The sequence below is a fragment of the Medicago truncatula genome, chromosome 4 (assembly GCF_003473485.1).
Source record: "Medicago truncatula cultivar Jemalong A17 chromosome 4, MtrunA17r5.0-ANR, whole genome shotgun sequence".
Classification (NCBI taxonomy): Eukaryota; Viridiplantae; Streptophyta; class Magnoliopsida; order Fabales; family Fabaceae; genus Medicago; species Medicago truncatula.
The window spans coordinates 53,008,691-53,152,869 of NC_053045.1; the positions used below are offsets into that span (position 1 = coordinate 53,008,691).

General features: G+C 32.0%; 11 protein-coding genes, 4 non-coding genes and 1 pseudogene across 18 annotated transcripts; 10 read left to right on the forward strand and 6 right to left on the reverse strand.

The window, feature by feature from the left end:
* The first annotated feature begins 28,549 nt into the window (after positions 1-28,549).
* LOC25480442 (protein EMBRYO DEFECTIVE 514) lies at positions 28,550-30,694 on the forward strand. Its single transcript, XM_039833082.1, has 2 exons — positions 28,550-28,966; positions 30,199-30,694. The coding sequence occupies exons 1-2, from the start codon at positions 28,625-28,627 to the stop codon at positions 30,520-30,522; spliced, it is 666 nt and encodes a 221-aa protein (XP_039689016.1). The 5' UTR covers positions 28,550-28,624; the 3' UTR covers positions 30,523-30,694.
* Positions 30,695-35,028: 4,334 nt separating this feature from the next.
* On the reverse strand, positions 35,029-35,685 carry LOC120579986 (ATP synthase subunit a, chloroplastic-like; annotated as a pseudogene).
* Positions 35,686-39,991: 4,306 nt separating this feature from the next.
* Positions 39,992-41,057, forward strand: LOC25480439 (protein RKD4). Its single transcript, XM_039832808.1, has 3 exons — positions 39,992-40,083; positions 40,197-40,764; positions 40,866-41,057. The coding sequence occupies exons 1-3, from the start codon at positions 39,992-39,994 to the stop codon at positions 41,055-41,057; spliced, it is 852 nt and encodes a 283-aa protein (XP_039688742.1).
* A 4,795-nt stretch (positions 41,058-45,852) lies between these two features.
* LOC120580098 (pentatricopeptide repeat-containing protein At3g47530) lies at positions 45,853-48,316 on the forward strand. Its single transcript, XM_039833081.1, has one exon. It carries the CDS (start codon positions 45,886-45,888, stop codon positions 47,785-47,787), a length of 1,902 nt encoding a protein of 633 aa, XP_039689015.1. The 5' UTR covers positions 45,853-45,885; the 3' UTR covers positions 47,788-48,316.
* Positions 48,317-51,436: 3,120 nt separating this feature from the next.
* Positions 51,437-53,971, reverse strand: LOC120580136 (malate dehydrogenase, chloroplastic). The gene is made up of 2 exons (XM_039833281.1): positions 53,786-53,971; positions 51,437-53,026 (listed from the first exon to the last, which is right to left on the reverse strand). Exon 2 carries the CDS (start codon positions 53,016-53,018, stop codon positions 51,792-51,794), a length of 1,227 nt encoding a protein of 408 aa, XP_039689215.1. The 5' UTR covers positions 53,019-53,026; positions 53,786-53,971; the 3' UTR covers positions 51,437-51,791.
* Positions 53,972-55,205: 1,234 nt separating this feature from the next.
* On the reverse strand, positions 55,206-57,841 carry LOC120580108 (geranylgeranyl diphosphate reductase, chloroplastic). The gene is made up of 2 exons (XM_039833158.1): positions 57,097-57,841; positions 55,206-56,352 (listed from the first exon to the last, which is right to left on the reverse strand). Exons 1-2 carry the CDS (start codon positions 57,781-57,783, stop codon positions 55,651-55,653), a joined length of 1,389 nt encoding a protein of 462 aa, XP_039689092.1. The 5' UTR covers positions 57,784-57,841; the 3' UTR covers positions 55,206-55,650.
* A 967-nt stretch (positions 57,842-58,808) lies between these two features.
* LOC120580397 (small nucleolar RNA Z221/R21b) lies at positions 58,809-58,895 on the forward strand. The gene has a single exon (XR_005646120.1). It is a non-coding gene; the product is annotated as a small nucleolar RNA Z221/R21b (small nucleolar RNA).
* Positions 58,896-78,614: 19,719 nt separating this feature from the next.
* LOC25493819 (GDSL esterase/lipase At1g74460) lies at positions 78,615-81,094 on the forward strand. Its single transcript, XM_013602450.2, has 5 exons — positions 78,615-78,882; positions 79,747-79,877; positions 79,973-80,212; positions 80,338-80,587; positions 80,683-81,094. Exons 1-5 carry the CDS (start codon positions 78,645-78,647, stop codon positions 80,928-80,930), a joined length of 1,107 nt encoding a protein of 368 aa, XP_013457904.1. The 5' UTR covers positions 78,615-78,644; the 3' UTR covers positions 80,931-81,094.
* Positions 81,095-82,195: 1,101 nt separating this feature from the next.
* Positions 82,196-83,185, reverse strand: LOC25493820 (uncharacterized). Its single transcript, XM_024782937.2, has 3 exons — positions 83,013-83,185; positions 82,706-82,767; positions 82,196-82,602 (listed from the first exon to the last, which is right to left on the reverse strand). Exons 1-3 carry the CDS (start codon positions 83,095-83,097, stop codon positions 82,477-82,479), a joined length of 273 nt encoding a protein of 90 aa, XP_024638705.1. The 5' UTR covers positions 83,098-83,185; the 3' UTR covers positions 82,196-82,476.
* A 2,991-nt stretch (positions 83,186-86,176) lies between these two features.
* LOC25493821 (uncharacterized) lies at positions 86,177-89,823 on the reverse strand. Its single transcript, XM_013602452.3, has 4 exons — positions 89,373-89,823; positions 88,137-88,175; positions 86,653-86,737; positions 86,177-86,580 (listed from the first exon to the last, which is right to left on the reverse strand). The coding sequence occupies exons 1-4, from the start codon at positions 89,751-89,753 to the stop codon at positions 86,498-86,500; spliced, it is 588 nt and encodes a 195-aa protein (XP_013457906.1). The 5' UTR covers positions 89,754-89,823; the 3' UTR covers positions 86,177-86,497.
* Positions 89,824-91,286: 1,463 nt separating this feature from the next.
* Positions 91,287-94,610, forward strand: LOC25493822 (agamous-like MADS-box protein AGL65). Of its 4 annotated transcripts, none has more exons than XM_024781324.2 (12): positions 91,287-91,437; positions 91,656-91,841; positions 91,948-92,007; positions 92,092-92,110; positions 92,229-92,293; positions 92,383-92,395; positions 92,499-92,560; positions 93,059-93,155; positions 93,311-93,358; positions 93,443-93,570; positions 93,773-94,160; positions 94,254-94,610. In XM_024781324.2, the coding sequence occupies exons 2-12, from the start codon at positions 91,657-91,659 to the stop codon at positions 94,254-94,256; spliced, it is 1,068 nt and encodes a 355-aa protein (XP_024637092.1). In that variant the 5' UTR covers positions 91,287-91,437; position 91,656; the 3' UTR covers positions 94,257-94,610. The 4 variants fall into 4 exon arrangements, with proteins under 4 accessions (XP_024637092.1, XP_024637091.1, XP_039689798.1 ...); XM_024781323.2 differs by having other exon boundaries at positions 91,293-91,437; positions 91,620-91,841; positions 92,380-92,395; XM_039833864.1 differs by having other exon boundaries at positions 91,294-91,409; positions 92,380-92,395.
* Positions 94,611-100,618: 6,008 nt separating this feature from the next.
* Positions 100,619-100,690, forward strand: LOC112421508 (small nucleolar RNA Z267). Its single transcript, XR_003011834.1, has one exon. It is a non-coding gene; the product is annotated as a small nucleolar RNA Z267 (small nucleolar RNA).
* Positions 100,691-100,871: 181 nt separating this feature from the next.
* Positions 100,872-100,960, forward strand: LOC112421514 (small nucleolar RNA R44/J54/Z268 family). The gene has a single exon (XR_003011840.1). It is a non-coding gene; the product is annotated as a small nucleolar RNA R44/J54/Z268 family (small nucleolar RNA).
* Positions 100,961-105,219: 4,259 nt separating this feature from the next.
* TRNAI-AAU (transfer RNA isoleucine (anticodon AAU)) lies at positions 105,220-105,293 on the forward strand. The gene has a single exon. It is a non-coding gene; the product is annotated as a tRNA-Ile (tRNA).
* An 18,834-nt stretch (positions 105,294-124,127) lies between these two features.
* LOC25493826 (NAC domain-containing protein 100) lies at positions 124,128-125,938 on the forward strand. Its single transcript, XM_013602456.3, has 3 exons — positions 124,128-124,609; positions 124,713-124,990; positions 125,076-125,938. Exons 1-3 carry the CDS (start codon positions 124,420-124,422, stop codon positions 125,685-125,687), a joined length of 1,080 nt encoding a protein of 359 aa, XP_013457910.1. The 5' UTR covers positions 124,128-124,419; the 3' UTR covers positions 125,688-125,938.
* A 13,662-nt stretch (positions 125,939-139,600) lies between these two features.
* Positions 139,601-142,025, reverse strand: LOC25493828 (galactoside 2-alpha-L-fucosyltransferase). Its single transcript, XM_013602458.3, has 2 exons — positions 141,561-142,025; positions 139,601-141,193 (listed from the first exon to the last, which is right to left on the reverse strand). The coding sequence occupies exons 1-2, from the start codon at positions 141,847-141,849 to the stop codon at positions 139,752-139,754; spliced, it is 1,731 nt and encodes a 576-aa protein (XP_013457912.2). The 5' UTR covers positions 141,850-142,025; the 3' UTR covers positions 139,601-139,751.
* Between the last annotated feature and the right edge of the window lie 2,154 nt (positions 142,026-144,179).

Genomic DNA, 144,179 nt, shown 5'->3' on the forward strand with positions numbered 1-144,179 from the left:
GAACTTGATTTTGTAACTTTCACCGATAAAGTTTGAATCCTACATCGTATAATTATAGGTCATTAGTGTCATTGTTATTTATAAAATTTCCCCTTAAAAAAATTAATAACTTTTAATCTTTCGGTAGGTAAAAGATATATTACCAAAGAAAAAAAAAATAGTAAAATGCTTTGTAGACAACCATATTAATGTTTACACTTTGAGAAAGAGATAAAAAGAAAATAATAAATAATGTGACGGAAATGATCTATTCGTGATGTAATAGAAAGAGAGAGATATATATATAAAATAATGTGTTGAATGAGTGTGAGAGTTTTCAAATATAATAGTTGGATAAAAAGTATTACAAAAGAACGTTTAAAGGGTATTCAATATGAAAATAAAAAATTAAAGTCAAAGGAAGAAATATCAAGATAACCACATATATATAAATTAAAGAAGTATAATGTGTGTGTGTGTTAGAACTAGTAGTTCAAAGAATAATATCTTTGGATTATGTTTTGATGATAACAAGATTAATAATAAATAAAAAAATTATCTACTAACCGTGTCTACGAGCATGCAGGTTTGTACAAAACAAATGAAAGAACAAAGTCAATCCTCTGGTCTTAATGCAATGGTTGATCGTCCAAGACAAAGAAACCAAGCAAAACTCTTTGAGAAAATGATAAAAGATCATCATGCACAAAACAAGTTGATCAAGCTCATAGCAAACAAACAAACCATTTGGTCTGGTCAACATGCTGTCAATAAAGCATCGCATGTGCCAAGAAGTCTAAGCCATCGTCTGGATCTGATGATCATCTGCATGGTTGGCTCCATTAACAGACAAAGCACAACCATCTGACCAAATTATCATATGAATGATTAATATAGTAAAATATCAAAACAATCATCTAGATCCAATATTAGAGATCACATGGTCACCTTTGAATTGGTTTAGTAGTTATTTGATCTTCAAATATAAAACTAATATAGATTATCCTATGTCCTGAGACCCCATGATACATATCATTGATATATCTAATATGGATTATCCTAAAGAGATTGCTTCAATTGTCGACCTCCTAGACATAAAACCAAATTAATTATTGATAATATGAGTCTCTTTTATTAGTCTTCGCTCAATCATTATTTCTCATTACTTCTTGAATATGACAATATATGAGGTATAATTTTGCTCCTCCTCTCTAATATCTAGTATGTTACAATCCGGAAGAATCTCATATCCTTCACTATATAAGTTGTGAAAATAAATTTTCTATTTAATATATATTCTTTCCATGCACCAAAACCTTTACATACATTGCTTGTCCAAAAAATTAATCTTCCATGCACTACAATCTTATTTTCAAGAGTGAATCACATAAAAATTACTTCATTTGTCACTAAATGTAAGCAGCAATTTGATAAAATAAAATAAAATTGCCCTTAAATATAAGCTCTTTTGCAAAATATAGGATATAATGCTTCTTTTTTAAATAAACCTCTAATTAGTACTGGTAAATATAATAAGTCACCATTAACTATATACATATAGGGGTATTTAAATTCAAACCGATCCAACATAAAACCGTAAACCGATCTAAAAAAAACTAAAATCCACAAAAAATTGAATATTTTTAGATGCGTTTGGTTGTTGTTTTGTAAAAATAGCTAGGATCGGATTAGATTTCGGATAACTTTTTCAAAACCAAACCGGACCGTAAAAGTAAATATTGACACTTATTTATTCTTTTATTAGTACTATTATATATTGCTTTATTATGTTGCTTATTGGTTTTTACTCTTGTATATTGCAATAATTTAATCTATATTATTATTACTTCATATGTTTTAAAAATAATCGATATCTTACCGTAGTTTTAATTTTTTAATATATTTTTACATCAAATCTATTATTTTACTTTGTTTATGTAATATTAATATTAATAAAAAAATTATATTCTTAAAAAAAAGTACATAAAAAATAGAGAAATTCTTGTGTAGGAACGAACCTAACATATCATTCTTACAAACAACAAATTAAAACATGACACGTTATATTTTTTTTCTTTTAACCATGATTGGTAGTGGTGAATATTAACCGCAAATAATGGTTGAGAGAGAGGAGTAGCAGTTATTTTTCATTTCTTAAATTATTTCCTAATTATTTTAAAATAAAACAAATGTTAGGTTCGTTCCTACACAAGAATTTCCCTAAAAAATATATATTTTGAATTTTGGATATCTAAAAACCGTTTCAAATTAACAGCATATATTTGGATTGGATAGAACGGTCAAAATCGATCCAAACCGTAATGCAGACACCAATGATATTTTAGGTACCTCTCAATAGATAAAATGGACAAATTAAAATTGAAATAAGGATTTACATTATAAAGACGCAGCGATTACATCTGAACTCATCCTTTAATGCAAGATTTTAGAGAACACGTATGGCATGCAATTGAAAGTTCAAACATAAGCTAATTGAACAGAACCACTTGTCAAACTATGACTGTTTTTGCTGTCCAACCAGACATTAGATTAAGTAAATTATGTGGTGCAAGGACGTGCAATGTAAAGGTTGCCTTGTCCAGAGGGGTCAAGCACTTAATTGCATATATCGGCTTCTTGTGTTCATATTAACTATATAGGGTAGGGGATCTTAATGATTTGCTTTAAAGTCGTCGTTGCCTCACGACCACAACATTTGACAACCAATGTGTGTATGCTATTTCTCTCAAAAATGGTTAAAAAAGTTTAGACGAATTACTGAAGAAAAAAAAGAATTTTATAATAAAACAAAAAAGAATAAAGTAATATTTTGTTAAAATTTACTGAAGATAGTATGATCCATCTTTGAATTGGATCTCTATTAGACGACGACCATTATATATATATGCATGCACAAGCTAAAACTCTGAACCATGGATATTCCAAACATGGAGAAATACTGGTACCGGGTACCCACCTGTACCGGATACACGTATGGTACTTATAACTTAGTATCGAACCGTATCTATTTTTACTTAATTATTTCATCGTAGTTGGTGCAGCAAAAATGTAAGGGCGTTGAAAAAATAGTCAAAATTATCTTGCTTTTGATGAAAATAGTAGAGGGGATGCAAAAAAAAAAAAAAAAAACTTAACATGATGATAGAAGTGTAGTAATTCACTTAAAAAATCTTTTTTATGATGTTTTGTACCAACCTACCGGTACCTTAATTTTTTAAAATTTTCCGTATTCGGGTACTATACCCGTAGCTTGCATTATAGAGCTTAAATGACCTATGTTACTTGCTGACTTAATTCGAAATGAAAGACAATAAATTGTCATTATCTCATTATTATCAAATAAATAAAAAAAGACAAAAATTATGGGGATTATTTTAGACCCAAGCTAGTACCATACATTTTGGTTCACAAAAGAAATAGAAATATCGACCCCTTGTTTCATCAGTGACTTGTAGCTTTTAATTAAGCATACATATGAATGTGATCTAGCTAGCTGTTGGATTCAGCATGATCCCGGAAGAAGAGGACAATTATTCGAGTATGGCTTCCCATTTATCACAATTTACCTCTAAGAAAACTTCTTACGGAGGATCTTTTTAACTAATCCGATTCTAAAATTCTCAATGATAATAATGGATATTTTTAGATATAATACATGAAACACAGTGGAAAGTAACCAAAAAAAAAAAGAAACGCAGTGGAAAGAAATCTGTAATCAGATCCTTAAACTAATATATTTTTGCTAATTAGGTCATTCCATTATATTTCTATTTGTTAAATAATATTTATTATGAATATTAACACAAATTCAATAGAATGCTATTAGTAGTCAACTCCCTCAACTATTAACTTCTGTACCATTCTCCTCACTATTTAACTCTTTTTTGGCCGAAATTCTCCTCATTATTTCACTTATTAGCTTTTCACTATTTTATCCGCATTAACAATTTTATCACTCACAAAATACACAAAGGGACTATTATATTTAGGGAAATGTTAACAAGTGTCCTAAGGAAAGGGAACAGGATCATCCGGAAGGAACCAAGATTATATAATTGATAGAGAATAGTTTTTTAACAGCATGATGACAATTACTATCAAATTACAATCACTTCTACATAAAGCATAATAAATCACTTTTTTACCAAGCTTAAGCTCTACTACAGGATAAAATGACTTATCACATAGCTCAAGCTTTCTTACTACATAAAAAACAATTTATAAACTCACATATTCAGAATAACCAAGTAGTTCATCAACAACCTCAGAATCATGGAACATTCAAACCACAATATTTAGGGATGGAAAAGTTTGGCAAAACAAAAGAAATGAAAAAAAAGATAAAAGTAAAAGATCTAGTTGTAATATGGAACCACCATATATTGTTTTAATATCATAAATTGGGAATATTGACACTGTTATTTGGAGTGAAGTAGTCCATAGTCTTTAATTTTATACAAAAATATTTTTGGGTTAATTAAGTTTTTAGTCCCTACAAAATAAAATCACACTTTTAGGTTCCTGTGATATTTTTCTTAAGCATTTTAGGGACCAAAAATATTGATGGAAAATTTTTATAGGACTAAAAATGTTGATGGATTTTTTTTATAGGGACTAAAAAGTGTGATTTTATTTTATAAGGACTAAAAACAAAACTGTGAATATTTATAGGGATTAAAAACTTAATTAACCCAATATTTTTTGACATTATTATTTTAGTCACACGAAAAAATTTGTCATGGATCCACACTTGTTGACCACATGCATTTAGAATGAATCTAAAGGATAATTAGGTCTCTAACAAAAATATTTGGGTACAATTTAGTCTCCACTTTTTTTAAATTACTAAATCACAAATAATTATTTTCTTTCTAGTCGGTTTATGCTTGTGTTTTGGATTGTTTACTTGTTTTATTAGTGAGAAATGATATTTGAACATCTCTTTTGCAACAACTATTTTGACAATCCTATATATGTAGGGGTATTCTTGTAAAAGTAAAAGGAAAAAAAGCTCCAAAACACTATGTCAATGTGTCATAGGGATATGTATTTTTAGGTTGTTGAAAAAATTGTCCTAAAGTAGATGTCAATATATCATTACTCATTATTAATTGTATTTTGTTGGTACCAATTGTTCTTGGATTTTTCATGTTATATTTGTTTGACCGTTGGTGTTTTGGACGTAACGGTGCCCTTGTTTTTGGTGATGTTATGAAATTTTTTTTATTTGATGATCGTGTTTGTTTGATAGCAAACCTTACAATTGCATATTACCTTTGAAAATAAGATAATTTCATTTTAGTCCCACGTAAAACACAAAAACCCTCATTTTAATCCTCACAATGTTGATGGATGAACAAACTCTTAGAATCTATGTTGGACGTAACTTTTAGAAATTGTTATGTGGGGGCTGCTTGAACTTATAAATACTCCCTTAGGTCATATCTCATCCAACATATAGTTTAAAATACTCTCTCATGCGGATTTGATATCTCGAGTTTGATCCGATAAATAAGAGAAAGAATAAAGAGGAAATTAAGAATGATGTAGTAGATAAATTTTAAGATTTACGGATTTAGAAAGAAAAAAAATTGAATGTCTCCATTACATTTAGGGACAAAAGTATAAATAAATTATGTAATTTTGAGCTTTCAACTTATGAAGATAAAATTAGCCTTGTACAAAAAAAAAAAAAAAAACTTATGAAGATAAAAGAAGAAAGGAAGAAGGTGTAATTTTTTGATTTAGTGGTTTTTGAAAACTATTAGGGACCAAAGTCCCCAAATGCTTTTATTGCACGACATAAACATCTCTTACGTTAGTTTTAAATACACATGATCAACAACATAATAAGTTGAGAACCACGTTAATTTTATCATGATTCAACAACGTTCAAAAGAATCCGTGTCAAAGTGACAAAATATGCATTGGTTTCTTTTTGTAAAAGACTAAAGATTATGTTTTTTTTTATCGAGAATTATACTTAATTTTGTTTTTTTTTTAGATGCCAAAATACTTGTTCCTCAAAAAAAAAAAAAACTTCACTCTTGTTGTTAATTTAAACAAGCAAAACTCAGTTAAAATCTTTAAATCGATCACACTTGAGGAGCAGATGTAAAAACTCAGAAACCACAACTTTCTAGTTTCTACGTATCCGAAAAATTATAATTATTATATATTCGGATAAAATTACTAAATATTTTTGTAAAACTCTAAGAAAAGTGCAACAGATGACTTCACTCTTAGGGGGTGAAAAAAGAAAGTCTAAGGATGAAAAACAGAACTCCATTTATATATATGATGTGATTTGATTGGATGATTGTGTAAAAGAGTTTTACTGGTGTATATAAATTAAATGCTATTTTTTAACATAATCTATTTTATTGTTTGAATTTCATATGGATCCCACCAAATTATGTGGGTACTTATAAATATCTGCAGTTTTGTTTTTAGTTCCTATAAAAATAAATTATACTTTTTAGTTCATACAAAATTTTGCGTTAGTGTTTTTAGTCCCTGTTAAATTAAAATTTGTTTAATTATTATGCTTAAACTTCTAAATTTTTAAAAGATTTTTTACAGTTCATAACATCGTAAGACACTCTTTTATAAAATCTTTTAGTTTTTTAACATGTAATGAATTAAATATGAATTTTTCTAAAAATCAAATTTTCAAGATTATATTAATGAAAATTTGGACCAAATAATAAAATTTTGAGTTACTTTTTTGCGGAGGAACTTTGTATAATGTTCTAAATAAGTATGTAAAAAATTTAAAAGTTTAAGCATAATTAAGCAAATTTTAATTTTACAAGGACTAAAAGTATGTGTTGGTCCCTGTTAAATTAAAATTTGTTTAATTATACTTAAACTTTTTTATTTTTAAATGATTTTTAACAGACATGTTAAGAACGTTATAATAATCTCTTTTATAAAAAATTATAATTTTTTGACATGTAATGAATTAAATATTATTTTTTAAAACGCCAAAAATTCAAGATGAAACTAACGAAAATTTGGACCTAAAATTAAAATTTTGACCTAACTTATTGCAGCGGAACGTTTAATGATGTTTTAAACAAGTATGTAAAATATCATTAAAATTTTTAAAATTTTAAGCATAATTAAACAAATTTTAATTTAACAGGGACTAAAAACACTAACGGAAAATTTTGTAGGGACTAAAAAGTGTGATTTGTTTTTATAGGGACTAAAAACAAAATTGCAGATATTTATAGGAACCAAAAACTTAATTAACCCTTTAATAAATAAAAGAGAAGGTATTGAAAAATGTGTGTTAGAGAGTGTGTTATTCACATTAAATAATTGTTCTTTTGGCACCAAAAAATTGCTCATAAATACCAACTAAACCGTAGTTAATTGTCGTTCATTTTTGCTCAGTAGTTAACTATTGTTCATCACTTTTTAAATCGACAAACCAATTTAAAAGTTATTCAAATGGTCTAAAAAGTGATGCAAACAGTAATTAGTTATCGTTGGAAGAATTTTTAATAACTTGAAGCATATGTGAGCAATTACTGAGGGTCTAAAGAGCAATCTTTTTAACATTATTCTTGCCAAAAAAATTAAATTTTAAAGAAACCCTTAAACTAAACAATTTCTAATCTAAGAGGAAAAATTTAACATATAAAAATAAAAGGTTAATGGTGTCTGATTTTGAAAACTTACTTGTTACTGGAGTGTTGTTTGATTTGAACTTGTAAGAATTTTGGATTTAGTTGATTTGAGAGAGATTTTGGAGATTTTAGATGTGAAAGAGGAAATGGGGAAATGAGTTGTTGTATGATCTTAACTCATGTAGGTTGTATTTGAGCATGACTTAAATCACTTTGTGTTTAACACATGCGTGACTTCGTGACTTAAGTCACGCTGAATGCATTTCTATAAGTGCAGTTGGGAGTGAGCAAAAAGGATGGGTGAAGAGCAGTTTTCTTTATTAATAGGCTAATTGGGCCTGCTGACAATATGAAAAATATATTGGGCCTTCCACAAAAATATTCCAAACGAACTTGTGGTGGAGTTTGTCATTTTTCATATTATAATTATAAAAAAAAAAATATTGACAAAAACTATAATTAAATTAATTAAAAACGTGTAAACTGGTCCAATAATAAAAAAATCAATTCTTATTTTATGTTTTTAAAATCTCTCATATTGGAATATATTTTAATTTTTTAAAATTAGATCTCAATTGCAAACCACCAAAAAAAAAGATCTCAATTGCATATTTTTTGTTTAATATTTATTCAATTAGTAGTATTAGATGTTAAATTGAATATTGTTTTTTAGTTCTTATGTTTTAATAATAATTACCGATTTTATGTGGTCCAATTTTTAATATTTTATAAACTCTGAGCAAATTAATTATATTTTCTTTTTAGGCTTAAATATGTAAATCGTCTCTGTAATTTGGCGTGTTTTTGGTTTTTGTTCCTGTATCTTTTTTTGTTCTAAAATATCCCCTGTATGTTAATAACTTTTTGATTTTCTACCCTCCCGTCAACTTCCGTTACAATAACGCACATGTGGCAAATGGAGGATGACGTGACAGTGCTTGACATGACAAACTTATTGATGAGTCACACAGTGAGAAGGACCAAAACAAAAAGCGAGAAAAAAATAGCTTTCTTCATCTTCTTCCTTCCACCTCTTTTACATCTTCATCATTGTCTTCATAAATTCATCAAAAAACCCAGGAAAAAAATACTCAGAAAAGAGATAAAAAAAAACTCAAAATCATCATCTCACTCTCAATAGACAACTTCTCACAAACCCAATCAAAATGACAACTCAACACTAAAATCCACAATGTTCATAGTCATAAATAAACTTTTATTGATAATATCAAAATCAAATTATAACAACAAAATCCTCATTGTGAATGCTCGAATTCCCAATATTGAAAAAATTCACAAAATTCTCAAATTGAAAAACCTAAAGAATGATTTTTTTTTTCATTACCAACTCTCGTCTCATCATTGATCTCGCATCTCTGCTGTTTCTTGGTCACTCAAAATGCTTTCTTCGTCAATTCTTTGAACTCTAATCTCATCATTTTTGTTTCGAACATTTGGGTCGTGTTCTTTTTTTTTTCCGGTTGATTTGGAAGATTGTTGTGTGAAATTGGATTATAAGAGAAAGGTTCAAGTTTGATATGAATATTCTTTTCATTTGAAGATCTAGAGGGATAATAAATAGAATTGAAAAATATGTTAGAATGTTGAATTGAGATAAGTTTTATTTTAAACGATTTTAAAGTGTGTGAAATAGGATTGCACGTTGAACAGTGGGTATATTGGTTTAATATTTTGTTGTTTGTGAGAAGAAATAAAAGAGAAGTTATCACATGAAGGTATAATTGAAGGTGTTGGATTGAGTTTGTTGTTGTTTTGAGTTGATGGATTTTTGGATTTTAAAGTGATGAATTTCTGTGTTTGTAAGATGATGATGATGAAGTTTATGAAGACAATGATAGTAATGAAGAAGAAGATGTGGGAAGAAGATGAAGAAATGTAATTAAATTTGAATTTTTCGTCTTCTCGTTTTTTGGTTTTGGTCCTTCTACAAATTTCGTTTTTTGGTTTTTGTTTTGGTCCCTTTACCAAATTTTTTTGACTTAATTTGGTCCTTCTACAAATTTCGTTTTTTGATTTTGGTCCCTCTCACTGTGTGACTCATCAATAAGTTTGCCACGTCATCCTCCGTTTGTCACATGTGCGTTTTTGTAACGGAAGTTGACGGGAGGGACGAAAATAAAAAAGTTATTAACTTATAGGGGTTGTTTTAGAACAAAAAAAGTTACAGGGACGAAAACCAAAAACACGCCAAATTACAGGGACGATTTACATATTTAAGCCTTCTTTTTAATGTGATATTTGACCTAGTATAAATATCAATTCCAGCCATATTTAGAGTTTGTTTGTTTAAGATTTTTTTTCAAATATTATATTTTCCTTATAAAAAAATCACTTTTACCATTTTAAGTAGTTGTTTAGGATCTTGTAAAAAAAGGGTGTGCTTCTTTAGAAATTTTAGGAAAATTATCTTATAAAAAAATCTATTTTGACTCCAAAATAAAAAGCTATTAGGATTATCCCCGTGAGCGTAACTCAGTTGGTAGGGATATTGCATATTATATGCAGGAGCCGTGGTTCGAACCCCGGACACTCCACTTCTCCACAATTAAATTGTGTGAGCTCTAGCCAATAGACTACTTGACCAAAAAAAAAAAAAAACTATTAGGATTAGCTTTTCTCAAAAAAAAAAAAAAAATCAAAAACAAGGACGTATCACATGATTTAGTTGAAAAAAAAAAATTACTTTTTTGGATAGTAAAACAACACAAATAACTTCAAAAAATAATTTATAAAATCTCTAGATTTTTCTTGCACAAAATCTATTTCTTTTAAAAACGCACCCGAAATAATATTATATTAGATCATTTTTATATAAAAGGAAAATGACAGTTATTTTAAGGGAACTTCTACGGTACACCTCACAAATTGAGGTGTACCGGTACTCCTTGCTTCATAAATTGATAAATTTATGATTATTTTAGAAAGTAAAGAGCTATTTGTCAAGGTTATCCTTTAGAAAACATCATTTCATAAGAAGAAAAACATAATTTCATTGTTTATAAGAATCATATTAAATTTTTAACATTACTCATAAAAAATAATCAATAATCTTCATTATGAGTAATAAAAATTCAAAAAAATTAAATTTTATTTCGTCGACACTTTTGGTAAATAAAATTTAATTTTTATAATTGTAAATGATAGATTTCTTCAAAAAAAACAACTCATTTAATTAATAATTTAACAATTTAGTGTATCGATACACTCAAATATTTGAGTGTACCATAGAATTTGCCTTATTTTAATCTCTTAATCAAATCATTTTGCCTAAAAATCGATTCAACGTGGACCATAAGGATGTGTTAGGCTGTAAGCATAAGGGATAGAATACGATAGTTGTATAATATCTTCTCCTAGTCTAGTTTTTTATGAAACATCAAAATACGATACGTTAATCCTAAAATTTAATTTATTTTGGCTCTTAAGTCAAATTTTGTCTCTTGAATGAGATCAGTTGTAAATTAGTTGAAAAAGATAAAAAAAAATAAAATTGAAGAAGGCAAACTATTCCATTTATATTGACACTGAGAGTGAGAGAGAATTGAAAATGAGAGCTTGAGAGAAGCACAATCTAAGATCTCGTGTCAACACCATCAGACCAACCAAAATTGGTTAATATGATAAAAAAAAAATATTGATTTATCTCTATGAAATATAATATAAAATATAAAAATCGATATCTAATAAAATGTAGGTTTAAATAAAAAACTAATTTGATATATTTTTTTTTTTAAAGAAGTTAAAATGAAATGTATATTGATCAATCTTCTTTATTTACTAGGCACAAGACGGAGTGTTAGGGAAAAGTAAAGAAAAAAGTAATGTTACATCAGAAACAAGTATGGACATGGTACACCAAAAAGAAAGTAAAGATAATCATTACAAGAAATTAGAAGGATTTTCCCACCACATGTGATAATCGAAAATAAGATCGTTGTATTTCGCTTTTAACAAGCCAAAAGATTTCACATTTTCACATTAGTAATCTTAATATATGTTATAGGTTCTATTATTTTGTTATGAAGCATGCACCAAAAACATTATGTAATAAAATAATTGACCGTACCTTATCAGAAGATGACTTCCGATGCTCTTTAATGCGGTGATTGTTGGTGGTGGAAATGTGTCAGTTTATGCATTGAAACGGGGGTTGTACCTGCAGACACTCCGACACTCAATTCAGTAGAGGTCAGAAATGGGGGTTAAGAGATGAGATATATTCTACGTTGGGGAATGCGAGGAGTCCCCTTTATATAGAGGTGTGTGTTTGCAGAGCCGTTGTACGACACAAGTGTGCCCGACGGTTACGAAACTGTGGGAAGGGTTACTGCCGGGGAGAGATTTGCGGGAATGTGGGAAGAGAGACATTACAACTCCTTTGAACTGGTCTCAGTTGCTTCGTGCACCTCCCTCGCGGGGAGGAGGTGTGTTGCAAGTAAAATGTCAAATGGAGTATATTTGGGCTGGTTTTGTTATTGGACATAAGCAATTGAGTATTAGGTCTTTGACCGATCCAAAACAATATTGTTGTCATGTGTGCATCAAATAAATAATAAGATAATTGTTTATTTAGATTTCTATCCTACCATTTCTTTATCTTGTTTATGTATGTCATATATTGACAATCAAACGAGCTTCTATCGTATTATCAGGCCTCTATCAAAATTTCATAATATGCTAATTATAGTAGATAAATATGTAATTTAGGGCATGCATGATATGATTATTAAGAGTAATGAAATACAGTATATTTATCTTTATTGTCTACAATCGACGTCGGTCGTCCTGTTGAAGGATTCTCTTTTAACAACATATTGCCATATACCGGAAGGTTCGGAATCATTGAAAGGATTCAAGAGTGCCAGATATATAAGATAAAGAAATTTTGGCTTGTGCAGCAAGACATGAGGAATGCAAATGCAAATGGTTTATAACAGCATGTAGTGACCCCCCCTACTCTACACGTTTCTTCATTCAATACAACAAAACAGCCACAAACACTTCAATCATCACTTGCCCTTAGCCTAAAGGACATATTGCTATACAGCTAGGCATCACGCCATATCATGTTGTACACTATTAACCTTTTTTCTTTCTACGTTGGCAAACTTGTGTCATTGTCTTACAAACCCCTACGTGTCTTCTTTTATTAGGGTGTAATTGATTTAAGAGTCCCATTTAGATTGTCTTACTTTTGAGTTTACGTAAAAATAACTTATACTCGAGAGAGTGTAATTTACTCTTTATTTTTAATAAGTCGTTTATAATATTTATATCGATTTAAAACTCAACTTAAGTTTATCGTAGACTATTTTTTCAATTCGAACTCAACATGATTCAATCTCACAAACAACTTGATTCATTTTAATAGCTTGAAGTAAATTTCAATAGCTTGGATCAACTTTAATTTCTCTATAATTAAAACTAGGTCCAACTTTAATTTCTCTTAGAATCAAGTTGATTAAAAAAAAACTAAAAGCGCATTGCATTGCGTCCCTTTTCTTATTTTTCCACGCTTAAGAAATATAGCACAATTTTAATAGGTTTTTTTTTTAAGAAGAGAAACTATATCATTTTATCAATAAGGATGTATTCAATATAATATGATATTTCAACCAAGATCTGATAACTAACCGATAATATGTTGCCGCCTTTACTAAACTATAAGTTGTCTCGTTTATCTATCTTTGCACAAACTCAACACTGAAGTTACAATATGTTGGACGGTGGGGAGTTACAGCCTGTGTAATTTACTTGCTTCTATTCTTTCCTTATTTTTGTTTTACGTTTATTCTTTCTTTCTCTCTTTAATTTTATCTTGCTCTTGGCTTTCTAAGTGTAATCTCAATCTTCCATCAAAAAGAATTTTAGTCTCAATCTTTTAAATGTATTAAATGAGAGGACTTTTAATGTGAAAAATGAGATCTTATTTATATCGAATTGATTCATTAACTAAATAAATCAAACTATTAAACTCAAATTCGACTTATTTGATTCATGAACTATATTCAACTAATTAATCATCGAATCGAGTCTCAAACTATTTTTTAACTTATTTTATTCATTATCAGCCCTACATCTCATGAACTCATCATGTCCCATAAGCTATCGGTCAATTATGATTCTTACCCGAAAATGAAATGAAGACAAAAGAGTGCCCAAGGACACTACCGATAGAGCAAGGGATCGGTATGGTTTGACACTTGGGTCACCTGTCCCATTAGTTCTTCAGGACACACGAGATTTTTTTTTACTTGTGTAACTCATTGCATACTCCCTCACTAGTGAGATTTCACATTTTATACTATATATTGTTTTATTGGGTTTATTGAGTGTGACTTATTTTATTATGTTACAGTGTATATGTTATTTTAAGTTTTATATAAGTAGTCTCTATTCTATACCATAATAGTTGTATTGCACCTTGTGTTGGATATAGGATTGAAGTAGTTATACCAGATAAATTTATAAAATATTTGCTAAGACAATTATTAGTATGTTTGTAAATTATCTATTACTATTGATGGAGTAAGAATTTAAGAGAGGTTTGGTTGATATCCTCAACTGTAATTCCTTTTCTTCAAGTGATTGACGCTAGTTTTGGATTCCTTAACTGCTCCATTAGAACATTAAGTATGGTTATTTTTGTCTTTTGAGCTACTAGACTAAGAAATACATAGAAAATGGTAGATAAATTCATGTTGATAAAGAGACAAAAATAGCAAATTAAGCTTTGTGTTTTATTGGATGTGTCTTAATTACCCTATGTGAACTAAGTATTATATGCAAAAACTATCCTTACTAGCCAAATGATGTGGCCTACGGTGTTCAGCCTCTACTCATCTAATTTCACAAGTAGTGTGTTGGTTTCCCTCATTGAGGGGATTGTGGCACCTCAAGTTTGGCTTTTAGTCTCCTCTTTCCGCATGATTCGTTGACAAAATCTTTGGTACGCAACTCCCCACAAACGTGCCTCCTCTCTCATTGCTCTTCTTGGTTAGTGATGCTATAAACATATTGCGCTTTAACTCAATCTAGGATTTTTGAAACCCATGTTCTTAGTCACTAGACTTGAGAAAGAATATGTTCTTCCTTGATTGGCTATTCTAGCCTTCATTTAACCTTCCCTCGGCTATGGGGTTTCCTCACCAAAACCTAATCACATATTTACTGATTAAGGCTAAGATGATATTTTTTTGAAGATGCCAAATTGGCCTACTGAATTTGAAAACAGAGAGAATCAAACATGAGACTTTGAGAGAAACACACTCCAAAGTCTCAAGCGAACACCACCATACCAACCTAAGTAGATTAATATGATAAACTTTTTTTGATATAAACAATTTCTATATGATGACCAGGGACCAACACGATCTTGTCATGTAAAGACCATTCTTATTAAACTTGTTCCTCGTCAAAAGTAGGAGAGAGAATTGAAAGCTAAAAATGAAAGCACATGCCAAAAGTAGGAAGGGAGGTACTAATCAAATTTTGTTGCTCAATATCTGTTCCAACATATTGTAGAGTTCATTCCTCTTGTCAACAACCTTAGGAGATGAAATTAAAAAATGTTGAATTCTTTTTGGTGGGGGTCAAATACAAATGATGGAAAACGAATAAATTTGCTAAAATGGGACAAGCTAGCTATGAGAAAAGAACACAGTGGTATGAGTTTTTTACATCTGTACAGATTTAATTTGGGTATGCTAGGGAAGCAAGGTTGGAGGCTAGAAACCAACCAAGATACTATAGTAAAGCGAGTCTTCAAAGTTGTATATTTTTCAAGGGGGAGTTTTGTAAATGCAAGGCTAGGTCATAACACGAGTTTTGTTTGGTGTAGTATCCATGCTTCACGGGTAGTGGTCAGAGGAGGTCTTAGATGGAGAGTGGGGAATGTTCGAAAGTTAAGGTGTGGTTGGATCCATGGCTACAAGATGGGAATAGGGGTTTTGTAACAAGCTTGATAGCTCTAGGAGTGGAGAACTTGATTGTGAGTAATTTAATTGACCATAGTGCACATGTGTGGTGGACAGACATCTTCGAAAGGCTATTTAATGAAAGAGATGCACAAACGATTATTGTTATGCCCATCATTGACGAGGAGGAAGAGGAAAAACATGTATGGAATTTTAAACCCCATGGTGAATATAGTGTTAGCTCCATTTATCGACGTACGCATCATGGAAAGTTTAGTTGATAACACAGATGTACGTGTGGAGGACAACTGGACAAAACTATGGCATCTCAAAGTATCCAAAAAAGTTAAGGTTTTCCTATGAAGGGTGGCGTGTCGATGACTGCCAACAAGATACTGTCTTAAAAAATGTGGTGTTTAGTGTAGTGATCATTGTGTGATATGTCGTATCAAAATGATTGGCATGTTTTCTTTGGTTGTGAGAAGTTAGCAGCAGTGTGGGAAGCAATAGAGTTGTGGCGTATCATCAAAGAGAATCTGGAAGTATCATATAAGTTTGTATCTCTCTTTAAATTACTCGAACAATTACCTAATCAGCAACTCCTTATATTTGTAATGAGTTTGTGGTATATATGGAAGAGAAGAAATGAGAAACAAATAGTGTTGTCCATTTGTTAGCAAGAACTCATTATGTTATGTTAGTTTCCACATTCATGATTATATGTCATTTTGTATTGAGATTGTTATCATTAATGAAATGAGTTAAGTTTGTTTTTGTAAAATGAATTTAATTGAAGAAGAAAATTTCCTTTGATTTCTATTTGGTAAGTGAATACGTCACCACTTGGTCATGTCAATCACATGTTTTTGTCCTTTTGTCACTTTCTCAAATGTCTGCACATGTTCTTGCCCCATTGTGGGCTTGTCATTTCTAGTTCTTTACTTTGATATATTATTGGTGGAGGCTCCTCATGCATGCTTAAGAATGTATTACTTGGCATAATTGAAGAATCCACACCCTTTCAATATCAAACATGTCTACTATGGTGGGCCTTTTTATAGTTATAGTTATCGTCCCTGGGTATATATGTGTACAAAAACTAAAATCATATAAATTTACACTTATAATAACAACAATATTTATAACAATCTCATATGATAGTACGAAGAGAAGTGTTAGAAACATTTTATTCAACATTTTCTATAAGACTCGGTATTTTATTAGGTGAAATTTGTGTGGATTCCACCACTCTATGATCTTCATTTCTAAAGTTTAAGATCCACACTAATTTTATCTAATAAAAGAGCGAGTGTTAGAAATAATGTTAAAAAAAGAGTATTTTAACACTCATTGAGCACAAATATTTGCCTAATTTAATGGTAAAAAAGCACTATCAATGATTAATCTCTATGATAAAAAAGCGTTTTGAAATTTTCCTATGATTTTTTTTTTTTTTGGCAAAAAAAATTTCCTATGATGTTTGGGCGATTTTTGTTAATGGTATATATATATATTAGATGAAACAGAGTACAAGTAAAAAGGGATAACTAGCTTCCAACCTATTTGCAGTTGTCTTAGTCGTGTTCTATTGATCATTGGATTTGTGTAATGGGAACTTTTATAAACTACGGTTTTGTATAAATAAATACATAAAAAACATGTTATCCAAAAAAATAAAAAATACATGAAAACATAAACATATAATTTAATTAATATGATGATGTCAAAGAGGATGTAGTATTTAAAAATTTGGAATGTTATTGTCCATGATTTGATCTAAAAAATAGAAGATAAGAGTCCACGTTTGTATAAGAGAGTAAAAGAATGGTCTTACAATTATTAGATTCTTACAGGAGTTGTTGTCATATAGTTACAAGAGCTGCATCATTATATGCTTTTAAGTATAAAATTGGCCCACTATTTAAATAAAACTAGTGGACTGACTAGGCTGAAATAGTTAATCTATGAATTTCGGCAAAAAGCAATTCACCCAACACACCTAATTTGTGCAATATAGTATGGATATGAGATTTTTATATAGACACACCTAAATTTTATGTTCTTCTTTTGGGTCTTTTTGAGATAGGTGAGCTATCAATTCTCAAAGATAATTCCATAGTTGTATGGCTAGTATAAGGACAAGCATTCCTTCCTTGAGTTCCAATTTTTAGTATTGTCCGTTTGTGAAAAGGAGGGCACCACATTTAGCTGTATATTGTGGAAATACTAAATGAGCATGCACCAATAATAAAGTGTGGTCGATTCTTCATAATTAAGCTATATATTGATCATATTTTCCTTCTCTTCATCATAGCTATAGTGCTTTACCCCTACTAGCTTTTAATATAAATCTACACATGTTAGGGTTAGGGTTAGTCACCAAACACTAACTACCTAGGTCTATATACAGTACTCATCAAGCCATATATTGACCGTACGTCTTTTTCATATGAAATGAAATGAAATGAAGAAATAGACGGAATAAACTCGAATTCATATCAAAGAGAAATTCATTAAATTAAAACATGAAAAAACGGCAAGTGGTGGTGGTGGTGAAACGCAACAGTACTTCATCTTCAAGAAATACTACTGTTGGATATGGAGAGTGTCAAAAGAATCATGCAGCTTATAGTGGAGGCTATGCTGTTGATGGATGTATGGAATTCATGGCATGTTCAGGGGAAGAAGCACTTACATGTGCTGCTTGTGGTTGTCATAGGAACTTCCACAAAAGAAAAGTATTGCAAAGTACAGACTGAGGTAGTCAGTAGTACCTTAATTCTTTCTGATTGTGTATTCAATTAACTCATTCATCTGTACTTTTCTTCTCATATTCATCTTTCTTTTCGAGTGCTTGTAAGTCTTGATTTCCAATAGATCAAAGAAATTTATTAGTTCTTGTAAAAAGAAAATTAAGCTTCTGAATTTATGTTCCTTGAATAATATCAATGTATCCAATATTTGTTTTTTCCATACTTTTTTCTTCCTATTCTTTGTAAATCTTGTCAATTTCTACGTTGTAAAGAATATATGGTGCAGAAAGATCATAGGCCAGCTATAGAACAGAGAGGATACAAAGCGACCTTAACTAGTGTTTTGTTTTTGGATATTTATTTATTTTTGTTTTTTTTGCTCTAAAATCATATATCATGTTTTGGCTAAACCAATTAGACTCCTTTGTCATTTGCACTTGTAGACTTTGCTTATAGAAAATGATTTTATATCAAAAAACCGTGTTATGACTTTTGTGTTTTTTCTTTAGAAATATGTGTAAATTGAAGGAGTTAAAAAAATAAAAAAAAATAAAAAAAAAGCAATAAAATGAGAAACTCCATATCACATTAAAGAAAGTGGAACCATAAATATACACATGCAGAAGACATCATCAAATGACATCACGGGCCCTTTCTATCCAAAAAAGACATCACGGGCCCTTGTCAAATTAGAAATAAATAAATCAAATTACAGACTTACAGCAGCATGTGTTTTTTTCTAACCAAAAGTTATAACATGTGTTAAACATTAACACTTGTCTTCAAATGGAGAAAGGAAGTTAGATGGGTGGTATTTCCTAAGAGAATAGAGATTTGAGTAATGATAGTATTTGTTGAATGTTTTGTGATAACTTTTTACGCAACCTTCTTTTTTCTTTTTCTTATGGTTAAAAACAGTTGATTGAGAAAAAAAAGGTATAGTAGGATTATAATGTGAATATGAAAGATAAAGTTGTTTAAAAGTTGTCATAAAATAGTTGTATAAATGTCATTTTTCTAGAGATTTAGCAAACCATTTCTCTATGTCAAAAATTGAAGAGGTGGTTACGTAGTGTGGTGGTAACAAACATCCGGCATCATGATAGGATCAATTTTGCTTTTGTGAAGTTCTTTAGGCACATTTTGGAAGGAGAGGCTAGATTCATGTTTGATCAATGTCGCTGTAATGCTACTTTACCAAACAATTTTATCTCCTACTTTGTTAGGTTGATGTTGAAGGTGGCCTCCCCATTTTCATTGACGAATTTTCAGCCGATATCTCTTCTTGTTTGTTTATACAGATTAATATCAACAATGTTAACAGCGAGATTAGCTCGGGTTATGAATATGGTGGTTGCTACCATTCAATTGACTTTTATCAATGGAAGAAATTTAGTTGATGGGGGCAATGGTGGTCTATGAGATTATTGAAATGACAAAGAAAACATGTTAGAAATATTTAGTCAATAAAGTAGATTTTGAAAAGGTGTATAGTAATAAATGAATTAAGTGGACTTGTGATTGTGTTTTTGGGGGGAAGATGTCAGTTAATAGAAGCTAATCTACTGAAATTAATATTTAAAGAGGTCTAAAATAAGGTGATCTGCTAGCGTCATTTTTATTCTTGTTGGTTGTTGAGGGGTTAATGGTTTGTTGAAAAATGTTGTGGCGGAAAAACTTTTTACGGGTTCAAAGTTGGTCAAAGGGTTATTTTTTATCTTCAATATGCAAATGATACATTATCTATATGTGAAGCTTCTTTAGATAATATATGAACATTGAAGGCGATTTTTCAAGGTTTTGAGTTGGTCTTTGGATTGAAGGCGAGTGTTTGGAAAAGTTGTACAGTAGATGTGAATGTGACTATGTGGTTTATGCAGATGGTGTGAATGTTCCTAAATTGTAGGGAGGAGTTAGTTCCTTTCAAGTACTTTGGTCTCTCGATAAAGGTGAATCCATGGGGTATTTATACAAGGGAACTAGGATTAGAACAACTTTGTCTGAGACTAGGTTGTGGACAATTGAGACTTTAATCTTGGGGGTCAGATAGGGTTTCTCAATTTAGTATTGAAATTCCTTCCTATTTTTATCGTTCCATTATAATGATGTCGGTTCAAGCCTGGAAGAAGGTGGTGGAGATTCAGATGGAGTTTCTATTGGGCATAGTGAGAGTGGAAAGAAGATTAGTTGGGTAAGTTCGGAGTTAGTGTGTCAATCAAATAGAAACGAAGGCATGTGAGTGAGAGATGTAATAGAGATTAATTTAAGTCTTCTTTCTAAGTGGAGATGTGGAGTTTCTTCAAAGTGACTGACCGTTATTGAAGGAAGTTCTAGTAGGAAAGTATGAGGATCAATTTTGTTTTTTACTCTTTATGAATTTTCTGGTTTTAATGTTGTTTACAATCTATTTCTTCATGAATCTAGTGAAGTGATAGCGATGTACCTGCGGCCCTACTCTGGTAACGTCTTGTGTGATCATATTAGAGCTTTTGACAATAAATATAATTGCCAATTTAAAAAAAAGGCTTAAATATGCAAACCGTCCCTGTAATTTCGCGCATTTTTGCAATTCGTCCCTGTATCTTTTTTTGTTTCAAAACTCTCCTTGTAAGCTTTTTTCGTTTTGCAAATGGTCATTCCCGTTAACTCCCGTTACAAAAACGGCGAGGTGGCAGACGGAGACACACGTGGCTTACGGTGACTTGGCAAAAGGAGGGTTACGTGTCAAAAGAGCTGGGTAGTGGCTAGATTGAGGGACTACAAAGAAAAACGAAAAAGTGCAAAGGGATGAAATTAAAAAGTCATAAATATCAAATTTTTAATTTAAAAACTGTAGTTTTCATCTTCTTCATCCTTCTGTTTATTTGTTCAGCATCTCTCACCCACTACCTTCTTCATCTTTCTTGCCAAATTTTCATCTCATCCAATGTCTTCTCATTCCATTACCAATTCATCTTCAATTGAAATGCCTATTTGTGGTTGCAACAAAACAATGAAGATGTTTATCTCAAATTCAATTGACAACCCTAAAAGGAGATACTGGAAATGCCCAACATTTATGGTGAGTTATTTTGTATAATACTTTGTTTGTTGGGTATTTTGGCACACTTTAATGTAATTAAAAGATGTGTATGGTTGATTTTGTTTTTAGGGTCCTAATAGTTGCAAGTTGTTCATATGGGATGATGAAATTGATGGACATCCTCCATATGTTTGTCCAGGAGTAGTAAGAAGAGCTTAAGCATCACCTTCGAATGTCACAAAACTTCCATGTGATTGCAATTGTGAAGAGATGTTGAAAGACATTACTGGAATAATGAAGGAATTCGGAATCAACAAAAATGAGAAGTTAAAGAAGAAGCTCCAATACTCAAGAAAGAAGGCAAATTTGTTTATGGTTATGTTGGTTGTATTTTGGGCAATGTTCATTTCATATATGAAGATGTAGTGTAATGACTCGGTTCAAATGTTAAATCAATGTTATGAAGTTTATGACATTGTTGATTGTAATGAAAAGAAGTTGTGTTTCTTGAATCAATGAAATGAAGTTTGTTTGTCATGCTATTGTTGTATGCTTGTTCATTAGTTTGTGATTCACTGTTAAAGTAATATGATTATAGTAAGCAAAGTTGTAGTCATAATTATCTTGTTTCATAGCAAAATGCACCAAAATGGTCATTACTAACACCATAATGTACCAAGACATAACACCAAAATGGTCATTACAAACACCATAATGTACCAACATAACTTGATAGGTAAGACAACTACAGGTCATTACCAACATCATAATGTACCAAAACATAACATAACAGGTCCAATAGCACCAAAACATCCAAAAAAAAAAGGTGCTAACCAAATTACAGTTTCAACATAAGCATCATAGTGCAACTAATAGGTTCATAGCCAAAAAGTAAAGTAAAACTTAAACATTAAACAGTTTCATAATCTAGTATGTAGATAATGTGTCCTTCCCATCAGTTCCTTTTGCTTGGTTGTTCTTCTGAATATTCTCATTCCAATTCACTAGACCTGTGACCAACTCCCTTGTAACCTTTTCTAGTTCCTCTGGTGGAAGCATCTTCAGGTCTCTCAACATTGCTTCAGCTTGACTCTCTGATGGACCCCCAACAGTCATGACCTTCTTGCCTTGAACTTTTGCAATATTCTTTTGACATTTCAACAAACCAGTAATAACATCAGTTGTGTCATCAAAATTTGATGGTGGCAATGGCTGGTTCTGAGTTGCTTCCTTTAGACCACTTATGTTCTGAGTTGCTTCCTTTGGACCACTTATGCTTTCCTGAGTATGATCAATTGAATTTGCAGCAGTCAGAGTCAATATCAAAAAGAAATTCAATCCTAATATCAAAATCTATGCAATCCTAATATCTATTGAAAATGTTTACACTTACATTGTTTGTAGTTTTAGTGCAAGTAGCAAATTGAAAATCTCTTCTAGGCCTCTTTGATGGGTCTGACTCAAGTGCATCTTCAATGACCAATGGTTCATCAACTGCACTACCAGGACCCTTTAGTTGAACACATCTGAGTTTTCTACATCTATTACTTCTCCTAAGATTTTTCACGTTAACAACTTTTTGGCCTTTGCAGCTCCCATCATGAGGTCCCTAATGAGTGTACCTCCTCCAAATTTCTTTTTGAAATTGGCATATAGATGCCTCAAGCATAACCTATGCTCCACACTCTCAAACATCTCCTCAAACACAGAAATTAGACCTTGTACATTAGAAAAATTCAGTTTTTTTAACTTAAATAATAATTAGAGATATAATAATAAATCAAAATTAAAACTTTTTTGTTTTACCTTTTGCTGGTCAGAAATGAAGACCCATCTTTTTTCTTGGCCAATATCATCCAACAACAATTTTAGAAACCACTGTAACACCCCGTTTTCCCAATATCAAAATTTCATTAAAAACATAGCATTTATCAGAGTAAGCATCAAAACAACGGGATATCACATATAACATAATCCAACAGTCAAATAATAATTTAACCAATATCTTAAACATTGCAGCGGAAAATCATAATCATAATTCGTAAAACGTTTTGGCACGCAGGCCCAACAAGTATCTCAAAAGAGTTAGTCAAAACAGTAAATATTCATGGCAGTTCACGTAAGAGAATGAAGCATGTTATAGCATAAAACCCTAGACGACACAGTGAAGGCAAGGCCACTCACGACGGCAACTGCACACTAAGCACGATCACCTGCAAGTTACCCATACGAAGGGCAACATTTTCAAGCAGAAGGGGTGAGATTTCATAATAAAATAACATTAATCAATGTAATTGCGAATCATAAATTAACATCATAATCATTCCATTATTAACTTTGCATAAATGCTAAACAGTTATCACGTAATCATATATCCAATTCATTATGAACAACGTAACATAATCAATAAGCACTTATCACGTAATCACATATTCGTTCATTATCAACGGGGCATCTTAATCATGACAATGTGACAATGCTCCTAGACTCCTTATATGCATGTGGTACCAATCGTCATCATAAGTATTAATATACTTTAATCGTGCGGAGGACAAAGCTCCTATAAAACGTGCGGAGGACAAAGCTCCTAATATTCGTGGTGAGGACTAAGCTCAATGATATGCTATGCATGGACACATATGAACAAAACATCGTAATCAACTTATCAACATGCATCCAATAATTTGGAGCTAAACTTCATCATATAATTATGCACTTAGTTAAATAACGGAAGCAGCATAAACAGGTCACATAACAAGATGATATCATTATATCAAAGCACATAATTTGTATCATTATCACATCTTCTTATCTTGCATGAGTATACAATACAATAGTTCATATTCAATTAATATTAATATAACTTAAACAACTCTACAGTCTGCATTAAACGACATCACTAGGTCTCATTACCAGTTAGGGGTTCATTCTTGATCAACAAGTGCGACACAGATCGCATAAACACATAAACAAGTTCATCCTGGTTGTACTCGCGAGGCGAGAGTACTTACTCGCCATGGCGAGTACCACTCAACTCCCAAACTAAGGTTGTTCTGGGTTCCCTCTGATCCTACATTCATTCCTAATCAATACTAGGTATGTTCAGGTACTCAAAGGCATACAAGATTCAACTAAAAAGGTCGAAACACGAAATATGACATGCACTCTGCCTAAGCTCGCGAGGCGAGGAAGGGTTGCTCGCCATGGCGAGTTGTACCAAACAACTCGCGAGGCGAAGGGAAGGGGCTCGCGTGGCGAGCGATGAAGTTCATCACTCGCGAGGCGAGGATCATCACTCGCCGTGGCGAGCGATGAACAGAAGCACGGGCAGACTAGGGTTTTTCTCAAAAATCCATCACACAACATGGTTCAAAGCGTGGTTTTGATTCCATAATTCATCCTAAACATATTCTAAGGTTAAAGGACGGTTCTTTCATCAATCTAACAAGTTTTACCGTTTGATCATCAATTTTTAGGGTTTTGACCTAATTCCAAAACTTCTCTAAATCAATCCTAACTTTGTCAACTAATCATCAGAATTACAGTAAATAACATTATTGAATTATTAGTCTCACCCTTACCTTGTATGAAGAAATCGCAGCCCTCACTCTAGGTTCCTCTTCTCTTGGCTTTTTCTTCCTTTTCTCCAAAAACAGTCGTACGTACTTTTTTTGTTTTTCTAAACTAGGTCTAACCTTTTATATCTCCTCTTAAAATACTTATCTTATCTCACTTCCTCCCCCAATACTATCTAAAATATCAAAACAGCCCTCAACTAAATATTTTATATTATTTTCAAATCTTTATTCTATTTAACAATAAAATAAATCTCATATCATAATCAAATCCTCCAAAACTCATAACTTATCACGTCATCAATCAAATCATCATAAATCATCAAACATACCAAAATCATGCATATATTATATAATTATAATATAATGACCTAAACTCGATTAAATAAACGATTAAACGAAAGTGGGCGTTACAACCACCTCCATGACTCTTTTGTCTCAGTTTCACATACACCAAAAGTTAATGGAAAATACTGGTCATTTGGGTCTCTACCAACAACAATTAAAAGAGTACCTCCATACTTGGTCTTAAGATGACACCCATCAACTCCTATAAAGGGCCTACAAGCATTAAACCCTCTCTTGGTTCCATCTAAACAGAAATAAAAAGAAGAAAACCTAGGTTGTAGTTTTGGACCTATCCTTTCAACATTGATTTTGCAGTTGTTACCACCATTCACCCTCTTCAATTCAGCTAAGTACCTCCACAATAGACTGTATTGTTTTGCAGCATCTCCCTCAAGCTTCTCCTTCGCTATTTTTTTGGCCCTCCATGCTCTGCTCATTGTTATACCCACTGCATTTGTACTTCTCATATCAGTAACAATACTCTTGAGACTCAGATCTTTGTCAGATATTGACATCTTAGCAAACACAGCCTTAGAAACCCACTTGGAATTTGCAGATCTATTTTCTGTTTTACTTTCACACGTGTGGTCACCATACCACCTTTTCATCCTAAAAGTATGTTTATCTCCAACTTTACTTACTAATGCTAAAAACCCACAATTACCCTTGCACATTGCCCTTACTCTTATTTTATCATTTTTAGTAAACTTTATCTCATACCCATTCAAAACATTCCACTCAATAATTACCTCCTTAAATTCAGCTAGTGACTTAAACTCCAAACCCACTTTAAACTTGTATTTCTTGTGTAAGTCTGCCATCACAAACTTCTCATATCTGGGTTCTTGATCATCATCTGAGACATCAGGGTCACTGCTACCTAGCTCTTCACTAACATAACCAACATCCAAACCATCTACAACAACAGAGGATGAACCAGCTTCACCACGAACCACATTCATCATTGGCATTTTATCTACCACTACATTACCAACTATAGGAGGAGTCTCATCATCTTCAACTAAAAACCCATCATCCATGCCTAGAGCTCTTTCCTCCTCACTATCATCCAATCTTACTCCAGCAGCTTCATCTTCACTACTTCCCATATAGTCATCAGAACCATCACCACTCATTTCTTCATCATCACATACACCATCACCTTCATTCATTGTGCCTTCTTCAACTAAATGACCTTCTTGACCTCCAACTCCCCCTGACATGTCCAAGTCCATAGAACTCTGCCCCACATCCATAGAACTCTGCCCCAAATGTGAACCTACCATCCCTATAACTGAATGTTCAACATATAAATGAGCCACACGTTTGTTCTCAACAACATCAGTGTCATTATCATCAACAATCCTTTTGTATTTATCATCTTCAATAACATACCATCATAAACGATACTTAAGGTGATAATCATAACCTAACTCTTTTAGTATACCAGTAGCTTCAAAGTAACACCACCTATCCCTATCAATCCCATTAACTACGTGTTCTTGACCCCCAGTGTAATACAAAATGTAGTCCCTAACAAATTCACCCCCATGGTGAAATACAACTGACACACTCATCCCTGCCAAATTTTAGAAACATAAACTTTGTTAATAAACCTTCATCTTCGTCTCTACCAAAACCACATGCAACAACAACACAAAAACAAGTATAAAACGACATCAAACAACATATAACGACATCCATTCTACTCTTTTACATCATTATAAACTAACATTCAAAGATTTTTTGATTCAAACAACAAACAAAAGATAACAAGAAAAAAAAACAGAGGATAGAATAGAATGTTCTACCTCAATCGCAAGCCAAAAACCACTTCTTTTACCGTCGATTACACTTTGTTGCCGTGATTCACCGTCAAATCGCCTCCGTCTCTGTTCTTACAGCATGACTTTTTAGCTTCTCTGAAACCCTATTTCACAAGGATGAAATGCAAAAATGAGAGCATTTTTTGAATAAATAGGGGGGAAATCAAAAGACAGGATGACTCATCAAATTATTTGATATTTACGACTTTTTAATTTCATCCCTTTGCACTTTTTCGTTTTTCTTTTTGGTCCCTCAATCTAGCCACTACCCAACTCTATTGACACGTAAACCTCCTTTTGCCAAGTTACCGTAAGCCACGTGTGTCTCCGTCTGCCACCTCGCCGTTTTTGTAACGGGAGTTAACGGGAAGGACCATTTGCAAAACGAAAAAAGCTTACAAGGAGAGTTTTGAAATAAAAAAAGATATAGGGACGAATTGCAAAAATGCGCGAAATTACATGGACGGTTTGCATATTTAAGCCTTAAAAAAGTTATAATTGTACAACCCAAAATTTGACCGAAAATTGATGATGTGGGATAATTTAAGCTAACGTAGCATACATTTTTTCCGGTGGTGACGTAGCATACATTTTAATGTTATGTGAATGTCATGTCACTATTTGTTAATTCTTGAAAATTCAAATTCTTTTATTATTTTATGAATTTATAAATGATTAGTAATTAATTATTTACAAATAAAATTTAAAAAAAAAAAAAAAAAAGTTCAAAAACAAGGGCTGTTTTCTTCAAGAGTCATTGTAACTCTACTTAACCCAACATAGAACTAAAAAAAACTGCCACATATTAAAATGGAAGAAGCTTTTCTTTTTCCATTTCATATCAAAGAACAAAAAATGACAAGAAAAAGCAATTGTGATTCAAGTTCCATTTCATATCAATGAACACCAAATGGCAAGAAAAAAGTGTTGATTTTTTTTCCCTTTCCACATTGGACCTAACTGAAATACCGTGGTTTAATGTATATTCTTCGGTTATACTCATATAATTTAGTTGAAGACCGTTTATTTTCTTATCATCCAACTTTCTTACGCACTTTATTTAAATTATAAATAAAATCTAAATTTTTTTTGTGTATTTAGAATTTTTTTTTTTTTTAAGAAGTGTATTTAGAGAATGTTTTAAACAGTTTTAATGTGCATTTAATGTTTATTAAATTATACTCCCTCCATTCTAAATTGTATGACGTTTTGGATATTTTACACATATTAAGAAATGTAATTAATATTGTGTGGGAAATAGATATTATGAGTTGTTTTACAAAATTGTCCTTAATAAATGATATAGGAAAAATAAATAAAAGAATTAAAAAAAGAAAGAGAAATAAATAATTAAGGATATAATAGAAAAAATAACATTAATATTTCATTGGTATTATAAAGTGACATACAATTTGAGACAAATTATTTTTCTAATCACATACAATTTGGGATGGAGGAACGGAGGAGTATAATCTAAAAAGTTTACAGGGTTTATTGAACAAGAGAACCCTCACATTCGAACAAAAATGACGGAAACCGCTGCACCAGAACCACAAATCGTAGAGTCCAACGCCACCGTCGCCGTAGACATGGTTATTGAAAACGCTGAACTCGCGGAGGTTACCGCCATCGATTCAGAAGCGAACGACGAGTCCAATCAGAAGCGTGCCAGAGATGACGACGAAAAACGTGTTACCAAGAAGCAAAAGGTGGAAGCAGAAGTGGAAGAGGATGAAGAAGGAGAAGAAGAGAAGAAACCATCAGGCCCTGTGAAATTGGGTTACAAAACTTTCGGCTCTTCTTTGGAGTTGTTCGATTATTTCAACAGTTTTCTTCATGCTTGGGGTCCTAATCTTAATGTTAACAAGGTTAGCAATTCGTCTATCTAATTACTTATCACTTTTGCATTATCCCTTAAATTGACATTATTTTGATGTTAATGATATTATGTTGTGGGTGATTTGAGTCTTCGTGCCTGTTTTGTTTGGAACATTTTAGCTTTATACATTTAAGTCATTTAGTTTCTAGAGCTTCAGAGTTCAACCCTTTAGTAGTATTGATGTGAAGGGGTTGCAAATTTGTGAATTGGATTGAATGGTATACGGAAATGTTACTGAACTTATAAGGCTGTGTTTTCATTGAGAGTAGAAGGCGAGCAGAGGGAGAGACCTAGCCGTTTAGACTTTCATTGAGAGTTTAGAGGAAAATGAGACGAGGGCTTTGAGGATAACGAGAGATTCCCCGATAAAAGTGACGGATTCTCCTATGTTTCTCTTTCTCCCCTTTCCTCCAAAGCCCTCCCGTCCCTTTCCCTTCTAACTCCTAAATTAATAAAGTCTAAGTTTTGTAGGCTTTGTTTGGGAGTTTTGAGGGGAAGGGAGGAGAGAGCTTTGAGGGGTGGGAAATAAAGGGAAAAATGGAGAAATCTTTCACATTTTTTTGAAAGAGTATTATAACAACATAGATTTAATTGAAGAATTCATATAAACCCACCAAAATCCTTCTCCAATACAACTTTTTGAGTTTCCCCTAATGAGGAAGATTTTTTATTATGAAAAAAATAACCCTGAATCCTCACAACAAAATCCTCAATTTCGTCCACTTGCTCCTTCCTTTTTTCCAAAGCCCCGCCCCTCCAAACTCACAAACAAAGCCTAAAATGAGAGGAAGCACATGAATAAATTACTAAAAAAAAAAAAAAAACACTTCAAAATCCTTATTTTGTTTTTAGTGCTTCCATGAATTGAGGGTTTTGAACTTGCACCGGCTGTAAGAGTAGAACTTTCGGCTGCTAGGTTAATCCAACATCTGACCTTGGACTGCATTGAGCTGCAGAGAATTCGAGCTGGTATTACACAGGGGTCTGTGAAATGGTTTTATATGCAATTACGCGATGATTTAAAATTTCATTTATATATCAACATGTCAGGATTAAACTGCTTGCTTGAAAATTAATTGCCCCAGAATTTGTAAACTGAGCTTTCAATCTTGTTATGATGTCTCTGTAATGTTACAGTGTAGTATCATGAAGAACTCGCTAGTGACAACCTAAGTTTTTTTGTTACTAATTGGATTGACTTTGGGTTGTTTTATGTGGCAGTATGAACATACGATGTTACTAGAATTGCTCATGAAAGGTCATCCAGAGCCTGATCAAAAGATTGGGGGAAAAATCCGTGCTTTCCAAGTTCGCAAGCATCCTACATGGAAAAGCAAGTGTTTTTTTCTCGTTAGGGAGGATGAATCAGCTGATGATTTTAGCTTCCGTAAATGTGTGGATCATATTCTTCCCTTGCCAGAAGCAATGCAAGTGAAACACGATGCAAACAGAGCATTAGGTGGTTCTGGTAAAGGAAAGCATCGCGGTGGTGGTGGGAGAGGAGGTGCACGCGGACACGGGGGAAAGGGAAAACCTAGACATTGAGTGACTAATCTATTGCTGGTCATGGATGTGTTTTTTTAAGATTATAATGTTTTTCTGTATACTTAACTAAGCTTGTTTCATGTTTCCTGCCGGTAGTAAACAGCTAGTAGATGTAGTATTATGTAAAATACATATTTGACTTTTTTATTTAAGCCCTGATCCTTTGCTAAAATTGTCTCTTCAATGCATGTTCGTTGAATAACATGGCACTAATCTAGTACTATGTGATGATATTATCAGAGGTCTGTATTGAAGCGCAACAGTATTTGGTTCTCTGATAATGTTTGTGTTTTGGTTCAATACATGTTCGTTGAATAACAGCATTAACAAGTGTTTTGGTTCTTATTTGATCAGAAGCGCAACAGTCACTTAAGTCTCTTTTTTTAAAGGAAGAATTAAACTACTACGGGAAGGCTAGGGGGGGTGCAAACACAAATAGTACAAATTAAGCAAAGGGAAAACATAGCCCAAATATAACTTAAGAGAAAGTAGTAGTAGACCGGCCCTTATTAAAGAGTAAATCAGCACACTTTTTGACTTCATGGTAGATATGAACAAGAGAAGTTCTTCAATTCCGTTGCAGGATAAGAAAAATAATATTATCTAAAAGAGGTTGAAGGAAACAAATGTAGTTCTTATGGAAGACACAATGTTGACAACCACTTCAGAATACGTTCCAAAAATAACTTGAGGGAGAAGTAAGTCTTTAGCAAGCTTTATTCTCAAGTGAAGAGCTCAAAACTTCTTCCAAACAGCATTACATGAATCAACCTTAGTGTAGAAACTTGCGATGAAATTTCCATTAGAATCTCTAGTCCACCTCATGTCGAACAACTTGTATTGCCATAATGTTAAAAATGAAGTGCACTTTGTAAAACATGCTTACAAAGTCTTGATGCGGCACGTTGAAGAAGAAAAATGACTATTACTCCATAATATGATTTGGAACAAGAAGGTCCCATTGAATGTTCTTTATTTTCTTAGCGACTGTAATATGATCAGTTGCATACAAAAGATAATTAGTTAAAAACAAGTGTTTTAGTTTTGAATGGTAATCTGTGTTTTGGTAGCGTGGTGAGAAAGAAGCTGGACATTATAGCCTGTTTGAAACAGTTTTTGTTTTCAGTTTTTGAAATATATAAATCATCTTCTCACAATAGTTATTATTTTACATGTTTTAGTTTTAGTCCCCAAAACCAAAAAATTTTCCAAATCTGTAATTTTAAAAATAGTTTACCAAAAAAATTTTTAATTTTCAAATTTTTAAAAACTAAAAAAGAGTTTTTGGGAAGTGTTTCAAACAGGCTCTTGTGGAAATATTCGAATTTTATTTTATTTTAGGAAAATCAAATAAACTTTTGTCAATTATTAAATGTGAACGAATGAAACGGAAATATTTTGTAGTTCGATATAACATCTTTTTTTTTTTAATCACATGTCGTAAACAACTTAGATATCATCCGAAATTATAGTTCTCAATCTAATATTTCTAATATTAATTAAATATAATATACTAATAATTAATATACTCATCAATTTTGTGAGAGTTAACTTAAAATCAGGTTTCTGCACAATCGTGGCACGACAGCTGGGCTTCGCGGCACGATGGAGGTTTTAGTTTTTTGGGCAAGGCACTGGAAAAATCGTGGCACGATGGGGTCGCATCGTGGCACGATGGTGCGCTGGCGGATAAAAATAAAACATATTTTTGGGAGCAGATTTGTTACAGTTTTTGTTACAGATTTGTTACAAATTTTAGGCAGATTTGTTATAGATTTTAAGCAGGACTTTTACTATAAATATAGACCTTGTATCAAAGCAAACTTGGAGAGATTGAGATAGAGAGAAACACTATTAGGATTGGAGTCTCTTGGTTACGGGAAGAGATTGGGACTTTGGGTAGAATTAGGCGGAAGACTATTCTTGTAACTCATTGATTTCTCTTTGTAACGTTACTCATCAAATAGTGGATCGGAGGGCTGCTCTCTCCCCCAGACTAGGTCAGATTGGACCGAACTGGGTCAACAAATTCCTTTGTGTTCTTCTTCTTCTTTTGTTCTTCTCACAGTTGTTTTTCTACTTTTGGCTCGTATTTTATTATTCCATGCGCTTTGATTTTGGTTGCTTAATTATCCCTTGCTCCACACATCAAGTTGTTATTGGTGTGATTTTTCGTCGAATTCACAACAATTGGCGCCCACCGTGGGGCAAAGGGTCGAAGGATAATTAAGTACCATGGGTTCAAAGTGGGATATCGAGAAGTTTACCGGAGATAACGATTTCGGGTTATGGAAGGTAAAGATGGAAGCGGTGTTAATACAGCAGAAGTGTGAGAAAGCTTTGAAGGGTGAAGGTTCGTTACCGGTCACCATGTCACAAGCGGAGAAGACCGAGATGGTGGACAAGGCCCGGAGTGCCGTTGTCTTGTGCCTCGGGGATAAAGTTTTGAGAGAAGTAGCAAAGGAAGCAACCGCGGCATCGATATGGGCAAAGTTGGAATCTTTGTATATGACAAAGTCTTTGGCTCATCGGCAATTCCTAAAGCAACAACTCTACTCATTCAGGATGGTAGAGTCAAAGGCCATCATGGAGCAACTTACGGAGTTCAACAAAATCCTAGATGACTTGGAGAATATTGAGGTGCAACTTGAGGACGAGGATAAAGCTATACTCTTGTTGTGTGCTCTACCGAAATCTTTTGAATCGTTCAAAGATACCATGCTCTATGGCAAGGAAGGCACTGTTACCTTGGAAGAAGTTCAAGCGGCTTTGAGAACCAAGGAGTTGACCAAGTCCAAGGACTTGACTCATGAATACGGTGATGGCCTAAGTGTCACAAGAGGGAATGGTGGAGGTAGAGGTAACCGGAGAAAGAGTGGAAACAAGTCAAGGTTTGAATGCTTTAACTGTCATAAGATGGGTCACTTCAAGAAGGATTGTCCGGAGATTAATGGTAATTCCGCACAAATTGTCTCTGAGGGTTATGAGGATGCGGGTGCTCTGATGGTGTGGTGTTGTTTGGAGGAAGAAGAAGGTGATGTGTCTCACCTTGGGATTGATGCCTAGTGGAGCGGTGGGTCGTCTGGAGAGACGTTAAACACTCAACATCAGCCTGGAGAGGCGGTGGTAAGAATACTCAGGATCTACCTGTTGAGGTGGAGTTTCAAGGTTGAAGACATAGTGGGATGTACGCATTTGCTAGTTGAGGTAGAGCACGCTCAGCGTGAGGTGGAGTTGAACACACCGGTAATGGTACGACTATGAAGGACCTTGGGTGCTATGCTCTATGGTGAGCAAGGGATTTCTTCATGAAGTTGGAGAATGTGTAGCACGGCTTGCGAAATTACTCTAAAAGCCAAGAGTGATTGGATGCAAGGTGATCTTCAAGGAAGCGGGAGATGTTCTGCGCTGAAGACGGTATGGTGAATGCTTGTGGGACTACCTAAAACTCCTAGTGTAGTTGGACTACAAGGACCTTCGAGAAGGCGGAAGACATTCCGAGGGCTGAAGGGGTTGAGGTGTATACTTGTGGATTACTCTAAAAGCCAAGGGTGATTGGGTACAAGTAGATCTTCAAGGAAAGCGGGAGATGTCTCGTATTGAAGAGGTTATGGTATAAGTCTTGTAGAACTACCTGAAATTCCTAGCGTAGTTGGACTACAAGCATCTTCGAGAAGGCGGAAGACATTCCGATGGCTGAAGAGGTTGATGGTGTAAACTTGTGGAGCTACTTGGAGTAGTGGGAAGCAAGGGTTTGAGCAGCAAGGAGGTTGATGATCGGCATCATCACTGATTTGAAGTCAAGGTGGAGAATTGTGAGAGTTAACTTAAAATCAGGTTTCTGCACAATCGTGGCACGACAGCTGGGCTTCGCGGCACGATGGAGGTTTTAGTTTTTTGGGCAAGGCACTGGAAAAATCGTGGCACGATGGGGTCGCATCGTGGCACGATGGTGCGCTGGCGGATAAAAATAAAACATATTTTTGGGAGCAGATTTGTTACAGTTTTTGTTATAGATTTGTTACAAATTTTAGGCAGATTTGTTATAGATTTTAAGCAGGACTTTTACTATAAATATAGACCTTGTATCAAAGCAAACTTGGAGAGATTGAGATAGAGAGAAACACTATTAGGATTGGAGTCTCTTGGTTACGGGAAGAGATTGGGACTTTGGGTAGAATTAGGCGGAAGACTATTCTTGTAACTCATTGATTTCTCTTTGTAACGTTACTCATCAAATAGTGGATCGGAGGGCTGCTCTCTCCCCCAGACTAGGTCAGATTGGACCGAACTGGGTCAACAAATTCCTTTGTGTTCTTCTTCTTCTTTTGTTCTTCTCACAGTTGTTTTTCTACTTTTGGCTCGTATTTTATTATTCCATACGCTTTGATTTTGGTTGCTTAATTATCCCTTGCTCCACACATCAAGTTGTTATTGGTGTGATTTTTCGTCGAATTCACAACAAATTTTGACATCTAATAAGAATTTTAATTAATTAATTAATATACTAATAACAGGGTTGAATATGTTTATAGTTCTAATTGAATAAACAAAATAATAAATAAAAATAATATTCATTGGAGTAAAATACAAATTGGTCAAAAAAAGACTATTTTGATAACTAATCAATGATGGCCTTCCATGGATTCACCTATATAAGCCGCAGCTAAGGTAGCAAAAATAAGAGCTTGAATACCGCTTGTAAATAATCCCAGAAACATAACAGGTATAGGAACTACTAAAGGTACTAACGAAACAAGAACAACAACTACTAATTCATCAGCTAATATATTTTCGAAAAGTCGAAAACTAAGCGATAAGAATTTTGTAAAATCTTCTAAGATGTTAATCGGTAAAAGAATTGGAGTTGGTTGGATGTATTTATCAAAATAAGCCAATCCTTTTTTTGAAATACCCGCATAGAAATAGCTACTTACGTAAGTAAAGTTAATGCAACGGTAGTATTTATATCATTTATGAGTACAGCTAATTCTCCATGAGGTAACTTTATAATTTTCCAAGGCAAAAGAACCCCTGACCAATTCGAAACAAATTCGAAACAAAAATAAATAGGAACAAAGTTCCAATAAACGGAACCCAAGGACCATATTCTTCTCCAATATTCTTTGATTGTTCAATTTTTGCTAATCTGTGGAGTTTCATTTTGTGTTGGCAGGGTAATTGGAGTATTTTTTTCTTTTTCTTTTGTTGCTATTGATCATGTCATCAATTTGTAGGTTTGTGTATATTTAGACGGCAAGGACAGGATATATTTGATCTAATCTGGTTTGTATTTGTTTGCTCAATTTGGAAAATGAAGAACATATTAGTCTTCCATAAGCAATTATGAAAATATTTACACTCCTTGTACTTATAAATCACATAGTAATGAATTATTGTTTGGTTTCTTCAAAAAAGAATAAAACTAAAATATCATTAGTTTATGAAAATATTTTTGTATAGTTACTAATAAATTCTCTTTCTCACAGTTAAAAAATACTTTCTCATTTAAAGTAACTTGTAATTTGTGTGAAATTATTAAAGTGACTAATAATTTTTTTACGAAAGTATTGATATATATATTTCATTTTTTTACATAAAATTGAGAAAATAAATTAAATACTACTCCATATAATCGAGTATAAAAGGTAGTACTCTCTTGGTCACAAATTGTAGATCGTTTTGACAATTTCACACAAACTAAAAGAGAGTCTGAATTTTTCGCGATCCAAAATCCCTAATGCATTTTGAATTAAGTGTCACCATTAGATTTCCTTTAATTAAGTGTCACTATTAATTATTACTCCCTCCGTCTCACAATAATAGTCTCTTTAGCATTTTTTCTTTTTCTCAAAATAATTGTCACTTTAGAATACCAATGCAGCATTTATTATTTTTTTTTCCATTACTATACCTTTATTTATTGAATTTCATCCAACTTAACTACTCCACTAACTACAATTAATAAGGGTATTTTTGTAAATGATATTAATTTTACCATTGAAATCAACACAATCAATCATTTCCTTAATAACCATGCACAAACCTTAAACGACTATAATTTAGAGACGGAGGGAGTATGCTTTTTCTAAAAACTTCCTTGTGTATTCATCCCTCAAGATGAAAGAAATTGAGTGAGTAATAAATAAATGGAGATAACCCTAGCTCAAAAAGTAGAGACTTTACAATTGTATGTGTTTACCGTGTCAGTGTCAGTGATGTCATCGTGATCATGTTATCCGCATTATGCACCATTTTTCATTAAGAAATGCACTTAATTAATTCTATATTGAAAAAGGAAATTAGGTGTGATTTTAAAAAATTTATCCTTATTAGCATTGGAAAAATAACTTATTTAAGAGTGTAAGTAAAAGATATGATTTGAAAAAATAATGGTTAAAGAAGCGTTAAAGATTTTTTTTTTCTTCTGTCGCTATTTTATTTGATGAAACTCATGTGGTCTCATCACTTTATATGGTGCATATTACCAAAGTATGGACTAATATAGATTTCATGTAATAAGAGGGTGAATATTCAAAAGAAAGTGGAGGTGTATCTATTTTTGTATTGAAGAATGCTAACAACACTCACTTTTCGACACTTTCTCTAGCACTTACTCTTTTATTGGATAAAATCAATATATGTTCCACCACTTTATGTAGGTTCAATTTTCAAAGCGTAGACTCACAATGATTTAAACCAATAAGAAAGTGAGCATTAGAGAAGATGTTCAAAAGAGAATGTTGTTAGCATTACTTTTTTCTTTTCTTTTTCCAACTAGTTTAGTGCTATAAATTCACCTTTTTAATATGAATAAGTGGGATGTTAAAGATTTAAACTACAACCTCTGCATATATATTATGCAATGCATCTATCAACCAAGTTAAACTCAAGAAAACAAAGGAAAATATTTAAAACCCTTCTCAAAATTATTTTTTGGAAATTTATTTTTCAATATAAATAGGCTTGTGAGTATCTATAACTCAAGAGAGTGAGTATTATAACTTTTCATTACAAAATTTATTTTTTAATTCTATTTTAAGTTTTTTAACTTGTGTTTTTAGAGCACTTAGCATGAAGAAAAAAAATTATTAGTATTATGGAGGGAGAGCCATCGTCCATCACCATTTCCATTTCATAACATAAGGTAATAAATCATTAATGCTTTTTTATGAGTATGTTACATTTCCATGGATATCATTTTATTGTTTTTCTTTCTTGATACTGCTAGTAGAAGGATATCATTCTTTCGGTTTTGTTTTTTGGTCTTGCTAACTAGTACTCTCAGAATAATGGTTAAAAAAAAATTATTTTTGAAGGAGGTTAAAGAAACTATAAATAGAAAATTTGTCTTGAAAATATAAATTTTGACTTTTGATTAAATAATAATTACACTACTTTTTATAAAAATAAAAATAAAAAGTTACTTATTTTGATTGTTTAACCAATGCCTGGAGGACATTGTACAACAATCTCTTTTTTTTTTAACTAAACTAATCTACCGAAATTGACATTGAGTAGAATCAAATGTCCGATAAAAAGTTAAACGCAAAAATTAATCATGCAAGGGACAAAAAAGGAAGGATTAAATAGACTTGTCTATATGTGTCCATTAGTTTGTATTATACCAAAAATAATACGGGCCAATTGTAATCAACGTAGTAAGTAATTGCTACAAGTAGATTCTAGGAATTTTTTTGCTCAAAAAAAAAAGATTCTAGGAATTTTTATTTTTTTTAGGCTAGAGTTTCTAGGAAATTGGTGACCGAAAGCACAGTGTCATGGTCGTGCTCAAGTGTATTCAGCTTAATTTGATCATGATATTATCGCACAGAAGAAAACAGTAAACGTGCATATGCATACATTGATCAGGAAACCTTATTCTGATATTTGAAGAATTTATAAATGAGGATCGATCCATAGTTCATCACAGAGAAAGTATATCATGTCATGAAAAATTTCTCATGCTTCTAATATAAATCATTCACAGTCAAATTTGAACCTGACTCTACTAGTCGATGATTGCGTTTCCCAAAATTAGTACCCTCTCTGAAATGATAATAGTATAACCAAAAATGATTGTTGAAAGTATGTGGATTAAATTTTTAACCACATACATTGTCTTTTCAATTATATTTCATTTTAGAGGGAGTAACTATGCTAGGTTAAAAGACTCTTGTTTCCATTTTATCCAGTCTTCTCAGTTTTTCGACGTTGGTTGTGTTTGAGAAAAAAATTTAGATATATTTTCTTAAATGTTTTTCATATGATATAGTATTTAATTAAACTAGCCATTTTATCAACAAAAAAAAATTACATTAACCATGATTTTTCAAATCCGCCTCTCAACAAAGGATGAGTTCTCAAATCCGTGATTTTTTCAAAGTTTGTTCTAAAAAAAATTACCATACTAAAAGCACTTAAAAAAATGCACATAAATTTTGTCTTTACAAAAATTTGTTTATATTTATATATAAAATTATTCTTTAATGTTTAGATGTATTTATTATTTTTTAAATAGTACATTTCATCCGGTTCTTTATATAAGAAACAATTCTATTTAATTTTCTTGTTGTGATAAAAAATAATCGCGTCACAAAATACACTTCATGGAAACTTTTTAATAAAGCTATACAATAAAAATTAAATGAATTTAAGTGTATTTTGAGAATGATTTCTCCTTAAAAAAAAAAGAATGATTTCATTAAAACAAAATGAAATTAAGTCTTGTTCTGCTTATTCTTATTTGTCTTGCGCTGCGTAAGCTTCTAAAATTTTCTCATAGATAGAGACGACTGCACATTCGCATGCATAACCACACCAAAACAAAACAACAACAAGAAATAAAAACTCATGCATGGATAATCGTTCTTTGCCTTCAATTTAATTTGCTCAATCAAAAAGTAAAATTCATGGATAATGATTAATTTGTCTAAACTCTACAGCAAGAATAGTCCAATGCTACAAACAGCACTTAATTAGTAGACCTAATCATGCATCTTGCTACTATCGGATCAAATGCAAAAAGATCAAAAGGTTCCTGATCCACGCGATCAACTGAGTACAGTAAAAACTTCGAAACTTTTTTTTTTTCCTGATCAGTTTTACTTTATGATGATGATTGAAGGACAACATTAAAATAAAAAATAAAGTGAAAGAAAAAAAAAAACGGCGAGTTAATTTTCTCGTAAATAACATTATCATCTTGTAACTCTCTCACACGCCATTAAAACCCATTCACGCATACAAGCCGGCGCGAACATATTCCAAGTAATTGCCTCATTAGTGCAATAATTATCATCATTAATACACTCTCATCATCATCGTCATCTTTTTCACTCTACACTTCATATATATTGCTGCCATTTTTTTCATCTTCCACAACTTCAAAGAATCAGTTTCTTTACTCAAGAAACTTTATTTCCTCTAAAACATTCTTAGTATTTTCATCTATATTAATATATTGACAATGGAGAGTAAGCCACTTACTTGTTGTGACTGTGACCTTTTCCATCACAAAAATGAAAAGCCATTTTCATATAACTTCCAATTTCCTAACAGGTAAGTGATCATGACACTTGTGTTTACATTTCTTTCTTACATTATGTCGCCATGAAAAAATTTGTTACTTTTGTATCTGAGTACTCATTGGAAATTTTATTTAATTTTTGCAGTGGAATCATTAGTGAGTATTTACTAATGAATGACAAATTTCCCATACACGATGATGGTTTGGAATTTGAGGAGCTTATGAAGTGTAATTCCCCTCATAACCCTTTATACATTGAACCAATGCCAAGCCTCGAAGGTTATCATCAAACCATGCCACATTCTCAATTTAAATTTTGGTTATATCTTCTGATTAATACTGTGGCTGCAGATGACTATGGAATTTCTTATGATGTGGAGAAAGGATTTGGTGACTGGAGAGAAATTATCAACGATGCAGCGTTTGGTTCTGACAAATTGTATTTATGTTACACTAATGAAAATAGTGGAAATGAAATTAAGAAAGAGGTCGTGGAGGTTAAGCCAGAAAGAGTAGAGAGGATTAGTGATGGTAATACAAAGAATTTGTCAAGGAAGATTATATCTCAGTATTTTTATATGCCAATAACACAAGCTGCAAGAGAACTCAATGTGGGCCTCACACATTTGAAAAAAAGATGTAGGGAATTGGGTATTCGTAGGTGGCCCCATAGAAAACTCATGAGCCTTCAAACCTTGATCAATAATATTCAGGTACATAACAAAGAAATATCCTACCAAAAAGTATATAATAGTATTATGTTGATTGTTTATGGTGAGTATATATGTTTTAATTTTGTTGGATTTGGTTGCAGGAGCTAGGGAAAGAGGATGGTTTACGTAGTGATGAAAAGTTTATGGATATCGAGAAATTGGAAGAGGAAATGAAGCTGGTGGAGGAGATGCCAGATATGCAATTGCAAGATCATACCAAAAGGCTTAGACAACATTGTTTTAAGGCCAATTACAAGAAAAGAAAGCTTATGGATCAGCTGATCATGTTTTAAGGCATATGGATTATGGATAGTTTTTTGTTTTTGTTTTATGGGGTGGACATGTTGTTGAGGACAATCTTTGTCCTGTTTTTTGATCAATCTACATGTCCAGATTTGAACCGCTTGCTATAATTCTCCATTGAAATGTTTATTCATCAAATCTCCGATGAAAATGTTTAAATTACTTGGTTGTTTGTTTTAGATAGGTGTCGTGGTTTGAGCATTTTAAGTAATCTAATGTTGCTGAAATTGTACGTGTTAGTATGATGGTAAATCTATTAAAATCATAGAGAAATTGTGCTTGTTGAAGCTTAAAAGATTAGTTTTTTTAAATTTCATAATAGTTGAATAATGTTGATGATTTCATAAGCTCCGTATATGTGGAAAGGTGAGTGGGTGCTTCTTCTCATAGAATATGAAACGTGTTACGTGATGATGATTTGTTGATTTTACATACACTGCATGTTTCTAAATTAATTGTGTTTAGATAAATAAAATGCAAGTGTGTATATATATATATTGGCTTATTTATAATCAAGAAAGAACTAAATTCGAGGATCTCTAGATTAAACTCAATTTAATCATTATCTCTTCAATCCTCATATTTTTTTTAAGATAAATGCGTACATAGTTCCCTTGAAAAAAAATAAGTGCATAGTCTCAATGCAAAATTGATGTCGTGATTATTGTAGTTGTAGTGGAGTATACTTTAGTGATTATTGAATTTTTTATGAAACCAATATTATTAAACTAACTTTTTAATTTGTGTGGAGTTAGATAATTTTGCATATAAATATGGCCGGAGATAATATAATACATGTACACCTTGTACATTTGTATATGATTATCGACAATTACATTTAAAAAGAAAATTGTTTTAAAAAGTGTCAATCTCGATTTCCAATAGTTTTAATTAATTTTTTATAATCATACACTAATTATTTTTAAATTATAATCATACACTAATTAATACAGTATGCCTCGCTTTCAAATAACTGTTTATGTTTGATTTTTTTCTTTCAAAAAATATTAATTATTTTTTCTTTCAAAAAAATGCGCTTGTAGTTAAAAAGAATAACTACAATCATATTTTTTATGTATCATCTTTCTTGTATAAAATGATCTAATACGACAGGTATTGTCGAATTGGAGGAACTGGATTACTCTTTATGACTTATGCAATAGTATAATTTAGGTAAAATTATGTCTACGGTTCATTAAGTTTGACCATTTTTTTTTAATCTTTTAATTTTAATTTTCTTTAATTTATCATTTATGTTACATTATGTTTGGACCGGTGCTAGTCACACCTCAAAAAAAACAAGTTACACGCAAATTTATTTAAAATTTTACAATAATACCAAAATTGCCCTCTTCATGTAAATTTTTAAAAACCCATCTTTTATGATCATTCTGAACCCTTACCCCCTTTCATCCACAAATCACCATAGATGTGCAACCAATATCTGAATCAACATTTTTGTTATTGATCTGTACTATATTCATAAAGGTTAGTGAATTTCATGAATTTCATTTTCGATGAGTTTGTTTGTTTTGATATGAGATATGTCTGTCAATTTGATTTTAAGTGAGAGGTTAGTGTAAATTAAGTTTACGTGTATGTATATAAAAGGGGTTAGTGTAGTTTACGTATGAAGGTTAATGTAAATTCAAGTTTACGTATGTTCAATTTAGGTTAGTGTAAATTCAGTTTACTTACATTCAATCTAGGTTAATGTAAATTAAGTTTACTTATATTCAATTTAGGTTAATGTAAATTTAGTTTACGTATGTATATAAGAGGTTAGTCTAAATTCAGTTTACTTACGTTCAATCTAGGTTAATGTAAATTAAGTTTACTTACGTTCAATCTAGGTTAATGTAAATTCAGTTTACTTATGTTCAATCTAGGTTAATGTAAATTCAGTTTAATTACGTTCAATCTAGGTTAATGTAAATTAAGTTTACTTCAATTTAGGTTAATGTAAATTAAGTTTACTTATGTTCAATTTACGTTAATGTAAATTTAGTTGATTTGAAATTTTTATTTTAGTTAAAGGGTATATTAGTCATTCTGAGGTGTAACTTGTTTTTTTTTTTGGGGTGTGACTAGCACCAGTCTTATGTTTGCACTGTTTGTCTTTTTAACAAAGTTTCGTGAAAGAAATAGGTTACATATTTTATTATAGACAAGCCTAAAATAGATATGTCAAATTCGCTCGTTTTCGTATTGTTGTCAATTTGTATCAAAATATATTAAAAAAAAAAATAAAAATAACCAATTAATAAATAAGGGTTAAAAAAGTTTTTGGTCTTTATAAATATTATATCTTTTCATTTTAGTCACATAAAAGATGTATTTAGTCCACCCTAACGTTTTACATCACCATTTTTATTTTTCCAAAGAATGCATCACTACTTTTGAGAATTGTTGTTGACACATTGCATAAGCTGTGTCACACGAGCAATTTATCCAAATATCCTTTGGCAGTTAACTGCCGAATTATGGAACCAGCTGCAGTTAACTACCGAGAAAAACTTCGGCTACAAACTATCGAGGAAAACTGAAAATTTCGGCAGTAAGCTGCCGAGGAAACCTCAGACCTTTTTTTTTTTTTTTTTTTGACAAAAACCATAAATTGTCATTAATAATATTTATTGATTTTGAATGTTTCAATCATTATTTTGGTACGTTTCAAACAATTGCAGTATTATACTTATGCATATATATATATATATATATATATATATATTTATTTATTTATTAATTAATAAGAATATCATTTAAATCAGTGTAAAAATTAAGCATTTGAATATTGTTTTGCACATTACTTAAATAAAAATAATAATAAAAAAATCGTTAAAATAATTTTGCACAACGATTTTTTTTAAGGTATAATATGTTGTTATATTTTCTACATTAAAATAATTGTGCACAAAGATTTTTTTTTATTTAAGTAATTTGCAAAACAATATTCAAATGCTTAATTTTTACACTTATTGAAATGTTTTTTGAGAACTTAAATGCTCTTTATTTTTTTGGTCAAGATTTAATGCATACACAACGACCGCCAATTCCAAATCATGAGTCGGTGAATTCTTCTCGTGCACTTTCAACTGCCTTGAAGCATAAGCTACAACCTGACGATTCTGCATAAGTACACCACCAAGACCCATCTTAGAAGCATCACAATACACAACAAACGATTCCTTCGGATAAGGCAAAATCAACACTGGAGCTGAAGTCAACCTCTTCTTCAACTCTTGGAAACTCTTCTCACACTTAGCATCCCAAACATAAGCTTGTCCTTTCCGAGTCAACTGCGTCAATGGTAACGCCAACTTAGAGAATCCCTAAATAAACCTCCGATAATAACCTGCCAATCCAAGAAAGCTTCTAATCTCAAAAACAGACTTAGGAGATTCCCATTGCAACACTGCATCAACCTTCGACGGATCCACGGAAATACCACCCTTAGAAATCACATGATCAAGGAAACTCACTTCCCGCAACCAAAACTCACGCTTAAACAGTTAGCACATAACTGGTTCTCCTCCAAGACTTGCAACACAATCCTCAAATGCTCAGCATGCTCCTCCTCAGACTTCGAATACACCAAAATATTATCTATAAACACCACCACAAAACGGTCCAGATAAGGATGAAATATACTATTCATATATTCCATGAAGTCACCTGACGCATTGGATACTCCAAATGGCATCACTGAATACTCATAGTGTCCATACCTTGTTCGGAACGCGGTTTTGGATATATCTTCCGCCTTCACTCTAATCTGATGATATCATGATCTCAAATCAATCTTATACTAAACACCTATGCACCAACCAACTGATCCATCAAATCATCAATCCTCGGAAGGGGATACCGATTCTTAATCGTCACCTTGTTCAACTGCCGATAATCCACACACAACCTCATGCTGCATATTTCTATTAAAGACAAAATAATAATTGAAACATTCAAAATCAATAAATATTATTAATGACAATTTATGATTTTTGTAAATAAAAAAAAATAGGTTTGAGGTTTCCTCGGCAGTTAATTGCCGAAGTTTTCAGTTTTCCTCGGGAGTTTACTGCCGAAGTTTTCCTTAGAAGTTAACTGCAGCCGGTTTCATAATTCGGCAGTTAACTGCCGAGGGGCATTTAGGTAAATTACTCGTGTTTCTCAGCCAATGCATATGTGTCAACAACAATTCTCACTATTTTTTGTTATTGATTTTAAATCAACTCACGTGTATAATTCAAAATTTTAAATTATTTTTAACGCAATTATATTTAAGATATTATAAGAATCTCTACAAATATTATAATTTTTAACAAAATATTAATTAAATATGAATTATAAGAGAAATAGTAGGAAAACTGGAAGGAAAAATAAAAATATAGAAACCAAAAATATTTCTAACCCAATAAAAAATCACAAAAACATCTCACTCTTTTTCGAGAAGTGTTATTTAAACAACCACTTTTGTTGACAACTTGTAGGACAACTTAAATACATAAAGAAATATGAGTGTGTTTAGATAAGGTAATTGAGAAATTTCAAAGAATTTAGAATTTTAGGCAATTTAAATTAATTTCAGTTCTCAATACATTTGTTTGGATTGAGTAATAAAAAAAATTCATTGTCATCAATTTTGAGTAACTTTTATAAATTTAAATATTTTTGGGCCAAATAAAAAAATTGAAATTAGAGGTCAATTTATAAAATTCAAAAGTTTTGAGGGGTGAAATTGGAACCCGGCGAACCCAACACCTAATAGTTTCGTCTTTTATAAGACTCTGTTGTTACCACCACACCACACCACACCAAATGGCGCCAGTTTGGTCCTCGTGCTCAATCAATCTCAAATCACCCTCTTATTTCACTTCCCCCATTGCCATTGCTATTGCCATTCATCTCCGTCACTACAATACAACAATCCCTCAACCATATCAACATCACCCACAAAAACTCATTTCATTTTTCAACCTAAACCACAAAGAATCGATAATTTCTATCATAAAATCTATTAACCATACCACCCATTTACTCCAAATTCATGCTCACATTCTCACAACAACCCTCATTCAAGACTCTTCTGTTTCTCATCACTTCTTATGCCGCGTTGCACTCTCTGGCCCATTACAAAACCCCAACTATTCTCTTCGTTTCTTTCAGCAAATCAACCCTCCCTTTGTTTCCCACTATAACACCATGATCAGAGCTTATTCCTTCAGCGAATCACCTCAAAAATCTCTTTTTTTATACCGAGATATGCGAAGAATAGGCATTGCTGCGAACCCTTTAACTTCTTCATTTGTTGTTAAGTCATGTATAAGGTTTTTGTATCTTCTTGGAGGGGTTCAGGTTCATTGCAACGTCTTCAAAGACGGACATCAATCAGATACCATTTTGCTCACTGCTCTTATAGATTTGTATTCACAATGTCAGAAATGTGATGATGCATGTAAGGTGTTTGATGAGATGCCTCAGAAGGATACTGTTGCTTGGAATGTGATGATTTCTTGTTATATTAGAAATAATCGAACCCGGGATGCTTTGAGATTGTTTGATGTTATGCAGACTCAAGGGTATGGATGTGAGCCGGATGATGTTACTTGTTTGCTTCTTCTTCAAGCCTGTGCTCGTTTGAATTCGTTGGAGTTTGGCGAACGGGTTCATGGTTATATTATGGAACGGGGATATGGTGGTGCACTCAATTTGTCTAATTCTCTTATAACAATGTATTCGCGGTGTGGTTGTTTAGATAAGGCTTATGAGGTGTTTATGGGAATAAAAAACAAAAGTGTGGTTTCGTGGAGTGCAATGATATCTGGTTTGGCAGTGAATGGATATGGGAGAGAAGCTATTGAAGCATTTGAAGAGATGCGGAGAAATGGCATTCAGCCTGATGATCATACAATCACTGGTGTCCTTTCAGCTTGCAGTCATTCTGGATTATTAGATGAGGGGATGTCGTTTTTTGACCGAATGATCTCAGAGTTTCGGGTAACTCCAGCCATCCACCATTATGGCTGCATTGTTGATCTATTGGGTCGTGCTGGCTTTGTTGATAAGGCCTACCAGCTTATTATGTCCATGGAGGTAAAGCCAGATTCCACCGTGTGGAGGACCTTGCTCGGGGCATGCAGAATTCATGGTCATGTTACACTCGGTGAACGAGTAATTGAACAGTTGATTGAATTGAAAGCTCAAGAAGCTGGAGATTATGTTTTGCTTCTGAATCTTTATTCGTCAGCTGGACATTGGGAAAAGGTAGCAGAAGTGAGAAAACTAATGAGAGAAAAGTCAATTCAAACCACACCTGGTTGTTGCACAATTGAACTGAAAGGAATTGTACATGAGTTTGTTGTGGATGATATTTCACATTCAAGAAAAATTGAAATTTATCGCACACTGGATGAGATTAATAAGCAGCTGAAGATAGCTGGTTATGTTGTTGAACTTTCATCTGAACTACATAAGATGGATGACAAAGGAAAAGGATATGCACTCTCTTATCATAGTGAAAAACTGGCTATTGCTTTTGGGGTTCTTGTTACTCCACCAGGCACGGCATTGAGAGTGGCCTCTAATCTCCGGATATGTGTTGATTGCCACAATTTTCTGAAAATGTTTTCTGCGGTTTACAACCGTGATGTAATTCTCAGAGACCATAAACGGTTTCACCAATTCCGGGGAGGACATTGCTCCTGTACTGACTATTGGTAGAAAAAGACATTGTAACGAAGAGCCACAACAATTGGAAACTAGCTACCCTGGTTTATTGTTGAACAAAATTATATCATGGATGAATAATGATGGCTTAATTGAAATGCAGCCATACAAATAACTACTTCTAAGGAGGTTTCAAACTACATTTCAAGTGGGCCATAGCTTACTCTTGCTGAATCTGGTACATAGATCAGGCAATTTTGCTCGTGCTGTACATTAGATTGGACATCTGCCAAACACCAACGGCCTAAATGAAAGACATGAAAAGGAGTCTTAATGGAACATTTGAGAAATTTGGTGGTGGTATTCTTTGAGAAATTTGGTTTACACTGAAGGAGGTCTATTTTTGGCTGATAGTACAAAAATATTGTGTGTCATTTGACAAAAGAGGACTAAAAATATTGGTTGTCATCATTTTGAGGGATGTTTAACTTTTGTGGTGTTCGTATTGATTTCACTTTACGATGCCAAATGACATGTTGTACATCTTTTTTTTTTTAGAAGCGACATGATGTACACTTTTTCATAAAAGAGCAACATAACATAAATAAAAATATCTACGCCAAATTTTGACAACAAATTTCAACAGTAATTTAGTTCCATAATACAATTTAAATATGCGGTTAATAAGATTTGATTAATAATTAATGAATATAACAATGTGTCAAAATTCCATTAATCATCTACTACATTTAATTAATCACAATTCTGGTTGTAATTACCCCGCCTACTCGTAAAACTACCAACAGTGCTTATATACAAGTAAAATATGTTGTTCTTTTGAAAAATAGATCAACAATAACTACCAATATTTTCTCATTAAATAAAATTAATATGTTATAAACATCATAATATTCTGTCACCATTTCTGATTATTATTATTTTGTAACTTGCGAAATTTCGACCAACAGTGTAACAAATCCTGATTTGTGTATCACTTTTACTCCTCCTTTCTCCGTTTCCCTCTTCTTTTTTTTACATCATATTATTATCCATCCTCTTTTTTTCTGTTGTCTTTCTCTCTTGCTTACACTAATCACACCCCGTGAAAAGTGTAAGAGAACTAATATTCTAGTGCAAAATGATCCAAACTTGTTGAAGTAAAAATATAGTACCATCACTGCAGAGTCAACAAATAAAAAGCCAGATGACTAACAAGTAACAACTGAATCTTCTATTTAAGGGTCAATTTAACTAGGCGTTGATAATAGTTCATTGTATGTTCAATAGTTGATTAAAATGTGTGTATGCGTACGAGAGGCAATACTTAGATTCTAAAACATTTAAATAATGGGTTAATATGTATTTACTTCCTGTAATAATTTAGGCGAGTTCCGGTTTACCCCTCTGTAAAAAAAAAAAGTTTAGATTCCAACCCTGTAAAATAAGATTCTTTGATTTTAGCCCCTGACCTATGTGACTGTGCATAATTGCTGACGTGGCGAGCTGATGTGACATGTTGACTGTGCATATCTGATTATGTTGCGTGATGACTGTATTATTATTTTTTTTAAATGGTACACGTGGCATTTGTATTTTTTTTTTAAAAAATAAATAAATAAATTCTGGAAAAATTATTAAAAATAAAAAATAATTAAAATGAAAAAACAATTATGAAAAAATATAGAAAATTTAATTAAAAAAAATCTGAAAAAATTAAAAAATCTAGAAAATTTAAGAAAAAAATCACGAAAATATATTTTTTTTTTGAAAAAAGTTAAAAAAATAAAAAATATATATATATCAAAATTTTCAAAAAATATAAAAAAATTCTGAATTAAATTAAAATTATAAAAAATCGAAAATATAATATTATATAGTTATTTTGATTATGAAAATTTATTTCTAGAATTTTATTTTATTCGAAAATATAATCTAGATGAATAACAAGATACAATAGATTTTGATTGACACCGGTATATAAGTCATGTTATACTATTGAATAAGAAGCCCTTAATTCTATTCTTCATGATCTAATGTTATGTATTTTTTAATTATTGAAATATTTTCCAATATTTTTATTTTGGTGGCCCCTAATATGGACCTCTTTTTAAAGGGTCCAAACATGCACCTCTACAACTTAACTGGCTATAGCCTGTTTCAAATTGTTTGACTTTTTTTTCTCTTCTTTTCATTCTGCTCATTTTCATCTGCTTCGTCTCCATGCAGTATGTCAACTTCGAAATAATCCCCAGCCAAGTATCCTTATTAATTTTGATAAACTTGTTTTTTTTTTAATAACTATTAATTAATTAATAAATAATATACAACACGTTATACATTAATTCAGTGTCTCCGACCTTCAAGAAAATTGAAGAAAAGAAAGAAAAGAAAAGAAAAAATAGTTTCTCCATCGTTGTCCATTCCGTTACGATCACCGGACTTACTCTCAGAAAAGAAATACAGTGCAATATATATTTGTCCTTTTGATCTCTGTTGAGAACTTCTTAAGTCAGATCTGGTAAAAAGTCCTGAGTTCTTGAATCAAACATGTTGTAGACTGTTTCATATCAGAAGAAAAACAAGCAAATTTATTTCACTTTCCGTCAAGCTTTAAATTTGGAAAGAGTAAAGTGATGAATGCAGTGAAAATAGTGCTACTTGGTAAGTAGCGAATATCGTTGTAAGAACTGGTTTCTCATAACTGCAAATAATACAGCTTTCAGATCTCTAACTTAGCAAATTAAAAATCTATGTGCGTTAGGAAAATGATAAAGGCATAGTGAGTAGTGACCATGGATATACAAGCACCAACCAATAAAAGAGGCATTTCTTGTACCAAGAAAAGGGTCAATATTTTTTTGTTTTAACTTTATTATCATACCAACCAGTTTATTACCGGGTTTAGTAGGTAGAACTAACAGGTCCATTGTTGGACCTCTTTCTAGAGGGTGCATATCAGGGGCTCCCTTTTATTTTTTGTATAAAAAATAAAATAAAAAACAAACTTTTTAATTTCGAAAGAAAAATATGAACTTTTTTTTAAAAAAAAAATAAAATGTATTTTCTTATTATATTGATGAATTTCGAAATATATTAAGTTCTTGAATTTTCCAGAAATATAAATTTTTTGAAATATATTTTTTTAAATTTTTATTAATTTTTCCAAATTTTTTTCATTATTTTTCATTTTACCAGATTCTTTTTCATTTTTATTAAAATTTTCAGATTAATTTTTATTTTATTAAATTTTCCAGAATTTTTTTAATCATATTTTTTATTTTAATTAATTTTTTCGTTATTTTTTTTATTTTTCAGAATATTTTTCATTTTTATTAATTTTTTAATTTTTTATGTTTTTTTTCGTTTTTTATTTATTTTTTTAAAATCACAAATGCCACGTGTACCTTTTAAAAAAATAAAAAATAAAAATAATTATACAGTCAGCGTCCATCACACATGTGTCAGGTTTTAAAAAAAAATTAAAATTAAAATAATTACACAGTGGCGTGCCACATCAGCATCTGGATGGGGTCAAGGGTGTTTTGTGGAGAATCTTAATATTATAGGGGTGTTTTGTGAAGAATCTTCATATTATAGGATTGGAATCTAAACTTTTATTTTTACAGGGAATAAACCGGAACTCGCCCAAATTACAGGGGTAAAGACATATTAACCCTTAAATAAATAAATAAAAACACACAAATTACTGGTCCAATAGGCATATTATTCAAAATGGAACGTTTACATTTTTCCAATTCTTGTAGTACAAGATAGTAAAAATTTATTGAGATTTCTGATCAAAAAAACTAAAGCTCAATATAGAGAACAGAAATGGAATCCCCCTCCTGTTCTGCTAACCAATCTGGAAGTAGAATTGATACTATGGGAAATTCAAATCCTAAGTTCTGGAAGCAGTAAATGATGCTACAGTAAATCTGCAACCTAAGTTGTCTAAGTAATATTCATGCTCAAATAAATCCATAACACAAGAAATCACCCGTTGACATTCTCTCGTAAAGACACTAGAGATTATAGAATAAATGCTTTCATAAAATAAACTAAGCAGCAACAGTTTGCTTTTGAGCAAAAGCAACCCCCTTCTCGATGCTGGCCTTAAGTTCTGGCTTAAGTGCTTCCAAAGCCTTCTGCTCATACTCACTCAATCCTTGGAGATCAGTTGGAATTAAAGCCTCGACTCCTTTCCTACCAATCTTCACCCTTGAAGCAAAAAAAGGAAGGTCGGTCAGATCTGACTGTACGAATGAGCACTCATACACATCAGCGTCTCCGTCAAGTGCACGAAGAGATGATTCAACAAATCTTGCTGCTGCATAAGCCATTGACAAAGTAGCAGACCCTGCACCAGCCTTTGCCTCAACAACCTCAGTTCCAGCATTTTGAATCCTGACAGTTAGCTCCTCAATTTCTTCATCAGTGAAACTCGCTGAGGGTTTTGTCTTTGACAAGAGAGGAAGAATTGTAATCCCGGCATGACCTCCAACAACTGGAACATCCACATCAATCAACCTCAGGTTCTTCCTCTGAGCAACAAATGTGTTTGCCCTCACAACATCAAGTGTAGAAACACCAAAGAGCTTCTTAGGATCATAGACACCCTTCTGTTTAAGAATTTCAGCGGCAATAGGAACTGTAGAGTTCACTGGATTACTGATAATATGAATAAAAGCATTGGGGCAATTATCTGCAACGGCAGTGACCAAGTCCCTGACTATACCAGCATTGATGTTGAAAAGGTCATCACGAGTCATGCCGGGCTTCCTAGGAACACCAGCAGGTATAACAACAACATCGACGCCTTTCAAACAATTTGCTAACTCAGAAGCACCTGTGAAATCCAAAACCTTTGAAGGAGTGTTGCAGTGACTGATATCAGCAGCAACTCCCTTAACATTTGCGATATCATAGAGATGCAGGTCGGAAACCAAAGGCGACATCTTGATGAGAAGTGCCAGTGGTTGACCAATCCCTCCTGCAGCACCGAGAACCGCTACTTTGTAGGATGCCTGAGGCTGCAAATTGCGGGTGAGGTTTTGATTTTCCTTTTGAGCTTTGGGTGCAAAAGTTGCACGCAGAGCGGCACAAGTTTCTTTGCCAGAGAAAGATGATTCAGAGTCACATCTGAGAGATGGCATGGCTTTGAGGCCAGAGAAGGTGTTGAAATTAACCTGGGAATTGAATTTCAAACCAAAAGGACTTGATTGAGGAAGTGACCTCCCTGTTTGGGTGGTTCCAATAGTAAATGTAGCTGATGCTGCTGCTGCCATCTTAACTTCTGAAAACACAAAACACATCAAGTCTCATTCATCAACACACGCACAAAGCCAAATAAAAATCCAGAAAATAAATTAAAATTATGTTAGGTTGGCTTGATTAAAACTGGTTACGGCCTTGCTAGCTTAGCTTATTCCCACTAACATAAAAGCACTTATGAGATAATTTGGAATTGCTTATGAAAACAGCTTTAAAATTTTCTCTCTTAAGTTTTTTTTCAGCTTATTGTCATAAGCTCTCTGGGATAGTTAATAAAAACACTCCGTCTCCACTTAATTCATTTTTTTCAAACTTTTACTAGTGTCGACATGTCTGTGTCTCTGTCAAACACGTGTTCTACAACCAGAAGTGTAAGTGCTACAGAGCTTATAGCTTATTGAAAACAATTTTCACTTTTTGTTATAGAAACAAATAACTTGTACATAAACACTTAAGAATATAACACGTAATCGATTCAATAGTTTATTTAAAAAGAGCTTAAATACATTGGAAACTACAAGTATGAGGTATTCATCACAAATAATACGATATACTGATACCAATAGAACTACATAAAAAAGAAGGGCAAGGCAAGATGCATTCAAAGGTGTAACAATTTGAGTGATAAATGCAAAGTTTATAATGGAATCAAGAAAGATAATTAAAAACGGGATGTGGAATGAGTAAGAAGATTAAGAGAAGAATACATTGAAAGAACAGATCTGAAATAAAGAAAACAAAAAATAAATTGGAGTGAGATGAGATCTGGAAAGAAACGTACCTGGGAAGGGAAGGGAATGGTAATGGGGAATTGGAAGGAGAAGTTGAGAGAGAGATTTAAGAAGGAAAATTGGGTTTGAAATCTCCGCCAACGGGTTGAGGACGAATGGTAATGGTATTCGGTGATGATACTACCGAAAGCGAGCACATTAATATAACCCAACAATGCCAAACAAACTACGTCACCGCAGCAGCTAAGAAAGAACCAAACAAAACAGAATCTACTCCTCAATTCTCACATCTCCACCGTTCGTTTAGTTCCCACACGTTTCTCATTTTACCTTTTTTGGTATAAAATATCTCAACTGATTTAAAGTGAGTCATATGATGTGCAAAGTTGCACTAGTACCACTCAAATATAAATCATATTTCAATTTCTTTTTACTTGAAGTCGCATGTTTTCTCGTGAGCTTAATTTAGTTTTGAGAAACATTGTATTATGCATATAAAAGTCAGCGGATTTAAATATTTGATTATCCACGTGTACATATTAAAGGTAAAATTCTCATTTAATCATATTGAATAAAAATGTTTATGCTATTTATTAATAACATTTCTTCTAAAATATATATCCCCCTTTTTCTCTTATAATTTCAATGTTTTAATTCTCAACAAAATTATTACATTATTATCAATTAAAAAATATTAATACGGTAAATACAATAGTACTTATAAAGTTTAGTTGGATATGTACCTCGCATCCACACTCAGCACTATGTCATATTTTATATTAAAATAAATTCAATTGCTACAAATTTTGCCTACGTAAGAATTTACTAATTAACATTTTCTTATATCAGATCAGATACAATTATATATGATGAATTTTGTTGAAAAGATTACTTGATAGTTGTCCTCTTTATACAGCCTTGAATAATCTACTAATTAACTTTGGCCCTTGAATAGAACCAAGAGAAAAGGCCACCCTTCTTGATTATATTTTTAAGGAAAATGTTAACAAATGTTCTAAGGGCATTGTTTAAGCATATAAAAGTATCAACTTTTGCATTGGAAATTATACGATTATGACTTTAAAAAGTGTTTGACTTGTATTTTTAAGACACTTGTTAATATGACCCTATTTTTAATGAAGAACCAGACTTTGAGCGCAGATGTAATTGTCATTACATCATTGGCATTTGGCATACATACATGCCATTAACCTTAATCTCAATTCATTTTCATTTTTAATTGATAATTATTCTCAGTTGCTTTTCCTCCATTCGGTTTCTTTCAATCCCTTTCTCAAAAGAGAACGTGGGAAATCATAAACTTGAAAATCAGGAAGATCAAGTTGAGCCGCATTCCATTGTTCATATTATTGTCCAATGATAAAAAGATTATCCATATTCAATGTTTTTTTTTAATAAACAAAAGTTTAGACGACTTGAATCTCAAGAATACATAGTATCACATAGAGCTTTACAAAAGTACTTACATATTATCCACTGATAAAATTCTTACATTTGCAGCAAGATTCGAACTCAAACCTTTCTAAGATCATTATAGAATCCTTATCAACTAGACCAATTTTCATTGGTATATTCAATGTTCTTACTCTCTCACAAGTTATATATAACTAACAGAAGGGAATTACAGCCTATATCAAATCTCTTAAATTCCAGCTGATAAATACCACATGCAAAGTAGTCTGATCTCTTAAACTTTTACAAGTTCTTTCAAATTTCAATCAACCCCTGCTATGCTCCAATCACCAGTCTATATTGGGATTGCATGAAAATTTAATCCGTTTGCTTACACAGATAATTAACACTTATAAGAGATCATGTTTACTACGAAAGCAAAAATGAATGATAAATTAATATGTATACAAGTCAGACAGACTGTGATGAATGACTATTGTTGTCATACATTAAGTTTGTCCATCTCCCTCCTTAGAGCATTAGCCCTAACCAAGCTTCCAATGGTGTTGATAGCCAACTTGATATCTTCCAATGGACTCCCAGGCACAACAGTCTTGTACAGATAACTATCAAATGTCATCTTCTGCACATATTCATCAGCACACATTTCAACAAAAGCTTCCCTAGCAGGATTGGACCTATAGAACACCTTCTGAAGAATATCCAAAACCTTGTAAGTAGGCCAGTAAGTCTTGTCCCATTTCTCCAAATATTTCCTCAAATCCCCTTCTTCAACCATCCTCTTTCCATTCGCCGAACCCTGCACAATTGCCTCTGCACACATCCTCCCACTCTTGGCTGCAAAATAGATTCCTTCTCCGGAACATTTGGTCACGTAGCCAGCAGCATCACCCACAAGCGCGACCCTCCCTGACAATCTTCGTGGCCTTGGATGTTCCGGTATAGGGTGAGCCTCCACGCGGATAATCTTGCCCCCTAAGATCTTGTCCTCGGCTCTTTTCCTTGTTGCTAGTTGGAACTTCTTGATGTCTCCCTTGTGTGTCACAGTTCCGGTGCCGACAGCAACATGGTCACATTTCGGGAATACCCAACCATAGAAATCAGGAGAAACGTCGTCGCCCACGTACATCTCCGCAAGATCCTCATAGTAAGCCATTTTATCATCCGGGATTTTTATCCTCTCCTGAGAAAATTAAACATGCCATCAAAATGAAACATTCTAATGCTAAGTGTCTGTTCAATCACAAAGTAAACTACATCTAATTGACTAAGAGTGAATCACAAATTTAATCTTTAAATAGAAGATGTGACAACTTGGACTTAAAATTATAACAACTTTGGATCACATTAGTCTGAGGCAAATGAGTAAATGAGACCAATGACAAAGTTGACAAACACAAAGGGACTAATGCATCAAGTTTTGTTCAATCTCAATGATGTTTTAGTGTTTCGTTAATTTAAATTCACTGACCCTCTACATGACAAAATATAATTTAATCTCTAATTAAATGACAATGTCCTAAACACAAATTTAAAACTCAATTAACTTTGCAACAACACAGAAAAAGAAACCGAGAAATGGACATTGAGTTTAGCATACAATTTTGTACAGGATCCCTGAAATGCAATACTACATCTGTTCATGATCTTTGGCCTTTGAGATTTGGACACACATGATGATTAAGGAGTCATAATAAATTTAGACAATTATAGACTTATTTACCCTTAATCATTTAGTAAAACTAAAATAACAACACTAATGTGATAGACTATTTCTTCAATATCAGGAATGTTTTAAAAGTCCCTTAATTTTAAGAGCAAATTCTTACATCTTACTACAATTTAAAGATTAAATTGGTAATTTACTTAAACTTTACTAGTAATAGGAAAAAGAAACAGAGCAAGCGAAAATTGTAGAAGAACAAACCTGAAATGCAATAGCATATTCATAATCACCAGCATCAATAGACTTAGCAACTCTAGAATTAGCTCCATCAGCACCAATAACAACATCAACTTCCAAAGTAGTTTTTTCACCAACCCCACCAGTTTTCCCATCATAAGAAGAATAATGAAGAACATAAGGAGCATTCTTTTCTTTAGGAATATCCATTTTCAAAAACAACCCATTAATAATATTCGCTCCATTTTCCTTAGCCCTATTTCTAAGATAATCATCAAGCACCTCACGCCTCACCATACCAATATACTCATGAGACTTAAGTGTCCTACCAATGTCGACGGCGACATTCGACGGAGAAATCATCTTCATCTTGGTAACACGGCGGTCTATGATGTCTAGTGGAAGGTCGAACTCACCAACCATGCATAGAGGAATGGCTCCTCCACATGGTTTGCAGTTGTCCATTTTACGTTCAATGAGGAAGGTTTCTATGCCACCTTTTGCAAGTGTTTCTGCTGCTGCACCTCCAGCTGGACCACCGCCGATGACGGCAACACGGAGGTTTCGGCCATCGATTTTTGGGCTGGTTGCTGCAGCGACGACGGTGAACTTGCGGCGGTGGGTGATGGGTTTGGGGCGGTAGGAGAATTGGGGGGTTTCTGGTGAGGAAATGCGGAGGCCGAGGAAGGATTTGAGGGCGATGGAGCTCATGGTGGTTGAGTGAAAGTGTGGGGGTTTGAAATTTTGTGGTGTTGTGTTTTATTGGAATGGTGGATATGGTTTGTGATTTGTGGGAGTTTATGGCCGTTGGATGGATGAGATGAAGAGTGGAGATTTCATGTGGATAGATTTTGGGATCATGGATTCTGGTCCTTTGCTTGTCTGTTTCTACTTTTGAGTTGAAGACTTGAATTTGTGGTGATGTTTCTTTTTTGAGTGGCTTATGTTTTGCCACGTTATTGTTGCTATAAGTGGTGTTTCTTTAACTCATCTTTTCTTGCATTCAATGTAACTTTGACGAATGTTGACGACATCGGTTTACATTAATTCACCGTTTCAACGAACTACAGACACATCACACCAGTTACAAATCACCAAGCACAAGTACTATGATTCATGTTTTAACTTCATTTTACACTTAAAAATAAAACTAGTTCAAAGGAGTAGTTGCAAATGGTTCTCATCTTGTTTTTTTTACTGGTGATTCTGATCTTGTTAAGTTATTTGTGTACTTATGTTATTATGCAGGGAATGTGAATCCTCCTATGTCCATAATTGTACATTTTGTTAAGGCGTGCTCTTAGATTGTTTTCTTTAGCATTGGATTTCAGCATAATTAAAAGGTGGAATGTTTTGATAAGAATAAAAGAATGTGAATCATTATGAATTTGTAAAAAGATTTATCATTCTTGGTAGCCGATCATACTTATAGAGCCTATTTTTGGGAAATACTTGTAAAATACCAAAATACCTCCTCTGCAGTTAACTGCCGAGAAATTCATAAGCCGGCTGCAGTTAACTACCGAGGAAAACTTCGATAGTTAACTGCCGAGGAAACTTCAAAAATAACTTCATCGGCACTTAAGTACCGAGGAGTTGTAAACACCACACCCTTCTTTCTTCATTGTCTTCTTCACAAATATCCCAATCTTGTAGTTTCTTCTCTATACTTTTCCTTTTTGCAATCTTAATTATTCCTTCTCAATTATAACATTGTATAAAGCTATTGATTTCATAGGCTATTATGAATCATAGAGATACTCATGCACCACTCTGATTTCCTGTGCTGATAACTTTCTCATACCCATTATTTTTTTGAGCCTTTTATTCCTTCAATTATCATAGTTCTTTTGATCAACGTCACACCCTTTTATTTCCTTCATTTTTCTGATGGTTCTCCCATCAACAATTAACTTGTGTCAATTTTCTGAACAGTTTTCTTCAATTCATTTTCCAATTTATTTGTTTCAATGAATCTAATAGAATTTACAATCTTTAATTTGTGTTCGGAGGTGGATTTTGTTGCTCTTCTTCTGTTATCTCTTGCAAAGTGTAGCACACTGTTTGATTTGGAAGAAGAAGAAAAGTGAAGTTTGTGGTTGTGAAAGAAAGAAAACAAAAAAAGCTATTGAAGTGGAAGAAGAAGAACACGTTTTTTTCCTTCCTTTTTTTTCATTCCTTCGGCAGTTAACGGTCGAGGTTTTCCTCGGTAGTTAACTGCAGTCGGTTATTGAATTCCTCGGCAGTTAACTGCCGAAGCAACAAAAACGTATTTTACTTGTGTGCCTTAACCTTATGCAATGTGTCACTAGCAATTCTCAAATATTTTTCTATCAATGTTGCAAGTTGTGAAGAATTGGTCGAATGAAGTTTTGTCATTTGAAAAATATAGTTAAATTTCTTTAGTTTCAGAAATTTTGAAAGTAAATATTTTGATAAGGATTTGATGTAGATTTGAAGTTAGATTTTGATTTTGGTTATTTGTTTTTAAATCAAATGTTTTGGATGATATAAATTTAAGGGTTAAATATGTTTTAACTCCCTACAAAATTACAAACTTTTAAGTTGAATCTCTACAAAATATATATTTACTTTTAGTCTCTATTTGCATTTTATATCGATGGATTATTTTGGAGGACTAAAAGTATTCATTTTTTATAAAAAAAAAAAAGTTTAAAATAGGGACCATTCTTATAAATTACAATATTATGGAGTATTACAATTTTATAGAGACTAAATTAAAAATTTATGATTTTGAAGGGACTAAAAACATACTCCACCCTAAATTTAAAATATTCATATCATATCTTATAGTTTAATTTCTATATGAAATTAAAATTGATTTACATTATTTCGTAATAAGCCAAATATAAAGTATGTTTTATTTTGCTCAAAGAATCATCTGGTATATATGTAAATCAAATTGTAGTATGAATACTTTTGGCATATATAGATTCAATTTTTATTTGATTCAAAATTGAATATTTAGTTTATAACATGATTATGATATGAGAGTTTATTTTTTGATGGAAATGACATGAGTTTATTGCTATTAAGTTTTCAACAATAATATATATTTGGGTTAATAGTGTTTTTCAGCTCTGTAATATAGGTTATTTTCGGTTTTCGTCCCTATAAAATTTTCGGTTTGAATTGCATCTTTGTAAAACTTTTTTTTTCCGGAAAACACCCCTCCCTCATCCAACTTAGCAAATTCGCTTACGTGGCGCTGATTTGACTTTTTTTTTTCATTTTTTTTTAATTGGCCATGTGTAAAAAATATATCCATATCAGATTTTATTTTTAAAATATTTAAAAAATAAAAAAAATCCAAAAAAACATAAAAATATTCAGTTTTTTTTCCAAAAATTTAAAAAATCGAAAATTAATTTTTAAAAAATTCAAAAAAATATTAAGATTTTTTTTGAAATATAAAAAAACAAAAAAAAAAGTCATATTTGTTTCCAAAAATTTTAAAAATCGAAAAAAAAAAAAGATTTTATTTTTCAAAAATTAGAAAAAAATCAGAAAATATAATCATATTTTTTTTAAAATATTTTAAAAAATTCTGGAATTTAGTTTTCAAAATAAAAAAAAGCAAATTTTCAAAATTACAAAAGAGGTCAGATAAATCTGAAATTTTTTTAAAAATCTGTATACAAATATTGAAAAAAGTCAGATTTTTTATTCGAAAATTTTATTCCACAATTTTAATAAAATATTGAGAAAAAAATCATTTCATTCCACAAATATAAGATTTATGATTTCTACCTCCTCTAAGGAAATGCTTAATTCTAGGAAAAATGAAATTTCCACGACTTTTTTAAAACCCTCTAAATTTGTATTCAGATTTTTAAAAATTATATTTTTTTCCAGAATGTTTTTAAAAAATCTGACCTTTTTTTAATTTTGAAAATTTACTTTTTTTGTATTTTGAAAATATTAATAATTTTTTAAAATCTTTTTAATCTTTTTAATATGATCCATTTTTTTGTAAGGGATCCATATCACAATTATTTGAAAATTGACTGAAAGTTTGCATCCATTTCAGTGTTTGGATTGTGTATGCTTGACCCGGATTTGCAATACTTGTTAGCCTGCGTTTCTTTGGCAAATAAAATATCACACTTGTTAATATGTTTTGTATATGTGCGTGGGATTTGCTAACGCGCATTCGCTTAAAATTAGAAAGATGTATTAGCAAATATAAACCAAATACAATACAAATATCTTATAAAAAGCCACAATTCTCAAAGTTTCTTATATGAGCTTATAACATGATAAGCAAGACATTTATCGAGAATTTTGTAGAATAAACCATAGATTTATTTTTTTTCTAAGAAGATTACAAATAAAAGGAAAGTCAATGAGACACCTCACCTCTAAAGCATGTCTTCCCAAGATTCTTAATTTCCTAATCTTTGAGGCTTTGATTGTTTATGTGAGCATAAATAGATCAAGAATGACCCTATAAAGAGTTTCACTTTTAATCTTATAAAATGATTTTATAAAGGTTAGTTAAACTTTACGATGTCCTATGAACACAACTCAATTGGTAAAGATATGTCGTTCGAGTTTGAATATTGAATTTTTCACTTATTCAATTTAAGAGATAAATTTTTAACCATTAAATTAGTTGAAGAAAAAAAAACATCAATATAAAACGAGAATTAAAACTATGATATAAGTGTTCCACTTTGAAAAATAAAAGGTTCACCTAAAACCTTGGTCATGTGACACATTCCAACATTTAATTACATCAAGTAGATATCTATGGTCATTATTTCCTGTAAAAAAAATCTTGTTTGACTTATACTTTTTTAATTTGTTTAATAGAGTAGAAATATGAACCCACTTTTGATTAAAACAAAAACATATGAGGGTGGTTGGTGGTGGTACTTATGATACCAAGAGCAAAACAAAAACAACAATTGTGCACTTGTACTCCATCTTTTTTGAAATGGAAATAATGAAATGAAGATAGAGTCTTTTCTTCTTCCACTAAAGAATCCCAAATTAGCAATGAAGAGGAATTGCAACGATGCTATCAGTATTTATACATTCCCCCGCATTCGTATGCTGTAACTTTGCCGCAATGGATTCTCCTCCCTCCTCCATTGTCGTCCTTCTCATTGCGCTCGCGATGGCCACCTGTTGCTTCGCCACTCACCGTTTCAAAGCACCCGCGCATGTTGTTCTTCCTGATGAAATGGTGCTTTCTGGGCCACCGTCGCCATATTCATCTGACAGTGAGGCAGCATACTTGTTTGTTTTGTATTCATTAAACGGTTGCTTCTTCTTCTACCAACCATTTCATCATCGTTTGCTGTTGCAATATGTGGAACTGGAATCTCTCTCTACTTCTTCTTCTTCAATTGCTACTTGTTTCTTCTGTTTCTGCTAAGATTAAGAGATACACACTCACTGGTATGATTCATTTCTCTTAAATGACTATTTTGTTCAATGTTGATTCACCAACTTCATGCATGCATCTGTCAAATTAGTACCATATAGATTATGTCATCAAGGCTGGCCTAAGGGTAAGGCGACCCAAGCTCTCGCTTTCGGCCCCTGACTTTTGGATTTAGAATAAAGGTCTCACAATAGACAAAATTGTGTGTGTGCGCGCGCGCATATATATATATATATATATATATATATGTCACACAACAAATGAATTATACAACTTGGTCGTGAAGCAAAGATGGTAGACGCGAACTTTATGATGCTTACAACATAGGTTCAACACTTCCACTTATATAATGCAATAATTTATTTTTCTTTTTAATTGCAATTTTTTTTATAAAACCTATGAATTTATATTAATTACTCGTTAAAAAAACCTCATATTATAGTCCGTTTTAGGCCTCAAAATATGTTGAGCCGGCTGTATGTCATAGTGATGGCCGAGTGAGAATCCAATCTTATGAAGAATTGTGTATATATTGAATGATTTTAAGAAGGTAAATAGTATTTTTTTTTCATGAATTTTGGGGAGAGTGAGTATTTAAAAGGTTAATTAGCTAGAGCATGCATAAATAATGAATCCTGAAACTTGTTGATTGTATAAGAACTTCTCAAGAATTGGTTAGATTGTTGTGTTGCCATAAATACAGTTTCATAGTGTGTTGATTGTCTTAGATTATGTTTAGAACAAGTAAACATTCTCTTGACCTAAAATGATGCTAACAATGAATTCGAAATACTTTTTGGGCTGATGGAATTGGAACAAATTTTTTTCTTTCTTTTAGGTGCTGAAATGTAGAAAAATGGCCACAATAGTGGATTTGATGCATGCCAAGGTCTGAATTGTGTCAAAATGGTTTGAAAAATCTCTAGCACTGATGTCCAGGACATTGGCTTCGATGCAAGGGTCTGGGCTGCCTAATTTGGACGACCCGTCATGGTTTCAATGGTCCCAAATAAATTCTAACTCTTATTATCATCATCATTATCTTAGCTCTTCTAACTTGTAAGGATAGAGAGAATGTATAGGTTGGTATTAAAAGTCCATTAAGTTTCTAGTCAACCTTATGTTAATTAGGTTAATGTTGATAAGTTAGATAGTGTTGGAAATGTTGAATAAGATTGATACACACACACAATGGAATCCTTGATTGTTATTCTATCTTCAGGGTTCATAGAAACATTTTTTACACTAAGCATCTTGCAAATTACTTGTCTTTGAACATTTCAACTACTTCAGGGTTCATTGATTGTTATTCTATCTTCAGGGAAGTCCGCCATCTGTCACTCCCAGATATCACGGGCACACCTACGACAAGTCGGACTACAACCCAGACCGTCAGAACTGGGTGGTCCCTCTTATTGTAGGTGCCGTGATTATGGGGATCATCTTGGTCAAATTATTATGCATCCGCTATATTCGCATTTATCCACTGGCAACAGTAGAGCAGGTGGAGTTGACAGCTCCTGCTGTCCAAAGTCCTCCGATTTTTCCAGATGCCCCATCACCTAGGTAAGATTATCTAACTAGCTTATTCTATTAGTTCTGTGCTAAGGTATGTATTGCATTGTACTTGCAATACATATGAGGTACTCTAGCATCTTTAATATGGCTTGAATAATACATACAAGCCACACACACACACTCTCTCTCTCTCTCTCTCTCTCCCTCTATAACACCCCGTTACCCAAAAACAATTATATAACAAATATTCATCAGAGTAGTTCCACCACGGGCATGTTACACGTCATTTCAAAATTTCTTAAATAGAAAATAAAACTATTTAATTAAAACAACTTGATAAAATATGAAAACATAGCAGCGGAATAGTTTTCAAATCAATAACATCGTGAACATCCAACAACAGTTTATGGCACTAAAGGCCTCAGCATAAGTTAACAACATTGTACCATAAAAGGCTTCACATCAATAATTCCAAAATTGATACATAAGGAATGAGAATAAATATAACTAAATCCCATCCCGTACGTATCAGAGCCCTAGACAGTTGAGCCACCATTCCTAATAATCTTTATTACCTGCAAGTTACCCATACGAAGGGCAACATTTTCAAGCAGAAGGGGTGAGATTCACAATCAATAATAATAATATATAATTCATCAAATGCATCTAACAACTTAAACTCCATCAATTAGTAATAATAATTCTTTTAACGACTCCTAAACCATATCACGTACTCATCATATCAACAGTCATAAATCGATATCATAAACAACATCATAACAACATCATTTAACTTCATAATCAACATCTTAATTCGTATTAACATTCTCCACCAAGCACCTTATTAACAACTCATGAATAGAGGACAACTTAGCAACTATACGTAACATCATCATTTCATAATAATTATTCATCAAACATTCCATTAGCAATTCATGAATAAAAGACAACTTATCAACTTGACATAACCCTCATCAAGTACATTTAACAACTCATAGGTAACCTCATGTAATATCATAACAACCCCACATTCAACATCATAAAAGATCATCATAACCTCGTCATACTCATCAACATAAACAACGTAAGAGTACACCACCTCTTATAACAGACAATCAAAGTAAGAGTACACTACCTCTTAGAAAAACAATAAAGTAAGAGTACACCACCTCTTATAACAACGACAAGTAAGAGTACACCACCTCTTAGAAAGACAGTAAAGTAAGAGTACACCACCTCTTATAACAACGACAAGTAAGAGTACACCACCTCTTAGAAAGACAGTAAAGTAAGAGTACACCACCTCTTATAACAACGACAAGTAAGAGTACACCACCTCTTATAAAGACGACAAGTAAGAGTACACCACCTCTTATAAAGACAACACGTAAGAGTACACCACCTCTTATAGAAACATCTAACCTGATCAATCACCAACAACAGATACAACTACGACTTCAACAACAACACCAACGATGATAACAACATCGACAATTTGCATAATTTACTTATGACTCATTCGGCAACGTACAACCCAGCACGCTTACAATTTAAACCAACATTCACATCTTAACTAAGATCCAACAGCAACACTAGTAGCACATAGACATCCCAAAATATGACAATACCAAATGATAATCAACACTGCTTAAACATCATACATTTTCCACATAAGGCATATAGTTATTTCACATAACCAACAACATTAATCATCTTAATTTCAGATTCTCTGAAGAACATTAATATTATAAACAACTTCGTTTCTACCCCAAGGACCAACTCACAACTTAGGATAAATACTCTTAAACACCTTAATTGAACCCCTAGTACTTCTAGTTTTTAGCCTTGAAATTATCCGATAAGTTTTGGATTAACTTAGAAACGGTTTTGCTAAATTTTCATAAAATTTCACTAAGACCTCCTTGGAGTATTTTGATCATATCTCAAAAACTAAACATCATTTTCACGCCAAACCAAAGCCATTGGAAAGCTAACAAAATTATCTACAACTTTCATGTTTACACCAAAGACCAATTCAAAACAGAAACGTGTGAAAAAGACGCAAGAATGCAAAATAGGGAATGCTGTCAAAGTCAAGCTCGCGAGGCGAGTAAGTTTACTCGCTGTGGCGAGTTGCGACAGACAACTCTACGGGAACAGACCAGTTTCCAGCCAAAAACCCAATTTTTCATCCACCCAAACCCCAAATTTGATAGGAAACTTAACCTATGATTATTCTACAACCTGAACATCAATTCTTAACACAATTTCAATGGTTTCTACACTTTTCAATTCAAAAATCAATAATCAAAACCTAATCCCAATTATCCAACCTAAGAACAACATGTTAAATCATAAATTCAGAATTTATACACTATGATTACTGAATGTTAGCATCACCCTTACCTTAATTCAGATGAACAAAGCTCTACAAATCTGATTCTCTTCACCTGGCTCTCCCTTGGTTCTCTTGCTTTCTCTTGTTTTCTCCCAAAACTGATGTACGTGAAAAACAGTTTCTCCCTGACTTCTCCCTTTTTCTTAACTCCCCACTTATTTCAATTTTAACTCCCCAATTAATTCTATTAATTAACCCCACAACTTCAATAATTACTAATTCCCACTTATTCTATTAAATAGTAAAATAACTCATTTAATAAAATATAACACACCACATAATCCACATAACAATATAAAATCATATATAAAAAGACTCTAAATCAACCAATAATAATTAAATAAAATTGGGGCGTTACAACTCTCCCCAACTTAAAGAATTTTCGTCCTCGAAAATATACCTCGAAAACATATCCCTGCACCACAAACAACAATCAGGACGACAAAAGACAGTTTAAAGTTGACACACTACACTACGTGGCTCAACACGACTCTACTACATGGCCGGACGGACCAACCTGCTCTGATACCAATTATAACACCCCGTTACCCAAAAACAATTATATAACAAATATTCATCAGAGTAGTTCCACCACGGGCATGTTACACGTCATTTCAAAATTTCTTAAATAGAAAATAAAACTATTTAATTAAAACAACTTGATAAAATATGAAAACATAGCAGCGGAATAGTTTTCAAATCAATAACATCGTGAACATCCAACAACAGTTTATGGCACTAAAGGCCTCAGCATAAGTTAACAACATTGTACCATAAAAGGCTTCACATCAATAATTCCAAAATTGATACATAAGGAATGAGAATAAATATAACTAAATCCCATCCCGTACGTATCAGAGCCCTAGACAGTTGAGCCACCATTCCTAATAATCTTTATTACCTGCAAGTTACCCATACGAAGGGCAACATTTTCAAGCAGAAGGGGTGAGATTCACAATCAATAATAATAATATATAATTCATCAAATGCATCTAACAACTTAAACTCCATCAATTAGTAATAATAATTCTTTTAACGACTCCTAAACCATATCACGTACTCATCATATCAACAGTCATAAATCGATATCATAAACAACATCATAACAACATCATTTAACTTCATAATCAACATCTTAATTCGTATTAACATTCTCCACCAAGCACCTTATTAACAACTCATGAATAGAGGACAACTTAGCAACTATACGTAACATCATCATTTCATAATAATTATTCATCAAACATTCCATTAGCAATTCATGAATAAAAGACAACTTATCAACTTGACATAACCCTCATCAAGTACATTTAACAACTCATAGGTAACCTCATGTAATATCATAACAACCCCACATTCAACATCATAAAAGATCATCATAACCTCGTCATACTCATCAACATAAACAACGTAAGAGTACACCACCTCTTATAACAGACAATCAAAGTAAGAGTACACTACCTCTTAGAAAAACAATAAAGTAAGAGTACACCACCTCTTATAACAACGACAAGTAAGAGTACACCACCTCTTAGAAAGACAGTAAAGTAAGAGTACATCACCTCTTATAACAACGACAAGTAAGAGTACACCACCTCTTAGAAAGACAGTAAAGTAAGAGTACACCACCTCTTATAACAACGACAAGTAAGAGTACACCACCTCTTATAAAGACGACAAGTAAGAGTACACCACCTCTTATAAAGACAACACGTAAGAGTACACCACCTCTTATAGAAACATCTAACCTGATCAATCACCAACAACAGATACAACTACGACTTCAACAACAACACCAACGATGATAACAACATCGACAATTTGCATAATTTACTTATGACTCATTCGGCAACGTACAACCCAGCACGCTTACAATTTAAACCAACATTCACATCTTAACTAAGATCCAACAGCAACACTAGTAGCACATAGACATCCCAAAATATGACAATACCAAATGATAATCAACACTGCTTAAACATCATACATTTTCCACATAAGGCATATAGTTATTTCACATAACCAACAACATTAATCATCTTAATTTCAGATTCTCTGAAGAACATTAATATTATAAACAACTTCGTTTCTACCCCAAGGACCAACTCACAACTTAGGATAAATACTCTTAAACACCTTAATTGAACCCCTAGTACTTCTAGTTTTTAGCCTTGAAATTATCCGATAAGTTTTGGATTAACTTAGAAACGGTTTTGCTAAATTTTCATAAAATTTCACTAAGACCTCCTTGGAGTATTTTGATCATATCTCAAAAACTAAACATCATTTTCACGCCAAACCAAAGCCATTGGAAAGCTAACAAAATTATCTACAACTTTCATGTTTACACCAAAGACCAATTCAAAACAGAAACGTGTGAAAAAGACGCAAGAATGCAAAATAGGGAATGCTGTCAAAGTCAAGCTCGCGAGGCGAGTAAGTTTACTCGCTGTGGCGAGTTGCGACAGACAACTCTACGGGAACAGACCAGTTTCCAGCCAAAAACCCAATTTTTCATCCACCCAAACCCCAAATTTGATAGGAAACTTAACCTATGATTATTCTACAACCTGAACATCAATTCTTAACACAATTTCAATGGTTTCTACACTTTTCAATTCAAAAATCAATAATCAAAACCTAATCCCAATTATCCAACCTAAGAACAACATGTTAAATCATAAATTCAGAATTTATACACTATGATTACTGAATGTTAGCATCACCCTTACCTTAATTCAGATGAACAAAGCTCTACAAATCTGATTCTCTTCACCTGGCTCTCCCTTGGTTCTCTTGCTTTCTCTTGTTTTCTCCCAAAACTGATGTACGTGAAAAACAGTTTCTCCCTGACTTCTCCCTTTTTCTTAACTCCCCACTTATTTCAATTTTAACTCCCCAATTAATTCTATTAATTAACCCCACAACTTCAATAATTACTAATTCCCACTTATTCTATTAAATAGTAAAATAACTCATTTAATAAAATATAACACACCACATAATCCACATAACAATATAAAATCATATATAAAAAGACTCTAAATCAACCAATAATAATTAAATAAAATTGGGGCGTTACAACTCTCCCCAACTTAAAGAATTTTCGTCCTCGAAAATATACCTCGAAAACATATCCCTGCACCACAAACAACAATCAGGACGACAAAAGACAGTTTAAAGTTGACACACTACACTACGTGGCTCAACACGACTCTACTACATGGCCGGACGGACCAACCTGCTCTGATACCAATTATAACACCCCGTTACCCAAAAACAATTATATAACAAATATTCATCAGAGTAGTTCCACCACGGGCATGTTACACGTCATTTCAAAATTTCTTAAATAGAAAATAAAACTATTTAATTAAAACAACTTGATAAAATATGAAAACATAGCAGCGGAATAGTTTTCAAATCAATAACATCGTGAACATCCAACAACAGTTTATGGCACTAAAGGCCTCAGCATAAGTTAACAACATTGTACCATAAAAGGCTTCACATCAATAATTCCAAAATTGATACATAAGGAATGAGAATAAATATAACTAAATCCCATCCCGTACGTATCAGAGCCCTAGACAGTTGAGCCACCATTCCTAATAATCTTTATTACCTGCAAGTTACCCATACGAAGGGCAACATTTTCAAGCAGAAGGGGTGAGATTCACAATCAATAATAATAATATATAATTCATCAAATGCATCTAACAACTTAAACTCCATCAATTAGTAATAATAATTCTTTTAACGACTCCTAAACCATATCACGTACTCATCATATCAACAGTCATAAATCGATATCATAAACAACATCATAACAACATCATTTAACTTCATAATCAACATCTTAATTCGTATTAACATTCTCCACCAAGCACCTTATTAACAACTCATGAATAGAGGACAACTTAGCAACTATACGTAACATCATCATTTCATAATAATTATTCATCAAACATTCCATTAGCAATTCATGAATAAAAGACAACTTATCAACTTGACATAACCCTCATCAAGTACATTTAACAACTCATAGGTAACCTCATGTAATATCATAACAACCCCACATTCAACATCATAAAAGATCATCATAACCTCGTCATACTCATCAACATAAACAACGTAAGAGTACACCACCTCTTATAACAGACAATCAAAGTAAGAGTACACTACCTCTTAGAAAAACAATAAAGTAAGAGTACACCACCTCTTATAACAACGACAAGTAAGAGTACACCACCTCTTAGAAAGACAGTAAAGTAAGAGTACATCACCTCTTATAACAACGACAAGTAAGAGTACACCACCTCTTAGAAAGACAGTAAAGTAAGAGTACACCACCTCTTATAACAACGACAAGTAAGAGTACACCACCTCTTATAAAGACGACAAGTAAGAGTACACCACCTCTTATAAAGACAACACGTAAGAGTACACCACCTCTTATAGAAACATCTAACCTGATCAATCACCAACAACAGATACAACTACGACTTCAACAACAACACCAACGATGATAACAACATCGACAATTTGCATAATTTACTTATGACTCATTCGGCAACGTACAACCCAGCACGCTTACAATTTAAACCAACATTCACATCTTAACTAAGATCCAACAGCAACACTAGTAGCACATAGACATCCCAAAATATGACAATACCAAATGATAATCAACACTGCTTAAACATCATACATTTTCCACATAAGGCATATAGTTATTTCACATAACCAACAACATTAATCATCTTAATTTCAGATTCTCTGAAGAACATTAATATTATAAACAACTTCGTTTCTACCCCAAGGACCAACTCACAACTTAGGATAAATACTCTTAAACACCTTAATTGAACCCCTAGTACTTCTAGTTTTTAGCCTTGAAATTATCCGATAAGTTTTGGATTAACTTAGAAACGGTTTTGCTAAATTTTCATAAAATTTCACTAAGACCTCCTTGGAGTATTTTGATCATATCTCAAAAACTAAACATCATTTTCACGCCAAACCAAAGCCATTGGAAAGCTAACAAAATTATCTACAACTTTCATGTTTACACCAAAGACCAATTCAAAACAGAAACGTGTGAAAAAGACGCAAGAATGCAAAATAGGGAATGCTGTCAAAGTCAAGCTCGCGAGGCGAGTAAGTTTACTCGCTGTGGCGAGTTGCGACAGACAACTCTACGGGAACAGACCAGTTTCCAGCCAAAAACCCAATTTTTCATCCACCCAAACCCCAAATTTGATAGGAAACTTAACCTATGATTATTCTACAACCTGAACATCAATTCTTAACACAATTTCAATGGTTTCTACACTTTTCAATTCAAAAATCAATAATCAAAACCTAATCCCAATTATCCAACCTAAGAACAACATGTTAAATCATAAATTCAGAATTTATACACTATGATTACTGAATGTTAGCATCACCCTTACCTTAATTCAGATGAACAAAGCTCTACAAATCTGATTCTCTTCACCTGGCTCTCCCTTGGTTCTCTTGCTTTCTCTTGTTTTCTCCCAAAACTGATGTACGTGAAAAACAGTTTCTCCCTGACTTCTCCCTTTTTCTTAACTCCCCACTTATTTCAATTTTAACTCCCCAATTAATTCTATTAATTAACCCCACAACTTCAATAATTACTAATTCCCACTTATTCTATTAAATAGTAAAATAACTCATTTAATAAAATATAACACACCACATAATCCACATAACAATATAAAATCATATATAAAAAGACTCTAAATCAACCAATAATAATTAAATAAAATTGGGGCGTTACACCCTCTCCCTCTCCCTCTTCCTCTCCCTCTCCCTCTCTCCCTCCCCCCCCTCTCTCTCTCCTAAATACGCACACGCACGCACGCATATAAACAGTAGGATCGAAAACCTTGCTACAAGACTGATTCATAAAGGGCCTTTTACCCAATGAAGAGGGTTCCTCTGTCTTAGAACTTGTCACTAAACAATCATTTTCTTTGGAAGCCTCTAAGTCAGATGCAGTGATATCATTAGTCATATCATGTGAATGGACCAGAGGTTCCTTATCAGCTAGTAAGGTCTCCCCCATAGGAAAGTTCACAGTCAGATTGCAGTAAAGTAAAAGAATTTTGAAGAACCAACTTGATTTTCAAACATGAGAATCTATTAAACTCATTAAATCTCCGTAGACTCAACTCGTTGAAAATCGTAAGATCGTGCGGGCTTATGGGTTGAACCACGATTTTAAGTTTTAACTACCATAACAACACTGAAGTTAATGTTTTCTGCGCCACAGCTTTATCATTCAACTATTGCATTTTGAGTTTTCAAACAAAAAAAACTTGGGCACTGTCATTTTAAGCGTGCATAGGTGATAATAACCATTATGTTATTGACTAGTTCAAACACCCTCAAACTTGTGATTCTATGCGAATCTATACAAGTCTGCCCAAGTTTACGCGAACAATTGTAAGTAAATTGACTTGACTCTGATACCTAGAGTCAAATCCATACGATTTTATGAGTTAAGTGAAGAGTTTGACAAACATCGATAAAATCAACACTTTTATTCATTCATTCAATAATACTTGCAGTTTACAAGATAATACTATATCTCATTCTTTATTTTATTTGCTACTCTGTTTTTCTATGCTTATAGCTACAATGTTTTCCAATTTTATCGCTTTTTTGATATTCTATCTTTATCTCAAATTCTATCACCTCTAATGGTCGGTTGTTTCTTTTCAGGGACCTCCCTTCTTATCTTTCATCCTCTCCTCGCCCCTCTGCTTCCCCTCCCTCCGTTGTGCCAAAACACCACTACTACCACTTTCCAGAGGGAAAGGATGACTTCAACAAGCCTCACCACTCATACAGAGTTTGGACATCAGTCTTCATAGCCATGGCTGCCTTTTTTTTCCTCTTGATCCTCTATGTCATTGTCCGTAAGGTGGTGAAGAAGTTCAGTGTTGTTCCCGGTCAAGGGGTGGCTGGTTTGGAGCTGGGACATTTGTCATCGCAGGAGGAAAGACAAGACCCAAGTCCATCCTCTCCAAGCTCGCCTCAGTAGCTGGACATTGCTGCCATCATGATGCTTATTGATGTTTGGAAACATGATTTGTTTTTAATTACGAAGAAAGTGTAGAACAATGTTAGCTAGCAGCAAAACTATACTATCTTATGAGTTAATTATTCAATGATTTCAAAACATGAAACCCTGTAAAAGACAATTACAAAATACGCGCACGCACACACGCACACATATATATTAATTATTAATCAAAGTTCAAAAATTTGAACCTCCTAACCCAAGGTCTTGGCAACGCCATTGAGGATAAATATGTAAGTCTCTAAGTGATTGATGTAAATGGTAAAAGAATTAGAATAAATATCTGCAGGTTACGCATTAATGTTTCAATCCCATTAATCAGAAACCTAAGGAAGCAAGGAGCCCACCTCTAGTAGTGCTTCCGACTTAATGTCAAAGCCCCAAATCCTCTAAGTTTGTCTTCAAAGCTTCTTTTCTATCTCTAATCCTTCAATCTCATTAAGCACTAAAAAATTGGAAAAATGGATTTTTGAGTAAAATGGGCTAAGGTTTATTTAAAAGGTGAATTTGCATACTTAACTCACATGTAATGCAAGCTGCATCAATGGTGGATTTGGAAAAATTTGCTACTTTAATTAATTCCCAAATTGTCATTTAATCATTGATTTTACTAAAAAGTCCTTCTCTTGGTGGGTGGTAATGACTAACATGTTCTCTTGCCTTTTCTTCATATTATCATTCTCTATTATTTACCATTTTCTTGATTTAATTTAAAAAAATTATGATTAATTCCACTAAAATTTGGGTTATTACATTCTACCTTCTTTAAAAGAAAGGTTAGCAAGCGTTCTAAATGCATAATAGATAAATTTTAAGTAAAAAAAAAAAAGTAATTTTATATCATTGCAATGTGTTAAATACATAATTCTTAAGATAAAAAATTTACTTAACAATGGCAATCCCTTCTACATTCCAATTCGAATTTGTGCTTCATTAGAGTAAGATGAAAAGCAGAGTAAGATGACATCAAATATTGCGGAATGAAAAACTATTTCTTAGAAAAAAAATTCCGAAACACAAAAAACATGAGAACGCAGCACAAAATAAAATAAAACAAATTCTAAGTTTTCATCTATCTCTTGGTTTAGTCTCTATAAGAAATTAATATTTGTAGTATTTAGCTGTAAATATAATGTCTAATTGAAATTAAAAAAGAAAGGAAAACCTTCATCTTGAAATTGCTAATATTTAATATTAAGGCAGTCAGACAGAATATCTATAACCAATTAATGTCTAAAGATTTATTTCTTTGTCATCTCCAAATTCTAGCCTACGTATGATTTATCATGATAAAACACAGTTAATCACCATAAACATGACTTGAGCGTTTGTTTATAGTATGAAATATAAACCAAATACCATACAAATATCTTATAAAAAGCCACAATTCTCATAGTTTATTATATGAGCTTATAACATGATAAGCAAGACATTTATCGAGAATTTTGTAGAATAAACCATAGTTTTTTTTTTTTTTCTTTTAAGAAGATTACAAATAAAAGGAAAGTCAATGAGACACCTCACCTCTAAAGCATGTCTTCCCAAGATTCTTAATTTTCTAATCTTTGAGGCTTTGATTGTTTATGTGAGCATAAATAGATCAAGAATGACACTATAAAGAGTTTCATTTTTAATCTTATAAAATGATTTTATAAAGGTTAGTTAAACTTAATATAAAAAGTCTAATATGATGTCTTATGAACACAACTCAATTGGTAAAGATATGTCATTCGAGTTTGAATATTGAATTTTTCACTTATTCAATTTAAAAGATAAATTTTTAATCACTAAATTAATTGGAAAAAAACATCAATATGAAAGGTTAACCTAAAATAAGTGTTCCACTTTCAAAAATAAAAGGTTAACCTAAAACCTTGGCCATGTGACACATTTCAACATTTAATTACATCAAGTAGATATATATGGTCATTATTTCCTGTAAAAAAAAATCTTGTTTGACTTCGCTATCTTTCGTGTAGGTACTTAATGGAAGACAAATGAAGATAGGAAGCTGACTGGGTGTAGTGTAGAATATGATGCAAATAGGTTTTAAGACTTCCAGATTAACATTTTCTACTAACTTGTGATTATGTTGTTTTAATAGTTAACACATAAATTTCTTATTTTTCAGGATGAGAAATTAGTTTATGCACATGAGTATGATGAAAAATAGCATTTATCTATTTATATAACAGATCGTATGGTAGGCTATAATTTGGGAGAATTTTCACCTACTCTAAACTTTCGAAGTATGCGAAAAATGATAATAGATCTCGTCGTTGACATTAATTTTAAGGTAAATTTAGTATACTAAAAGCGCAAATCATAATTCATAATATTTATATTTTTAGATTTAAAGGGTTATGATAATAGAAATTATGCTTTATGGAGTTGAGCATATTATTCTAATTTTTTTTTTTAATTGCTTTATTCTGCAGGAGAAAATGCTAGTCACAATATTTATTTCAATGAACTAAGTCAATGAGTCATAAAGATATATAATATATTTATTTTATATAAAAATATATATAGATAAAAAAGTAGACAAATAAGACGTATTATTTTATATAGAGTAGTGAGGAATTATAAAAAATACATCCGCTTGGTTTCAGATTTGGTACAACTCAAAATCATGATTCTATTTGGTTTGCACAACCAAGAACTTATTCCGAGAATTTAAAAGAAGATAAAATAATGCGAGATTGTATCAAGAATTATATGAATTATAAATTCATTAGCATTTATATGACTTGTTAACACCACAAAATGTTAAACAAAATAAGAAATTCAAATGTTGATTTGGAAATTGGTGACTTGTACTATTATATACCAACTGGATTGTAGTCGTTGAACCTTGATTCATTACAAACTTTATTTTTTGGACACTTCTCACAATAATTTGTTTGCATATTTGTAATGAGAACGTGGCCGGGAACCAACTAAGAATCAAATTCGTTAGATTGCAAATTTCCACAGCTACGACAGATCCAGATACATCGAGCATTTAAATAGATAAAAGAACACAAACTGTGTAGGAAAGACTAGGTAGAAAATCAAACCATTGCAAGTGTTGCAGCCTATGCCGTAGTCAAACTGCTACATGAGTGATGAGGCCGGAGACTGTGTGTTTTTGAGTCGCACACACGATGCCTTAAGGATTGTTTCTGCACCCGAGCTTTGCTGACTGCTTGACGCGTTGTCTTCTTATCGTCTTCTTACAACACCCAAAATGGACTTAACCTTCTTGTAAGCACATTTCTTTCAATGTAAACCCATGTATAGAAACTTCAGGAGCCAAGAACTTAGGTTTTAAGTTATAACACAGTTCATTAACTCATTATATATATGGTCCTACATACATTTAACGGTACACAATTCAACAAGACATAGTGATATGATATACATCAACCAGACACTATTCATCATGGAAAGAGATAAATCTGCTAACAAAGCTAAGCTGAAGAGCACTGAAGTGGTTATAGATGATTAGATTCAAAATGCACATATGCCCGTCTGCTTAACGGTCTATTCTACTCATTTCTAGAAACATCGACTTTACTTGTCTCTTTGACTTTCAATCATGACCATAAAAAAGACATAACACGCAGAGAATTATGACATTCAAGATGAAAGACCTATGAAATTATTCAAGTTTATCGTTAACACTTTAGACCTTGTTATTTAGACGATTATTTTCTATCTCCAATTATGTATGAGTATTAATAAAGAAAACATATCTTAGTTGGTAGGGATATGCATTATTATATGTAGGGGTCCGGGTTCAAACCACAGACAATCCACTTATTCACCTTAAAAAAAAATAGTGAATTCTAAAACCACTAGACTACTTGATAACAAAAAAGCATTTTATACCTTTTTTTTTATCCAATTGTTTTCTTTGTAAACTAGCTTGAATTAAAAGTATCGGGGTAATTTACATTTTTAAAAACATACAATTAAATAAGTTTTTATTTCAATAAAAAAATCTCATTTTTAATCCCACTTTTACAGGTAATTTCATTTTTAATCCTTAAATATTTCTAACTAACTTATGTTCCCAAATATATTGTCATGACCTTGTCTTTATTTTTAAGTGAACTCATCTATACCTTCACAATTTTGAATGATTTTTTACATAGATGTTTAGAATATTATAACAATTTCATAAAAAATTTAAATTTTTTAACGAAATGATTTAGTTTATGTTTGGTTTCACTTCTAAAGGGATCATATTTGAAACTGGGATTTGTAGCTTTTGATTCTAGAATTGATTTTCACACACAAATTTATAATTTTACTCACTTTTATATGAATGTATTCAAACCCAAACCACTTTTAGTGAGAATCACTTTTAATCGAAATAAATTCTCACCGCCGCACAATCAAACATACACTTCTTACTATGATTGAGACGAATCGTTCTAAATAAACGAATTTGATTTCTAGTGAGGATATATTTTTTTTTATCAATTTTATCTGCTTCGGACCCAACTTCAGAATATTAAAGTTCATTTTTTTCCTAGGAACCATATGGTTAACAACAACTACACAAATCACATGCTTTTTATTATAAAAAAAAAAAACACACAAAAATTGTTAACACAAGCCTGTCCCAAATCCCAATACAAAGAAAGTAGCAGCACTGTTTCAATTTTGAGACAAAATTTTGAACATTGTTGTATCTTCCCGGTTCGGTGAACTTAACGTAACGATCTACCCTAAGGACATCCAACGTGTTTGTTGAGAATTAAATTTTGAGGGTCACCCCGTATTCAATATTTAATTCGTGTTCCTTGTACTAGGATATTATTTCAAATTTTGCTAAAAAAAAAAAGGATATTATTTCAAATTGCAACGTGCAAAAAATGCAGGACTAATTCAACATACATTCACGATTTTACTCACTAAGTTGGAGCAAAATATTTTGGTAGTTAGAGTAGTTTTGAATCAGTAATAAGAGTTGGTATATCAAACAATCCATTGTATGTTCGTAACATTTTCTTTGTGTAGCTGCCAAATTGACATTGTCATGGTCTAAAATTTCCCATTAGGTAACTACTATAAAAACCAACACACATGTTTAACAAAATAATATAATTCCTTGTATTACATCAGACAAATTAATTAACATGAAGTTTAGTAAGGTGATAGTTATTATAGTAGCCATCATTTTGGGTATTGGGATTGAAGAATGCCATTGTAAGGTTGTTCAATTCATATTTGGAGACTCTCTTTCGGATGTTGGAAACAACATGCATCTCTCTAGAAGCCTAGCTCAGGCAAGTTTGCCTTGGTATGGTATAGACATGGGTAATGGGTTACCTAATGGTAGGTTCTCTAATGGACGCACAGTTGCTGACATAATAGGTAATTATTTCACTTATTGGCATTCAAATACTAGAAACTAAACTCTCTCATCTAAATGCTCTTAGATTTCATTAAGCTCTTAGAGCATGACAAAAATCTATTTTTATTTAATCAATTATACATAAACGATTTTAGTTAAAAATAAGGTTAAAATGAAGTGATTTATGTTTGGACTTTGAATATGATACGTGATAGTACGTTGAATAATAATTTTGAGAGTAAAAATTACGTTTGAAAGAAAAAACTATGAATCCTAACTTCAAGTTAAAATAAGTAGTTGTTTAGCGGTAGTTAGTATTATTGTGTCCCAAGGCACGACAATTGTGAAACTATAATTAAACATTTGCTAATGGAGTGTTTGGTTGAGGGTGAACAATGAGTTTGGAGCTCTCCCATCATGATTTTTAGAAATTACATTGTGTAGCTTTAATCTACATTGGATTATGAGAGGAGCAATCACATAAATGAAATTGAACTTCATTTGTGTGACTTCTAACTCAAATTTTTCACAACATACATTGTGTAGTTGCGAAGAGCAAACACTCTCTTAAAAAGACACGTATACTATTTTTCAAACACAGACTAAGTATATAGTATATTTCAATGTGAGACTTCTAACTCACATTTTCCACAGTAGACAATGTCTTGTCCCGGTAAACGAATCTCTCCCAAACATAAGCTTACTATTTTTCAAACACACTTATTGTATCGATGTATTTCAAACATAAAACAGCATCTATCTTGCTGCAGCAAAGAATTAGCCCTGACTTTTTAAGGTTATTGATGTCTTGTGAATCAACCTGTGAACAGGTTTGAAATTAGAGTTTGTCATGACATTATAACAAAGATCTTATACATTTTCAGGTGACAGTTTAGGCCTACCTAGGCCCCCTCCAGTCCTTGACACATCTTTAACCGAGAAAGATATACTAATAAATGGATTGAACTATGCTTCTGGTGGTGGCGGTATCTTGAATGAAACTGGCACCTATTTTGTGAGTGTCAACATTTATACCTTGTGTCTTATTATTACATTTAATTTAAGTAACACTGATATATTTTGGTTGATAAAATTATTTCTCTCATGCAGATCCAAAAATTATCACTAGACAAACAAATTGAGTTGTTTCAAGGGACACAAAAACTGATTAGAAGCAAAATTGGAAAAAGGGCTGCAGACAAGTTTTTTAGAGAAGCTCAATATGTTGTTGCTTTAGGTAGCAATGACTTTATCAACAACTATTTGATGCCTCTTTACACTGATTCATGGACATACAATGATGAAACCTTCATGGATTACTTGATAGGAACACTAAGAAGACAACTAAAGGTTTATTGAGTTCACTCTAAAATAATCATGCTTAATTGTTTTGCATCTAAGTGTGTTTTAAGTCTTTTTTTTAGGAAAGAGTCTTAAGTATAATAATGAGTATTTACATTTGTTTATGTTTTTAGCTACTACATAGTTTAGGAGCAAGGCAATTGCAGCTTTTTGGGCTGGGTCCAATGGGATGCATTCCACTTCAAAGGGTACTTACTACAACAGGAAATTGTCGAGAAAGTGTAAACAAACTGGCTCTTAGCTTTAATAAAGCTTCAAGTGAACTAATAGATGACTTGGTGAAGCAACTTCCTAACTCAAATTATAGATTTGGAGATGCATATGATGTTGTCTCTGATTTGATTAGCAATCCACTTAAGTACGGTAAGTAGATATGTTAATTGATAATTTACTTCACTCTCTAATCACATGCATGTAATATTATACTAATACTGATATTAATCACATTTGCTTTGTAGGATTCCAAAACTCAGATTCACCCTGTTGTTCCTTTGGGAGAATTAGACCAGCACTTACATGTGTACCTGCATCAACGCTATGCTCAGACAGAAGCAAATATGTGTTTTGGGACGAGTATCATCCCTCAGACAGTGCTAATGAGCTCATTGCAAATGAACTTATTAAGAAATTTGGATTTTTACGTGACGGTCAAAATGCTGCTCCTTCACCAGCACCTGCTGCTATTGCTCCATCTCCAGAAGATTAATCATAAAATTTTCTTGCCTAATGCTGGATTTGCATGTCATTTGTGGAAACTATTTTCTCTGTTTTATTAATTCCATGTGGATTAGTCAGTTACACCTAATTTCTTTTCATGTTTTGAACGTGGCTTTATGATTAATATTACATGATATTTCCTTTTGTTCTGCATCACATATGTAACCCACCACTTAAGTGTGTTTTTTATTTATTTATTTTTAAGATACTATATTAAACACAGATTCCTTGAACAAGTTCAATAAATTGTTTTTACTGAATGCACCTAAGAATTTCCCAAGTTAACATCATATGGTGCTATAATGAATATGATTTATTATATTTGTATTGGCCTCATACTACTTTCAAGAGAAGTTTCAAGTTTGAGAAAAGGAGCATAGGGGGTGGTAGACAAGAGAATTATCGGTTACTCCTAATATTGTCACACCCTTTAAGAACTTACGTTCACGGCAGTTTTCACTCTATTGATATTGACCCGATGGTAGCCATTACCTTTTTGGCGGCTTCACTCACCTATCGGTATTTAGTGGAGCACCTTAATCCAGCCTATAGGTAACCCTTTCCGTCGTCTAACTCTCACCGAAAGCACCAATTGTTAGGACTTAAGCCCATGAAGAGAGTCCGACCCAAAAAACTAGTCCATTAGATAGGAGAGCCTCATGATTTGAATACCACAGTAAACACTTTTATGTATTCGATGTGGGACTGTTACATCTTTCTCAATTTAAAATAAAACAAATTAATATTAGATAATATACCATATGATATGAGATACTTTTTAAGTCTACTAAGTGGCCAATACATGATTACATAATTTAAAGAAACATTTTGGATTAGTTCCTAATCACTTTCCAGGAACATGGTTTATACAACCTTTATCAATTTGTTGTGGGTGGATAAATAATTCTTCATTTTTAAATATCAATATATCTTTTTGAACAAAAGCAGAGGCCAAAAGGAAAAGGTTATTTGTCGGTTAAATTCCAAATGCATCCCCATCTAGTAAGCACCTACATATTCACAGACATACTAACCTTTATTTATTCAACAACTTAATTAATTAATATATAGGTGGACGGTAGAGGATTTTTTGCACCAATATGTATATGGACCCATTTTCAGCTTCTAAGAGGTGCTTAATGCTTGTGTTACATGCAGGTTAAAGTGGGATTAGTAATAAAATAAGACAAAATCAATGGCTGTTACTTAGAACTGATAGTGTAACTGATCAAATATCATTTCTGTGACAGAACATAATAGGGTCAATAAATTATATAACTATAATTGAAATTCTACTACATGGATACATAAGAAGATGTTAATTAACGTACATGAGTTCCTACGATCCCATACATCATAAACAATGGGGATTTGATTTACTCTAATATTTAGTCCTTTCTTTCATCATATATAAATGCCTCTACAATAAAACTCATATATTAACTTAATTAATATTGTTTTACATAGAGGATGCATGCATATAATATAGGCACCTAGCTAGAGGAACTACTAACATTTAATCAGCTTACACACCATTACGGTGCTCTTGGAGTGTGACGACCATTTGCCCCAGATGGTGCATAATCATTGAGTTCTAAATCCATCCTCTCATTAATTCTTGGCTTTGGCTCTTCCAAATGCATGTTTTTCTCAGTAATAACCTGTACACAAATATAAGCTTGTTAAATTTAAAACAAAAAAATGCAATAGCACATGTCTTAAGCAACTTAGGAATGAATAGTCTTATAGAGTATCAAATTGTACCTTAGGGGTATTTTCCAGAGTAATTAGGTGAACTTGGACATCTTGCATAAGGTTTTCAGTTCCTGCTTAATACGAACATACCATATATAAGAAGATGAAGGAAAATTACATGCATGTTTCGGTTATTGATGAATATCATGAAATCATGGTGGACAATTGTGATTTTGCTGAAGCTATAAAGTGTAACTTTTGCTAAAATCACCATGACAAACTACGATCCCACCAAATTCACTGTCAACTCAAATATATATAGACGTACAACTTTTCAATGATAAAAAAAAACAAAAGATAGTATAGAAGAATTTACTTGTAAATGGGACTGCTGTCAAGCATAAAAGATGAGAAAGACCAAGAAGAAGAATCACGAATAAACTAAAGAAAGATCCTGCCATTCCTGCACTGCAATGGCCCTTCTCAGAAACAAGCTCTAGGATGTGTTGCCTTACTTATGCTAGTTCTCAATTTATATACCAGCATAAGATCTATGTGAATGTTTTTTTAACATGGAATGTATGATGGAGCAGCAATATGATATTGCCAAAGTCATAAAGTTGATAGCAACCCATCATTTCATGGTAGACAAACGTGTTTCCACACTTTGGTAAATAAACTTTCATCACCTTCTGTCTTTTACCTGTGTGAAAACACAAATTAATAATACATAAGGTTTGTCTTTTTTATATTGGTGAGTTTTCATAAGAAATTCTTATATTTATGCTCAATAAAAAATTCAAATATCAAATCTCTGATCACATGTTTAACAAATCTGAATACTTGAGACCACAACAATATGGTAAATTAAAACCTTATTGGAGTGCAGAGAAAGTTTAGGTGGACATAAAATTATGGTATATTTTAAGTCAATATGGAGTGCGGTATGAAAGTGGAAAGGTGACAAGGAAATATTCGTGAAGCAAGCAATTTCCTAAGGTGGTATATAACCAACCAAAGTCAAAATGTAGTGGGAAATGGCATTAAATCTTAAGGATATATTCTATAGGCTATGTGTGAATAGTACAAGAGTTTCAAGGTAGGTACACTTCCAAGAAACTCACAAGAAAGGCTCCACGCTTCACATCTGTGCCTCAACTCACCAAAAGGCAACAGCACTAGCACTAGCAGCATAAGGAAAACTGCTAGATGATTATCCATGTTTAGCAGGGTCAATTACTTTTTGTCAGAGTTCAAATTTTCTAAATGAGAGGCTTTTAATTTCTTGGTCCTGTGATTTTTATTGACTTAATGTCTCTGTCTGTATAGCATACTATAGTATATATATTTTTATGCATGCACTTCATTGCAGGCAGTGGAAGTCATGATGATATTTGAACAAGGAATTAAAACAGGTAAAATGTTGTCAACAGCCATGTATGTTATTGCTAGTGGGAACATCAATTTTCTCCAATAAATTGATCTGAACAGTGGCAGCTTTGCTCTCTGCACACCACTCAAAACTCCACGACTCTACACAAAAAATTACTCTGGTCAAATATAAACAAAAATAAATTGATGTTACTCATAAAGTTAATTATATCTCTAAATTTACGTTCATTTATAATAACTTGTTTCCTAACAATAAAAGTTAAATCGGTTTAAGGATATTAAGAAATAAGAATCATAACATTAAATAAGGTAAAATAATTTCATAAATTAGGGCCTGTTTGGATTGAACTTATTTTGAGCTCATGTAAACGGTTTATGCAAAAAAAATAAGATTTTATTTATTATTCATGAGATTGTTAAAGTAGTTTATGAAAAAACAACTTATGAAGATACAATATTTAATATTTATTAGTGAAAACTTGAGTGCTTGGTATTAGTACTTAAGTGAGTGTCATAAGGGAGTGATGTTGAGTTTATTTCGTAAATTATAAACTCCACAAATGACTAAATAACTATAATTTCGTAAATTATATAGCTTTCCTAATAAGCTATAATTTCCTCCCAACCTGGCATCAAAGAAAAAATGAGTAAATAAACTCCACATCACTACATCACACCTCAAACATGCTGTGAACTGTGAAAGATATGAAGAATGAAAGTACCCAAACTCTGCCTTTTCACTCCGGAGAGAAATGAGTTTTAGAGAGAAAGCAAAAAATAAACATGGCTACATAAGTGAGGGATAGTATATGCTGAACATAACTTATATTATAATCAACAACACTGAGAATAACATTCTGCAAAGTTGGTTACAAGAACAAGAAGAAATACAATAACCCAACTTATAGGAATTAGAGAGCCTAGTCTCTCCCAACCAAACAAACATAATGATAAAACAACAGAAGGCCCTCCCTTTTCCCTTTCGGTCTATATTTCTTAGAAGGCCATGCTTTTTTTCGGTCTAAAAGCTACTTTAAAACAAAGTTAAAATAAAGCTCTTTAACAAAACTTTGAATTTATTATTTTTTGGTGGTGTCTGGGGTTCGAACCCGGGACCTTGCATATATTTATGCATTGTCTATAAATAAAAAAACTTTGAATTCATTATGAATTAACATAATAAATAAAAAAATGTCTAAAATATTTTTTGGAGGGAAAAAATGTTTAAAATATAAAAGATATATTTTTACCAATACTATATTTACTCAATGACGTTTATTTTGTGTAACATGAATACAAATTTGTACAGTATCTTTTCCAATTATACTCTATAACAAATTTTGTTATAAGAATACCATATTTTTAGTGTTGGTCAAAAAAATAAGAATTTATATTATATAATATTATATTTGTTACATTGTTGGTGTCATTGAAAAAGATATGTTTAGTTTTTTTAATAAGAAAAAGATATGCATAGTTTCTTACAATACAAATGTGTAAATTATATATAAGTATAATTTTTTTAGGCAACTACACTTGTACTTTTAATTAAAATCAAAATTTTATAAAAATAATTATACGCATTACACAACACTAACAAAAATTATACGCATTAGCATAACAAAAAAAAAACAGAAAGAAGAACATAAAGTATTACTCTAAACGCTAACGTGTGTGTATTTCCGTGGTTGAAGAAAGGAAATAAAAATATTCAGTGTCATTCATTGACAGCGTGAATACAAATATTTGCGAGGTTGTGATGATCAAAAGATATTGAAATTAATATATAAGTGATAAAAAGATAATAAAATTCCTTAAAAAAATAGATAATAAACTTAAATGGAACCTCATTAAAAAATTAAATGGACCGGTTAAATAAAATAAAATGGAAGAAAAAAGCATATTGAAAAAATAAAACAAAAGGTTGCCGGCGGAAGTTGAAGAGAGGTGCTTCTGAAATAAATTGGGGAGAAATAGTTTTTTGAAGTAGCATTCAACAACTTTTGGTTAAAGCTCATTCCATTCAATTTTATGCATTCTAAAAAAAGTACTTTTTTTTGAAGGTACTTTATTGATATTGTGTTTGGCCTAGCTTCTCTTTAAAAACTTAGAAAAGCTGAAAAAAAGCTGGGCCAAACGGTACCTAACTTCCAACAACAGTTTATGACTTCCTACAACAGTTACATAGCAGTTAATGCACAGACAACATTTAAGAATAATAAAATGTACTGCCTAGTGCATACTAATATTACATAACTTCTGCTTCAACACTAATTTGATTTCTATGCTTCCTTCCAACAAGTCCTAGTGATAAGAGGCCTATTGCTAACAAATACATCAACTTTAGAGATGAAAATGCCATCGCTATCTTTGCAGTCGCACAGATGAAGCTCCAAAAAATGTCATCATTCAACTCCATGTGGAAATCAACCACACAATAAATTAATATTTATAAAATGTTCATTTTCTTTATTGAATTCTACATCCTCCAGTATCTTGTCCACGTCGAACATTGCCAAAAGCAGACAATTCCAGAAGATCCATATCACGATCTGTTATTCATCCAGTATTTCCATCAGTGTGTTTCCAATTACTACAGCTAAATTTGATTGTTAAAGTCATACCTGAAACCCTGCAATAAGAACTCTTCTGAATAAGATCAGATTTGGAGATATCTGTTCGATTACCCTTTGATCGATTAACTGTTGCCTGAAAAATGAATGCAAAAAGAATCAAATACAAAAACAGATTTAATGACATGATTTATGGTTGGAAAAATAAGCTAGAGCCTAGAGTTGGTAACATAATATTGTCACTTGCATCTAAACCATGCTGGAAGTAGGAGAGAACTTTAGTTGCAAAGCATAACTACATGAATGATAAGTCAACTAGAAGAAGGAAACCATGCCAGCATCTAATGACAGTAATATTCATAATTGGAAAACTCATCCATAGAAAATTTGAAAGCCACATAATAGTGTGATAGCAAATCAGAGCGATGTCCAATGACTTGAGATATCCACATGCTTGTGTTAAATATCTAAAAAAAATTCGCATCACATTATTACTCTATCATGAAAGAATGTTAGAGCATTAATTTTAAGAGCATTGCTATTTGAAGCGACAACACAATTCAAGAATCATTCACGAAAGAATAGGAACCGTTAGATTTGGCATTGGATGGAATACATGGGTGGGTCATGGTAAAAAGGGGTCCCACAACAAATACAATGTGTGTCGTGATCTCTCTTGAGAGAGATTGTCGCGAGAAGAAGCATTACGCTAATTTTAATCATCTTTTAGATTTATCTTCAATATTTCCTAATTTAGTTAGGATTAAGAGTCTAGTATATTAATATATATAAGGATTGGTACTTTGTCGTTTGTAGTAATATCTAACATATCATTCACATCAATATCAATATAATGTTATTGATCGTAGTATTCCTTTTCCTCCCTCTATACCTAACCCTATAACTTCACCTATCCGATATCAAAGGCTTCACTTTTCTGAGAACCAGCAGAATGGATTGGTATATATGTCCTCTATACTAATCCAACCTCACCATATCTGCATTTTGATGGCCATACCAACAAGCATGTTTCGCCCTACTTCTACATAGCACCAGTAAACTTTTACTACATCCAAGTACTGATTAGTTCTCTGTCTAAAAATATGGTAATGAAATCCTAAGACAGAAAACTAAAAACGTAAACAGTAGTTTTTTATTATAGATATTTTCACTTTGGAACTCTAAATGGATAATCAATAAGATATATATTAAGAAAAGATGAATATAACCATTATTGCGGGAATGATCATATACTTCCTGAAGCAAAAAATATTTCTAATATCAAATTAACCAGTATCTTTAAAGCATACCAAGATAAGGCTTAGTTGGAGTATGCTTGGATTTTATTTATTTTTGGTTACAGAGTGTGCTCAAATTCAAAGAATCCCATGTACAAGAATTTCAAAAAAAAAAAAAGGCACCCAGCAAAAGCACATTATACAATAAGATGCATTGCAAATTTACACTATAATCACCCTGCTGGGTTCTTTTTCTACATAGAAGCAGAGAAATGAAGAAAATCAGGGAAACCTTACCTGTAATACTTGACAGTTTTCCAATGTGCTTTGGCCCCCCTGAATTTCACAAAACACCCAAATGAATAAGAAGTAAAAGGAAACCAATTGGCAAATCAATGATGTCATGATTATCGCTTAGGCTTTGGAGGGTGGAAAATGTAGGGAGAAAAATAGAGAAATCTTTCACATTTTTTGAAAGAGTATTTTTTTAGAGAACTATAAATGAATGCTTATGATCAACATGTTTTTAATTTTAAGAATACTATAATAACAACATAGACTGAATTTGAAGAATTCATATAAGAGCACTGCTAAATCATACGACACTACATCCACAAGAATAGCAAGAATTCATATGAGTCCTTTTTTTGATAAACTAAAATCCATTATCTCCGACTTTTACGGGAATCATGAGGATGCCACGGTGAAATCAACGGATTAGATTACATTCTTGCCTTTCGCTTTTCGCTCGTTCATAACATTAAGTATTAGCCTTCATATAATCCCTCCTCCAATACAATTTTTGAGTTACCTCAAATTAGGAGGCTTTGTATTATAAAGAAAAATGAACCCACTAAAGCCCTCCCCTCTCAAAGTCCCCTATTTTTTCCACTTGCTCCTTCTTTTTTTCCAAAACCCTCCCCTCTAAAGTTGCAAACAAAACCCAGGGCGATGTTCGTATCATATGTTTGGGGCTCGAATGCCCCCAAAGTTGATGGAACTTTAAAACTTTCATAAAAACGACTAAGTCACAGGTTTCAAATAATAACATAAAATTTCCCCATTCTCCTATCCTTTTTAAAAAAACTTCCACATAGGAAGAAGGAAAAACCAAAACCTTTCCTGCTCCCCTGTTCTCTACCTTTCTCCCTTGGTTGAATGATAGCTAGACAGTAACCACAAATATACCACAGGTTAAAAAGCACTACCCATATAAGGAGGCAAAGCTCTCCCAAAGCCTATTTTATTAACAAAAACTTGCTTGATTTGAACCAAACTCCTTGCCACTTAGACAAACCAGCTTGTCTATAACATCCTAATTAAACTAATTATCCAAACTCAAACAAATTCCTCAAAATTCAGTAAAACCTCAACAGGGATAACAAACAAATGCTACTTTATCAAAGGAGGCTAACATCATTTTCCATCAAAGTTACTTCACCATTAATATGAGGATTGTAATAACAATATAGAAATGAAGCAAAGAAAAACAATTCAAAGTTGCAAAACGTGTAAGGAGATAAAGATAAAAACCTTAGAGTAAGGAACAATGTGATCATAGTCATGACACAAACAACCAGGACAACCTACAAGCTTCCGAAAGATAAGGTTCCCAAGTGGGTCCCTACGCCATCGATCTGGGTCCCGTCCCTTAACCTTATCAGCTTTTTCCCAACATTTCTGCTTAACACTGTGAGGGAAGCTTCGAGGGTTAGGGTTAGTGTATTCATCAAAGAGAACAGTGGTTGGGTCATCATCGAGGAGAGTAGTAGCAGAGGGTGAAGAGCTTCGTTTGGATGAAGATGACAAGTTTGTTGAAGTTGTTTTGGTTCGATCCTTCAATGGCGATGTTGAGTTTCTTCTTCGTCGTTCTGGTTTGTTACTTCCACCAGCAAGAGAAGAACCACCTCTCATTTGCGGCGGCGTCTCCTTCACTTATCGTTTTATCCGATGTATACCTCAACTTTGATTACTTCAATATATATAAATAAGAAATTATATTCCTAAGACTATTTTGTGACAATTTTTATATGTTATGTTTTTATTTATTTGTCCATAGTTTTATTGTTTTGGTGTCAATATTACTCTTTTTTCTTTAAATTGATGGTTCTCTAAAAATTATCTCTCAAATGATCCGATCAAATAACGCATCTATGTTTTAAAGTTTAAAACTGTGTATTATAAAAGAGTGTGTGCTTAAACGAAATATTAACGAAAACTCATATGTATAATTTATATTTTTTAATATATTTTGTAGAAAATTTTATAATATTATAAGAATTTCTTCCGAAAAAAATAGAATTTTTTAACAAAACATGAGTTAAATATAAATTTTTATATTTTTTTGCAGTTAAAAATTTATATTTTAGTGAAATTGTGCAAAAATGCGTATAATATTCTAAAAGTCTCTACCAAAAAAAAAGAATTTTTTTACAAAATTTATGTTTATTAAAAAAATTTAATTTTTTTTAAGAGAAATTTTTACAATATTCTACAAATTTCTACACAAATACCAAAGTTAATTTAAAAGGGATCAAAAATAGTGATTGAAAATTTTATAGGAGTTAAAAATTGAAGAGAAATTTTATAGGGATTAAAACAAAAAGTTAGTATATTTATAAGGACCAAAAACATATTTAAACTTGAAAATGTTAACGTTTATTTATTATATTACATTACTCTATTAATTGCGGTCTTTATTTTAGATAATTTTTCCTCTGTTAGAGGTAATTTTATTTGAGATATGTTTGTTGATATCAAGTGTGAACATCTTTGTTAGTTAAGATGTGAACTTTATTTTGTCATGTTTTATGAGGCTGACTCATTATGCCAAACACAATTTCTGATGATTAAGTTTTTTATTTTCTAATAGTACTTATTAATGTAGACAAATTTTATGGTACATCTAACAATTTGAGTGTACCAATACTCTTGTAATTTTTTATTTGATGCATACAAAACACTCTGTATGTGTATGCAGGGACCAAAGTTTGATTCCCATGAACACATTTTTTTAGGAAGTTTGGGATGATATTATGTAGATTCACTGCAATGCCAAAGGCCATAAATACGGAAAATTTGTACTGAATTTTTTAATATTCGTCATGTTAATACATTAAATTCTAATGTATTATTTTCTTTGGTGTGTGTGTATATATATTGATTAATTATGTTAAGTAAAAAATTGAATCATCTTAACTCATTAAATCATATTTGAATCGGGAAGATATCACAAACATGTTACCAAGTTTTACAACAACACTAAGATGCTACTAACATTTATATCACTTTAGAAAAAGAGAAAAAAAAAGCTAATTTTATATTTGATAAAAAATTAATTAGTATTTAATTTAATGAATATAAGTCAAAGAAATTAAATTACACATAATATTTATTTCCACCGTTTCATTACAAAAGGTGATATCATTATCATGTGAATATATTTTAGAAAACGTGGCATGCAGAAGAAGCTAAAACGCTGGCTAAATGTAAGGAAGTAGAGAGAGAGAGAGAGTTTGTTGGTAGAGAAAGAAAGGTGTTGTAAACTCTGGCATTCACAGAAATCTCACCGTCCGTTTTCAAAATTTCAGTTTGGCTGGTACCACCGAAATCACAGCTATACCCATCATCTTTAACAATTTATTTCTTCCTTAGTTATATCATTTCTCTCTTTCTCTTTCTCTTTCTTCTTCTTTGCATGTTTTCCCTAAAAAGAAATCAACATTATATTGCTTCATGTCTGCTTCCACTTAATTAATTACCTCAATTAATTCTATTTAGATTTCCCCTTTTGTTTGTTCAATTAAAACATTGCAGGATGGGGAGAGTAAAATTGAAGATAAAGAAATTGGAGAGCACAAGCAACCGACATGTGACTTATTCAAAGCGGAAAAGTGGAATCTTGAAGAAAGCAAAGGAGTTATCAATTCTATGTGATATAGATATTCTCCTTCTCATGTTTTCTCCAACAGGAAAGCCTACGCTATTACAAGGAGAACGAAGGTAATTATGAAACATTAATATGTGTCACATGTTTATAGTATGAAGAACAATTGTTTCCTTCTTGACAAGCTTTCAATAAACATGCATGTTGATTTTATTTTTCCAGCAATATGGAGGAGATCATTGCAAAATTTGCCCAACTTAGCCCACAAGAAAGGGCCAAAAGGTTAGACAAATTTTCCCACTAAAGATTTATATTTAGTTATTCATGATGAATCATCTAATATCTTTTCTTGTTCTAATTGACCAGGAAAATGGAAAGTCTTGAAGTAAGATTACTTTTATCTCTTTGTTTTTCATACATTACTTTTGTTGCATCGAGTGTGTATTTTATGTAGTCTCAATTTTTTGTCATTGCTTAAAAATTTGGTCTTGTTTAAAATTTAGGCACTGAAAAAAACCTTCAAGAAATTGGATCATGATGTAAAAATACAAGATTTCCTGGGTTCAAAGTAAGTGATTGTGATTATCAAATTATCAATGTTTTATTTGTAAGTGCTTTTGAAGATTCTGACCTATTTTCATTTTCATATTGCAGCAGTCAAACGGTGGAGGTACTGTTTATTCACAAAATATCATATTGGTTAATAATTGCTTTAGAATCTTAAGCTGGTAATTAGGTGACCAAATTGTTATGAGTTGAATTGCCATTTGCAGGACCTAAGTCATCAAGTGAGAGTCTTACAAGCTCGACTCGCAGAAATACAACAGAGACTGAGGTGCAACTTTGGAGCTTTTGGTTGTTAAAGTATTTCTTTTTCTTTTTTTTTTTTTTTTGTGTTATTTTATTGTTCTCTTGTTGAACTATTATTCATTCGGCCTCTACCTTACCAATTTTGTATGTGCTTTGCAATTGTTGTATACCTGTATTAACTATACAGAGTGCGTATGTATCTTTTTTCCTTGTTCGTTTTAAATTTTTCATATTCCATTTTTTTTCTTATCATTTAATTCACATATCTTCATTCACATTTCATTAAAATTGTTTCACACAACACTATTTGACATTTATGACACTTATAAGCATTATAGACAAACTATTCTACCTCCAATGCCTTTAGCTCACACCAAATAAACACCACCCAAAAAAATGTGTTTGTAGAAACTTATACTTTTTTGGTACAAACTTTGTTGATAAAAACATCACCAAATTGTCAAATACTATTATAATTTGACCTAGCATATAGTAATGTTGTTTTGAATATGTAATATCTCAGTTATTGGAGTAACCTGGAGAAGATCAATAACTTGGAACATCTTAGACAAATGGAAGACTCACTCAGGGAATCAATCAATCGACTGTCTATACAAAAGGTAATATTTGGTTTCATGCGGACTAGTCATACAATTTTATCATTTCCCATTGTTTATGATAAATATGTGATTCGACGTGTTCTCATCCCCTTAGAAGATCGTCGTTATTAAGAGTTGTGAGGATGTGTATATTGATATTCTGATTTCATCGGCAGGAAAATCTGGAAAAGCACCAACTAATGTCACTGGAATGTGTTAACCAGGTAAATAATAGTGTATTTTCCCTTTTTTCTATCTATTATTATAATTTTTGAAATAATCTTATTCGGGATGATATTGATTCATAGTTACCAGAAGGGATGTCTTTACCCTTAATGATGTCTGGTCTACAAGAATCTCAACCCTTGTCTTGGCTTCTAAGTGGTGACAATCACCAATTGATGTTACCTAGTGAACCAAAGTTTATGCCATTCAGGTAAGTTAACTGTTGTGTGAAGGTTGCTTTCATAAACATAAGAGAGCTTTATAACAAAAGTGGATCACATTACTATTATGTTTGCTTTTTAATTAATATGTTTCATAATTCAGGTGATTTTTCAAATGTTCACTATGAAAATGAAATATATATTGCTTATTTCATTTTACAATCTAGTTATTGATTCAATTATGTTACACAGTGACAATGGCAATAGAGATGTTGAGTGCTCAACCGACATATCACTCCCAAGCTATTCTGGTTATACTGGGAACTGCAAACTGGAGGTGGGAAGCTCTCCACATGTCACTACTTTGGGTCAAGGAGGTGGTACCTTGAATGAGTTAAATGGAAATCCAAGTCCTTACTTAAATGTGCAACAGTGTCAGCAGTTTGCATACCCTCCCCCACAAGATCTTGAGGAAGTGAAACATCACCAAGCAATCAATAGCAAATCAAATAACGTGGACTACCAAGTTAATAACAATTATGATCTGCCAAAATCACTATTTGAAAATGGACACCAGTTCTGGAATTCTACAAATGGCTCTTGTGGTATTGCTATGTATAACGAGAACGGTTACCATAGGGTAAGCATGTAGTTTTTTTCCTTCTTTCTTTCTAGTTATGCATGTGGTAAACAAGTTAGTATTTGTTGGTTTATTATTTTCTTTATTTTGCAGTAATTGGTTGATATATGTCTGACTTCTACAATAAAGAAGGATGATGATGACTTAAATGATGTGACAATTGATTGCAAACTATGTCTGCAAGAATCAGATATTGTTGTGTCTTCACTTATGAGATACAATATTATTTGTATAGAGGATTTTCTGTTAGTTGTGTATATTGTATGACTTTATAGGATATAGTTTGTCCATATACAAATATTTTGTTGCCTTAACTAACTTTTTTTACTTGTAGATTTTTTTGAGTTGGGGTTAGTGATACAAGTTGTAAATTTGAATTTTTGTAGAAAAATGGAGTGTAATCATATATTAATATCAAAAACCTTTAAAAGTGGGTCGAACTTTCTAAGACCTTTATGAATCTTAAATGAAGGAGTATGACCTATTCACTGGTTATTGCAAGACATTTTTTAAAGTAAAACAAAACTTCTAAATAAGTTAGAATATCATATGTGAATAAGAAGTCTTGCATATTTTTACTCAAATTTTGCATTAAATAAAAATGTAAATGCTAAACGACATGTATATATATGACTGAATGAGGGGAATTCATATAGTAGATATTTTAAAATTTTGAATTAAAACATGGTGCATAGATCATATGTGCGACTCATTAGAGAATAATAATATTTCATTGTGGATAAAAGGTGTCATATGTAAAAGAAAAAAAAAAGTATCGTTTCTCTTTTAAGCTTTGAAACATCGTACTCTAAAAATACAGTTAAAAGTTTAAAAATTCAAATACGCAATAAACAATTCAATAAACGCAGATTTTCTTCAAATGTTTTTTAATTTTTCAGGGGTGTCGATGGTGTCATGGTAGTTGTTGACCGTTTATAGGAACCCTGCAATTGCAATGCATTGCAGCTTGTGTGGGGTTCATATAACGGTCAACAGAGACCCTTGACATCAAAGAAAGACACAGAAAATTACATAACATCTGGTCCGAATTTCTGTTTTCGGAAATCACTAACAATCTGATCCGAATTATGTAATCCGGACTAGGGGTATTTTAGTAAATTTTGCAGGGTGCGGGAGAAGGCAGCAGGGTGGAAAAAGTAATAGTCTAAAAACAAAATGAGGGTCGGGCTAATGTAGTATATTTAGAGCCTGTATTTCAATAGGGTTTTTTAGCCCAACCTTATAAAACCCGAAGCCCATTAGGGCTGGTCTGAAACAGACCGAATAGTTTTTTTTTTTTGTGGTGACCGATATTCGAACCCCAAACCTTACATATATTATGCATTGTCCTTACCAAATGAGTTAAGCTCAAGGAGATCGAATAGTCTGTTTTGACAACTCTACATATCTCCCTCTAATATCTTCTTTTATGTCTTATCTCTCCTTTCTACCCTCTTTTAAGTTCTCCATTTGCTATATTTTTCTGTCTCTCAACGCTGTCTTTCTCCATGAGGGAGATAGTCAACAAAGATGCACAATAAATAAAGGGTTAATAGTGTTTTTGACCCCTGTAATATAGTGCACTTTTCGTTTTAGCCTTTGTAAAAAAAAAAATTAGATTCCACCCTTGAAAAATGAAGATTCTTCAGGATTTACCCCTCACCCGAATGTGTCAGCAGAATCTCCTACGTGGCGGTGACGTGTCAATTTTTATTTTTTTTTATGCCACGTGGCATTTGTGATTTTTTTTTTTTAAAAAGTTAAAAAAAGAAAAAAAAACTTAAAAAAAATTTAATAAAATGGAAAAATTAATAATGATTAAAAAAATCTGGAAAAATTATAAATATAATTTTAAAAAGCGTGAAATTTTAAAACGAAAAAAAATCTTAAAAAATTAAAACAAAACCTGAAAATTTTTTGAAAAAATTTAAAAAAAGCTGGAAAAATTAATAAAAATAAAAAATGATTAAAAAAATCTGGTAAAAACAAAAATAATGAAAAAATTTAAAAAAAAAATCTAGAAAAGATTAATATATATATTAAAATTTTCTAAAAATTAATATATTTAGAAAAAAAATCAAATTTAAAGATTTTTTTCAATTCCGGTAAAATTAAAAAATCTGGAAAAAATTCATATTTTTATTTTCAAAAGTAAGAATTTTTATTTAAATCTTTTCCATAACTTTTTTCGAAAAATTTAGTTTTTTAAATTATGATTAATCTTTTTTCGAAAATTTTGTTTTTTTATATATGATATTCTGGAAAAAAAATTCAAAAATTTCAATATATATCAATCTTTTCCACAATTTTTTTAAATATTTCCAGATTTTTATTATATTTTTTTCATTATTTTTTATTTTACCTGATTTTTTTAATCATTATTAATTTTTCCATTTTTTTTTAAAAATTTTCAGTATTTTTAATTAAAAAAATCATAAATGCCACGTGGAGTTCATTTACACGCGTGGCATGAATAAAAAATTAAAAAGAGAAAAGAAATTGACACGTCACTTCCACGTAGGAGATTCTGCTGACACATTGAGGTGAGGGGCTAATCCTGAAGAATCTTCATTTTTTGAATCTAAAAAAAAAAATTACAGGGGCTAAAACCACAAGTGCACTATATTACAGGGGCCAAAAATACTGTTAACCCATAAATAAATATTGGGCCCGTTTGTTACAGCTTTTTTTATAAAAAAAATAATAATCACTTTTTTAACAAAATAATCACTTTTTTTTAATATTGCATCTGTTTGTTAGAGATTTTCAAAAAAATCAGAATCTAAAAATAATCTTAAAACAGCTTCAAATGAGAAGCTGTTATGAGCAGTTTTTTTTTTTTAATAGATTATTTTTAGAGGAGAGGGAAATTTGTTACTAGATTTTAACAAAAAAAAGATATGTTTAAAACAAAATAAAATTTCAATCATATCCTTATTTTGTTATATATACATAAAGACTAGTCTTCCTTTTTTCAGAGCCTATTCGTTATTCTTCTCTCTATTCTCTAAACAAGTGAGTTCCCTCTTTTATTTTTTGCTGCAGATCATCTAAGTTGTGAAGGTTAGCAATTTTATTATCTTTTTGATTCATTCATAATTGAACCAGTACATTTTTTTTTCATGTTTCTCTTTCCATTATCATATATTGTGTGTTATTTTTGTCTATTTTGGATGTTTTTTTTGTTTGTATATATCATTGCTGCTTCTATTCTGCGGTGCTGTTGATGTTGGGTTTTGAGGGTAATTGTTTGGGTGCCCTGTCCTGCCATGGCGTGGGGCTTGTATATATATCATAAATTGGAACCACTATATAGTTATTATTATCAAGGAAAATGCTTCTTTTTTTTTACGAAAATCAATGGCAAGAAATCGACGAACGCTTTTGTATTGTGCTATTTCACCCACTGCTTGCTCCTACTCTTGTAGTATTGTGTCAAATGCTAAACTGATGAATATTTGTTAAATTTTTATAAAAAAATAATATGATACTTTGTATTCAGCAATATGAGTGCATGTATACAAGTAGATTAAATTATGAACAAATGTTTGTGATAAATTTATCATTCTTGTGTTTCTTGTGCAAAATATATGTGGAGTAATAATTTGGTAAATCAATAATTTTATGGTATGCTTAACTATTCATAATTTGTTTACATATATAGCATTGTTTGATCCCTATTGTTAGATCAGTTAGTTAGGTATTGATTCAGGTTAAATTATGAACAAATGCTATTATCAATATGTAGTAGCTAAATATCATATATATAGTATCACAAGATATGGAAGAACAATCCATCTTTTTCAACTAATCATCTTGCTCGTGTTTTAACAACGTAAATGCATTTTTAATTAACATACTTGTTTTCATACATAAAAAGTAATTTTTTTTGGACAAACATGTTATATTTGAAAGAAATTTTTTGTGTCTTTTATGGTAATTTTATAATAAAAAATCACTTTTAGAAAGTTGTATCCAAACAAACTAAAAATCACTCTTTTTTAAAAAAGAGTGATTTTTGACATGGTAAACAAACATAAAATAGATTCTGATTTTTTAAAGAATCTCTAAAACATAATCTCTAAATTATTTTATGTCAAAATCACTTTTATTTTAATTTATAACAAACGGATTCCATTATATATCTTTATCACCTCTCTCTTCTCCATATAATCTCTTCCCCCTACCCTTCTCTCCCCTCTTTCTCCATTATCTCCATTCTCTCTGTCTTACCTATGTCTTTTTTCTTATATTTATATTTTCTCATCTCTCCATTTGTTTTCTCTCTCATATACTTCTCTTATTCTCATCTATCTCCTTTGTTATATTTTTTTATCAGCATTAATATACTTATATTATTGATAAACCACTTGCTAATATTTGTAACCAAGTCCTTAAGCTAATATAGTTTTTTCTTAAACAAAACAAAAAAAAATATTCATTCGTTCAAAGTTTATAGAGTACATCGATACAATATAAATTCAGCAGAGGAAAATTTTAACATCGTTATTTTTTCATCTATCTCCTCTTTAATTTATCAAATAGTTTAGGGACTTGCAAATAATTATATGTGTGTATTAAAAATAACTTAGTTAATAAAGTATATAAAATCATTATTTAGTCTTTAAAATATGTGAAATTATATGCGTCTTTAAAAATAACTTAGTTAATAAAGTATATAAAATCATTATTTAGTCTCTACTAAAAGGATGAATTTCATGAACTTTAATAATTAATTAAGTTGAATAGAAAGTGATAATTCAGTAGCTATATGGATAGCTTCTTTATTGAGTTATGAATAAAGACCCGTTTTAATCTATCACAGTTTTTTCGAGTCAATTCAATCTTTTACAAAAAATAACATCAAGATTGTCCAGAACATTTTATACATGGGACAAATTAATCATTTTATTAGTTGAATTGAATGCATAAGGAAATGATATTATTTTTTGTCGAAACAAAACTGATTCATAAGAAAATTGTGAGAGATTAAAATAAATTTTTAATCTTTTGTTATTATTTATAAAAAATTATTTCCTCCGTCTCTATATCTAAGCACCATTTTATTATAGGAAAATAGTGTTTACAGACTAATGGAGGGAGTATTAATTTTGAAATTGAGGCGTATAAGAAACATAAGGGGAAGCAAACAGAATCCCCTTATTGTGGATATAGTCTGGGCCCGATTTCTATACCATACAGTTCGGGTCATTGGTGAAACATAAATTTCTTTATATTGTTAAGGTACTGTCGTTTTTTTCTTTTTCGCTCTTCGTTTTCTATCTAAAGTCCTGATAGATAGACATACATAGCTGGCAACACACCTTTATACACCTCCAGGTGGCATAGTAATTTTGAAATTCAACACTTAATTGAGGGTAGTTCCGTCAAAGCTCATGTAATCTTTGTAAAAGATAAAAAGAAAACAGAGTTCTCTCTTCCTCTCCCTTCACCTCTCACCTCACCTTCCCACTCTCATCCACCGTCACCGTCCGCTGTTCCTTCATCCTTCTCTCCGCCGTCGTCCTCAACACCACTCTTCCCTCTCTCTCTCCCTCTCTCTTTCTCTCTCCGCCGTTACGGTCTTTCTCTCGCCACTCTTTTTAAACGACGGCGAGATTGTGGAAAAGGAAATACCATAAACAACAACAACATCAGAAGTGGTAATGGAGAAATTGTGAATGCAAATAGTTTTATGGTTCCTGCAGTCAAGAACTACTTGCTAACGGCAGCGAATTACTCAAACGCACTCATGACGATATCATTATCATTATTATCAATTACAAATTATTCTATTAAGAGTAACTCAATATCTTGTTTGAAAAAAAGTTTTTGTTTACAATTACATGAGAACAGGAAAGGTAAAATTTTCTACCAAAAACTAACATAAAAAAGAATTCCCTACATGTCCATTCCATGACAAGGCTTACAAACATAACATCGCTGAAACCGAAGAGCGAACTTGTTGTAGGAACAATTACAAAAAAAACAAGAATGAGTTTCCTTTTTTTTTTTTAATAGCAAGAGTGAGTGGTGCGGTGGTGGTGGTTAGGGGGTTTGGATGAGAAAGTTGTTGTAGGTGGAGAGATATATAAAGAAAAGAGGTCGGAATGCTTCACACCTTCTTCTTTCTTTCTAGATCTGATCATTCTTTTTTTTTTTTTTAATATTATTTTTTAATAATTTTTTGCCATGTCAACGTGTATGTATATGGAGGTACACCCTTTAAAGGGTGTTTGTCTATCTTTTCCCTTCTATCTATATACATTGAAATCTAACAAGCTTTTCTTCTTCAGATCACCCTTGTCTTTGTTCTTTTTTGATCTCCATTTTCTATGAAGTTATTAAAAGAATTTTGAATAACTTTATATAAAGGGGATGCAAAGAAAAAAGAAGACGAGCATTGCGTTTGTTGGTTTTATTTTTTTTTCTGTTCAATATCAATTTCGTTTGTTTATCGTGTGCCTATGATGGTGTTAAATATACTTCGAGATTAATTTCTATGAAACAATTTTACTCTGAGGCACCGATCTTATTTTCAAATTACATTTACTTTTTCGATCTGAACATAATTATTTTTCAAAGATAACGATATTAATTTTGTTTCATTGTTAAATTAGTTTTGTTAATTGGAACGATTATATTTCTGTTGTTACTCTTGAAATTTCTGTTTAATTTATCATTTTTCTGGGTTTTTACATGATTTTATATTGTGCAAATGATGACAAACTAGACAGGGACATCAGATCTCTTGATTAGAGAAAATGCTGATTTGTCTGTGGGAATCTCTCTGATGCATAATGTATTACATGATGGATTGCCTTAGTTAAATTGCAGTGTGTTCTCTTAATATACTAGTACTTTGGAATTGTGTTTCCAACTTCAGTTTTCAAATTTAACACTATGATTGACAATGAAATGCATTGATTGTGTTCTTAAGGAAAAATAGTATTGATGTGGCCAATGATGTATTATTTGCACGTATTACCAGATCTGTTACTTGATCGATATATGCTAATTGTCACTACCTCTGAGGCCATTTTTTACTGTTAATATATTTTCTTCAGCTGTGACATTTGTTCAATATGCCCTCTTTTTTATTTTTTTTATCCTCAGTCTGTATATTATTTATTTATCATACGCATATTGCATCTTTGGACATGCTTTATCGTTGTTTTTTCTTTGTAAAATTTCTTTATGGAAGTAATATTTTGTGATTATTTTGATGCGGTTTTTTTCTGCTTAGTCAATGATAACTAATCCCTGTATTACTTCTCTTAAGCTTTTTATGGCTAGTTGGATATCACAATATCAGAATGTATAGCCTAATGATTTTCATTAAGAACGGAGATTTGAAAGTTGCATTTGTTGAAGCCTTTTGTAATCTTTGGGCTCCGAAAGCATCTTATGAAATAAATCCTTCTATATTTCTATTAATGAAGGCTAGTAATGTCTCAAAATATGTTGTTAACCGTATTAGTTTTTATATTTGGATTTGCTGTACATGATTCAAATTTCATCCCATTGTTTTGGTAAAAGCTAGTACAATCGTTTGCTTTGATTCCATATGTTTCACTTTTGATCATTCTTTGTTATACGGCTTTAACAAATCTTTACATTTTGTTGCAATTCCAAAATAAGAATTAATGATGTAGTCTCAAACTATATATTCTTGCTGTTTTCCCGGTGTAATTTTATTTTGCTGAGACCTGTTTTTGTGGTCAATGTAAAGTAATTACAGTGAGTTTCATTTAACAATTTTTTAAGTTGTTTGGTTGATGTCATTAAATGTTTTCTGTTTAAATGCGCTTTTGGTTCACTATGAAAATCTATTGCACCATCTCTATTATTTCATCTGTACAAAACTCTATTATATCATGGCATAGCGTTTTTAAAAGATTCTTCCTCTTGTAATTATAGCAGTTATCATCTTGTCAATAGTCCATTCAGCCATTTGGTTATTGTAAAAGCTCCTCGTGACACTATGGTTATTACTCTTATCATTGGCGCCGGTTAACTGATTTTGTTTTTCTGTTGTACACTTTTTTAAGAAAGTGTCTAACAACAAAACCGTCGCTGGGAGTTAAACAACAATTAGCTTTGGCTTGAGAGTCAAATATCAATTAACTTTGCTGTTGGGGTAGTCCCATTTTTTGCAGAGAATCTTTTGGGAAAGGCTGAACTGGCTATTGAAGAGATGAATGCTATAATTACGCAATAGGAGGAATCTTTTAAAAAAGGGGAAATATCATAGTGTTCAATTTGTTGCTTCTATCTCAGCCAAATAATATTTTAGCGACAAAGGAAAACATCATTCTTATGATAAGAAAAGGGGAAAGACAAATCAACATTTGGAACCTAAGATATTTAAGGGAAACGGATTTGCAATTACTTGAAAGCAAGGTACACCTTGTGTTACTTTGTAGGTAGACTCAGATTCATGTTGTGAATTCTTTGTAGGGGTTCTCAGTGCCAGGTCTCGAACCGAGTTTCACAAGGTTGAAGAGAGAAACTCTCAACCATGTGACTTCTCGGGAGACCAGCCTTTGCAGGGGTTCACAAGAACGAGGAAATGAAGTTGAAGCAAAGATCATTGTGGGAGATGGAGTTGGATTGATGAATTGTCATTTTATCTAGCCACTAATTGGATTGATGCAGGGGTTCACAAGAACGAGGAAATGATGTTGAAGCATAGGTCGCACATGGAGAAGAGTAACATATGACAACCTTCTGTTTACCTTATGGACACACTTTGATTTTGAAAGAAGCAGTCTAATATTCTTTGCATGAAGGAATTTGATTTCTGTCTCAACGTTGGATAAATTTGGTTACACTTTTAATTTTGGCAATGAAAAATTGGTTGTTTTTTTAAATCTATTGTATACGTTGAATATGGGTGAATTGTTTGTTAATTCCGTTACCCTTATTGTCATTTTAGTCTCAGCTTAGCCCTTCAGAATAACATCATCCACAGGCTTAACAACTTGCTTTGGTCGTCGACTATTCCTCAGGCTTAACAGATTTGGTCGTCTACTATACCGTCTATATATTTATTATATTGGTGGTTAATTCATGATAGGATGAGCACATATATATGAAGCTTAGGTTGAGAGGATGTGTTATTGTTTCAGTTTGTAGTCCATGTGGTTGGAAGAGGAAACTTCAAACTCAAAGCTGTATATTGAATGCAAGTTCACTAAACTCTAGTGGAATTGTTTTCAAACATACTATTACTATTCTATTGACTTGACATTTTTTGTTTCAATCTTGAATGTTCTTCGTAGCAACTGAAGCATTCAGATGAAAGATTTTTTAATGGTTGTGATTGTCAACAATATTTGGGTGAGTAAGTACACCATGAATCGGAAGCGTTTATATAATGGCTCGGTTTGTTTTTCTTTTCAATTGAAAAAATAATGACTCCGTTTCAAGCTCTTTTACTATTATTTTAGGGATTTTCCAACTTTAGGAGAACCTATGCCAATTTTTTTTTTTTTTTTTTATAGAATCCTTTTTTGTAATTAAATTTATAATATAATACAAATTATTATGTTTAACTTTCAATGTAGAGTTGCCGTAGACCAAACTTGTCAGGCTAGGTTAATAGTTTGCACGCCGATCATGATCTAAATTGGGTCGTGACAAAGTTGGGTAACATGTCCAACTTCCCAATTTTTAAGCAAATTGATTAGCATTCTTATGATATTGGCACCATAAAATGCAAAATTGGTGGATTTTCTCATGGTTCGCCTGGTCATACAATTTATGGAGGTACTTTCGAGATGGAGGTGGCGTAGTAGTCTAGGCTGCTTCTCATCCTTAAATTTTGATTTTCCTCTGCATCTATGTGTTGTTACGTTTGCTAATATTTGGTTGGCTAAATTACATCCAGGGTTCTTTAAGTTTGAGGTTTGTAATATATTGATCTTTTAAGTTATTTTGGTCACGTATAAGTTCAAGTTTAAGGTTTATAACAGATTGGTCCGTTAAGTTATTTCGGTCACACATAAGTCCTTTAAGTTTGAGATTTATAACAGATTGGTCCTTTAAGATGATGTGGCAGAATGACTAAATCGAAAACGTTTACAAACTTAAAGGACTTATGTGTGACCAAAATAACTTAAAGGACCAATCTGTTACAAACCTCAAACTTAAAGGACTTATTTGTGACAAAAATAACTTAAATGACCAATCTATTACAAACCTCAAACTTAAAGGATCATTGGTGTAATTTAGCCTATTCGGTTAGGATACAATTCTAACTAGACATTAATGTCTTCAAAGAAGTTCACCTTATATCCCTTGGACCAATGGAAGTAGGTGAGAAATATGTCTAACCGTTTGTGAAGATATATGCAATTTTTATCTCGCATGCATCCATGTTGGGAGTTCACAAGAGTGCTGATAGCAACCAGAGATTAATGAATCCCAATTATTGAGAAATTAAGATACCACTTCTTCAGCCAAAATCGTAAGATATTTGAAAATATGAATAATCTCTCTTTATATATACAAATGAATCAGCTCATCTTGCCACTCTCCACCCCTGTGCTAATATCTAACAAGACCTTCCACCATGTCGACGCCTTCCTCCCTGTTCTCCTAATTCAACCCACTAAAACCTCATATTTTGCCGCCAAAACTTTGGTCAATGTACAACCTCCAACCTCATTTTCCTACCAATACCAAATTAAATTTCTTAAACCTTCGCACCGTAGTCCTCCAAACTCCTTAATTGAGCAAACCTTATCCCAGTGTATCCAATGTATTTCTCAACTTGCACTACATGATTATTATTGGTTAAAATTGTATTGTTCATGAAATATTAGTGCATGGTAATTATTTTTTGCAATAATCATTTCAGCAATATGTTCATTATATTATATTTAGTTATTTATTTATTAAAATCAGATCACTACAAAATCGAATGCCAATTAAAAAACGAAAAATATCGCTGTCACCTGCAAAGCTAATATGCGAAAAATAACGTTGTGCTTAGTTGGTTGTAGCGGGATATAAATATGTATTAAATACATTTATGTTAGCATCATCAACAAGTGGCCCATTAGCTCAGTTGGTTAGAGCGTCGTGCTAATAACGCGAAGGTCGCAGGTTCGAAACCTGCATGGGCCAGTTTGTTTTGTTTCATTTCGTATTATGCGACAATAAATGCAATTCAGTTACTTTTTTCTTTTCTGGCGTCGTGGTGTTAAGAGTGTTGCTGTTCTCTTCTATTGTCAACACTATCACACTTTTTTTTTTTTGACAAGACACTATCACACTTCTTGGTTGGTTTTTGTTTTCCCTTCCTTTCCAAGTTTTTTTTTTTCTTTCCATATAATGGCTCATTTCTTACTTAAGGTGATCATTTGGTTTTGGATTCACAAAAATTTAATAGATGAAAAATACATAAAATATACAAAACTCAAATCTTCTTGTCATGATTTGAAACATATGATTGTCATACCTTTTTATTTTTTTTATTTTTTATTAATTTACGAAAAAATTAAAATGTAGTTCAACATGTTGAATTTATCTAACAATCAGTTTCGACGGATTTTTCTTTATTTTTTTTTTGGACGTTTTATCAGGATCAATTAGACCATTTTCTAACTCAATTTTCAATCTAACTAATTAAACTACCTAGTTTGATCCGATTTGATTACACTCTTCTCTCTTTACCCACAAATTTTAACGGAAAGAGCAAACAGTATTAAACTATATAGATAGATTTCTAAGCTAGAAAACGATTATAGATAAACTAATGCTACATGTTTTACAATGCATTATTGTGTCCATAACAAACACAATGTATTATTGTCTATTGTGGATGGATTGGATAGTGGACAAGTTTGATTTACCAATGAATAATTTAATGACGAAATTTAGCTGCATTTTCTTAATTTATTTGGTTCTTACTAACTATCTATGATTTCATCAATTTTATATTTTTCTCAAAGTTGATTGTAAAAACAAAAAAATATTTTAAGTTAATAACCATAAATTTAAGTTTTGGTTTGTAAAAAAAAGTTTTGGTTGGACCTTAAGTTTGACTTCATGAGATTTTTGAATGAATTCCACTCAAATGGGACTTTGGTTAAATGTTTTTAGTGCACAAGAAAATGTGCAATAAGAACCTTTATCTTCGACGTGGTCAAAGTATCTAGACACCTCAACAAATTGTTATGTCAAGTCTATATTAGTTCTCTTGTAGTTTTACTTTATTCCCAACATATTGGTTCTCTTTTAGTTTGACTTCATGAGATTTTTGAATGAATTCCACTTAAATGGGATGTTGGTTAAATGTTCTTGTCGCACAAGGTAAGAACCTTTCATCTTTGACACAGAGTAACACTCTATTTAGAAATAAGAAGATCAATATCGATGTGATTATTTTTTAAATTAGGATTTATGTTTGGCGATGGATTAAAGTAAATATGAAGGGCTTCAATCACGACTTAAATATTTAACAGAGTAATTTGTTGAAGTGTCCTAGGTACTTTGACTATGTCCCTTAGCGACGTCTTCTCTTTGGCTCAAGTTTTCCCCCTTCAATTTAGTCTATTGGTGGAAAACCACTAGCCTTGTGTTGTAATTTTTTGTTCGTCATCTTTTTCATGCACGTCTTATGCCAGATTTAAGACGTTTTTGTTTTAATATTTTTAGGCCTTGTTGAGGGTCGACTCTTAGCCCAATTTTCATTATCTCCTAAGAAACATTCCAAGAAAAATAATGTTTTTGAAACAATTTTTTTTAGAAAAAAAAGTTGTTTGAGAGTCTTATTTTGGGAGAAAATATATTATTAGGCAATAAAACCGTGGGGTTTTCTACTTTGAGGACCTATGCAAAGAGGACCCTTTATCTTTGGAATTTTTAGGCCCTTGACACGTTGATTGTGGCCAAGTTTTTATCCCAAAAATTGACAGCTCTCTGCAACTCACACATATCAATTACTACGCTTTGTTTAATCCATAAGTGACATGAATCCTCCAATAATTTCGGTACATTGTCTAATAAACAATTAATATTGTCGTGCATGTAAACAAGAAGAGGTGTGCACTAATTATATTTAAAAGTAAAGCATACAAATCAGCGTGCATATAATCCAAGCATATAAACCAATCAATTCAGTAGACACCTCAACAAATTGTTATGTCAAGTCTATATTGGTTCTCTTGTAGTTTGACTTCGTGGGATTTTTGAATGAATTCCACTCAAATGGAATGTTGGTTAAAGGTTCTTACTGCACAAGGTAATAACCTTTTATCTTTAACACGGAGTAAACCTCTATTTGGAAACAAGAAGATCGATATTAATGAAATTATCAAATTAAGATTCATATTTGGTGGCGGATTAAAGTAAATGTGAAGTACTGCAATTACAACTTAAATCTTTGAGGAGTAATTTGTTGAAGTGTCCTAGGTATTTTGACCATGTCCCTCAGTGATTTCTTCTTCTCTTTGGCTCAAGTTTTTCCCCTTTCAATTTAGTGTATTGGTGGAAAACCACTAGACTTATATTTTTTCTTCGTCATCTTTTTCATGCATGTCTTGTGCCAAATTAAAGACGTTTTGTTTTAATATTTTTAAGCCCTGTTGAGGGTCGACTCTTAGCCTAATTTCCATCATCTCTGAAAGAAAAATTCCCCCAATTTTTTTTTTTTGAAACAACTTATGTTGAGAAAAAAGTTACTTGAGATTCTTGTTTTGGGAGAAAATTTATTTTTAGGCAAAAAAAAAAAAAGGTGGGAGTTTTCTACTTTGAGGACCTATGCAAACAGGACACTTATCTTTGGAATTTCTTAGGAATTTTGCTCTTCACCCAGCACAAAATACTCGTATCCTGCAGCCATGTCTATAATGCCCCTGCGCTAGTTAACTAGCGCGTGTGTAAACTAGTGTGCAAGTTAAGTAGCGTTGCACACGTTAAGTGGCGCAAAGTGGCTCCTTTTTTTATTTATTCTAAAATATTTTATTTACTTTATTCTAAATTATTTGGTCACTTTATTCTAATTTATTTATGCACTTAAAATAAATTTGATTTTATTCTAATTCAATTTTTATTCTAATTTATTTATTCAGTAAATACAAAATTAGAAAATAAATTCAATTTTATTTATTCAATATTTATTAATTCAATACATAATCATAAACATAAAATAAATGCAAAAATAAATACAAATAAAAAACAAAATTAATAAATATAACTCTTATTTTATTAATATGATTCAAACATTACAATGATTAATACATATATTTTACCCTCTTCGGTATATACCAATAGCTCTTGGAGAAAATAATGACACGTCCTGTTGGGGAAAACGACATCATGATTCCTTGAGTTAAATTTAAATTTGGTTCCTTTTATACCCCCATGATAATTTTTTTACCCACGGTAAAAAGATTTTGGGAGTAAAAGGAAGCAAACCTAATTTTACCTCAAGGGATAATGTCTTTTTCCCCAACTTAACAGACCACTACTTCCCCCAAAAGCCACCGGTATTTTCCTAAAGGGGTGTAAAGACCCTATAGACTATAGAAACAAAGAAGAAGAAAAGAAAGAGGGGGAGGAGAAAATGTGAGGAAAAGAGGAAGTATGTGAGCGTTTTTATAGGTGGTATAAGGTAGATAACACTTAATGAGGTCCAAAAACGTGTGAAAACTTCAAAAAAAAAATGTAAAAACCAATCAAAAGCATTCACCACCGTCCCAAAAACGTTTGTGCTTCAGTTTTTACCACCGGCCAACTTACGCAAGTTAACTCACATAGAGGCTCAGTGGTGCGTGACTTAAGTTGCGTAAGTTAAATCACACAGCGTGACTTAACTCGCGTAGGATTATATTTAGAAAACATGCAAGGCGCGAGCGAAATGTGCTGGGTGAAAAACAAAATTCATTTTTTAGACCCTTGACATGTTGATTGAGGTCAAGATTTTAGCCCAAAATTTGACAGCTTTCTGCAAATCACACACATCAATTACTACACTTTATTTTTTAATCTATAAGGGTATGTTTGGATGAAAATAGAAAGTAAAAGAAAAGATAGTGAAAAGAAAGATTGATAAAGGATTGATAGTGGGTAGAAAGTGAATGGAAAGTGAGATGATTGTTTAGTTGTTTGGAATGAATGAAAGTGATAAGAAAGTGAAAGGAAAGAAAGATCTAAATTTAGCAAATGACGTAAATACCCCACATTAAAATGAACTAATACTCTCTCTGTTTCAAAATAAGTGTCGTTTTAGTCAATTGCACACATTTTAAGGAATGTAATAAAGTAGTCAAATGTCATAGCAATTTTACCAAATTATCCTAATCAACTATTGGTTTGTTTTTCATTAAAGAAAAAATAATATTTTGGAAGTAGTGTAACATAGTATTAATTGAAGGGTACAATTGAAAAGAAAAAATTATTATTGCATTGAAAACTGAAAGTGACATTCATTTTAAAACAATTTTTTTTAAATAAAACGACACTCATTTTAAAACGGATGGAGTATATTTTAACTAAACAATATTTTTTTCTCGACATCAAGTAAAATTGAAAAAAGTAACAACATAACAAAATAAAAATGAATGGATATATAAAATGAAATGGTAAACATAACAGTAAAAAAGTTCTGATATTAATATTATTATTATTAATTTATTGGTTCATTGATATGTAAAAAAAAATAGCACTATCCACCATGTAAAGTAAGGTTATATTGGACCTTTCATTGAACAATACCTTTTCGTGCACTTTCTTAGGAGTTCTGGGCAGAAATAAATTTGGTTGTGGATCCCACCAAATGCAATCTTTCCTACCTCAATCATAGGTGATCCAAACAATAGAAGCTCAAGTTTCAAAAAACTTTCTTTTCTCTTACCTTTCTTTCCCTATACTGTCTGTTGTTCCAAACAGACCCTAAGTGATATGAATCCTCCAATAATTTCGGTACATTATCATATACTAGCACTCAGATATTCGAAATTAATGGATGACGTACACTAAGCAGAAGTTGTGGCTTCTTCTGCATCAACAGCTAATATTGTCGTGCATCACATGCATTTTTCAATGAACTGTTATTTTATTGGCTTAAATGCGCTTTTGATCCCTAAACTATTTATTTGGTATCGCTTTGGTCTCTTAACTAAAAAAAAGATTGTTTGAGTACTTTATCTTTATCTCCGTTACCTGTTTTGGTCCCTTATGTTAAAAAAATTCAAAAAACCGTTAGGGTTTATATTATTCATCTTCTTCCTTATCCTTCCATCATCTTCTTCATAATCTTCATCATCAACAACACACCAACCCAGAAAGAAAAAAAATCTTTTTCATCATCATCTTCATCAAATATATAAACATAATCAATTTCATAACTCAATCAATAACCAATTTGTTCACTAAAAAAATCACTTTAATTTACCAAACAACAAACTTTTTTAAAAATCAACACATCTCCATGCCTGCAAAACCCACAAAAACAGACGAAGGAAAGCTAAATCCAACAAATAAAGCAAGAAATAAACACTGCCTTGTTCTTTGTTAGTTGAAGAGGACAATGATTTTGTTTCAGAGTTTAAAGATCTACCCATTAAATTCCAACAAACACTAATTTTAGATCTTGAATGGAACTGAACAGAGAGAGAAAATATGGGTTCATAGATTTTGGATGAAGAGGACAATGGTTGCACATTTGGTTTGGTTCATTGAGAATTCGATTTGGAAGGGATGTTTATGAAATTCGATTTGCAGATTCGATTTGGACAGTGAAACTGATTATGTTTATGTTATGAAATTGATTATGTTTATAGATTTGATGAAGATGATGAAGAATTTTTTTTCTTCTGGATTGGTATGTTGTTGATGATGAAGATCATGAAGAAGATGATGGAAGGAGAAGGAAGAAGATGAATAATATAAAGGGTTAATTATGTTTAAAGTTCCTATAAATATGCGCATTTCCAACATTAGTCCCTATTTAAATTTTATTATATTTTTAGTCCTCGATGTTTTTGTTGTTTGTAAGTTTGGTCCCTACCGTGAACTTTTAGTTGATTGGACAAACAGAATTGCCACATAGATGTGCCACTAGGATGCCACGTGGACTCATTTAATAACATGGCATGCCATGTGGTAAAACAATATCCACCTAGATTTTATTTAATTAACATTATTTTATTTTAGTTATTATTATTTAAAACAAATAAAAACAGTAATTTTGTTAAATAACATTGACAAAAACTATAAAAAAAATAAAATTACATTGATTAAAAAAAATTATTGTTTTCTCCTTCCTCAGTTCACGTTCTTCTCTTCTCCTTCATCCTATTTTCATTCTTATTCTTACTCCATTTTTGCATTTTTCTTTTGTTCTCTCATAACCAAACAATACAAAGCCAAATACACACATGACTTCAATTTCTTTTTAGGATTATCCTTCGTACTATTTTAGCCAAACCCTAATTTTGACCAAAATAGTCTTCCCTACCACAATTCAAAGCCGAATCCTTCATACTCAGTTCCAGAACTTCTGCATTTTTTTTCATCAAAGTGAGGGTTGAGGCTTTGCAGGTAAATCTCGTTTTCACATAATCAAACCATACCCAATATCAACACTCAAAATTAAACATAAAAAACTCAGATTTAGTAATTTTCGTATAAATTTTGTCAAAGCTTATCACTCTCTCTTGCTCATTTATATTCTTTTAGATCCAAAAAATGTTTCACCCTAAAAATCTTGCTCTCTCTCTCTCTCTCTCTCTCAATCGCTCTCTATGCTTACCAATTTGAACCGTACAAATCGATTCTCTTCTAGTTACTATTCTCTATCCTCCTTGGTCCTTCCTCTCCAATCTCCTTCACTGGCTGTGATTTCCGCATCGGTTGTGGCCATGGCGTTCACTTCCCATCTCTCTGCGAAGATTGTTGTAATGGTGAAGAATTGTTGCTGGGTCGGAGAAGAAATGTCATGTTGTTTCTGGGGATGATGGATGCATGGTGATGGTGCTAGTGCAGATTGTGTTTTAGGATACGAATTGAAAAATGGGTTGGTGAAATCACATAACACAAGCTCAATCACCATGTATTAGATCTATGGGATTTTCTTTTTTGAAAAAATAAACAAAGAATATGTAATGGTTATTGATGTTGCTGGATTTTTTTTTTTTTTTTTGTGTGTGTGTAGTATTTAGATCTAAAAAGAATAATGCTAAGGGTGATGAATGATGATTGACAAGGGGAGGAATTTTCAAGATTATTAATTTTTTTGTAATTAAGAAAATAAAATAAATATCAGGTTTTTCTATTTAAATATGATTTTATAACATGGCATGCCACATCATTTAATGTGTCTACATGGCATCCAATGTGTTTGCCTTGGTGGCAATTCCGTTTGCCTGGTTGTCAAGAAAGTCACGGCAGGGATCAATTTCGTTAACAGCAAAAACGTGGAGACCAAAAATTTAATAAAATTTAAGTAGGGACTAATGTTGGAAACGCGTCTATTTATAGGGACCTTAAAGATAATTAACCCTAATATAAACCCTAACAGTTTTTTGAATTTTTTTAACAGAAGGGACCAAAATAGGTAACGGAAATAAAGATAAAGTATTCAAACAATCTTTTTTTTAGTTAAGGGACCAAAACGATACCAAATAAATAGTTAAAGGACCAAAAGCGCATTTAAGCCTATTTTATTTGTTTTCTTTACTAAAATGATTATATTCTTCCAAGATTCACTTTTGACTCATGCATTCCAACACTTAAGAGCATTCACAATAAAGATCCTCAATCTCGAGGTTTTAAACGGGTTCTACATTGACACGTCACTTTTTTTATAATATTTTAATGATAGTACCTAATAGGTACTCAACCACTCAAATAGAGACCCTCTAACAAAATGTTTAAATGAGACCCACCAATAGCTCTTTATCATTTACATTTCAACAAAAATAACTAAACAATGATTATTTTATTAAAATGTTGTGTGGGGCCCACTTAAGAATGAGGTCTTAAGTGAGACCCCCAAATATTTTTCCCACAATGGATGTACTTAATAGGTACCGGATCTTAAATGGTTAAGACCTCACCATTGTGGATGGTCTAATATTCGTTATTTCGTCATAGAATTCAATTTAATTTTGTTTTTATATATAAAAATGAGGTGACATAAACTTACCCCATCATGGGTAACTATTCTGCTTGATAGTAATTGACTATAGACATTGAATTCTATTTTGCTTGGTTTTAAACTTTGAAAGATTAATTGATAAAAGTAAATAAAAAATGCGACTGTGAAAGAAAAAAGATATATTCGATGGGTGACTCTGAAAAAATGAATGACATTTAGATTCCTTTGGAAAATGAATGATATTTAGATATTAAATATTATTTTTTTACCATATATATTAAATATAATTATTGATATAAAAATAGTAAAATATGAAATGGAACACTTCGAGGGCTTTAGACCGAGGATGGTGTTGGCGGAATGGTTTGATTCGGTTTTGAGTAAACTCATTACTCAAGCCGATCAAAAGTATACAAATTGGTTTGTGTTTTTTTACACGATTTTAATATAAAGTCCAAACCGATAAACAACATTTCGTTTGAGTCGAATTTACGGGTGAAAAAGTAAATGAATTTTTAAAAAAAACTTTGTCAAATATAAAATTATAAAATTGAAACACTTAAAGTGTCATGTCAAATAAAAATAATACTGCACAATCAAGTTTCACACATCAACAATACCATAATACAAAGTCAAAGTACTAAAATTTCCAAAGTAAAACCCTTAAAAGTGTGTTTTAATTTGAATTTTTTTTTCTGACCCTATTTGCCAAAAAAAATCCAGCTATGACCCCCTTTGAAAAAAAATTCCCAAAATGACCCACTTTTGGTTTTTTTTTTTTTTTTTTTTTTTGTCTTTTAGTGGCGTTCCCGCCACCTGAAATGGCGGGATTGGCCGCCGGTCTGACAGCCGTCGCGTCAGCCTGGGCGCTGCTTTTTTTTTTAATTTATTTTTGTCATTCCCGCCGTTTCATCTGGCGGGACTGACTATTTTATTATTTTTTTTCGTTTTTTCTTTTTTACAATTAAATAATGATGATAATAATAATGATAAATATTTAATAAAAAAACTACTTTCTCCGCGGAAATCAATTACGCCAATGTAAACTATGTAAAACAATGCTGCCAAAAAAATAAAAAGAAAAAACGAAAAAAAGATAAATTATGTGCTACGGGAGGTCATAGTTTACATTGGCGTAATTGGTTTCCGCGGAGAAAGTAGTTTTTTTATTAAATATTTATCATTATTATTATTTATCATTATTATCATCATCATTATTTAATGTAAAAAAGAAAAAACGAAAAAAATAATAATAATCAGTCCCGCCAGATCAAACGGCGGGAACGACAAAAAAAAATTAAAAAAAAAGCCACCTGCGGTCATGACGCGACGGCAGTCTAACCGGCGGCCAGTCCCGCCATTTCAGATGGCGGGAACGCGCTAGAAGACAAAAATAAAATAAAAAAATTCAAAAGTGGGTCATTTCGGTATTTTTTTTTTCAAAAGGGATCATAGCTGGATTTTTTTTGGCAAAAAGGGTCAGAAAAAAAAAATTTCTTTTAATTTCTGTATATCTTTATTCGTGACTTTGAAAATGAAAAAAAACTTCAGCTTAACATGTTTCTAATTTGTCTTGACTTTATATAATTAGGCATATAATAGGTAAAATATTTAGTAACCGGATTGAGCATGGGGTGATCATGTAGGAATCTTGAAGGATGTTGCCTGAATCGAACATGATTGAAGTTGAATGGTTTGGTTCATTTTTGTATCCGATCAAGAAAGTTGTCCAATCTAAACACTTTGGATTTACTTGGTGACTTTCAGAATGAAATAACCTCTAGCTTAACATGTTATTAGTTTGGCTTGGTTTTATATGTAAGTATATAATGGATAAAATATTAATAAACAATAGAACATGTGCGACCTAGTTAAACTTGTGGGTGATCGAGTATGAATTTTAAAATCTTTAATCCAAATTAAACAAGATCAAATTTGAAAGGTTTGGTTTGAGTTTGTGCCGATAAAAAAATTGTTCAACTTAGATAGATACTTTGAATTGGTTTGGATTCAAGTTTAGTTTGGTTTTAATTTTCAATTTTTTAAAGATAAAATTAAAAATTAGATACTTTGAAAATAACTGGAAATCTCTGATTGCGCCACAAGTGTGTCATAGAGTATAAACAAATTAAAGTTTTTTTTTTTTTTGAAGGAAAACAAATTAAAGTTTAAAAATGTATGTTCTGCAATTCTTCGTAAATAAATAAAAAAATAGTAGCACGCCTAAAACATTCTTGTAAAAGTCAACCACCCAAAAAGTACTTCCTCCATATTGAGTGTCACTCTAGCAAAAAAAATTATTTTAAAATTAATGTCACTTTACATTTTTAATATAATTTTAATTTTTTTCTCCGAACTTTACTCTCAATAAGTACTCCTACTTTTCTTTCGCACAATTTTCAATGCAACTTTAAGTTTGTATTTTTTTGGGCAGCTTAGGAAAAGTGTTATGTCTAATGATTATTTCATTTCATTCCTTAATTTATGTGCAATTGATTAAAACGTCACTCATTTTAAAACTGAGCGAGTAGATTGAAAAAAAATCATACTAACATATATTCCGACACATTTCCCGAAAATATAAAAAAATTCTCAGACAATTGTAAAGAATTAAAATAGAAACAATAAATAAAATTTATGATGAAAATAACTCTTTTTTAAATACACAATTAACATGATAATATTTCTTCTTTTTTCTTGAAAGAGCCAAAAATATATTAAAAACACAGCCAGAAACACTCGTACAAGGGGTGCAAAAGGGCCTAGACAAAACAGAGTCCAACAATCTGTACAATCACCACAATGTCGAACCGAAGAAAAACAATGAAACAAAAACAGAAGAAACAAGCTAAAATACGGACATTAAGCAAGCTATAGGATTCTGCCGCCACAATTGATAATCAAAATCGAAGGTAACATATTTCGATTTCAGTCACCAAAAGGACTGAAGCTTCACCCTTTCGCTAATTGCTTGAAGCTGCACTTCTTTTCTCTGAAAAACTGTTGTAACGCTCTTTCGAGATTGCCCAGACAACTGACATCCAAATAATGTTCATGGATTCAATTGACCTTTTCGAAGAGCCACGCAACCCTCCAAACTGATAGTAATGATGTTGAAAAGAGCCATGCAAAGCTGTTGAGAAACCTAACCAAGCCACAATAAGCTGCCAGATACCTCCAAAAATATTGTTGTGTGCAAGTGTGAGTTATATGTCTCACATCAAATAAAAGAGTAAAGGTTGATTAAACCAATCAATCCTATAATCCTATTCAATTAAGCCAATTCAATCAATAATATTACAATTTCAAAATTTAACGGTCAATTAAACCAAACTTAGTAATAGTAGTAGCAATCAACAATAACAAACAACAATCAATCTTAGTAGCAATCAATAAGAGCAAACAACAACAAACACCTTTCAATTCTAAGATCAACAAAAGGCAAGAAACTACCTCTCAATTTGAATTGGAAAAACAAAGACAAAGAGAGGGGTATACATACATATATACAGAGAAAGACACACACACAGAGTGAGTGAGTGAGTGAGAAATAGGGAATGGTGCAAGTGGAGTTAAGAACAAAACCATGTAGTCACTCAATATTCTATATTTGCATCAACAAAGACAGAGAGAGTTAAATGGTATGTGGGTTGAGAGAATAAGAGTGAAAAGAGGATTGTGCTTGGTTAACAGAGGAAGGATGGTGAAGGGGCTTGATTGCTGGGTGGGCCACCTAGGAAAATTCTTTAAGATTTCGATATTTTTGTAATTTTTTTAGTAGAGAAAATAAATTTAATTTTTTTTGGGGGTGGGCCATGGCCTCAGCCCAAACCTTGCTCCGCCACTGGCTAGCAGGACAACTTTGATCGGACTCCGCTAACACACGCCTTTGGAACAACTTGTTTCTAGTTGGTATCCTATTTATAAACAGACGCCACGCAAAAATAGATATTTTTAAAGGCACCGCTTTCAAGCACATAATATTTAATATTTTGATAAAAATGAAAATATACTAATATTTAGAGCACATTGATGAGTAGTATTTTAAAGAAAATAGACATAATATAGTTGCAAGTTGTGAGCTATTAGCCCATCAATCAGTGTTTTTTTTTTTTCGTTACACCATTAATCAATGTTTTAAAAATAACATCTCATCACTATTAAAACTCGTATTTTTTTCTTTTTCCGTGAGCATAACTTAGTTGGTAGGACAATCCATTATTATATATAGGGTTCGGGGTTCGAATCTAAGACATCTCACTTATTCACCTTATAAGGTGAATTATAGCCAATAAACTACCTAACAAAAAAAACTCGTATTTTTTTTGTACACGTAACTCGTAGTCAGTATTCTTGTTACCTACTTCATATAATCCCCAGACTTGATATATGTTTTTTTTTTAATTATTAATAATACTCTCATAAACATTCCTAAGGTCTAAGTCTAAGATTGCTTCCGAGAGTTAGGCAGTTCAACAAAAGGGCAAAATCATATAGTTCAATGATTTGAAAAATGAAGCAGCCAATGAAAGACCACCACATATCATGGTCATCTATCAAATCTCAATCACCTTTGCCTAACTCAAGATGATAAATATAAACAAATAGATATATAGAAATTATAATAATATGATAACGGGTTTTTAATTCTAAAGCAATACTATCCATCAAAAAAATAATTCTAAAGCAAACTAGTCCATTGTAATTGTTCCACATAGTTGTGTATTTCGTTCCCTCGTGTCGGAACAGGAGAAACAGGGCCCACTTCATACTCACAAAATTCTAATGTTTTTCCTATCAATTGTCAAACAATGGATTTGCGTTGAATAATCTCAATAATCATAATCATCATGATTTATATAATATGTACATAATGTCGGTTCGTAACGGGATAACATAATATTGGAATATGCCGTTTTAGTCTGTGTGGTAGACGTGGACATTGACCTCGAGTTCTAGTTGTATAACCATTTTAAATAGAAAAATATGATATTTTTGTTAGACAAATTTTTTCTTTTGTGTAGTTGATTGATTGTGTGGTTGGATATTTAGATTAATCAAATTCTACAATATTACAGCGAGTCACCATAATTTTACTAGTTATATTTAAAGTTTCAACAAATCTAAAATTACAATGAGATTACAGTTTGGTCAAACTCTCTACGATTTCAAACATGCAATATATGAGATATATAGTAATAGTAACTACTTGGCCTTCTCATATATTTGAGACCTTTAATCCTATAATTTGCAGTGATGTGAATAGCTTAGAATCGAGATTGTCCTGAACTCTTACAAAAACAAAATACCGTAGTTGGTGGAGCACCAATGAATTAGTTTTAGAGTGCATCACCCTACAAATCCGTCAGCACCACACTAGAGTTGAACAAAATGATAAAATCATTCATCTTACTAAAAGTAATTAATTTAGAAATGTTAATTTCAACTCTTCACACGTTCTCCTTAGACATAATTTCATGTCCAAATAAAATAGTCTTTATGTACATACATGATACATAAATAACCGTGTATGCCACACATTATCATCATCCTTTGCAAGGGTGGTCAAGTTGTTAGACACATTTTTCCCCCTAATTCATCTGTAAAGAATAAAAAAGTTGTTACGCATCTTCACTTTGTTGAGTAGACTAGACAAATTAGCTTATGAAAGAGCAACGAATTTGGCCCATCATTCTGCAACCACCTCCGTGAATATTATTAATATCCCAATATCAATGGTAGTACATCATATCTATCAGTTGTTACTTTGACTAATTTTGTTTTGATCCGTTCTACTTAGTTATATATTAATTGTTTCATAAAATATTTACTACTTTAACAAAGTTGTTCAAACTTATTCTACAATTATAATATTTTAGTCATTAACAATAAAAAAAATGAAAAATTATTGACGGTGGAATAGTTTTCATTAATACAATGATGGAACTTAATTTGAGTTTTAGCTTAACTATCTTTTGGTGTTCTACAATGACATACAATTTAAGAACTCTAACTAGATAGTGCTACAGAAAAAATGGTGTAGATAAAAGAGTTTCAATTACATCACCCCTCTATACTGGGTAGAACCTATATAAGTTTCACCCATAAAAATAAATATTGAAAAGAGAGAGTTAGAAGAAGTGTTACTACGGACCAAAATTTGTTGCTGTAGAGAAACAACAACTTTTCAAATAGTTTTCTATTGTAACAGTCGGATTTTTATTGGATTGTATATGATATAACTTTGTCAAAACATCTGATGGTTGAGATTAAAAGTGTGTTGTTTTTAACAGCAGCAAATCCAATTCTGTATTGCTACCACTTCTATTTGAATAATTCTTAATAGCAATATGCAAGGTTGACAGTAAATCGAGTCAACTCGAATATGGTTTAACCTTGGCGTTTAATTCTTTGAACTTGGTTTATAAACAAATGGCTTGAATTTGAGATTTAAATTGATTTTGTTAGTTAAATGAGCGAATTTGAGTTATATATAACTTAACTCGTTTGATTCATGATATAACTTTTATATTTTATTTAAATAATATAACTTTATTTTTAAATTTACATAATTGATTTTATATTTAATTAATTTATATTGAGTAATTCTTTTTAAAACTTTTCATATTTTTTAAATTAAATATTTTAAAAAGCTTTCAGTTTTTCATAGACCTAGTTTACATATATATATTTTAACTAGACAATTATTTTGTAAAATAATACTATTAAATTATTGGCTTAAGATATTTTAGGTCTTTTATCTTTCATCAGAAATGCGTTTTGATTTTTTATCTTATTTTTAACATGTTTTGATACTTTATCTTTTTAAAAGGATTCACTTTTTATTTTATTTTTGTCAAAAATCAAAACACTGGTTAACAAAAGTTTAATATGTGGCAATTACGGTGTTAACATAAATCTATAAGGCATAACACAGGGAAAAACGACATCGTTTTTTAGACATACTAAGAAGAAATGTTGAAAACAAAAACAAGAACATAAGTGTTTGTAGAAGATTTTGGGGTAATACCTTTGAAGAAGAACAATTTGATGCGACTCATTTGAAGGAGATTGAAGTTTTGCAACATGTTTGACAAGCTGGAAGCCATATGAGTTTAATTTAATACCAAATATGTGGTTTGGTTCTTTATCTTATTTTTAACATGTTTTGCTCCTTTATCTTTTTAAAAAGATTCACTTTTTTAGTTCTTTTGTTAGAAATCATAACATAAGTTAACGAAAGTTTAATACGTGAAGGAGATTGAAGTTATGCAACGTGTTTGACATGCTAGAAGCCACATGAGTCTAGTTTCTAATTTTCTCTAATGGATAACAGATGGACAAATGTGAATCATTTAAAAAAGATAAAGGATCAAGACATTTTAAAATAAGATAAAGGATCAAAACATATTTTTGAAATACGCTAAAGGACGAAAAATATATTTAAACCTAAATTATTCATTTTAAAAGACAAAGATTTGATTCTTTCAAAAAAAAAAAAAGACAAAGATTTGAATTATTTCACTTATGAATTATACGATTCAAACTAACTGAATTTAAAATGAAGTCGAATTTGAAACCGAATGAATTCTAATAGAGTCGAGCTCTAATTTTTTGTCCTAGCAATGAGAGTTTAATTAATAACATGTAGCATTATTTATTTTATTAGGATTGGTTTCTTTCAAAGGAGTTTATAGTGATGATTGGTGTAGTCATGGACATACTTCTAAATTCTGAATGCACAAACTGCCTCAACCTACTTATTAAGCCGATTCAAACTGTCACAGATCGCACTAAAGGCACACAAGATGTAACTTTTAGCGCAAGCAAAATATTTGTTGTATTTTGTATATTAAAAAACACAAGTAAAATATACATTAGAAAATTATTAAGAGAACTCCGAACATTTCATTTATTCACATTTAAGTTATGAATTTTTAGCTATTATGCTACTCGAGCAAAAAAAAAATTGATTAAGAGAATTTTTTTTAAAAATAAAATAAAATTTGTACATTATAAAATAATATAAATTACTTTAATTTATAATTCATGTTGTTGTTTATAAAATAAAGATAAGTTCTATGAGTAATAGAAACATAGTTCATTGACAATTTTTAAATATAACATATTGTCAAATATGAAATTGGTTTTGATTAAAATATTCATTTTGACTAATCAACAGTATATTTTTTTTTTTGCACAAATTATTAATTTTATTAGAGATTGTCTCTAATAAATCTTGAAGGCTATATTGGTATTTTCAAATCCAATAATGTGACATAACTGATTTTCGAAAGAGAGATGGAAAACGAGCCAATATGATCAATTATTGATCATAAAATGAATGTAATCATACAGCTGGGATAACTTATTTGGGTAAAAGAATATTAGCTTCCCGAATACTCTTTATTTTCTATTTATTTATAATAAAACGATGTTTTTTCAAAGCATGATATTCTTTTCTTTTTCGTATAAAATATCTTAATTTCTCAGGAAAAAAGAAGTACACATTAATACATTATCATCACCAGCTGATTCTAGTCGTTTTTCTTTTGTTTTGTTTAGAAAGAAAGGAAAAAAAAAACTTACTATAATATTGCATATATATGATGAGTTGCAATGCACCAATTTGCAAACAAAGGACATGTCCCTAGCAATGATTCATTGTAAATTATTTAAGTAATTCCAAATTTCTAATTTAAAATATTCATATTAAATTTATGTGTTCATTTCAAGTTCTTAGATTCAAATTCCCCTAATTTTAACAATTTATGTGTTGGATTAGTCCATATAGAATTTTGATATGGCTTCAATTTGACCCCTCAACTAATGGATGGTGTGATTAGTCCCCCCAAATTATTTTATAATTCTTGGGCGGGGTATCAGCTTTTTTTTGTTATAAAAAAATCATTAAATTGTGATTGCTATTAATTCTTGTATATATTATGACATGGGGTTTAATCTCTGGTTGGGGGTGGAAGCCTAGGGTTTTTAGTGGCTTTTGGGTCCTCCAATAATTGTCAAACCCTAATTCAAAAGTGGTTTAGGTCCCAAAACATTTTTTGCTCTTAGATGACAAATATTGGATTTGGTACGAGTGGGTACAACGTGGTGAGTGAAAATAACATGTCTTAGTTAGATACTCCTGAATGAGGTAACATCTTGGTTAGGCGTTCAGTTTTCTTAAATAAGACACTATACAAATCAACTGATCCTAAGGTTCCATAAACTATTTAAAATAAAAATAATATTTGACACAATCCTGCTAGCTAAGTAAATAGTTTCTATTCACTTTTGTTTGATTTGGTTTGTAATGATGTGATTCATATTCCACAAAATTTGTTAGCACAAAATATGCAAGCACTTGTAGAAGCCGGTTTTATGCTTCAAGTTTTATCCTAATAAATTTTAAGGGTTTATTATGATTGATTCAGATGGTTATCTCTATATTTTAGTATCAACAAAGTTATTTATCACTAGAAGTTTGATCACTAACTATAGTTAACTAATGAAATCTTATTGGAGATCTTATGGAGACATATTAGGTTGCTGAAGTTCGCCATACTTTGCATGAAGGCAATGGTGGCAGCGACTTTCTTGCTAAAAAGGGTGTTATGAGTGCCAGTAAGGTTGTTATCATTTATGGTGCCTTTAGCGACATATCATATGTTCATTTAGTGAGTGTCGTTAATCTTTCGTTTGTTCTTAGTTTTTTTTTTAATAAAGGACACTCCGCTTAGAGCATTGTAGATAGACAAGACAATGTTCACGCACCCTCACAAGAGGTCCCCTAGGATCAACTCCTATATTAACAAGAATATATGCACAACGGTTTCCTTCTATGAGAATGTGGTGATGGAGATGTCTCAATCCTTAACAAGATAACTTTAAATTAGCTGAAGGAGGTTGGCATAATGATGAAACATTGGTATCTCCTTCGCCATTAATTGAACTACGTGATGGGAGTCAATTGGTATCTCCTTTGCAGTTAATTAAACTACGTGGTCGGAGTCAGATTTTTTTTGCAGTAAAATGAATCCAAAATATTTTTGTTTATGAGTTGGATAATAAAGGTGCGTCTTGATTGAAGATTTTGGAGGGAAGGAGAGAAGATGGCTTATTTTTCTGTTTTAAATTAAAAAGCTAAAAAAAAAATATATATTTTTTTAAAATTAAGTGAGATTGAAATGTTATATTTTCTTTTGGTTATCAAAAGGAAAATTAGAAAAAGAAAAAATAAGTAACAAGGGGAGAATAAACCGCCCAATTTCAATTTGGTTTGTATGGTAGTGTGAGCTTGTCAAACATTTAACACGCATAAATCCAAGCTCACACTACCTTACAAACCAAATTGAAATTGATTGGTTTATTCTCCCCTTATCCCTTCTTTTTTCTTTTTCTAATTTTCCTTTTTTTCTTTTTGACGAATTTTCTAATTTTCCTTTTGATACCCAAAAGAACATATAACATTTGAATCTCACTTAATTTTTAAAAAAAAAATATTTTTTTAGCTTTTTAATTTAAAACAGAAAAATAAGCCATCTTCTCTCTTTACCTCCAAAATCTTAAATAGACGTACCTTTATTATCCATCCAACTCATAAACAAAAATATTTTGGATTCATTTAACTGTAAAAATAACCACGTTTTTCTCTATTGAAATTTAGTGTCCAAAGCATGGGCAATAGAGGACTAATAGTAGATGGTAAAAGTAACGACTTTTATTTTTTTTGGAGGAAAAGTAACGACCTTATGATAAATGATTTGATGATAATATAATAAAATTATATGCATGGAATTTGGGCATGGTGGGTTGAGTCAGAAGTAGAACAATTTAGGGTAAGATGATAAAATTATAATGTGATCAAAAAGTTGAGGAAAGTGGGGCTTTAGGCTATAAACAACAAACAAACCAAGTTACCTTACATTCCACGTTTCTTCCTCCCCCAAACTCCAGTATTTATGCCCTTCTTTTCCTTCTCTTTCTCCTTTCTCATCACAATTCTTTTTCACAACCACCACCTTCACTTTCTCTCATCTTCATCTTCTCTTTTATATATCAATTCTTCTCTGTTTCATCACTAAAACCTTTGATTTGAGGTTTTGAACAAGGTTTTAGAGGTTGACCCTTTTGGTTACCTTGATCAAGATGGAAAACGTTTCAGTCTTATCAAATAAGGAAGATGAGAAGATGGATTTGCCTCCTGGATTTCGATTTCACCCAACTGATGAAGAGCTTATAAGTCATTACCTCTACAAAAAGGTTATTGATTCAAATTTCTCTGCAAGAGCCATTGGTGATGTAGACCTCAACAAGTCTGAACCTTGGGATTTACCATGTAAGTTAAACCAATCAAATTTTCAGACCCACTTTTTTTTTTTTTACCACCTTTGAATTTGATATGAATCTTTGTTCATGAATTGAAAACTTTTGGGTTTTAGTTAAAGCAAAAATGGGAGAAAAAGAATGGTACTTTTTCTGTGTGAGAGACAGAAAATATCCAACTGGGTTGAGGACAAACAGAGCAACAGAAGCAGGTTATTGGAAAGCAACTGGGAAAGATAAAGAAATTTTCAAAGGGAAATCGTTGGTTGGTATGAAGAAAACTCTTGTTTTCTACAAAGGAAGAGCACCTAAAGGAGAAAAAAGTAATTGGGTCATGCATGAATATCGACTTGAGGGTAAATTCTCTGTTCACAATCTTCCAAAAGCTGCAAAGGTATTCTTCTATAAACTTTCTTCTCTGTTTTTCTTATTGTACTTAACCATTTTTTATTGAATTTGAATTTGATTGTGTTTTGCAGAATGAATGGGTGATTTGTAGGGTTTTTCAGAAGAGTTCAGCTGGGAAAAAAACACATATTTCTGGTATAATGAGGTTGGATTCACTTGGTAATGAATTTGGTTGTTCTGTTTTACCACCACTTACTGATTCGTCGAATTCAATTGGGAAAATCAAACAATTGAATGATTCAGCTTACGTGTCCTGCTTCTCCAACTCAATTGATGTTCAAAGAAACCAAGGAGGGATCTTTGATTCATTCAACAACTCAATTTATGGTATTTCTTCACATAATCAACTAGATTTTTTCCCAAGAATCTCATCTTCTAATGGTTCATTATACTCTAATAATCAAGCTGCGGTTAATTTGCAATATCCAAGTTCTGTTTGTGGTATGCAAGATCAAGCAATTTTAAGAGCTTTGTATGAAAACAATGGTTTCAAGACTGAGAGACAGCAACAAATTATGAGTGTGTCACAGGAAACTGATCTAACTACTGATATGAATGCTGAAACATGTTCTGTTGTGTCAAATTTGGATATTGGTAGAAGGACTTTTGAGAATAATCAGAATCGTCCACCACCTGCTTCTGTTGCAGCTGTTGATTTTGATGGTAATTTGTGGAATTACTAAATTGATCCAAATTAAGGAGCTTTTGAGATAAATGAAGAGGGGTCCATGAAGAAATTATGAAGCATATTATGTTGTATAGATTTTATCTAAAAAGATGTTATGATAAAGCATATGTTATGTAATATAATCATGGAAGTGTAACAAATCTTGTGCATGTCATAAGCATGGATGGTTATTATTATTTTTTGTCTGCTTGGATTAAAAAAAAAAAATGATTAAGTATTGCATTGTTGATCTTGCTTTTCTGGATTTGTAATTTTGTATTGTATATAGTATAGTATATACCATAGTACTACTATATAGCTCGGCTAATGCTGAGATTGTGACTGTGACATTGATTTCTGGTAATTTAGAATGTGGGAACTATACAGTTACATTACATTACCATTGATTGATTGAATAATTAGTACTACACGTGCACGCGCGTACTTTGACATAGACAAATATTGACAAACAACTTATCTGCATTTTACCTACTATACTAAGCTCCTTTGTACAAATCATGAATCACAAATTCTTCTAACCCTTTTGGCCTTTTTTTTCTGTTTTATGTGGGCGGTGTATAAATGATATGACACTTTGATTCAGTCTTGAATCATTGTCAAACTCAAACATATGTATAAATTCAAACATTTTCACCTAAAACATTAATGTTCGCACCATTCTCTAATTACTTACATTTTTCAAAGATTTTTGCATCTTAACTCACTAATTATTTTTTGAAAAATTCTTAATTCACTAATTATACAAGGCAGCTTCTCAAATAATAATTTTTTTTTTTCATTAAGGGAAGAGTTTTGGAATAGTAAATGTGATCTGATGTGTTTAGTTTGTAGTCAAGATACAGGTCAAATGAGAACAAAGAATTTGTGACATGCAAGTACAACCCCAACATATTGCTATTGAATATTTGAATATGACATATAATTAAAAAAAATATATAAGTAGGATAGGACCAGTTGCAACACGACTCCAATAGAAAATCAGAGTACAAGATAAAAATTCAAAACGAGAACAAGTATATGATTTTATTTATTACCCTTTAATGCTATAGCATATTTTATTTATTTATTCATCTAATTTGATGGAGTACTTTTCCATCAGGAAAACAAAATTTGATTTAGTACTTCTGGATTTTAATTAAATTTTATTTTAACCCACTTGGGTTGACCTAGTGGTATTGACTTGGGGTTTGGAAGTGTACTCCTGTTCAAGATCTCAAATTCGATTATCTTCGATGTCAATTTAAATGGGCTAGTTGAGCTTCTTCAAAAAACTAAATTTCATTTCATTATGACAATAAAAGTCATATTCAATTAGCAAAAAATTTGACAGAATATTTTGAGATTTATATGAGAAATAAATGAATAAAAGACCATCTTTTTTGTTGTTGTTGTTGTTGTGTTAAACCCCTCGTTCCTAGGAGAAATGGACACGTAATCCGTTGTTCGGTTGTGAAATAAGTATAATTTGATCAAGAATTGATCTATTATATGAATCGAACTCGGATTATTTCGAACGTTTTGTTCTTTGACGGAGTTTATTAACTATTTGAGCTCAATCGTTTGGTTATATCTTCTTTCTTTTAAGAGATTGGTTTTTATGCATGAGAATGTAAACATTTTTTACACATTCATCACTCAAATAATGTAAAATAGATATTTGTAAGATATATTAGAAACAAATATAAAAAAAATGATATCATGAAATAATTTGATTGAATGCATGTGATATGTAAGAAAATTTTAAACTTATATAAATTAACAATCTTTATATTTTGATTAATACTTCATTATTTTCAAGTCACTCGAAATATGTAAATAAAATTATCTTGTGTCCCACCCTTTTCTCCATCCCAGTACGCGTTATAAACATACTTTCAAGTCACTCGAAATATGTAAATAATTATTTTAAATTTTTAAAGTTATGTAGTTTAACTTTTTAATGATCAACTTTGTATTTCATGCTTATTAAAAAATGAATTTTGCGTATATATATCATAAGTTATTTTGACAATTCATCCTAACTTTTTCCAGCTCCGCCGCTGACATCTATCCATTTGTTTCTTTGTCATGGTGTTAAATACATGTATGAATGTACACAAATAATTTCATTTTTCTTTTAATTGAAGCAAGAAATGTACAGTGGTTAATTTTGTCCTTATATGTGAATGTTATCATTCATCCATTCATTTGAATTTGTCAAATCATCCATTTCCCATTTTATGATATGCATGCATAATGCATTCCGTTTTGAAGCTGTAATGGCATGACATGAGAACATTGATCTTCTTTTTCTTATTTTGTCCAAAAATACAATGTACGTATCTCTCTTTTGTGCCATGTGGTGTTTATATTTATGGCACATGATAAATCCTCTGAAAAAGTCCACTAATTTGAGTCCTACACGTCTTGATCCTTAACCATATGAAAACACTAGCAGTTTGTATTTTACGTTTATCCACTCAACTCACTCTTGGGTTGATGGTAAATAAATAAATACATTAAAAAATAACCCCACTAGCTGTTTAAATTTCATTTTCTTAATCATATAATGACTCCAATCCAACCCCATTATCCTTTCTTAAAATTTTTAGGTCCCTTTCTTAATGGGCCTAGGGGGTGTTTAAGTTTATTTGGGATATTTTTACTGTGGGATTGAGATTGGGATAAAAAATTAACTTTCATGGATGTATTATAATTTAATGAGTCTATCCTTTGATTGGTGCAAATATGGTAAAAGTTTAGAAACGCCAACCACCTTATCATCATCATCAGATTAGAGGGCCAGGTGCTTATGATTTATGAGTTTAAGAATTGGCGTTTATTAAAATATGATTAACTATTGTTAATTAAGGTAAATCTTTCATTTTCGACCAGAGTATATTAATTAATTTGAGTACCATGAAAACCCAACAAACGATTAAAGAAAAGTCATAGAGCCCGTAGGCCGTAGCACTTTTGTGCATGCATGTGAAGTGAGGCTCTTTGAAAGCGACGCAATGACCTGAAATGAAATAGAAATACTATGAAAAAGTATTAATTTCACACTGCTATTTTTTTATATACTCTATAGTCTATAATGCTAACTATGCTAGAGTTTGTTTAAATTAGTTGTAAACAGTACTACTTAAACATTGTTTTTAGAGCAAAGCAATACTTAAACATAGTATAACTATAAATGAATATTCAAATATTAACCTATACAAAATCAATCTTAGTCATTTGTATGTATATAATTAAAATCTATTTTTTATCCTTCACACTTTCATCTTTCACAAATATGAACACTTTTTGTTTTAATAAATATTTAACCTCTTAATTCTGTGTACATGTATTTTTTTTGGTACATATGTGTGTGCATGTATGAACATGTCTACCGTAGCTGACCATAAGAAAAATCCATTAATTAATTGGAACTTATACTGTACACCTAACAAAATGAGGTGTACTGATACTCTTGCATCATAAATTTATAAATTAACGATTATTTTATGAAATAAAAAGCTATTTATCAATGTTTATATTTTAGAAAACATCATCTCATAATAAGAAACATCATTCCATTATTTATAAAAATAATATTAAATTTTTAACATTTCTTATAAAAAATAATCAATATTCCTTATTATAAGTAATAAAAATTCAGAAAAATTATATTTTATTTTGTCGACGCTTTTGGTAAATAATATTTAATTTTGATAATTGTCAATTATAAAAAATAATTATTTTTCTTCAAAAATCAACTCATTTAATTATTATTTTAACAAATTTGTATATCGGTACACTCAACCATAAAATTTGTCTAATTAAATTACATGCAGTCACACTAATAAAGTGTTAAAAAAATTTAGGACAAGAAATGAAATAAACGTGTAATGGGTTACCACTTGCCGGTTTCCGTTGGCAGCACCTGACGATCATGGGCAATTTGGCAATTGTGGGGTATGTCCCACACTGTGTGATATATCATATGATGTCATTTTGGGGAAAAAGTTAGGCCTTTTTAACGGTCAAGGACCCATTGGCAGTTATGTTATGGATGTCATTTGCACTTCGATTAAAAAATCATTTAAATGAACAGCAGGTTAAGCGAACCAATAGCCAACCATTCACGAGGCTCCCGTTTTTGTTTTTTAAATTAAATTAATCATTCCGTCCAATTTTAAATGATTTAATTTAAAAATGTATATTGCTCATATAACATGTTTTGATCTTAAACATTTAAGACCAGGCATCTAATAATAATAGGTATTCCATTGTGGAAAAATATTTTGAGAGTCTTAAAAGATGCAAGGTCTAAATTAAGACATCATTCTTAAATAGGCCCACATCTATTTTTATTAAAATAATAATTAAAAATTATATTAAAATAAATAGTGTATTAAATAAATAATATTGGTGGGACCCAATTAGACCTTTTGTTAGAGGATCTCCATTGAGTGGCTGAGTACCTATTAGGTACTATTATTAAAAAATTATTAAAAAGTGATGTGTCAATGTGAGACTCATTTAAGACCTCAAAGATGTGAGTCTCCATTGTGGATGCTCTAAGATGTTGTTGGATTCGTCTCGATTAATATTTTTAAAATATCAAATTTTCATAATTTTTTTTATTAGATTATTAAAGATATTTAAGTTTAAAATTGTGCATTGCCATGCGTAGGTTACATAATTTGAGACGAGTAGTGTATGTAAATTTATTTGTTTTTAATATAAAAAATTGTTTATTTTTAAATGCTTTAACAAAGTTTTATTTTTTAATTAAGTAAGTTTATTGGTTAATATATAAAAACTGTCAAGCCAGTAACAATTGTAAATAGTTAGCATGTGCCAGAGTCGGTTTAAATTGGCCAAATCAACTAAAAGACCAAAACCAAAAAATTTTCTTTTGAACCTTTTAAAATAACAAAGGTATACATTTTTTTCTTTTGACCAAGACCAAAATTCATTATATTTGTAAGGATTAAATGTATATTTTTGCCAATAGAATTTAATGCTTACATAATTGAAAGTGTTTGGTAAATATAATCGAAATATGAATGAGTCAGTTTGTTGTACACATGATAATAGGGTGAGGTGGGGACGAGTTTTGTCTTCCCCATCTCCATCCACTACTCTCATATACTTACCCGTTATCCTATCCATATCCAACGGGGATGAGAAATTGAATCTCATCCCTGTCCCCAATGGGTTCGGGTGAATCAATTTTTTGATTAAAAAAAAAAGTTTTTTTAACTCCAAAGATAACATTGTAATGTATTATCCAATAATTTGTGTTCATTTTAACATTTCTTTACCGAATAATTTGGTTTCTCCTTTAACTATCAATGAAAGTTCGTATATCATGACAATTATCAAACCAAATAACATAGCATATCATTATCAACCCCCTCAACAAAAACAAAAATATGATATTTCTACATTCGGGTAGGGTTTGGGTATGCGTTCGGGATGGGTACATATATCCCTGTTACTCGTCCCGTACCCGTATTTTGAAATCGAGGAAAACCTAAACCTATACCCAAACCCAGTCAAATTGGGGAAAACTCGTCAAATCGGGGTTGGTTTGGGCGGGTACCCATGGGCACGGGTTTTGTTGCCATGCCTAGTTTGTTGAGATATTTGTGAGATAACATAAATATATTTCGAACGATCGTTGAATCTCATCCTTGGAGAGGAAGCATTTAAATTGATAAAGCAACTTGTGATGGATAGGGATGGGCAAAAATATCCAAAAACCGAACCGAACCAAACTAAAATTAGCTGAATCATTACATTGGTTATTGAATCGAGTCGTTATTTTAAAAACAGTTCATTAACTGAATCGAACGGTTAACCGAACCAACCTCAATTAACTGAACTGAACCATTAGATCTCAATTAATCATATCAATGATCAGTATTCAGTTCGGTTCGGTTAATATGGTTAACCGAACCATGCCCACCCCCTAGTGATGGACTATGTGTTCGGTTATTCCGAACCATTTCAACACTTCGGTTTAGTTCGGTTAATATGGTTAACCGAACCGTGCCAACCCCTAGTGATGGACTATGTACAAGGGTGGATCTAGACATTTCATATTAGTGTGGCAAAATTTTCAAGCCAGTCATACAAATCAAACCAACTCTTATTAAATCGACGTCTTGTTCCACCAAAATCAGACCAAGGATAAACAAAGTTGCTATGAGGTTGATGATGACGAATTTTCAAGTAAGCTTTACGTACCTCATCTTGGATTTCAGGAAGATAGCTTGAAATTGGAGGCCTAATTCCTGGATCCGTTTCCAACAATTCATAATCAACAACTTTAATACCCTTATTGGTCGAGTTGGGAGAAATATTCGTGTTCGATGCTTGACTAGTCGAAGAACTAGCTTGGTCTCTAGACAACACAGGAAAGAATTTATTCATCCTATAAACACCATTGTACAATGATCAATTATCATAAACAAGCAATGTTTAACTTGTATTATTAATAAAACAAAACAAACAAAGCCATGAATCATTTTGCTACTGATTTAACAATATCATTTTACTATATCATCCTATAAACACTATCGTTTTTCTATAAACAAACAAAACAAACAAGCAATTATCATCCTATAAAACAAATCAATGTTAGAAAGAAGCAAAGACAAAGAGTATCTCATATAGGAATGTGTTACTCATGGATGTGCATGCACAAGCTTCATGGGTAATAAAAAAAGTCTTTGGTGCAGCAAAGACTATTTCAAGTGTTGATGGAAATATTTTTCAACAAGCTAATTTCTCTATTAAGAGAATGTATAATGCTTTAAGAGGTGACTTTGCAAAGGTTGGTTGGAGGAAAATGATATGTAATAATCCAGCCCCTCCAAAATGTTTGTTTGTTACTTGGTTGATTATTCATGCTAGATTGCCAACTTGTGATAGGATGCTTAAAGTAGGTATCCAATGTGATCAAGTTTGAATTTTGTGTACAAAGGAGAATGAAACTCATTCTCACCTCTTTTTTTCTTGTGATTATGTTGATGCTGTTTGGAAAGGTGTTGTGGGATGGATGAATATGATTGTCAATACTAGCAATTGGCAATCTATTTTCCAATATATTCAGTCTCATTGTAACAGTAACAATGGTATGCATCAAGCTCATAGAATGGTGTTGAGTGTGACCCTGTATATGATCTGGATGGAGAGGAATGATAGAAGATTTCAGAATTGTTACCGATTGGTTCAACAACTCCTTAACCAAATCAAAATGGATGCTTACATTAGAGGATTGCAATTCAAGAAGGTGCAAACTCTGATGATTCGGGTGCGAGACTAATGGTTCTTTTTGTTTGTTTGAGTTTAGCTCTTGTTTCTTGGTTTAAGTGTTTCCTGCTTCCATGTAGTTTGTAATAACTATTTTGGTTAGTGAAAGTTATCTCTATTTACCATAAAGAGTATCTCATATATTAAATCAAATCTATCAAAGTCTCTGATTTAACAAGAAGCAAAGTCAAAGAGTATCTCATAAAAGAAGTGACTCAATGTTTCAATGTTAGAATTTTGTGTTAAATTCATTCATTGCAGAACAACAGAAAATCTCCAATTCAAACCCTAAAAAAACCCCAATTCTCAATTCACAATTCTAAAACCCTAAAAAAGCAATTGTAGAATGAATGAGAAAGTAGAGAATCAATTGACTATTTCACTTACCTTGGCTTAGACTTAGAGTGAGAACTGAGAGATACACTAGATTTGAAAAAGGAGTGACGAGAGAAAATGATGTTGCTGACTGCTGAGAGTGGAAGAAGGAGAGGTTTGTTTGCTTGTTGTGAGAAGAGGAGAACATAAGCTTGTAATTTGTTTGTTAAGAAGTTGTGATTTGTTTGTGAATTGTGAGTAGAGAAGAAGAAACACAATTTTGTTTCTAAGAGTAGATTTAATGGTTGAGATTTGGTGTTAGTTAAAGGACTTACATCTGCTGTCAACGGATCCTGCCTTATATATATATAAGAGTAAATTGTACAATATACACCACAAGGACTTCAAAAGAAGGTCAAAAAAGAAAAAATAAAAACAACCACCATAAGAGGCACACAGAGCCCCCAATAGACTAACCGCCAACAAACAAAGACTGAAAGAAAAACAACAACAAGGCGAACCCCAGCAAAGGCCACACCCCCACACCTGCGAAAACACCTGCAAAAACAAAGAGAAAAAAGAAAAAAAAAAAGGTAGCCAGGTCGGAAAGGAGGAGGCAACAAACCCCCACCTAACCCCCCGGAACCCCATGAAAACCACCACCACAAAACCCTACTGATACCAACAAAGGACGGGTTGCACCTCCCCCTCATGATAAGTGTAGGAACTGCCAGGGCACTTAGCCAGGAACCACTTCCAAGCTAAGAGTTTAGCTCTATCCACTACAGGCTCCTCATGAAGAGTGCAACTAGAAAACAAAAGGTCGTTCAGGGACGTCCAGATGTTCCAAATAAAAACATGTCAAACAAGAAGCAAACCTAACCTCACTCTCTTCCCCCCACCTAAACCCGTAAAAGACAGGAACTACTAGGCAAGACGAAGAGGGGTCACAAACTCCCAAACCAACCACCTAGATACCTGATACCACACCGAAAAGAAAACAGGACACGACACAAACAAATGCATCGTCGACTCCGACGACGCATCACAGAAAGCACACCCCCCAAATCCCTCTAGAATATGTCAAGATTTTTAGCTTCTTGAGAATGACGTTGATGTACAACCCATATTTTGATTCGAAGATGATGGAGAAGGAGCGTTGTGGATGAATGTTAAGGTTTAGTAGATATGTCAAGTCTAGATTGTAATGTTATACTATGTTTGTTTAAAGTCTAGATTGTTACATTATATTCTCGTCAAAAATTAACTACTAATGAGTAGCATGTGGATAATTTTTACGAGAATGATCGATGAGTCGACACAGGTCACATTTTATCGGATGTTTTTCCACAATGTCCATTTAGGTCATAATGCAAGTGCTGGTTAGAAAACATTTCTTTAGTCTTCACATGACTGAATCGTGGCAGAGTATTGGGCCCTCATACCTAGCCAATACTACAGGTGGTGAAATACATCGAAATTTATGTTGTAGATGACTTATACACTCTCATTTTGGTACTTTTGATGTACAAAGTTTTTATAGTCATAATGAAAACTAGAACATGATGCTAAGACATGTGAACAAGGCACATGTAAAGCTTGAAATTTTCCACAATCCCTATTACGCCACCTTGTTTACAGGCCAACCTTGTAATTTCTCATTGGCATTCTCTCCTTATGGTCGACAATTTCAAGGACAAAGAAAGTATATCTTTCTAGGAAGCACTTTCTGACTTGGTGACTTTTGGACTTAATCGCTTCTTCCTTAATCAACTTCATGTAACTTACGAAGAGTGGCTAACCATAACCCACTCTTGCTTCCACCTTATGCACTCTTCTTAAAGCAAATAAAGCCTCTAACCAATAGTAGGTCGATTATTTGACCAGAGTTGTGATTGGGAGGTTGTGAGTATCCTTAAATACCGAGTTCATTGACTATTATTTGACCAGAGTTGTGATTGGGAGGTTGTGAGTATCCTTAAATACTGAGTTCATTGACTAGACAAAGCTAGTTGTGATGTGACCTCATCGTCGACCATATTTTCTCTAAAAAAATTGTAGATCCAATTTAAAGCCTGCTAATTTGCCACTCGGATTTCATTATAAAATAAATTGTCAGATATTTGTGTAGGGAAATAATATGCGGAAATTACAACAATACGAATGAGATTGTTACTCGTACTCTGAAGTTTTTTCTTAAGTTTTCCATCCTTGGTCGATGACATAAAGTTCTGTTCAATGTGTCAGACACAATACACATGGGATGTCTAAGAATGGTTCCAACCATTATGTGGATCATTATATGTACTTTTGATTGATTAATGTCTATTTCAAATCACGCAAATCCCCTCCTATGTGTGATGTGCATTCTTTGATTTTTCAAGAATAACTTATGGTTTCCTTTTTCTCACCTCCCACCAATGCAAAAGTGATGGAAAATATATTGTTGCTCCCATCCTATGCAACAACTAACAACAAACTTACCGTACAACCAGGTTCCGTCAACTTTGACAACTAGGTTGCTGAATTTAAAACCAAGAATGCATGGAAGAAAAGCACATAAGAGACGATGAAAATTCTATGATCATGTACCTGATTACCATTTATTTTTGCTGGAAGAAGCGTCTCCAAATAGATTTGATCATCAACGACCGTTATTGCTAAGATTTTAGTTATTTATGATAGGATGTTGTGTCCTTATGTACACTAATGGCCTCCCTTGTTAAAAGACAATGCAATCATGAATCCTACTTTATTTCAATCACCACATTCATATATTCATAGGCGAATATAGCAAATTAAATGACTAGTTAAAAATTGAAAAAGTACAAAAACAAAATGCCATAACATAAGAAACGACGTCTATAAACATTTTTTTTCCACGTGTCAATATCATGTTTGGCTAACCACAATATTAATTCCTACTGTGGTTAGGTAATGTCAATTATTTCACACCCTTGAGACCACTTAGAGTCTTTTGTGCATACTTCCAAGATGGTATACATATATATCAAGTGAAAAGAAAGATACAAACAATGAACAGGAATTGAGATATCCAAGTAGATATTTTGTATAAAGTTTTGAATAGTAAAGATTAATCCAACCTAAGTGTGGGAAAGGTAAGTTTTATCCTCATTTAAATTTAATTAGCCCATGACCACACAAAATGACTTTGATGTGGTGTGTGTAAGTGCTAGACATTTCGAAAGAAATGTCCATTTTCCTGCAATAAGCAATTATATAGTTAGTTAATACATTCCTTTTAAGCACAAATAAACTGTTAGTAAAAGGGACCCCAATGGTATATATCCCATGCACCTCATCATGTAGATGGAAATATGGAGGCATATCATTGGCCTTGGAGAATTGTGTTATTAATTATGATTTAGAAATATAATACTCCCTCCGTTTCAAAATATAAGCAAAATTAACTTTTAGATTTATTTAATTAATGATGTATGTTATTCATATTATGGACCACATACATCATTAATTAAATGAACCTGAAGGGAGTATAAGTTACAACCTCACCTTGGGGAAATCCGATTGGGGCTTGAATTGAACATGCTCGCATGGGCGGATCTCTTTGGAGACCCCAGGTGCCACTGCACCCCCCGTTTTTATATAAATTTCATATTATGTTTGATATTTCAACAAATGGGTGTTGTTGTAGTGGTTATGCAGTCCTTCAATGTGTAAAAGTTTGTCTGTTCAATCCTTGGTACCCTCCCTTTTTTTATAATTCTTAGCAAATTTTTATTTTTTTATTCAAAAAACAAGATCCTAGTAGGTATCAAACTAGCATCCCCCAAGTATCAATCAAGCAATATTACCACCACACCAGTTAACAATGTTGCACATTTTTTGAAACTATTTAATATATATTCTTCAAATATTTTGCACCCTCGAAAAAAAAAACTCAAGATCCACCACTGTATGTTCGAGAAAGGAATGGTGTGTGATACGTGAACTCTTTTAGCAGCAACAAGTTCATGTGGTTACATGTGACCATAATCCAGTAAATTGCGTTTGAACTTTCTTACACCTAAGCACTGGAGTTAAGATGGTCAACTTTTAGAGCCAATTTTTAGATATTGTAATTTGTATGATCAATTAATAATCCTTAAGGTAGCTGGTCCACCATGAATATCATTAGTACTATTTTAAGTCTTTGATTATCTCGATTTACAGATCATTTTCAAACAATAACACTCAAATAACCCGAGTGAATTAAACAATTATAGTGTCTCGATCACTAACGAATAAAAAAAAATCCTTCGTCAGCTCAATATTTTATTTGGTTTGTTTTTTTCTTCTTAAAGGTCCACTAGTTTTTTAATGGGAAGAGTATTTAGTAGGTTTACCATAATTTGTCCTAAGGCTCTATACCTGGACAAAGGTGAAAAATCTCACATCACTCATGGTCTTGACTTCTTGTAACATTAATTGGCTCTAGCATGACATTGGCTTCTTCCCATGCTACAACCTTGAAGGCTCCCTTTTATTGCATGTATGTTTGTGGGCGTTGCGAGAAGAACAAAATCAGATAGTAATAAATAAGAACTTCATAATGAGATATAATTAATCACAACTAATAGAACCATATACTATAACAAAAGTCCAAAAAAAAAAAAAAAATGGACAAATCAAAACATAATTCATAACGTTGAAAGTTGCTACACTACACATGCTTGAAAAGATAAACAATTGCTGATTTTCTTAGCAATTTCCAAAAGCTCCCCTCTAGTTTTTAATCTCTTTGACTTGCTTGGCAAATGATTCGAATTTGATACGATGGAGATGTGCCTCCCAACTTTTCATTTTCTCAACTTTGCGTAAGCACATGAGATCAAGACATATTCTTCGTTGATAATGACCTTTTTATGTTGGTTTTGATTCTCCATTACTCTCCTATTGTGGTGTCAGTGTATATTCCCACTAACTTTGTCAAGAATATGTTGATCCTCAGCCAAATGATAGAGAAAGCTTATTGTTTGTTGTTATCACTTGTTAATAATATTAATCATTATTGCTCTATGAATGAGGGACTAAATTCAAGACAATAACATTAAGGGTGTGTTTGGTTAGGCTAGAAACATGAAGGAGAGATTGAAGTAGGAAAGAAGGAACGGATTCCAACATCCTTTCTCAGTTTGGAATAACATAAAAAGCATAAGAGGATGGAAAGTTTGGGTGGGACCCACCTCAAATATGTTTTCACATATCATAGGATAGAAAGGGTGCAGATTACTATTTTTTGAAGAAAAAGACCATAATACCTACCATCCTTTTATTTTATTATAAATAAATAAATAAACAACAATTAGTACTTTATTTATCATTTTTAAATTTAAGAAAAGTTAACTACTAAATTATATTAAAATATGGTCATATTGTGTTATCAACCAATCTTGAGCTATTTTATATTTGAGTATTTATTTAATTAGGGTACTATTATTCTTAATTATCTTATTTTTGTAATATATTTTATTATGTTCAAGGATATTTATGTCTTTTCATAACTATACTCCTTTCTTTCTCTCACACTTTCTTTTCACTTTCACTTTTACCAAACAACTAAACAAATCATCTCACTTTCCATGATCTCTTTCTCCTTTCACTTTCTTTCCTTAGACTTTCTTTCCTTTCACTTTCTTTTGTCAACCAAATATACCCTAAACATTTCAATACAAGAGAACAAAGTAAATTATATTACAATGAATGGCTCGTTTGATAGGATGATCATAGTCGAAGAATGTTGTTCACACATGGTGTTTGGCTGGAAAACACCAGTAATTTACCAATATAACCTTATCGACAGTTAACCGATGGATTTTAACCGGCGGCAGTTAACTGCCGATGGACATTTACATCTTTTTCTAGTGTGTTTCAACCTTATCACATGTGTATACAACAATTTTCATCATAGTTAGGTCAATCATTGGGCTTAAATTGAAGCCCACAAAATGAACACATTCCAGCCAAAACAAGTCAAATATGTTTTTTTTTTCTCAGTAAAAAAGACAAATTGTTAAACAATTATGAAATGTTTTAGTACACAGGCAGACATTTTATGCTTTTGACTTACCTTCCTCTAGAATGATTACAATGCAAGCTTTAGTTTAAAACTCAATGCCATTTTCTATCTGCTCACTTTCATGTGCATCAAAGATAGTCTTAGTTTACATGTGCATGTCAAATGCAGTGTCAGTGATACAAAATTGTAATCAGTTGTTACTTAAGATTTACCCAATTATAGTATATTTGATTTTACGGTGATTTTTTTTTTAAAATAAAAAAAAATTAGGAATGAACGTATAACAGTTCTTTGGGACAAAAAATATACATATGAGGAATTACTCGTTCTATTGTACAACAAAATTTGCAACACCTAGGACTAGGAGTTGACACTCACAGACTCACAGTAGCATAAGTCATAGCTAGCTAAGTAAAACTAATTGTCTACAAGCTTAAGGCCCCAACTCATATCCTCACAGTGCCTTACATGTGGAACAAGTTCACCGGTGTCGGTTCCTCTCTTAGCCTTGCAGTCATAGAAGGGAGGAGCATGGAAACATGGCTCCATTGACATAGCACGTCGACAAGGAGGATTTGGAGCCGTTCGATTCTCCGGTTTGTAGAGTATCCATGGTTTTAAACCTCCAAGCCCTTGAGCTACATAGCCAAAAGTAGACCATGAGCTAGTAACTAACACATTAGTTAAGCTTAAGAGATACATTTCTGCCCAAGCTTTTTGGTTGTGAAACTGCTTCTGTGTTTGTTGATATCCTTCATGGCTTGGCTGGTAAATTCCAACCACCTCTCCTGTCATAGTAGGATATTCCCAATACATGTCTCTTACCCTTTCAAAATAACCAGAGCTTAAGGATGTCATTAGTACAGCTTTTGACTTTAGTGTTCCTAATGAACTATTAATATTCTGCCCGCGGTTAACATCGGGCAAAATATTCTCCTTCAATGTACAAGCTAAGATCTGATCCAATACATGTTGAAACGGACCTGGTTCGGTGTCAAACACTCTGATTTGTATGCCTACTCTTTCATCAGCTTTAGCTAAATATGCATTATAGTATCTGACAACAAGTCCCCAAACATTGTTTGTGGGGTGGAACAGATATCTACCCAAGAAATGGAAAACATTTTCCTTTTTTGGGAATAGATCATTCAGTTCCTGCTCAAAAGATGGCATCAAGAACAGAGATGGGACAAAATAATTATCTGTTTTCATAATTAACCAAGGTACTTTCTGCAGAAAAAGTTGCTCTTCATCACAAAAGAAAAGCTTATCATGATCATCATAATCATGGGCTAGATGAAGATAAACAAAAGATGGCACAGTAGAATTTGTAATTGATTTCGTTTTCAGCTTTTTCCCATGACATTGATTCGAGTCCTGGTTGAAACTATTCAATTGACTGTTAAGAGGAAAATCATGAGGGACAAACCATGAAGCATCCGGAAATGGTTCACAAAAGAGATCGGTCATATCCACTCCAGGATCAACAAGTAGAACACGGTCTGTGAGGAGAGCGTAAAGAAATGCTGAAGCTAGGGTCAATATCCTATTCCCCAACCCACTAAATGAAATCCATACTACATATTTACAATCCAAGGACTCAGTAAATTGACCAGAGCCGAGTTGTTTCACTGTTTTGTTATAAGACTCGGTATAAGGTCCACATAGTTTGTGTCGAGCTTCATATTTTTTCAATCTAGAAATAAGGTAAGAAGAAGGCTTTCCTGATAGTCCTTTGTGGAAAATAGCTGACTGATACCTGCTGAGACAAGATTTTTCATCGAATCCATCAGCTAGAAGACCACCAAGCAGTTTATCGTTTAGCAACTCACCGGAATGAGAGGCATCACTGTCCAAACCTACAAAGTAAGAGAAAATGAAATTCCATAAGTCATTTAAGAAGCATCATTTCTGAAAAGAAGAATAGTTAGAATACAAATTATGGAAGAGGTCATTGTTTGTCGGTGTCAGTTGGATCCGACTGACAAACAATGGCCTCGTCCGTAGTTGGATTAAAAAAAAATGTTTAGAAAAATGACAATATTAGTAAAAATGAGGGTGACAAATATAGCAAATGAAAGACAAAAATCTAGATAGTGTAACAGCTTCAACTATGCATTGACATTTTTATAATGCCCATCAATGCTGATCCGATCTACTAGAATCTAATTAGTTAATGAAGTTGGAACAATTGAATTAAAAAAAAAAAAAAAAAAGGAAAAAAACCTTGTTGTGTTTGTTGAAGTTGGAAGAGAGATGAAGGTTGTTCACGGAAAGCGGCATCAGAGGGAGGGTCTCGAAGAACAACGGAGAGTGAGAAGAGAACGGAAAAGAGCATGAAGGAAATGACGAAGAAACCCATCACACGCATCAAAGTCAGAGGAGGAGAAGAGGTTGCATATTTGTCGGTGACAGTTTCCAAATCTGAGGGTGAGAGAGAGATCTTATTATTTCCACCAGTATCATTGGCCGTTGAATTCCTAATTGCAATGGCTCTCTTCATCATCTTAATCATCCCCGCACACGCACAAGCACAAGCACAACAGTGTTGCTGGTAGTTGAAACTTGAGAGAGTGCTAGAGACAGAGCTGTACTTCAGAACTTCAACTACTGCAGTCTCACTGTCACAGACTCACAGTGGTACCGTGGCCACACTAACATGACTCGAGTCATCCATCCCATTCATTAACTCAAAATGTTTTTTTTCAAGCAGTGTTAAACAAAAATATAACGTGAACATAAAAAAAGAAAATTATTGTACGAATATCATTTTTCTTGTAATAATGTTTCTAAGTGTTTTTCTTTCTCATTTTTAAATTGTGATATTGTTTTTTTTGATGTAATGAACATAATGTTTATGCATACTATATGTATGTTTACCCACAAAAACAAAACTGTGTTCCTTTATGTTTTAAAAACTAATAATAGTTCCTTTATGTATAGGGCCTTGGACGGTCGCACATCCTGATCGTGTTCAGGGCCACCATTGAATATGGCATGTAAGGCCGAGTTAAACTAAACCAAAAAATTCTAATAAAATATACAATAACAATTACTCATTTATTTAATTAAAAAAAGTAAGTTATAAAATATAAATTGTTTATATATAATTAATTAAAATGTTAATGTGGCATCTACATTGATCTTCATTTAAGCGTTTGGATCAATTTAAAAATTATAAAAATTGAAAGATCGAAATTATGAAATTGTAAATATTGAAACCAAAATCCATAACTTGAAAAAAATAAGAGGATCATAATACAATTAAAAGTAAGATTTAACAATTAAAAGCAGATAACATTAACTTTTCACAAATGGGCTGTCACTTGTGGTGAACGTTTTTTTGTTAGCCTTCTCTATCACTTTGCTTCCATTTTCATTTTATTTTTTCAGTTTTTTTTAAGGTATTTATTTAGTTAGTTATAATCCATACAAGTGTTACTATTACTTCATACAAAAATAGATCACGTTATTACTGTTCTCTTTCTTCTTCCAATTAATCTCAACAACAGCTTCATGTTTTCTATTGAAAAGAAAAGTTTTGGTAAAATAATTTTGTATTTTCATTTTATCTTTTTTATCCATTAAAGTGGATATATATACACACACACTCACACTCGTTTAGTCATAAGAAAGAAGAAGAAAAAAAGATATACTTTTCTTACTAAAGATTCTTGTGAATTAATTATTTTATTTTCTATCGATGGTAACTAAAATAATTATATGTTCCTTGGAAAACCAATTTAGTACATTTGATATAAGGTTTTTAGAATAGAATGTAGATATTAGATCTCAAAGTAAAATCACTTTTACCAGAAAATATATCCTTACAACTAATCCAATTATGATTAGATTAGTGGAACAAAACATTTATTTTTTATCAACAAAACTTGGAGAATTGTGGGGTAAAAGATTACATAACAGATGTTCCAACGAGGATCAACCAACAAACTCAACTCAATTTGAGTGGAAATTTTAAAACTCGGGGAAATGATAATGATGTGATGACTACATCTGAAATTCAAAACATAGATGAATGAAATGGAACTTATGTAAATTCTAATGGCGGACATAAAATTCACTTGGCATGTCCAAAATTTTGGTTAGATAAGCTGTTTGTATATGCGGAATGGATACAATATTTCAAGAATTCTGGTTAGATAAGCTCTTTGTATATGCGGAATGGATACAATGCTTTAGCGATGAAGTTACCAATCTCACTTTCCGAAATCGCGTTTCCGCTTAAGCTTAGAATTGGAGCTTTTAAAATTTGCGGTGAAAGCCCCCTTCAGTCACGATTTCAAGTCATGCAAGTTAGTTATTTATACATTACTACAATGTGTTTATTTGGGCACGTGCTTATTATTTTCATAAATAAGGCCTAACCAATATTATGTTTTTGTTTTCTTAGGAATATTATGTTATTACTGGTCCTTTTTTATTATTATTAAATTTGCAAAAATTATGTTTTTTTAGGCAAAAGTGCTTACATAATTTCATCGATAATAATTTCACCAAAAGTATAAACCATGGTCACACTTTCCCTTAAATTATTCCAATTTCGCACAACTACCAGCACCTTGTATCTGTCATTAACTTGATCAAAGCCAAAGCCGCAATATGTGGAAAAATTATGATTAAAACATACAAAGCTTGGAGATGTTTTGGATTCGAAGTTGATAGAAGGATTCCACAATCTGAAATTGAATCGAGAGGAATCATGCAAACAAAGCAACCCATTGCATGAACCTATAATATGTGTGCTGCAGTTCGATCTTAAGATAACGGGTTTAACACGAGTTGATGGAATTTCCAAGAGAAGCTTCAAAGGGTAAGACACGATTT

What these genes read in the sequence shown, in the direction of transcription:
- LOC25480442 (XM_039833082.1), top strand. Translation starts at nt 28,625, where the DNA reads ATGACGGAAACCGCTGCACCAGAACCACAAATCGTAGAGTCCAACGCC. An exon ending in CTAATCTTAATGTTAACAAG is followed by an intron (nt 28,967 to 30,198) that starts GTTAGCAATTCG and finishes TTTATGTGGCAG; the next exon opens with TATGAACATACGATGTTACT.
- LOC25480439 (XM_039832808.1), top strand. Translation starts at nt 39,992, where the DNA reads ATGGAGAGTAAGCCACTTACTTGTTGTGACTGTGACCTTTTCCATCAC. An exon ending in AACTTCCAATTTCCTAACAG is followed by an intron (nt 40,084 to 40,196) that starts GTAAGTGATCAT and finishes TAATTTTTGCAG; the next exon opens with TGGAATCATTAGTGAGTATT. An exon ending in CCTTGATCAATAATATTCAG is followed by an intron (nt 40,765 to 40,865) that starts GTACATAACAAA and finishes ATTTGGTTGCAG; the next exon opens with GAGCTAGGGAAAGAGGATGG.
- LOC120580098 (XM_039833081.1), top strand. Translation starts at nt 45,886, where the DNA reads ATGGCGCCAGTTTGGTCCTCGTGCTCAATCAATCTCAAATCACCCTCT.
- LOC120580136 (XM_039833281.1), bottom strand. Translation starts at nt 53,018, where the DNA reads ATGGCAGCAGCAGCATCAGCTACATTTACTATTGGAACCACCCAAACA.
- LOC120580108 (XM_039833158.1), bottom strand. Translation starts at nt 57,783, where the DNA reads ATGAGCTCCATCGCCCTCAAATCCTTCCTCGGCCTCCGCATTTCCTCA. An exon ending in AATATGCTATTGCATTTCAG is followed by an intron (nt 56,353 to 57,096) that starts GTTTGTTCTTCT and finishes TAATTTTCTCAG; the next exon opens with GAGAGGATAAAAATCCCGGA.
- LOC25493819 (XM_013602450.2), top strand. Translation starts at nt 78,645, where the DNA reads ATGAAGTTTAGTAAGGTGATAGTTATTATAGTAGCCATCATTTTGGGT. An exon ending in CACAGTTGCTGACATAATAG is followed by an intron (nt 78,883 to 79,746) that starts GTAATTATTTCA and finishes ATACATTTTCAG; the next exon opens with GTGACAGTTTAGGCCTACCT. An exon ending in TAGCAATCCACTTAAGTACG is followed by an intron (nt 80,588 to 80,682) that starts GTAAGTAGATAT and finishes TTTGCTTTGTAG; the next exon opens with GATTCCAAAACTCAGATTCA.
- LOC25493820 (XM_024782937.2), bottom strand. Translation starts at nt 83,097, where the DNA reads ATGGCAGGATCTTTCTTTAGTTTATTCGTGATTCTTCTTCTTGGTCTT. An exon ending in GACAGCAGTCCCATTTACAA is followed by an intron (nt 82,768 to 83,012) that starts GTAAATTCTTCT and finishes CGTATTAAGCAG; the next exon opens with GAACTGAAAACCTTATGCAA. An exon ending in CTCTGGAAAATACCCCTAAG is followed by an intron (nt 82,603 to 82,705) that starts GTACAATTTGAT and finishes ATTTGTGTACAG; the next exon opens with GTTATTACTGAGAAAAACAT.
- LOC25493821 (XM_013602452.3), bottom strand. Translation starts at nt 89,753, where the DNA reads ATGAGAGGTGGTTCTTCTCTTGCTGGTGGAAGTAACAAACCAGAACGA. An exon ending in ACATTGTTCCTTACTCTAAG is followed by an intron (nt 88,176 to 89,372) that starts GTTTTTATCTTT and finishes TGTGAAATTCAG; the next exon opens with GGGGGCCAAAGCACATTGGA. An exon ending in AAAACTGTCAAGTATTACAG is followed by an intron (nt 86,738 to 88,136) that starts GTAAGGTTTCCC and finishes TTCATTTTTCAG; the next exon opens with GCAACAGTTAATCGATCAAA.
- LOC25493822 (XM_024781323.2), top strand. Translation starts at nt 91,657, where the DNA reads ATGGGGAGAGTAAAATTGAAGATAAAGAAATTGGAGAGCACAAGCAAC. An exon ending in GAAATACAACAGAGACTGAG is followed by an intron (nt 92,561 to 93,058) that starts GTGCAACTTTGG and finishes GTAATATCTCAG; the next exon opens with TTATTGGAGTAACCTGGAGA. An exon ending in CCAAAGTTTATGCCATTCAG is followed by an intron (nt 93,571 to 93,772) that starts GTAAGTTAACTG and finishes TATGTTACACAG; the next exon opens with TGACAATGGCAATAGAGATG.
- LOC25493826 (XM_013602456.3), top strand. Translation starts at nt 124,420, where the DNA reads ATGGAAAACGTTTCAGTCTTATCAAATAAGGAAGATGAGAAGATGGAT. An exon ending in TGAACCTTGGGATTTACCAT is followed by an intron (nt 124,610 to 124,712) that starts GTAAGTTAAACC and finishes TTTGGGTTTTAG; the next exon opens with TTAAAGCAAAAATGGGAGAA. An exon ending in ATCTTCCAAAAGCTGCAAAG is followed by an intron (nt 124,991 to 125,075) that starts GTATTCTTCTAT and finishes TGTGTTTTGCAG; the next exon opens with AATGAATGGGTGATTTGTAG.
- LOC25493828 (XM_013602458.3), bottom strand. Translation starts at nt 141,849, where the DNA reads ATGATTAAGATGATGAAGAGAGCCATTGCAATTAGGAATTCAACGGCC. An exon ending in ACTTCAACAAACACAACAAG is followed by an intron (nt 141,194 to 141,560) that starts GTTTTTTTCCTT and finishes CTTACTTTGTAG; the next exon opens with GTTTGGACAGTGATGCCTCT.